This window comes from Crocodylus siamensis, chromosome 5 (assembly GCF_052110815.1).
Source record: "Crocodylus siamensis isolate JL-2025a chromosome 5, ASM5211081v1, whole genome shotgun sequence".
NCBI lineage: Eukaryota > Metazoa > Chordata > Crocodylia > Crocodylidae > Crocodylus > Crocodylus siamensis.
Window position 1 is genome coordinate 140138890 of NC_143399.1, and position 144179 is coordinate 140283068.

At 43.1% G+C, this 144179-nt stretch overlaps 2 protein-coding genes across 3 annotated transcripts; one reads left to right on the plus strand and one right to left on the minus strand.

Moving 5' to 3' along the window:
• The first annotated feature begins 3659 nt into the window (after positions 1 to 3659).
• Positions 3660 to 37117, plus strand: AZI2 (5-azacytidine induced 2). Its single transcript, XM_090046488.1, has 8 exons — positions 3660 to 3868; positions 11980 to 12209; positions 15512 to 15637; positions 15980 to 16079; positions 18064 to 18212; positions 22641 to 22702; positions 30166 to 30287; positions 36417 to 37117. Exons 2-8 carry the CDS (start codon positions 11985 to 11987, stop codon positions 36821 to 36823), a joined length of 1191 nt encoding a protein of 396 aa, XP_089902614.1. The 5' UTR covers positions 3660 to 3868; positions 11980 to 11984; the 3' UTR covers positions 36824 to 37117.
• Positions 37118 to 44700: 7583 nt separating this feature from the next.
• On the minus strand, positions 44701 to 111664 carry CMC1 (C-X9-C motif containing 1). Of its 2 annotated transcripts, XM_090046489.1 has the most exons (4): positions 111447 to 111654; positions 98950 to 99042; positions 46494 to 46584; positions 44701 to 44995 (listed from the first exon to the last, which is right to left on the minus strand). In XM_090046489.1, the coding sequence occupies exons 1-4, from the start codon at positions 111517 to 111519 to the stop codon at positions 44884 to 44886; spliced, it is 369 nt and encodes a 122-aa protein (XP_089902615.1). In that variant the 5' UTR covers positions 111520 to 111654; the 3' UTR covers positions 44701 to 44883. The 2 variants fall into 2 exon arrangements, with proteins under 2 accessions (XP_089902615.1, XP_089902617.1); XM_090046491.1 differs by lacking the exon at positions 98950 to 99042 and having other exon boundaries at positions 111447 to 111664.
• Positions 111665 to 144179: the final 32515 nt, after the last annotated feature.

Below are 144179 nucleotides of genomic sequence, written 5' to 3' on the forward strand. Positions count from 1 at the left end.
TTTTAAGGCAAAAAAATGCTATGTCAAGATAAAAATTAACCCTGCTACCACAAACACTTTCTCACCTAAGTAACTTTACAGAGTTGAAGTTCCACTGAGTTCAGATAATAAGCTTTGGTCCTGTAAATGTTGAGTGTTCTGTCTCTAATCCAGCAAGATGTTTAAATTTAAGTACCTGTGAAGCCCCCTGGAAATGAATGGGACCACTTACAGACTAAAATATATTGCTAGCTGGGGTAACAATACTCAGCAATACTCAAATGTTTTTAACATAACTGTTTTAAAAATCCTAATGGTTGTTTAAAAAAAAGTACAATACATGTATATGTCAAATATAAGCAATTTGAGAGAGGAGGCAGGGATAAGAGAAAAGTCTAGTTAATAATTTAGGTAGTAGATATTTTTTTTAAAAGCAGCCATGATTGGCATATTAAAATGAATAAGACAAAACGATGGATGTTTTCTCTGGTTGTACTCTGGCAAATGCCTAATTCAGTGGTAGCTTGTTTAATGCAGGTCCTGATGCTGAAATTTACAGCCTTTGGGTGGATTATAGTACCTGTGCGGTACAAAGTTATCATCTACCTCTGCCCTGCAAATTGGAGAAATGAGGCATCAGCATTTGCCACAATATTTTAGGATAGAAAAAAGGGATTACACATACACAAAATAGAGGCTTGTTCTCTGACATTTTAAGAAATTTATAGATGTTAATTTGACAATATTTCTAACATAAGTATATTTTTGGAAAATATTACCTGTCTTAAGTAAAAATAATAAAATTAAGATTTTATTTCTTATTTCTTAATGAGATTTCTCTCAGATAGATTCATCATACTCTGAAATGAACATGAGATGAACATGAGTCGGCAGTGTGATGAAACCATCAGAAAAGCCAATGGCACTTTATCGTGCATCAGCAGATGCATGACAAGTAGGTCCAAGGAGGTGATACTTCCCCTCTATCGGGCGCTGGTCAGACCGCAGCTGGAGTACTGCGTGCAGTTCTGGGCGCCGCACTTCACGAAGGATGCGGATAATCTGGAGAGGGTCCAGAGAAGGGCCACTTGTATGGTTAAGGGCCTGCAGGCCAAGCCCTACGAGGAGAGACTAGAGAAACTGGACCTTTTCAGCCTCCGCAAGAGAAGGTTGAGAGGCGACCTGGTGGCTGCCTATAAGTTCATCAGGGGGGCACAGAAGGGAATTGGTGAGTATTTATTCACCAAGGCCCCCCCGGGGGTTACAAGAAATAATGGCCACAAGCTAGAAGAGAGCAGATTTAGATTGGATATTAGGAGGAACTTCTTCACAGTTCGAGTGGCCAAGGTCTGGAACGGGCTCCCAAGGGAGGTGGTGCTCTCCCCTACCCTGGGGGTCTTCAAGCGAAGGCTAGATGTGTATCTAGCTGGGGTAATGTAGGCCCAGCACTCTTTCCTGCTTATGCAGGGGGTCGGACTCGATGATCTATTGAGGTCCCTTCTGACCCTAGCATCTATGAATCTATGAAATCTGAATCTTTCATACTCTGAAATATTTCCCCCCCCCCAAGATGAACATGGAAGAAATCCAGCAATTACAATAATGGATTTGAGACACTTCTCCTACGGTCTGTATTTCATGTGGCAGCTTTATGAAATATGTGTATTAGTATATGTGCATGGCCCAGATAGTGCAATGCAGTGAACATTCATGGCTCCAGTTGATACTGTAACATGATTTTAATGTAAGAGATTTTTGGGCTTCAGCTGGAAAAATCAGACTCAAGGCAGAGTCATTAAAACTCCCATTGGTCTCTAAAAAACCAAGCTGTCCTTCCCATGTGAATTGGATTAGCTGAGTCAACTTTTTCTGGACCTCGAAGGAAGGTTCAGTGTAGTTTGTGGGTCACAGGTCTTTCCCCTTCATCTTGAACTGGACTGAGGAACAGTATTTATGTTTCTTCCTGAGCTGGTGAGTCAGCCTTACAGAGTCAACAACATAAAAACAGGCAAAGTCTGACTGATTGCTTCCTTTTACCCCTACAATAAAATCTTGGAAAAATCCATGAACAGAATATCTAAAATGATATTATGATTTGTTGGGGGAGGGAGCTGCTTACCTATTTGTTTACTGACAAATAGTATCAGAAAGTAAAATGTGATGAATAGGTCAGGCCATTTTTTACCTAGAACTAGTGTACAAACCATTACCACAGCAAGGCAAGGAAGAAATGGCATCTTGCCAAATGCATCATTATTCTTGAGGACTTTCATGTTTTTCTCATGGGGAATGTGGTTTTCTCATATCAGGCAATTATTTTGAGTTGTTATAGGGAAAAATCCTCTGAAGTTCAGGCAGGGCAAGATGTCTTTTAACAAACATATTAAGAACAAAACCGTCAACTTTTTTTTTCATATTTCAGTAGGACTTGCACCTGCTTACATAAAGACAAAACTCATTTTACAGTATTTTCTTGCTTAACAGCTCTGGTGGGTGCCTCCCACTTCCTTAGCTTTAAAAACATTCACAGTTGCAGTTGAAATGCTAATCTCAATGAGTGCTACTATACACAGATTTAGAAGTAAAGTTGTGCAGGTTGCTATGCTTCAACACTGAGCCCAGAAGAGTCAGTCTAGTTTGCAAACAACTCCCTGCAAAATTAATTTGAAAAATGTCTCTTGATTTTTTTGTAATGTAGAATGCTTTGAGATATCTATCTATATAGATATGTATAATGATGTGTGTGCATAACATTCTACATTTTTATAATATATACATATGAAATTAATAGGAATTCCTATATGTTTGTGGGTTACATTCTTAAAACCCAAGATCCCACCTGTGGCTCAATTACACTTTGGTCTGTGCACTCAGGCCTGCATAGGGAGGCATGCAAAGTGTGCGGGATTGTGACCCTTAATTCAGTTTAGCTCCAGCTTGATGAGCTAGAATAGGCTCTTCCTTTAATAAAAAAAAAAAGGATTTTTTTGTGTATTCCCAGCCGAATCAGTTCTACATCCATTCAAGAACCATGTTCAGGGCCCCACAACCGGCAAACATCCAAATTTTGTCCAGTGTCCTATGTGCAGGCCCAGGGCTGGAGGCTTGGGGTTCGGATGCTCCCGCCCTCAGCGCTAGGGCTGTCGAAGCAAGGTAGGGAGGAGTCTCCTTTTTCCATAAAGTGGGCGTAAAGCCAAGATCTTCCTACTGGAAATGAACATGGAAGGTTTAACTAGGCATTACCTCAGCGAGCACTACCCCGTGCCAGAAAAGCAGTTATGCCCAGCGACTATTAGGAAAACCGCCTTAGTGGTAGGTGTTTCCCCTGCCAGGTAGGTGAGAACAGGCCCTTCCTGGTAAAAGGAGGACCATAACCGAGGCCGTGTCCCTATGAGCACGGCCCTCTACTGCTGGCCTCGTCCTGTTCATTGCTGGCCTTTCGTCTATTCCTGTTGCTGTCGCCAGCGCCGCCAATATTTAGCCCTGCCTCGGCTGAGCGCTCTGGCAGGGTCACGGACAGGGCGCCGGCGGGCCGGGATCTCCGGAGAGTCCGGAGGCTGCGTGTACCCGGGGAGACTACACGTCCCGAGATGCAACGCTCGGCTCGCCTTGCCTCGGTCCCAGACCCGCCGCCGCACGCTGCACGCCGGGACGTGTAGTCCCGCCTCTTCCCATGGGCTGCCGCATCGCCGCGCTCTACCGGGCCCCGCGGGGGGTGACGCCGATGTCACGTGGCGCATTTGTTGACTTCCTGGAGGGGGCGCGGGGCCTGGCGGCCGGCGGGGGTGGCTCTGGGCTGGGCCGGGCCGGACGATGGCGGCCCCCGGGGGGCACCGCGGCCCCAGCTGCTGACATCTCTCACCGGAGCGGAGCGGCCGCAGCTCGGCAGGTCTGGCCCGCGGGTGCGAGGGGTGGGGAGGGAGAGGAGCAGCCGCCGGGGAGCGAGGGGTTCTGGCTGGGGCCGGGGCCGGGGTCGTGGTCGGGCCGCTGGCAGGGGTGCGACGGGCTCGGGGATGCGGCCGCAGAGCGGCGAGGGGGCCGGGCCGGAGCGCAGGCACCAGTGCTGCCGGCTCTGTGCTGCAGGTAGGAGCCACCCCCGGCGACGCACGAGCGGGGTGCGAGGCGCCCGGAGCCCGCAGTGCCTGGGCTGCCAGGGCCGCGGGCGTCGCGTTTGCCTGAGGCAGGGAAGAGGTGGGGGCCGATGGCTCTTGGTCTCCATAGGCTAGAGGCGCCCTTGGAAAATGCCAGGGATTGGCTTTGACTCTTTTTTACTACAAGTACTAAAGCAAATTCTCTGTTGCAAATTACTGAGGAAGACCCAAATGCTTTTAACCCCATGGGTACGACGGCTCTTGCTCTCTCCTGTGCATTGTGTTTGCACACCCAAGGGTGCTGCCATGGCAGGACACTGGGGTGCTAAAGCTTTTGCAGCCAGAGCATTTGTTTGGGTCCAGATCGCTTTAGGCACAGGCTGAAAGGTGATCTGCTGAGTGTGTAACAGACTTAGATGAAGCTGGGCAGCTCAGTAATGGTGCTAGGGAGAGAGTTGCTACCAGAATTGTGTCACTTATTTTCCTAGAAATAGATTAGAAAGCAAAAGCTGTTGATAGTGTGGAGTCCAGGTATTCATAGAGGTGATTTCTCTACCACCTAACTGCAGAACCAGTGAGAAGTGATATTATGGCTGTTAATAAATAACCTTGCATCTAGTGGTAACAAGTTGATAGTTTATGTTAAATACAAGGATATTTTTAAAAACGGTTGATAACCGTACCTTTTCTTTTTAAAAGGGCAGATGTTGAGTAGTTAAGGAAATATCATGTGCCCTTCAGCTCACTTAACTTCAGTAATATTTTAAATGTGGAGGTCATCTGTGATTTTTTTTTTTTTTTTTTTTTTTTTTTTTTTAGATTAAAGGTGGGAAAGAAGCTGTCTGGAACTTTAATTTTAAGCAGTGGGAGAAAACATGTAGGGAAGGGCTCCAGGTTTTAACCGAATGAATAATCATCTAAAAAATGGTGGTACAGATGAGCAGAGATCCTGTAAGGAGTGGAATAAAAAGCTGAGCAGAAAAAAAGGCTGATTTTTTTATTTATTTTTTTTACAACAGGAGAGTGAAAGGAAGGAAGGTTAGATTTGCCAGAAGTCAAATTGTTACATCTTTGCAAAAGAAACTAAATAGTAAAAGGTTCTTTAGCCTTAGAAGAAGAAAACAAAGAAAGAGGAAAATGTGCTAATATAAAGATATTAGTATATCTGTCAAGATCAGGATCAAGATGAAAGATAATCTATTTATAGACCAAAAACTAAGTGAATATGGGTGGTGACGTAGACAGGGGGAGAAAGGCGGGATGCACAATGATTATGGAACAGGAAACTGCCACATCCACAGAGAAAGCAAAACTTAAAGAGTTTAATGTGTTTGAGTTCAGGTGCAAAGGTTAATCTCCATCCCAGGTCCTAAAGAACTAGCACATGATATTGCAATTCCAGTAGCGAGCATTTATAATACATCTGACAGATTGGGGATGGTGCCATATAACTGCTTTCAAATTGGTGGGGCCAGGTAGCGTGTACCTTAGGGTACTGAAGGAATTGGCTGAGATAATTTTGGAGCCTTCAGCTTTCCTCTGCAAGAGCTCCTGAAGGTTGGGTGAGGTCCTCGATAATTGGAAAAGGGGTGCCTTCCTTTAACAAAGGGAAGAAGGAGGATCTCAGGAATTACAGCCAGTCTGACCTCAATGTCTGGAAAGATCATGGAGCAGGTCCTCAAGGAATTGATTGTGAAATACCTGCAGGAGAACAGGGTGATCAAGAATAACTAACATGAGTTTCTCCCAAAGCAAGTCATGCCTGACCAACCTCATTTCCTTTCGTTATGGTGACAAGTTCTGTAGATTAGGAGAGACCAGTTGATGAAATGCTTAGACTTCAGCAAGACTTCTGACACTCAGTCTCATTAACAAACTAAGGAAATATAGACTAGACAAAAGTACTGTAAGATGAATACGTAACTAACTGGTTGGATCATTTTGCTCAAAGAGTAGGCATCAATGGTTCATTGTCTAGCTGGGAGGAGATATATCAAGTGGGGTTTCCCAGGGTGTGTCCTTTGTCTGCTATTGTTTAATATCATCATTAATGATCTAGATTAGATGAGCCAGATGAGCAGTGCCACATCCATCCATGGGCTGGATCCAGCCATGCAGAGTAGGGGCACAGGGCAGCCCAGCCAAAACCCAGCCCCACGGGGAAAAATGGGGAAATGGGGTGTGGCTGGGATACAACCAGCAGTGCAGGCCTTGGGGTTTGGGAATTTGGTGGGAGGAAGGGTGACTGCATCAATGACCATCACTCCCCTGCTGGCACATTTCCTACTCCATGAGGGCCAGACGTGATGGCTCCATGGGCTGCATTTGGCCGGTGAGCCAGACGTTGGGAACCACTGATCTAGATGATGGGACTGAGTACGCATTTAGCAAGTTTACGGATAACACTAAGCTGGGTGGAGTTGCAGACACTCCAGAGAACAGGGCTAGAATCTCAAATGACATTTATAAGTGGAAGAAATATTCTGAAATCAACCAGATGAAATTCACAGGGACAAGTGCCTAGTCCTGCAGTTGGGGTGTGTGCATGCTGAAATATAGACTGGGGAATGACTAGCTAGGCTTCAGTACTGCAAACGAGGATCTGGGGGTTATAGTAGACCATAAGCTGAATATGGGGCAACAGTGTACTGTTGTTGCAAAACAGGCCAACAGCAGTGTCACTTGCAGATAAAGGGAAATGATTCTTCCACTCTCTTCAGAGCTGGTCGGGGTTCACTTGGAGTACTGTACCCGGTTTTGGGCCCCACACTTTGAGAAGGATATGGACAATTCGGAAAGAGTCCAATGCAGGGTGACAAAAATGATTAGGAGCCTGGAAGCCAAGACTTAAGAGGAAAGGCTGAAGGAACTAGGGTTTAGTTTGGAGAACAGAAGTCTGAGGAGGGGATTTGATAGCTGTCTTCAAATACCTGAAGGGTGATTATAGAAAGAATGAGGTGAACTTTCTGCTGTAATCGTAGGGGTAAGACAGTTTGAGCAATGGCCTCAAACTGTAGAAGATGAAAAGCATCTGATATAATGTCATTTGAGAAATTAATTATTAGTTAGAATGGGGTTTGGTAGAAGAGCTGTTAGGTGAATAAGGAGCTGACTAGAAAAGGAGATCATGGCCTGCTGAAAAAAACATATGCAGGGATCAGATTTGAGGCTGGTATTACTTAATAGAAGTATTGTAATGAAATCTTGCTGATGTTACAGAATTGAGACGGATATGAGAGAGGAAGGACCTTGAGGACTAGAGTACTAGAAATGAAATGTGACAGAATGAAGTGGGAATTTGCGTATGTATGTAGTGATTAGCAGCAAAGTTTTCCGCTGTGAATTGGGAGCTTGGCGGCTGGAACTGACAGAGGGAGAGACAGACCTGCGTGTGTTAGTTGATCACAATGTAATCATGACCCACTTATTTTCTTATTCATGACCATTGCAGCTCTTGAAGAGGTAAGAAGTAGGGTAGATCATGCAAGGTATTTCTAGTAGAGGTAGGAAAGGAATCATTTTTTTATGAGATCATGTTATTACCTTATATGGCAATACTTTGCACAATTCTAGTTCCTTCCACTCCAGAAAGATGAATTCAAACTGAAATGAGCCATGGAAGGGCTTCTAGCATAATCAAGAGAATGCAGTGCCAGTCTTATTTAGTAAAATGAAGGCTGAGAGAGAGAGGAGATATGATTATTGTCTGAAGCACTTCACCTAAGCTCTTTTTTAGTTTCCTTGTCTGTAAAATGTTTATTTTACTTAAAAATACTCGCATGTTGTTGTTGACTAATATCTGTGAAACTGTTTGAAAAAGAACACAAGGTAGATGTTTTCTGTTAATTGTACATTATTCTGAAATTTGATATAAACTTAACATGCATTTGTGCCATGGCCAAAAAAATGTTTGGACTTCCCTGGTATGTGAATTAGTGCTAGAAAAGCTAAGTCAGTTTTTATTTGCAGACAAATTAGAAAAGTTAGAATAAATTCCCATTTCTTTTCTTATTTAGTCTGAAGAAGAGAAGACTTGTGGGGAGGGAAAAGAAGGGGCAGGAAAATACAGCTTCAACTCCAGATGGGGTTGTTAGAAAGGAGACTAATCACTATTTTTCCTTTCCACTGGGGCAGGACAAGAAGTAAAGAACTTAAATTACAACAAAAGAAGTTTTAGTTTGGGAGTTCAGAAGAACTTTTGAACTCTCCGAGTGGTTAATTATCCGAGTGCCTGGGGTGTTTAGGCAGAAATTACCTTCTATTGAACGAACTGCTGTATTAGGTCCCTTCCAGCCCTGATTTAAATTTTTGTGGTTCTGTACAACAGTGGATTCAGCAGAAGTGTTTGGTTCAAGTGCTTTCTACTCTTTTGCATTATGGACCACTCAACCGAGAAACTCTTTTGGGGTCTTAATTGTGTGCATCACCGCTTCATCCACTGGTTATCAACAGCTGTATAGCAGTTAGAGCAGTTGTTGACCTGGGGAAATTATCATGTTGTAGCTTGTTTCATTAAATGTAACCACTATACACAGTGAGTGGAAATTGTGGGATGAATACATTCTCTAGTGACCTCCAGCAAGCACTCTGTACACCGCCAAATGGTTCGTGGACTGTGGTTTGAAAATAGTGACTAATGCATGTACAATCACCAGGGCTTCTAGTTTTCTCTGTTCAAAAATCCTAGATTTTCTAATTAAAACTTCAAAATTCTCTTATTAAAACCCCCAAATCTGTGTTTGTTTTCCACGATTGTGAGACGGCAGTATGCATATAGGAATCAGTTGAACATGATGTCTTATTGATAGCTTTACAATTTTAAAGCTATTTGGAAGCCTACTGTGCCTCAATCATTATAATAAAATAAATTCTGAATATCTATATATTTTGGCATTCAATTTTGGTTGTTCTTAATCATAGAAAATCAGAGCTTCCTCTATCCCCTTCACTCACCAGGACGTAGGTCTAGCTGCAGCTGTCTTTGCCCTACTGCTCTGTTGCACTGAGCAGCCCTTTTATGCCAGTGCCCTGCCTCTGCACATGTCATTGCCCTTCACTCCCAACCTGCAGCCACTGGCCCTGCCAGTGTCCCTCACTTCCAACCCACAATCCACCTCCAGCCCAGCCAGAGGGGAGCCCCCCCAGCCAGTGTCCCCCTGCTCCACCATCCCACATCATCTATATCGCCCGGCCCCTCCTCGCCCCCAACCCTAGAGTTAACTTGCAGGCAGCTGCTGGAGCTGTTCTCCATTGCTGCCTGGCTGCATTGCTGGCCATGTACAGGTGTCTGCACACACCACACATGGGCATGGCACCCACTCCCTCAGCCCCAAACAGCCCCTTGCAGGTTCTGCCCACGTGCACACAGAAATCCGTGGTTTCCTGCATCTTTCTCCTGTAAAGAAGAAAATCCATGCTTTTTTTTCTCGTTTTGAAGGAGAAAATCTGCATTTTTCTATGGCAAACAGAAAACCTGGATCCCTGATATCACCTAGGAACATTCCAGTGACTTGTCTGTTCACACATCAAATCTTCCAACACTATCTTAAAAAATAATAGAGTAACGAGATTGTGAGTCATTTCACTACTACTGCAGTAAAGTTGTATCACTAAATTTCCATGCAAGAGCTTTGTAGATATGTTTAATTCCATTTTATTTTTTCATTACTTAAAAAAAGCCTTGCAGGGGTCTCCAGCCCAATTTTATCTCCAGCCTAAGCTTTCCCATGAAAATAAAATGGCTTCAGAGCATAGACTTTTTCATGCTGAGGGGGAGTAGTGTTGTTTCATCAGTAGTTTTTATAACAAAGCTAATCCTAGAGTGTAAAGCCCAAATCTTGTCTTTGGTATGGGCATGTAGTTCTTACCTGCTTTTAATAAGATCTTGGTATGTGCCTGGGGTTAGCACCTGGGTCTAATTTTAAATCTTTCTCAAGAAATAATAGGCAGTCACATAACGCATAGCTGTTCTATAATCTCAGCAACTGATTATTCCAATATCTTCAGTAATGTCAAATTGATACTTAGCTTTGATTCTTTTTCTATCCCAAACTGATCTGGATAGCAGTAACAGATGCATGTCACAACTGAGTTTTGGGTCAGTTGTCCACTGCAAAATGAATCTATCATCTTGCTACCTTTCTTACTAAGGACTGCATGCTGTACACTTTTGTACAGATAGCACTTTTTGACAGTTTCAGTAGAAAGATGGTAATCTTGGGTCCAGAAACAGACCTAAATCAATTCCTTGAAATTATTTTGCATAAAAATTAAGCAGCATATGCCACAACTTCATGTGTTGCAGGGGATTTTTTGGTTACCCTTTCCTTTCTCTTCCCTTTTATTCCCTTCTCTATTCCTTTCTCTTCCCTTCTGTGCCATGTTTTGTCAGTCTTTTGACAGATATTTCTAACATTAGATTGTAACCTGTTTTGAGATGTTGACAGTGCCATTGTAGTTGTGTTTTACAATGCCTAGCACAATTAAAATAACAGTAGTGATCATTTTTACAAAAGCAATATCTTAGAGAGGTTTCTTTCCTGCCCTGCAAAGTATGCCTGCAGCTGTCTTCTGAATATATGCTAATACTTGGTTCAGTTCTGTAATGTTAAATTATAAAAACACAAAAAGACTTTGAAAAGTCTTTCATTGGTGCATCGTGTGGTCATTTTTCAAACATAATGAGTTGTTAATTGAACTTTCTCTTTGTATATCTTGCTGTTAGTTTGACTCTATAGTCAAAACAGCTGATATGACATTTTTGGCACTATTTCCTATTCATGTGTGTTAGTACTCTGATGTATGCTTTGGAACCTCACTTATGCCTTTTTCATGTTGTGAAGGATCAATGTGTTCATGGTTACTTTGCCCTAAGACACATGGCTATTCGTGAATATACTATGTATTAACAGAGGTACTAGACTTTTTGTTTTTTAATTTTGGCTCAAGTGCCTGTGATACATATACTGAAGGTGATTCCAAGCTCAGCTTTTCATCCTTTGTCTAGTAGAATGACAGTTGCCAATCTTTCTGGCTTAGTGAACTTTCCAGTATGAGCCAGAGGCACCTGCATTGTAAAGCTCACCAGTTGAGGATAATACATATTTTTGGAAAAAAGTATCTTTCATTTGTTACGTAGATGGAATCCACATTCTGTTAGGGAGATATTCTTTACCTAGCTTAGCAACTGCCAATTTTTCTATGTATGCTAGAACAATTTTTGCATTGCATTATGTAAGTATGCCTCTCTTCACCCAGTTACAAAATCAGGAATTGTTCCCCTATCTACTGTGGCCACTCAGTTAAATAAAAGGACTGTAATAAATATTTTTACTTTTGAATTTGTTAATGGATATGTATTTGTGGTTGTAGCAGGGAAAAGGTGTCAGTATATTTTTCAAGAATAAGAGTTCCTTGGGCAAAAATAAAAAACTTTCCTCTTGATGCTGACAGTCTGGTATTTTAGCGTTATACAAGTTCTTATAGTCTTTAAATTGATTAAAGTTCAATTTTTTTTGTTGACTTGCAAAAGTTCCAGCAGTTATTACTTGGAATATACAAGTTTTCATGAACAGCATTTAGAAGTTTATGGTTCATTATCTTTGTATAATCTTGTTCGTATGTTTAAGACTCTGCAAGAAAAACACAGCAAATAATCAAAGCTGATATTTATAAGGCTTAATATGGCATGAAAAGTGTGGATGTAGTTGGGCGTTTCCATAATAACATGAGCATTTTTATGAAAAATGGATTTCTTGTTCTCTCTAAATATAAGGTGTCATGATAAGTAACAAGACAAGACTTAAATAAAAAATATCTTGCAGAAACCTTTGGGCTTCTAACCTGTTGCTGCTTTTGATATGTGTATCTTGGTGGGAATTTAACAGTATTATCTCTTTCTTTAAAACAGCTGTCATGGATGAGCCAGGAGAAGATGACATATATATTTTGAAACATGAAAAAGCAGACAGTGCTCGTAGAAGAGATGCAGATATTCCTATTTCAGTGTATACGGGAGATGAGTCTGTTGCTTCGCATTTTGCCCTTGTTACTGCTTATGAAGATATCAAGAAACGACTAAAGGAGACTGAGAAGGAGAACTCAGTATTAAAAAAAAGAGTAAGGGTCTTAGAAGAAAAGGTAAAAAATATTGCACCTATTTCCTTGTAATGATGAGACTAATTTGTCCTTGATATTTTTGAATGAATAATGAAATGGATGAGTCGTGTTGGAATACAATTAACCCTTAATTCTTTAGATAAGAATACTATTTCATTGTAAGATTTTTTTAGTATGCTTAGTCCCTAAAGAAATATCTTTTACTTTTCTCTGATGCAGTCTAGTTCTCCTTGATTTATAGAGAACGGACAAACTTTTGCTACTTTAAAAGGGGAGAGGAGCTGCTGCGTGAGAGCACACAGCAGCTGTTGCGATGTAGTTGTTACATCTGTATGATCCTGCTATATTAAAAATTAACCAAATTAACCCTGAATGAAGCAGACTAAAGTTGGAACAGTTTTGCTCTGCCTGTATCTCTACAGAAAAATGCACACATAAAAGTTGCATCAGAACAGATCAGTATCCTTTCATACTGTTACAATTGTTACATCTGTCTATAGTCTATACCCCTAGTCTTTTCATTTCAGTTGTGCTTTCTTACTTCCTTCTAAACAGCATGAGGTAGATGAGGGAGGTCACTTATTATTACCTTCTGGTTTGCGGGAGACTTGGATAGGCTTCAAAGGGGGAAGGGGAGCCAATGCTCTCCTTCTGAAGCTACTCCAAGTGTACATTTTTCTTGGGTTTCCCAATTATTTTTCCAGTCTAAATTGGGGAAGTCTAGCTCCAGTTTAGGTTTATACAATCCTGCTCCAAAGAAGCCTTGGCATGGTTTATCTGTCCCTTAGCCATGAAATCTGGGCCTTGGAAACATCTGCCTGACAAGCAGGGATCCTGGTTTTCTCTGACAAAAACCATGGAATCTGTGATTAAAATGAAAGGCCCTTTACTCCCCCTCCTTCCCCCCACAACCCTCCCAGTCATGTTTGTGTTCCTCAGTGCCCTCCCACCCCTTCCAGAAGGGGGCCCTCCAGCTGCCAGGGCTGCAGGGCCAGGGACCTGGGTCCACAGACCCTGCCCTCCCGCGCAACAGGAGGCAGCAGCTGCTGCAGCGGAGAGAAGCCCAGCTCCACCCTGCTCTTTTTCTAATGCAGGCTTGTGTAGGTGGGGCTGGCTCCACTGCACGTACCCCCGGGGGGGCAGGGGGGACCCTGGATATCCAGGGGGCAAAAACTCCACGGAGAAAAAAAGCGGAGCAATGCATGTATGGGCAGTGCATCCTTGTAGTGCAGAGAACACCAGATTGTGCAGTATGTGGTGCTGCAGCCCTCTTTGTGGTGCCACATACCGCATGGCTGCGCTCGTTTGGATGTGCTCAATCTATTTTGGTGGCTAGGATAACTGAATGGTGAGAAATATTCTGTCATCCCTTTTGTCTTTGAGTTTTAAATTTCAAAGTTTGGGTACAAGTATGGTTAAAATAGTTTATTTATAGATTTATATAAATAAATCCATGGGGAATGGGGGGGTCCAGATAACAAAATATGCTCGTTAATTGAGAGGCCCAAACAGGCATCTTTGCCTGTTTGGGCCGCTGCTTCTCTCGCCACATCCATGGCATCGCTGACCCTCCCACAGGCTCCAAGGGACAGGGTGGTGGGCCCCACGCAGGTTGACATGCCCCAGGCCTTGAGGGCTCGGCTGTGCAGGCTGCTTTGCCCTTGGCCGTGGGGACTCGGCAAAACTGGAAGCGCCATAGTGGCCGCTTCTGGTTTCACTTTCACTTTGAAGTCGGTGTGCCAGTTAATGCAGCATGCCAGCTTGTAAAGTGCCAGTTAAGGCAATTTTTACTGTACTTACATTTAGATACCATTCCTAAAGTTCTGGGTGAAGTGTGTTTTACTGATGAAGAATTAAAGAGTGTACTTAAGCAATTGAAAGAATAGAAACATTTAAATGCATTGTCCACTATAAAGTTATAAAACAGGCAAAATAAAAAAGCATGGGAAGAAGTTTCTTGCATGTGATTGCTTTCCTGTTACCTTCTGACATAGGTCAGGAGGAGGAAAACTTGAATCCAAGTTTACCTTCAAATTGCTAAGTTTGAACAAATACTCTAGAATGTGCAACCTCAGAGAACTAGCACGTCACATTTAACACCTGTTCTTAAGAGCTTCTACCAACAAGTCCAAAATAGATAACTGTATTTTTTGGTTTTATAGACCTGGGGTGCTAGTATGAAGTCATTTAAGAGTTGGAACAGTCCATAAAATGTCACTAGTTTGTTCTGAATTGTTTACGTGCATATGAAGAGTCTGTTTTAAAGACAGTTATGGTTAGGTATGCTCCTGGTAGTATGATACAAAATGTTTTATATAAAGCTGTTCTTGCAGGGCTGTTCTGGGCTTGGGTTGCATGCATACACGATTCTGTTTTAAAGCAAGATTAATGCTATCCATATTTGCAAATTAATTTTCAGTATTTTTGAGTACCTAACAGTAAACTCTTGAATCCTTGAGTAACAGCCATCTAGGTATGTGCACATATCCACATTGGTTGGATTGACCCAGAAAATAGCTACCACAAATTAATGGGTTTGTGCAATCTTAGTTAACTGTTGAATTGACAGATCAGCTACTTCTTGTCACAGCAAGGACAGTATTAGTATAGGTTATTTTCCCAAATAATCTAAACATGAGAAAATAAATATTCTGATTTTTTTTTTTTTTTTTTTTTTTGGAATTTTTTCTCTAAGGAGAGAGCTGTCCAGTACTTAACCCAGTTATCACCTTTTAATAGATTTTTAAGATCCCAAAGGGACCCTGATTATCATCTCATCTAACTTTAATTACAGGCCAAAGAATCTATTCAGTTATCTGGATGTTGTTTTCTTGCAAACCAAGTTCTCCTCCTGTTAAGTGCTTTTACAGAATTATCGGTGCTTCTGTGCCCAGTTTGTACTTCTAGAGCATATGCTTCTTTGAAAGTTCAAGAGACTGATAACTGGCCTGTAAACCTTGTATTTTGAGATTTGTTATAAATAGATTTCTACACCCTGACCTTCCAGCTTGTATGTACTTGCGCATGCATAAGCTCTTTCTCTCTCTTTTCTTATCTATAAACTCAATTGCTTTGCCTGCTGACTCAGCAGCTGCATTCTTGGCATGGAAGGGGCTGGCATGAGACTAGTGTGAATAGATAAGACTAGATAAATAGTTGCTCTCTACAGTTTTTGTTTCATAAAAAATATATATGACATGAGTTAGTGGCCCATAATATGAAACTATGCCTTTAGTTTTAATATAGAATGATGGTTTGCTAAGTAAATGCGGAATGTTAAAGTATTCAGATAAAGATTGTTTCTTTTGCTGCTTAAACTTTAGCTCCTTGGTTCCCGTTTGGAAGAAGAAACCCGCTCAGTTGGATGTGAGCAAGTAAACAAGGCCTATCAGGCCTATCGAGAAGCCTGCATTGACAGGGAGAATTTGAAAAGCAAACTGGATAAAATGGTATGTCCATTTAGGTAATGAGTTAATTGATGTATGACATATATTTACTGCTAGCACTTTAATTGTATAATAGAGGGGGTTTTTATTCTTTTTATTTGTTGCAAACTTGCATGTTGTCACTTGTTTAGGCTTTTATAGCAACGTCAAATGCACTTTGGTGTAGTCATGCATACAAATGAAAACTGAATGGTTTTATATTGCATGTACCTTTTTTCTTGTTGACCCAGATTTTACATTGCAACCAGTCCAAAAACAGCGTTCGGGTATTTTAAATGTTTGCTGTAAAGAAACGGAACTGATAGACTCTGTATCACAAGTCTTGACAAGCTTTTCTTGAATTAGGTAAAAGAGAATGCAGAATCCTTGAAAATCTTGAACGAGCAATTGCAGTCCAAAGAAGTAGAGCTTCTACAGCTAAGAACTGAAGTGGAAACTCAACAGGGTATGCTTTTGGTTATTCTGCTTTGACTGTAAATGTGTCAGCATATGCAGGTCAGAACATCAAGAGCTTTTAACAGAGCTGGGATTCCTTTGCTGAGCCTGACAGCGTAGTCCACTCTAAGGGACAATGTTCAGTTAGCATGTTGTACGTTTCTACATATGTTAATTTTCACACTGACTTGTTGCATTACAAGCAGCTTCCAAGTGAGAGCTGAGATAGGCATGCCACATATTCACTGCCTCCATTTTTTCAATAACTTCTTTAAATGAAGAGCAGAAGTAAATACATACTGTAACTGTTAAATAGGTACGGTATCTTTCTAGAAACACGTGTTAAAATGAGCTTGAGAAATTCCATGGTGATGGGACTATAAAAAATGTCAGGTAGTGTTTTTAATCAATTTCTCCTTTCTAAATATACATTTGCTCATAGCATCTAATCTTAAATCATTTGTAACAGTTGTGGATACAGTAGCTCTTTCTTGGTTTTTTGCAAGATCTTGTTTCAGGAAGTTATACTGAAATACTAGTGAGTTTTAGAAATGAAGGTATCAAATTAGAGAGAGATAAAATTGTTTTGGTTTTATCCTAATACTACTTATATTGTCAGGGAAGAGTCTTATTTATAAAGTATATTTATAAACCAGAATAACAGGTCATTTTCTTCACCATTCTGGGGAATGATGCATAAGTCTTTTACAAATCAATAGGAGAATAGTTTGTAGGATGCATTATGATGAGGCAGTTAACTCTTTTCAAGAACTTTTATATTTTTTAAATAATGTAAGGTGAGGAAGAGAACAAGGTAAAAACACCTTATGTTTTTAAAGTTGAGGCATAGGAAGATATGTATGTGTCCGAGGTTTCAGATTCTACACAGACATTATGAAGGCTAAATCCCAAGTACAAATGGCATATACATGAAATCTTGAAGACTTTATATCTTCCATGCCTGGACCATACGACCTTATTTTGAAAAGCTAAGAGGATAGTAGGATATGCTTTTAAAAAAGGTAGTTTGCAGAGTGATAGTTTAAATCCCACCCTAATGAGTTGTGTTACTATATGCAAATGATTTTTCTTCACATTATGATAATTCTGTTTAGAAACTTAATTCAAAATCTCTTCAGATTCTATCTTCTGTGTTTGCTTATTCTGATAAGTGTTCTTGCTATGGGAGTACTATATTGTCAGAATGCTTCATTTTGTAGTATTTTGTCAAGAACTGAATTGATATTAGGATGATCTCAGGGTTCAGAGAAGAATATGCTTTTATTAGCTAATTTATGTAAGTTACCTGGATAGTGTGTATAGTTTCCTTTTTTTCCCCTCTTTTTAAATCAAGGCGTGTTCTATCTGGTTTATTTAACTTTTTTTGCTCAGTAGCATCTTTTGCACTTCTGTTTGGGGTTGCCCATTAAATGTAATTGGGAAGAACGTCTAGTAAATTTTAGCATTGTGTAAAACTAACAGGGAATAGGTTCATATTTTCAGATGTTGTTGCCTGTATGCAAGATTGCACACTTGATTTGCACATTTTAACTCCAACTGTTATTTGATACTAGACCTGATTTGGGTCCTTTCTTATTTTCTAGTCTTTCAATCTGTGTTTGCATTAAGACATTTATGAGCTTCTCCATCACTTATGCTGGAAAATATTGTGAAATAAATTAAAGGGACATGGGGCTGTAAGGTGCTATTTTCTGAGCCATGCAAAATAAGTTCCTTGTACAAGAAGTATTACATATGGGGGAATAAAAGGAGATGAGGAATCATGAACGTTGATTAACTGACGTGTGTGTGTGTGTGTGTTATTAAAGAGGGGGCACTTACATTTTTTTAAACTGACTTCTCATTAATGAAAACAGAATAAGAATCTGATTCCTTTTTGACTTGTGTGGGTATTCAACCTGTATGATGACACTGACTTAATTCTCAAGCTTTATATTAAGGGTTGCAATCAATCTTTATTGCTTTTCTTATAGTGATGAGAAATCTAAACTGTTCCTCATCTAGCTGGGAAATAGAGAAGCTGAATAGTGACCTAAAAGTGCACAATCTGGAACAGGATCTAGAAAAACTGAAGAAAGAATGCAACAGTCTCAGAAAGGAACTACAAAAATTTGTGCAGAAGGTACTGCTGCATTCTAGAATTTGAATATTAATGTCTTGTAATAGGTTTTAAGATTAAGCTGGTATTATTGTTTATAATATGGAATCTCAACATTCTACCCGTCCTCCCTTTTACGTGAGAAATCTATGGGGAAAAAATAGATTTGTATTTATCATACATATTACAGAAGAAAAAGGAATGCCTTTTATTTGTAAAATGTAATAAACATATAGAACATAGAATGTAATAAACATATAGATATAGAAGTATTTACCTCTTGAAAACAATGCAGTATTCGAGGTATTGGTAGCAGGTCTGTTGTGTTGCCTGACATTGCCCAGTGTAAAGCCTTTTTTTCAGATACTATAAAAGTTTGTCATGGTAACTATGACAAATGTTAAATGTTCAGGCTGAAATTTTACATGCTGACTTGTCTGCCCTAGCTTGGAATTTTCCAGATAATTCACCCAGAAAGTTTAATCCATTTCTGAGAGTGGTGCTAGAGGAAATGTCTTGTTCCTTTTTAAAGTGCGACGTGCCTTTTGCTTTGAATAGTCGTAGTACCTACTTGTTGAGGGGTAAGAGCTTGAAATTTGATAGAGAGCCTTTGTATTAGAGGTCTTCAATCCCTGTGAAAATCCCCCCCAGATTCGGCTAAGTTTAGTTTTTTGAAAAATCAAGTTCATACATGGCCAGTAGAGACTACTTAAGCACCTAAAATTTCTGAAGTCTCTCTATGTATTGGGCATTCTTGGGTCTCCCTTGCTTCTAATAGTGAACTGACTTGCCCTGTGGGGATAGTGTACATACAAGTGAACCTGCTGCAGTGCAGAGTTACATGGGTGAGACGGCACACATCAGAATTAAGGCTTCTTCTGCAAACTTAATTTGGATACGTGCATTATGATGGAGTAATCCAAGTGGTCACACATTTTTTCATAGGACTTTTGCTTTTCTGAAAGCACAGGGTAGCTGGTGCTCACTGAGTCAGCAGCACTCCAATGTTTTGTTCTCTCGTTATTCAGTGTATAGCCTCTTTGTCCTCTTTCACTGAATGCTTTGCAAATCCTGCTCTGAAGATCAAATTAGTCTTTCTTCATGGCTTTTTAAGGCAGTCCTTACTACACTATCTGGCTATTTTAGAAAAGTCTATAGAAATAAAAGTAATACAGTAGAAACTGGATACTTCACAGGGTTAGGGTTCTTATTACCTACAAAGGTGAGCATTGGCAAAGTAACTGGTGATTATACAAAGCTGCAGCAAAAAGCTACCTGGGACCTTTGAGGTGCTCCAGCTATTCACTGTGGCTTACTTTAAAGGACACTGATTCTGCAATCAGTTGTGTAGGTTGTCCTTAAGTGGGTAACACTGTAAACCAGTTGGATTTGAATGATACTGCTTTTATATATTCCTACTGTACTCTATGTATTTTATTGTACTAAGACCCTGTTTTTCTCATCTAGACAGCCAAAACCAACCAAGCTCCTCTGTTAGAACTTTGATTCAGGTTCAAGCAGTTGAAGCCTCGTGTAGTAATTCATGCTCATTCTCTTAGACGTGCTGAAGTCAGTTACTCTAAGACTTTTCAGAACATCGTGGTCCAAAATACAGCTTCCATATTTTAACTTCTTGAAAAAAGATTTAGAATAGAACAATTATCAAACTAAAACCTGATTTTAACATTGTTCATTACATGCAATATCCTGTCCAAAAGCTGTGTCCTAAAACTGGACCATTTTGAGTATTTCCTGCCTGAGTGCATATCAGGTGAACTGATGTAAATGTTCTGTTTGTCCAGTGCTATGCCAGTGGTATAGCAAGAGGACTAAACTGCTGTAACAAACAGACAGTATAACTATGTTAGTTCAGTGTTATCTAACTCTTTTTAAAAGAGTCCAAAATATAGCTTTTTTATTTATTTTTTTTAACCTTTTAAAAATGTTTACTTTACAATATTTATATTAGATTAAGTAGTTACTGGTTGTCTTAAAGCTTTTGCAGATCCCAGAGTGTGTGCTGCTGCTGTTTTCCCTTCCCCTGGCCTAGAACTGTGCGAAAGCAGGGGCTCTGGCCAGACCCTATACTGACCAACTGATGAGCTCAGAGCATCCTGGTATCCAAGATTATGGCAATGGATTCAGCCACATCCCCTTTACCTGTGTAGAACATGTGCAGAGAGCTTTCTTTGCTGCATATATTCTAAATGTAGCTGTGTGTTCCTGTTATTAAAATGAAATGCAGCTAAATGCAAGATGCGGATGAAACAGTATTGAAGTTCTTTGTCCTAAAGAGGGCATGCTAACTTAATTTTGTCCATATTTTGAATTTCCTATTGTTTTAATATTTATGGAAATTCAATTTGACTTCAGCTGGTAAGGACCAACTGAGTAGGTGGAAAAGATATTGCATCTACACAAAGAGCCTTGCCTGCCTATGGGTATATAGGTCTGGGGGTACTTAAGAAGGCCCTAGGGGGAATGAGTAGGGACAGAGTGCCGCTATGCACCATCCCGTGCTGCTGCACCGGCGCTGCCTGCCTGATGTGGGGTGGGGGAAGCTTGCACGCGGGACCTGCTGCCGCTCCGCCTTCGGCCAGGGCCTACCCTCCCTCCCCCCGACTCTGCATCTCACCACCGGTTTCAACTTATCCAAAAAGATTGAAAACCTCTTATAGGTGGTTCGACAGCATTCTGATAGGCAGTCTGATTTGCTGCCATTGATCCTTTTTCTGGGAATGTAACTTGGTTTAATGTTAAGTGCCCTTGAGACTTGTTACTGAAAGTATGATACATTTTTGCCTCAACATTCTGAAGTATAGTCTTTCTCCACTAGATGGTAGTCAAGAAATCAGATTCCCTCAGGTTGAGAGTTTTACTATTAACTTTCCTTTGGTGATGGGTTTTCATTTATGTCCGTTTTTATAAGAGCTTTTCCAGATAGCTTTGTATATTTAACAAACCCAAAATATTGTTTCTTACATGCAATTTTTAAAATAGTTTTTGGAGATAATTTAATAATAGCTATATAAATAATTGGTGATTCAGTGGATAAATTAAGCTTTTATAGTACTCTGCTGATCACGCTGAACTAATGTAACTGTGCCACTGATACAGCATAGGACAAATGGAACTTTTATATCAATTCAACTGATAGGTACTGTTGAGTAGGAAATACTTGGTATAATATTGTATGGCTCCATAGTTTTAGGAGGCAACTTCGTTATGTTACATGTAGTATCCTATAATAGTGTTAAAATTGGTTTGCTTCTGCTGTGGCCTTGAACTTGCAATTTCTGGGCTGTCAACTGTGCACCTTAGTGCCTGTGCCACTCCAGCCCCCCTATTGTAAAGTACAAAAAAGAGCGCCTTCTTCTTCCAAAAGAACACTGTTAAATCAGCCTGAGAGCACAGTGTTGCAAGTTCTTACATTCAATTTGTGCTTACTAGTGTATCTCTTTTTTTTAGACTGAATTATGCAAAACTGTAAATGTTGTCTTGTATTTCAGTTTTACACTGCTATAGGCCAGCAAAATGGTAAAACTTAAGCCCCTGATCCTGCAAATGCTTGAACAGGCAGGCATTTCAGCTTGTGAACCCTAAGTTCTCAAGTATAAATGGTCCCAGTGACTTCAGTGAAACTACTTGTGTGCTTCATTTTAAACAGGTTTGCACTATAAAGGGCTAATATTATATTTAAAAATATTTTAATGGTTCTTCCTGGGATAAAACCTATGTTGTATGAAAACAGTTCACACACACACAAAAAGTCATTATATTTTTCAGTTCATTTAAGAAGGTTATTGTGAACTTTATGGGCAAAGACTATAAAACTAGGAACCTGAAAATTAGGTTCAAGCCTTTTAAAAACAACAAGATGACTTTTTGCAACCAATGAGACTTGTTTTACTAAGTTGCAAACTTGAGTAGGGGTGGGGAAAAGTGCAGGTTCTTTGAAGCATCTCAGTGTTTCTGATTTGTAGAATTGACAGTTTTGGAAGGTGGTGCTAGCAAATAGTGCTCAGGCTGTTTAGTTGCCACTTGTGTTTCTCTGATTTATTGTTCTTGCAGAAATAATGTTAATGAGGCCTTAGAGGTTTCTCTCATAAATGAGATTTTAAGCATTACTCTTTTAGAAAGAAACCTCTACCCTTAACTTTTTTGAAAAATTCAGAGTGGGATGATGTTATTGCAGTTTATCAACGTTCTCAGAATTGATTCCTCTTCCCAAAACACAAATGCAGATAACCACAACTTTGGTAGGAACTTCAGTATTTATTTTCACCAGCTTCTGTTACAACATGTGATGCTTCGGTTTCTGTTTGAACTTTCCCTCCCAAAGTTTGAAAATGAAGACCCTCATTCTACTAAGATTTATGCCAGATAAATGGCTTTGCTTTTGTTACTCTGTAATGTTGGACTGAATTAATTTGTGTTTTGTATTCTTTTCAGAACAAGGCTCAGGAAGGAAATCAGTTTAATGGAGACCTCATTCAAAGGCGAAACTTTCAGAGGTACTGTCTTTTTGTCACTAGTGTTTGTTTAGAAATGCAGTGAACATAAATGCAAAGGGGATCTCTGAGTTGAATTCATTTGCATATACTTAGGTTTGACCATGTTTCATATTTAACAAAAAAAACCCCTTTAGCTTTTCCATGTTGATAAATTAGAATGAATAGTAGTACTGACCTGATCTCCAAGCCAGAAAGGAAGATATCGTCTTCTGGCTAGTGTACAAATGACAGAAGTTAATTACCATTGGCCTTTTTAGTCATATCAGAGTTGATTTGAGTAAGTGGGGAATTACCAGAGGCTATCAAGTTGAATGTTTGGGGTATAGCAGTCTATGGAGAGCTCTGTAAACTGGAATGGTGATTCTGAATTTAATGGCTTCAAAACAGTGTGCTGGAGTGGGATATGTGGTTCTATTAACTGCAGCATTATACATATTTGGGTGTTTTTGAATTTAGCGAATAGGAGTTGAATTTTATTGCATTTACTATTGAGCAGCCAACATGAGATCATGAAGCTTTTATTCAGAAGTTGGTTTCCTTGGCTAATTTCTTCTGAATTATTGAGTTGGGGTATTAGGTAAGTAAGTAAAGTATCTGAATGAGGGAGCATAGGATAGCAGGGAGACTGTGATGTCTGAGGACAGGTGGCAGTAGAAGAAGGATACTGAACATCCTCTAGAGCCATGCTGATGACAAGGTAAGAAAATAAGTGCTATACTGCAGCAGACTAATGGCTTCCCACCCAGTAGCCTGTTTCTGACAGTGGCAGAAGAGAATGCTAGAGATCAGTGCTTTTCAACCACTGTGCTGCGAAGAGCTCCCTAGTGTGCTGCAGGAATTTTAGAACTGCTGGTAGCTGTTTGTGAAGGAGAAATAGTTTATTTCGGGTATAAAGGTTATTTACTTAAAGCTAATGTAGAAATGAATCTACTGCCCATGTGTTGGTTGCTGGGGACATGCAGTTCACTGAAACCTCTCGGCTTTCAGTTCATGCCATTCGTTTCAGCGCATGGTGCTCTCAGGCTTGAGTGCAGCTTGTAATATACGTACTGTGGGTGTGCTTCTTCTGCTTTTACTTTTTATTATGTGGCCAGAGTACTCTTATAGTATTGTCTTTGTGTCAGTTTGACTTTTTAAAAATGGAGAAATTCTTGAAGAAGATCTCATCATCTGAAGTTTCACGTAGCAACTCTGCGTAAAGAGAACCTTCAATTAAGAAGATGAAGTCACTGACCAGGCAGTGTAATGAAGACTACTTGGAATTTTTTTTTTTCTCGTGTGGTGTCACTTCATCTCCTATGCCCAAGAGCTTAATGTGCAGAGAAAAATTATCAAATGAATCTGTGGTCCCAAGTAAGCTGAAACACCACCTTTCGACTAGGCACTCAACTTACATAAACAAAGGCAGGGACTTTTTTTTAAGAGGTTGCAGAAAGAAAATGCAAAGCAGAGTAACCTTATGAGAGAAACTTTCATCAGAAATAAACAGGTGTGCTATGGGGATGGGGAATACCTTAACAAGGATACTGTAAAAAACTTTTATTAACGTAAATGTGCCTTGGGGTGGACAAGGTTGGGAAATACTGCTGTAGATGGAGGGCATCTAACCAGATATCTCTAGAGTGATCTATCCCTTTTCAGTACCCTCCCTAGTATCCACCATTTATTTGGCTAGGGATGCCAGAGGAAACGTTTTCATCTATTCTGTTTACTAGCCATTAGTAGATCTATCATCTGTGAATTTATCCAGTCTCTTTTAAATCCTGGCTATGCTACTTGCCTCGCCTACCTCCTATGGCAGTGAATTCTAGAAGTTAACTACATGTGTAAAAGAAGTACTTTATCTTGTTAGTTCTTAAACCTGTTGCCCACTAATTTCAGCGGGTGCCCCCTTGTTCTAGTATTCTGGGACTTGGTGAACAACAGTTCCCTGTTTATTTGGTCTACCCCCTTCTTGATTTTTATAGACCTCTATCATATCCCCCATCTACCATCTCCTTTCCAAACTGAAGAATCCTAGCTTTTTTTTCTTTAGATTTTTAGCTCCAGGCTCCTGATGATTTTGGTTGTCTTTCTCTGTACCTTTTCTAATTCTACTACATCCTGTTTGAGACATGGGGACTACAGTGGCACACAGTATTCAAGAAGTGGGCATATCACACGATCATGTTGACCGTTTTGCTTTCAGTTCCATTCTTAATGATACCCAACATCTTACTGTTTGTTCCTGGTTGCCACCGCACACTGAGCTGAGTGCAGTGACTCTAAGGTTTCTTTCACAAGTTGTAACAGCTAGTTCAGAATCTAGCATTGTGTACGTATAGTTTGAGGTTATTTTTTCCCTAGGTGTGTTACCTTCCACTTGTCAACATTACATTCATCTGCCATTTTTTCAGTTCTCTCAGTTAGCTTGGTGAGATCTTTCTGCAGCTTCTTTCCATCAGTTTCAAACTTGACTACATGGAAATAAATGGGTATCATCTGCAAACTAGAAAGGATTGATCTGGCATGAGAATTTGCTCAGTCTCATCTGCAGTAAACATTGATGCAAAGACTCGTTCAGCTTCTCTGCTGCAGCCTTATCGTCTCTGAGTGCGCCTTTTGCACCATGGTGGTCTAATGGTCCCATTGATCCTCTAGCTGGCTTCCTGCTTCTGATGTATTTAAAAAAGTTAAGGAAAAGATAAGGGAAAAATGTCATCCGTGGTAACAGTAAACAAAACGTTCTTTGTGTCTGCGTCAGTGATGTACAAAACACTGTGGCTGCTGAGCACATCATGAGTTACAGGTGTGTGATGATCATGTTATGCAACACTGAGAGCCACCCATAGTCTTTCATTTAGTTTTATCAAAAAGGTAAAACCAACTTTTGAGCAAAAGGAAAAGCATCTTGCTCTATACATAAAGCCAGAATTTTGCATCTAGAAATCTTCATCTCAAAAGTGGGAGACACAGAGGATGTTAACTAGATCCTCTTGGTTAACTAGACTCCAAATGAATAGTAGGCTTTATAGAGAAGAACATCATGCATCTTCCTGGGAAATGGATTGAAGCCAGTGTGTATGCTTGCCATAATGCACTAATGGTAACTGGTTCTATAAAAAAAGATGAGTTGCTACATTTTACATTGGCTGAATCTTAAATGACTTTTGTGGTTAGCCCTGTAAGGAACACATTATGGTAATTTAGGCTGTAGATTGAGAGGCCTGAGACATTTTCTGACTGTTCCTATCCTTTCCAGAGACCAGAGTAGATGCTTGACGGCATTAAAAGGGTGAAGGGATCTCATTCAGTGTAGCAATAATAGAGGTGTCAGGAGATCTGAATCTTTTTTTTTTTTTTTTTTCCAGTACTACAGAAGCAGCTGTTGATGAAAGTGTGCTGCTATCAAGTGTTGCAGTTTACTGCGTTAGTGGGTAATCTGTGGCACTTTGATACCTTCAGGATGGATTTTTGCAGAATGGAGGTAGCTAGCAGTGAATATAGAAACCCATCCTATTCTTACTTCTGCCAGTCTGTACTATGTTGATCATCTGCAGCAAGTTGGGAGAAAAATGGAAAATCTAAATGATTGCTTTTATTCACTCAAAAAAAAGTAGTGGTCAGTCTCTTGAAAAATGTTGGCAAATCAGAAAAATGTTTTGGCCATTGAAACAGGAAAAGTTATCAGCATATATTACCAATCTTAAACTCTGTGCTGCTCAGATAGGTGTGATATTTATTGATTGACTGATTGATTGCTTTGATTTGTGGGCTTGAGTTAAAAAAAAAATAATTTGGAAAATGTTCTTTAAAAAATGTTTGGGTGTATAGAAAGGTAGTGGTTGCACATCCAACAGTCCATAATGTTATTTATGTCCTATAACCCTCACACACTTTACCTTCTTTCCACAAGAGGGAGGAGTAGTACTTAGTAAGACATTTTGGAGCTGCATCCTTTTGTGGCAGTCAAAAGAGAAGGAAACACATCATTTAGAGAGAGAATAAGCCTAAATGTGCTTCTTTTATTTGATCTGTAATATAGTATACACTACATGCAGACTAGTGTTACTTCTCTTTCATCTTAACTGGATAGATACCTTGCACTTTTTTTTTTTCCTTGTGGTTTCCATTGCAGCTTGATAGTAAGTCTTGCATGTCTGATGAGAGGTGTTATCTCAAGATAAAGCAGTTACCTAACCTTCAGTCTAGTAAATTTAGTTTAAAAAGCAGCTTCAGGTAGCAGTCCTCTGTATGAAATAGCATGTGCAGTGTAGTTTTATATTGTAATGTGAATGCCTATTGCAATTCATATAAAATGTACAGCACTGAACAGCGGAGTAAGGCTTCGCACTTAGATAGGTTCCTTTTGTGTAACACTTACTGTAGCAAGCAACTCATTTGTTTATGGGGGAGAGCACTTGCTGTTAACTAATTTTTTCTGGGAAGTAATTTATTTCACACTTTTCAACAGCCTGCACATCTGACTTTATAATATCTGGTTTGCAAATCCAGCCTGCTGTTGACTTAAACTGTTAATGTTGATGGTACGATCTTTTAAGTAATATTTTTGTAAAATGATTTATGACTTTTTGGCTAGAGGAATATTTTACTAATATAAGGTATTAGTTTATTTCATAAATGTTTACACACAATGCAGTTTTACAGTGCAGTTTTAATAGTGGGGTGTATAATTTAATAAATATTTAATCCACACTAAGCATTTTGTATTATATTAAAATGCATCATATCAAAAAAAATAAACAAGAAATGTTACGTTTATAGTCGCTACTGATGTTCGGTGATTATAGTGACCGTGTATATTGAGAACACTTAAGCATCAGGAAGAAAGTTAATGGACTTGAAAGCGGTGATGATGTATAAAGTGCCACATTATGCATTTACATCCAGAGGAAAATTACTTGTCAACAGGGTAAACATCCAAATATGGGGGTGACCCTGTTGGAAGGCATGATCTACAGACGTATTTTGGTATGGAAGTATAGGCGTTCAATGCTCAAACCCCCTTGTTCTGTTTCTATAGGTACCACAAGTCCTCTTGTACAACTAGCCCATCAACCCTTCTGAAAATATTGCGTTTGGTCTCTGGCAGATTTTGAGCTATTTTATTTACAAATAAATATATTTTGATGCTTGATACTTCTGAAGGGGCATTTATTTGCTTTCTAAGACAGTCTGACTAAATGAAGACTTTTTTCATACAATTTGTTCTTTATAAAAATAGGCTTAGCAAGCTGTAATAAATTACTGAGTCCTGCTTTCTAGGTGTCACAAATTCTGCAGCAGCTATCCACAAATTTAGGATAAGTTTACTTGCTGTCAGTGCTTATGTGTCGATAGCCTCTGATGTTGCTGACACTCAGCTAATGTAGGGCTGAAATGAAGTGAAAACTGTAGTACTTTCATTTCTATTTTTTAAAGCAAAAGGGGGGGAAAAAAAACCCATGAATCCAGAAATTCCTCCTAATAAGGTTTTTTTTTCTTGAATCATTTTAAATGAAATCTCATTTAAAAGTTACATATGTTCTATAAGCATATAGTGATTTATGAAATGGGGTCATAACTTCCAATATTAACCAATAGAATCTAGTTACTGAAGGTGCAGTGGAGTTCTTCTGAAAACCAGGTCCATAGAATTGATCTTGAAATATGGTGGTTTAGCAGGGCATTAAGTGTAATTTTAATTTGTACTAAATACTCTGAATAGTTTTCTAGTTCTTCATAATCAATACCATGAAGTGGCATATTTAGGGAGGGACAACAGGCAAGTGCCCTCGGTGCTGACAGGGATGTGGGGCCAAAAAACTTGACTTGATGTAGCTGTGTGATTGCAGTGGGAATTAAAAGTTGCCAGTGCTCCTATGAATGGAAGCTGTCTTGAGCATCCTGTGCCATTCCTATGCTGCTGACATCTTTCATGTACCTTTGTGTGACATTTTTTTCTTGTTTTCTGGCCATTCAGTAAGTCAGATTCTTTCATATTGACTTGAGCAGTTAATAACAACCAGAAATAACACATTTTTATAGGCCAGAACAGTCTAATTGTGCTATTTCGCTTCTTTTTTTTTTCTTTCCCCTCTTCTGTTCTCTACCAACAAGAGGACTTGTGACATGGATTTATATTCAACATTTGCCAGCCTAGTTGTATATAAAACACTTTAGTTGAATTATTTTAATTTGGTTGGGCTAAGTGTTCAGTTTGGTCATTCACTCTGGCACAGTAAGTTTTGTAAAGATTAATGTACCAAGTTTGAAATGCCAGATATTTAATTTCGGGAAAATCATGTAAACGCACTGACATGAACTTTAATATAAGTTAAGCATGAATGATAATGTAAGCCACAAACTAAGTGTTTGCCTTTTTTTCCCCGATATCACTTTTGTTTCTGTTGTATACATTAGTAAGTAATGTGCAGAAGTTGTTTTTCTTTTGCAAGATATTGATTTTTACAGCAGGATTTTTGCTCATTTCAAGTGGTAAAACTTAGACTGTAATGTATTTAGTCTTTTGCTTAATTGGGCACTTTGCAATGATTGCTTTAGTTGTGTGTTAAGACTAGAATGCACAGAATTTAAGAGTCCAGTACCATGTATGCAGGGGCTGGGTCGAGATGAACATGGCCATGCAGTATGTAGCCACATAGCACACGCTCAGCTCTTCTCCGTGCTGCAAAGGAGCAGCGGGGGGGGTAGTGACCCCAATGTCCAGGGGTCAAAACAAAAATCCTGCCTGCACAAAAAAAAGCAGAGAGGTACACATGGGGGCAGCATGCACCATTCAAAACCAGAGCCTGGCCAGCCAAAGCCACACTCCAGTTGCCAGCCAGGCTCTGAGCAGCAGAATCATCACTGCTGGAGCCCTGGGAGACCCCCAGGTAGGGCTGCCATGGGCAGCACCAGCTTCCTCTACCCCACCTGGGGTAACCTGCCATGTGCCAGAGGACTTGTGGCACAGGCATTCCCTGGGGACACCTAGTGGTGGTGTATTTTGTTGTCCCCAGGGAACCAAACGTCCATGCTCATGTGGACATGGCCAAGGTGTCTGATTTATAATTAGTCTGTGCTATTGTCATTTGAATAATGGTATTTTAGTAAAAATGGAAAGAGAATATGCCCAAGCCTGGGCATCTTCTTGAAGCCCTGCAGGACCTTTTTATTTGTCCAGGCATTTTAGCAAACAAGGGTAAGTTGGGGTATTGTTCAGGGAGCTTGTTGGGTACCTTCTAGGTCTTATTTAATATTTGATCTGTTTATGTAAGTTTTGTCTTTTGTTGTAAGCTGCCTTGATCCTTTTTTTTTTTTTTCTGGGAAGGGTAGCAAAATTAAATAAATAAATAAATGCATTGGGTAAAAAGGCTTTTTTTCCCCCTGGGTGCTGTCTTCTGTAAATCTTAGGAAGTGCAGTTAGGGATGATGGGTTGCAAAGGCAGGAGAAATTTTAACTTTTTTTTAATGTATTTCAGTGAAAATGTGCAGCAAGCATACTGGGACCTGAAGAGGGAAATGTCTAACTTGCATCTGGTGACTGAGATGCAGGCTCAGGTTCTTCGAAAATTGAAAACAAACCCAACTGCAACCAAGAAAGGCAAGTTAGTGTTTGCAGCAATGGGCCTTACATGTGCAAACTGTTTCAAACTACACTATTCTGAAGATAAATTATCTACACCGTATTTTATCAAAATCTCATCAATTGAAGCTGATAAGCCAGACTATATTATAGTTCCAGCATACCCATTTTCTGCTTTGCCTTCTGTCTCATACTGGTCAACTTCACACATAAAGGTGTTGCTGATGTGTGTTTTCTTCAGTACTGTATTCTGTTCCCCTTGTGGCTTTTTTCTCAGTCAAGTGTTGCTTATGTGCACAAGGCTGAGGTGTTAAGTTTACTCGTATTTGACCTTTTACCACATCTATTTTGTATTTTAAAAAAAAGAGAGAGATTTCATTTTTCAAATGTACTTAATAGTTTAATAGTATAGAATTTATCAGTATTCCTCTATTCGGCATTTTAAAAATTCAAGGAGACTTTGAGTTTTTTCCTACAATTACATTTTTCATCACCAAGTTAAGAAAATATTCCAAAAAATCTCCCAGTCAGATATCTAAGATTACATTTGCTGTGTTTCAAAATACTGATGCTTCAAAGATGACCAGCCTGTAGCACCTCAAAAACAACTGAAGAAAAACTAGTCACTTGTGTTAGTTTTTCTGCATTATACATAAAGCATTTTTATATGTTACTCACTGAAATTATGTCTACTTGTGTGTGTATGTGTAGTATTTCCCTCAATCAGGAGCTTTACAAGGCACGTGTGTTAATTTGGCACTATCAGTTATGATAACCTACAAGTAGAAAACAAAGGGAGAATAACATCCAATTAGAGTAAGTGGCAATATCCATTTTTGCTTATGAATGCAGGAAATGTATATAATGGATTAATTTTCTAATCAAGTGACTGCTGAATTTGACTGCATTAGATGTCTCTCTCTCTTATAAAAGATATAACAAGATCACAACTTGGATGGAAATTCCTACAGTGCCTACTATAAAGAGACACATTTCTATAACTGGATCATTTAGATCAAGGTTACTTATTTTACTGTGGCTTTGGTTAGTAATGATTTAAGATGATTCAAGTCAGCAGGTCCTGATGATCTCCACCCCAGAGTGCTGAGGGAATTGGCAGATGTCATTGCGGGACCCCTGGCACAGCTTTACGCGCACTCGTGGTGCTCTGGCGAGGTGCCGGAGGACTAGAAAAGGGCCAGTGTGTGGTTCCTTTTCGAAAAAGGGAGGAAGGAGGACCCAGGAAACTACAGGGCCGTTAGTCTTACCTTGGTCCTGGGGAAGCTTTTTGAGAAAATTATCCAGGAGCACATGTGTGAAGGACCAGCAGGGGAGATCACGTTTAGAGGCAACCAGGTTCATTCGAGGCAGGTCATCAGACCGACTTGGTGGTCTTCTACGACCAGGTCACAAAATCCTTGGATGCAGGTGTCGTGGTGTATGTAGTCTTTCTGGACCTTAGGAAGGTGTTTGACACCGTCTCTCACCCCATTTTCATTAAGAAATTAAGCAACTGTGGCGTTGATACCTACACAGTCAGATGGGTCGCAAATTGGCTAGAGACCCATGCCCAGAGAGTGGTGGTGGATGGGTCTTTTTCGACCTGGAGGGATGTGGGCAGTGGGGTCCCCTAGGGCTCGGTCCTTGGGCCTGCACTGTTCAACATCATCATCAGTGACTTGGACGAGGGGGTGAAAATCGCCTTGTTCAAATTTGCAGATGTCACTAAAATGTGGGGAGAAGTGGGCACACTGGAGGAGAGGGACAGGCTGCAGCTAGATCTAGACAGGTTACAGGGGTGAGTGGATGAGAACAGGATGGGATTCAATACTGACAAGTGTAAGGTATTGCACCTGGGGAGGAAGAACCAGCAGCATACTTACAGGCTGGGGAACTCCCTTCTTGTCAGTGCAGAAGCAGAAAAGGATCTTGGTGTCATTATTGATTCCAAGATGAACATGGGCTGCCAATGTGAGGACGCGGTCAGTAGGGCCAACTGCACCTTGTCATGCATCAATAGATGCATCACGAGTAGGTCCAAGGAGGTGATCCTCCCCCTCTGGTCAAGCCACAATTGAAATACTGCGTCCAGTTCTGGGCGCCACACTTCAAGAGGGATGTGGCCAGCATTAAGAGGGTCCAGAGGAGAACCACTCATATGATCAGGGGGCAGCAAGGCAGGCCCTACGAGCAGAGGCTGTGGGACCTGAACCTGTTCAGTCTCCACAAGAGAAGGCTGAGAGGGGATCTGGTGGCCATCTACAAACGGGCCAAGGGGGAACAGCAGGCTATGGGAGAGTCCCTGGTCCCCCGAGCACTACCAGGAGTAATGAGGAATAATTGACCATAAGTTGATCAAGAGTAGATTCAGGCTAGATATCAGGAGGCGCTACTTCACTGTCAGGGCGGCTAGGATCTGGAACCAACTTCCAAGATAAGTAAGTGGTGCTTGCTCCTACCCTGGGGGTCTTCAATCACTTAGCCATGGTCGTTCGACCCCAGCATCCTTTCCTGCCCGTGGCAGGGGGTCGGACTTGATGATCTGCTCGGGTCCCTTCCGACCCTACCAACTACGAAACTAAAATAATCTGAAAGTTGGCTGTAGTCTGTAAAATGGGTTAGCCACTTCAGTCAAGTACCTACTATGTAAATGCTTGCTGAAATTGTAGTTACAGTACTGACCGCCTTTTCCATATGCAAGTGTGTATACTGAAATGAACTAAACCACATATATTCAGCACTAGCACATGAATCCATTGTCACTGTAGAAACTGAAAATTGTCCGTGACAGGTTTTTGGTGTACTGTTTGCCAACTTACAACTACCCACATAATGTGCTCGTTTTCTGACGTAAGTTTTCAGGGTTGCTTGTCTGGCTTATTATGCACATGTGGTAAGGCACAATTCCCTTCCCTCTGGTGAATAAAAACTTGTTTCAGGAGCATGTTGTGCAGTTGATAATGAATCATTGTATCAAAAGATACAGGATTATCAATTGGTCTGTTAGACTACATAGACTTTTGCTACTGTTGCTTTCTAGATTTTTTTTTTATCAATAATTATTACATAAAGGTATGTGGGCTTAAGACTAGAAAACTGCAAGAGGAGAGACAAAAAAATTAGATGTACCCTGCATGGTTTATCAACATTATTTGTTTATGGAACACTATCCTAATGCACCTGCAGTGCTACCGTGTGGAGGAGCATTGACTTGAGCCAGGTTTTGGATTATTCAGGGGAGAATCAGTTTGCCTCAAAAGCTGTTACTGCAGTCATCATCTCTCTTAAACATGAGTTGGTTTCAAGGGTCATGAAAATGAGGCATTTGAAGAATAGGTATACACTATCCTCATTAACAAACGTCTCATTATTCCACATCAGACAGCCATTGAGGAAGTAAGCCATTGCTTACAAAAGCTTGCACATCTCTGACTGTGTATAAGGTGCAAGTCTACCTGCCCAGTTATTCCATGACTATCTTGAAGGTTTTCCTAGTGTATATTTGAGAGCACACTTTTGACTTGAGTCATAATTTAGGTAAGTAAAATAGTGAAGTAAAGGTGACTATACTGTGAATTTATATAGCTAAAACTAGGCCACTAACAAAGAATTCAGTTCCCATAAGAATCACTATCTTTTTTCCCCAGTATTGTTGAATACGTTTAGTTCATTTTAGTATAGGCAGTTTTATATGGAAAAGTTTGGTACAATATGGAATATCTTTGAAGAAATGGCTAATAGAACATATGGTAATAATAAGTATGTAATAATAATGGTAATAATAAGTACTGTGCTGGTGTAAAGAGGTTCTTCTCCCCACCCACTATGGTACTTATAAGTTTTTGTTTTTTCAAACATGCAAGTTATTTAAATCTGTACCAGCAGCCCTCTTCTTTTATGCTGTCCATTTCCCTAAGATCTGTAGAACTCAGAAGTATTTGCTATTTTACTTATTGCAAGATGCTTGTGTACGCCATTAATCTGTCAGTGACCTGTGTTATCTGGTCAACAAACTTGCCTCAGCCCATAGCCTCCTGAAGTACTTTTTGGAAATCCTTTCATCCATGATGAAAGAAAACGTGTTTTCTGATGCTTTGCCATACCTTTTTCCAGGAGAAGGCAGAACCCCGGCAAATTTTAAGATGAAAGAAAATATAAAGCTGTAGCTCCTGATATGAACAGAGGTCATTCTGATCTCTTTAGACATCCACCCTAGGAAGCGGTATGAGTTAATGTGATTATGAAGTGTAGAAGCAGAAATGGGAGTGGCTGTCAGTGGACTGAGTCTGCCCTTGTACAGAGTTTTTACGTGGCTGATAGTTTGTCAAATCTTTTCCACAAAAGGCATTGTCCTTTTTACTAGCTGGTTCTTGACGATGCAGCAGTTATGAGGAAATATGTTTCTCTTTTGTAGCTCTATCTCCAGAAAGTCTCACTTTCTCCTTGGGTATTCCAGCAACATGCTTCTGAGCTGACCAAATTTAAAGCAGACTGTTACTGACTGAACACTGCAGCAGAGGCTTTGGTTGACTTGCAGTTGCCTCCACTTCTTGGATACCTCTTTAATTCTAACAATTCCTTCAGTGCAAGCATTCTAGTAGTAGGTTACATAGTCAAAACAGAGCAAAATCATTAGGGCAGAGGCTGTATATGAGTTTGTAGAACATGATATAACAAGGTATCAGGTCTAAATTGGGTCTCTTGCCGTTAATTCAAAGTGTGTGTGTGTGTGTGTGTGTGTGTGTGTGTGTGAAACCTACTACACTAGTAGGGCATGGTTGTCCATATGGCTACATCCCAACCCTCATTATTCTTAGGAGTTGTGTTATTGAGATGTTAAAAGTTTTAATTTGAATATTACAAGTATTGAATCTGCGATCTTTATTAAGCAGTTCTAACTCGAGCTGCCAGCTGGCTGCAAAATATTCCTATCTTCCACTCAAGGGGGCTGTACTGTTCCATACTAATGTGAATAGCTATGCTACTGCTATAGCTAGCTGTTAAAGTTCAGTTGAACTAGTTCATTCCAACTTTTTTACACTTGTGGATGAATTAAGTGTCTCATTTGCCTCAATGTTTTAGCAATTCTAATATCTACAGTATCTGGGGCAGTGTAATGAATGGTGGTTGTTTTTCCTTGTGCCCATGGATGAACTCAAAAGCTGCTTTTTACACTGTCGGCACAAAGGGAGCAAGTCACAGAATCCATATCTTTCAGATTTGATTAACCGGCCATTGGGAAATGCTTTTCACTGAAACTTGCAAATAAATTGCCATTTAATGACCTTCCTTGGCAGGGTGAGACTACATCCCTTTGCTGTGGTTATAAGCTACATTTTGTACTCAAAATTCATAGCTAGAGTATGAAACCGCCTCTCAGGCATGGATTTCTTATAACTGGGAGACTCCAGCAGAAAAAATTGCTAATCCTCACTGAATTCGTAGTGAAATGTGAGAGAGAATACTGCCTGCTCTGAGCACTGTAGTTCCTCTGGTCTTGTGTTGTCCACAACGTAGCTAGTTCCTTTCCCACACATTTTTTCAGAGTGCACTGAATGTTACCTGGAGTGGTAGGCTAGGCTTGCAGTCTGTTGCTATATTTTCAGCAGCTAGGCTACCTTTCAACATGAACAATCCAACCTGTGAGCGCTAAGCCAGGAAAAGGGAGATGTTTCTTGGACTCTGCAAGAGTTCAAAGCCTGGCAGCAGGAGGATGCAATTTACTAAACACAATAGCAACATGAGGAGCAAGATTTTCTGCAGTTGGGCAATATTCTGGATTTCTCTCAGTTTATATCCCTGGGGCAACACTTCTAGTAGCCTTGGCAAACCACCTGAGCTCGACTGGGCCCCCCAGTGCAACTGTGGGAATTGGTTAGATTCCCCAAGTAATATACTGAGAGAGTGCTATTTCAAGTGCTAGGGTGAAACATTCAAAAATGTATTTAAAGAGTCAATGTTGTGTTCATTAATTAGTGAATGCTCAAGAGAGACGGTCCTAAAAACATGCCAGTTGAAAATACCTACCCTTTTTACTAGATAGTGTAATATATCTAGGTATACCCTTTTGATACCCTTAGAAATAGCCAACATTTTCTAATTTTATGCAGCTCTTTAAAGAACAATGTTTGTTTGTCCTCTCTCCAGCTTCCTCTTGTACACCAGTACAGTGTGTTGAAGACCTGGAGAAGGACCTCACAAAGTTATGTTTGACTTCTTCTGGGGCATTCTACAAAAAAACCTCTCCTTCACAAAATGACAAAGTACTCTGCAATGCCATAGCTTCCCCTCTGCCAAGAGGTATAAACTTGTTGTCTGAAAGGGAAAATCTCCAATCATGGACAGATGAGAACACCATCCCAGCTGGCGTTACAGCGTTTCAGGAACACAATTCGTATGGAAAGAGCTCTCTGGAAGATAATTCCTGGGTGTTCCCAAGCCCGCCAAAACCTAGTGAGACTGTGTTTTGGGAAACAAAAAACAAAGCATCTTTGTCAGACTATCCAGTAGATTACCTGGATCGGTGTAACCAAAACTGCCTGCACAAGAGCTAAGTGGCTTGTAGAAGGAATTGAGGCTGGTTCTGAATAGGCGCCCGACTGCTGGAACTTTTGAAAGAGCGAAGCAGTTAGGTAAAAAGTGGAAGTATGTTGTATGTTTGGGTTTTTTTTGTCTTATTCCAAGACAAGGCCTGGTCTCTCACTGCTGTAAATCATTATTGAAGGCAGCGCAGGTGTCAGCAAATCAGAATTGGACTGAAAAGTTCTTAGGTATGGAAAATATCACACCCTTGCAAAGCATTATGCAGACTTAATTCTTGGAATAAAATTAAGTAATTCAGCTCTGTATTTCAGTGTGCTGTATGTACATAATACTGCTTGTAAAAGCATTTGGTTTCCTCTGCTAGAAACTTCTTCTAAAAGCTGTGAGCTTACTTTGATGGTGATCTTTCTGATTGGATTGCTCAAGCAAAGATTAAAATTGGAATTCTCTCCCATCTGGTCTAGGAACAGGCACTGCCAGGAAGAAAATGTGAGGTATCTTTCTCAAAGTAATGTTTTTATTTGTACCATATAAAAACCAAAAATTCCTAGGTTTTCCTGTTTAGATGGTCATATCATAAGTATGTAAATACCGTAACTAGATGCTGCTGAAAGTTGCAATTCATGGATCTCTATTTTTTGTTTTCTCAGTTCAGACCAAGAATGAAATGTATTCTATGCACAATAGTGCCTGCTACAAAATCACCGTGACAAAATGACAGTGATTGTTATGTGCCTCCTTTGCACATCACTGAAATCTTCTCTTTTTAACTGCTTGGTTTCTAAAGCTACTACTACCCTTTTTTTTTAAACACTGAGAAGCCTTAATATGAGCAATTTTAACTATTGCTTAAAATAATTATTAAGCCACACAACTTGGTTTTTAATTTTTAAAGAGAATGAAAATCTTTCAAATTACAGCTACCTGCTTTATATAGACTGTTATGTGTCCAAGTAAGGATGTATTTGGGTGACTGATATGAAAATTTCTTTTCCTTTAAACCAGGAACTTCAAAGCAGATGCAAGTTACAGCATTTTTCTAAAGCTGCCTGGTTTCATAGAGCTGGCTGAGAGTGAAGTAGCTAGCATGTACAATAATCAGGATAAACATGCTATGTCAGATTATTTCAGATTTCAAAGGAATTTGGCATGATAAAATGATTAACGCCATTGTTTTATGATTGTTCCCTGCCTAAAACTGGGCAGAAGTATTGAAGTTCACGGGCCCAGTGTAAGAAACTGATTCTTTTTTTTTTTTTTTAGCAGGTTAATACCAAAACATTAAAAATTAGCTGAAGATCCATTGTCAGTGCCCAGGTATATAACTTGAGTAATACTTGACCAGTATGGCTCTAAACTCTCCCCCTGTAGATTAAATGTTCCATATGATGCCCATCTACTTCTTCCCTATTGTCAATCAAAACTGAAAGAATGTCTTTCAGATACCTTCTACTGTATTAGTGAACAGCATACATAAATAATGTCTACCATTCACCAGATACTGTTTTTATCTTTCTATTATCTTGCTCACGTATACTGGCTTGTCTGTGATTAATGGAAATGGTGTCAGATGCTGGAATTTATTCTGACCAATGAACATAGCTGACTCAAGGGAGTACAATCTCTTGCAAAGTAATAGAACAAAACCCAATATGCATAAAACAAATCCAAGTCACTAGGCTTTAGCTGATAGAACCAACTACCTGTGTAATAACAGAGCAGCAGAAAACCATTTCTCATGTGGCTGCATAGATTCTATTGTATCTAGTTCTAATGTAGCTTACTGGGTTTTTCTTTGGTTACACTGATTTTTGCATTTTGGGTGAGTAATGCAGACACCAACTTGATTTAACATAACTTGACATAACAATGAAGGAAACCTGTTGTGTAACATTTGTAATTAAATTTATTTTTGCTTGAAACAGGCTTCACTTCAAAATCTCTATTAGACTCCGGCAGTCCAGCCAGTTCCCTTGTTGCTAATTTTTTTTTTTTTTAATTCATGTAGCAGAATCTGGTCAAAGGTCATTAAAATGTAGAGGATTAAAAGTAGTTTCTTAGCTTTTATAAAATGTGTATATATCTTCGACATGTTGTTCTGCATTGAGAGCGGGTACTCATCCTGGCTGCCCAGAAGTAGAGGACCTGGGTGGCTTCTTGTTTACAGCACATGCATGCATACTCTCCCTCTGTGGTTTTTTGTTTATTTCATTTTAAAACCACTTCCCAGTCTTGCTTTGCTTTTTATTTTGTATGTATATCCAGGCTGCACTTCAACACAAAGAGCCCGCATTCTTCATGCTTAGAATTTCCTGTGCCTTGCCTTTTGCTCTAAGTATGTGCTATCTTCTGCTGCTGATTTCCTGAGCCAAGGGAGAGAATAGTGAGGGGGAAATGGCACTTGCTGAGAGGGACTTCTGGAGAAAAAACTGCTGACAGTGGCCATGCCATAACCCTAGTAAAGGGTGTCCCTAGGTTTAGAGTCATTTGGGAGCTAACTCATTCATGAAGTGTCAATGCTTTCGTTGGACTGAGGTCTCCAATCAAATCTTGACTTAAGAGTTAAATGGCTTTTCTCTTGTTTTTTTGTGGCTTACAATGCTTTTCCATTTTCAGAAATCAAAGCTGCTCATAGCAATACCCACAAAGTATACACTGATGTTTTAGGTAGAGTATGGCTATAGTCTTTGGAGGAAACGGGGGTGGAAACAAGTCACTCAGTTTGATCAGCGAGTCATAGCCAGAAATCCCCAAAAGAAAACAGCAAGCAGAAAAGATTCTGTTGCAAATAGGTAAGTTCCATGAAAATTTAATTTAATTTGTTTGGAAAACATCTGCTGCAGGCATCTCGTCAGTCCTTGTACCCTGCCAAGTATTAATCCTCCTCAGTGCAGGTATTAGGAATATTGAACTGTTCTTGGAAAATCTGCCAGTATTCTGATATAAGCATGGCTTGCTGCTTTGTGTATAAGGCAAGTTGACACTGTTTTGAATATTTTGGAGGTTGGTTATTTCCAGTGCCTTTGTTAATAACTCTTGCACTGTATAAACTTTGCTGCATCAAATTTAAATTCTAAAAGTTAAAAGAAGTCCTTTGTGCTGAGTCTTCCTGTTAATAGTGTGGTTCTGCAATAATGAAAAGTGAAACTAATCGTGATTGTTGCATGAAATATCCATGCCAAGGAGGAAAAAAGTGAAGCATGAATCTTGGCTTTATCTAATGTGCTGTCCTGAATAGATTCTTCTCCCGTTTTCTAACTATAAAGTACTCCATTGTGCTTGTTTCAATAACAGATTAGAAAAATCAGCCTTGTATCACTGCACCTATCCCTTAGTTTTTATTTGGTACCAATTTTTAAAAGCAGTGCAACTCATACCCTATCCCACAGATGTACAGGAAGAAAGCATTTTATTCCAAAAAGGTGACTGACGGGGTTTTTGTTGAGGACTCCTACACACTTGGCTGTTTAATACTCGTACTATCTTGCACACCTAATAAAATCACTTGTGGAATGGATTATTCCTTAATTTGAAAGCATTTAGTGGACAAGTAATGTAGGATTTTGCATTTAAGTAATTTTCTAACTGAATAAATGTCACTTCCAATTACAATGAAACTTGATCAAAACTTCACTACTTCAAAGATGACTGCAGATGTAAATAGTAAAAGATATTTTCTAAGGAGAACATATTGGGCTATGAAATCTTTTTTGCCTGTTTACTTCTAGAGGTGGCAGAGTTGTTGTTTAGGGCAGGGGTCAGCAAATTCTATTGTGGAGCTACTGGATCTGTCCAACAAAGCTGGAGGGCTTTGTAAATGCCAATGGCTTTCAACCTGTGGTGTGTAGAGCCCTTGGGGTCTGTAGACTGTCTAAGGAGTCCACAAAACATGACTATGTTCAATTAAAAGTATGTATGTGAGTACCCACACTTACAATTCAACATTTTTTTAGGGGTCTGCAAATGAAAAAAGGTTGCAAATTACTGGCCTGTGCCCATACCAGGCAACTTCCAGCTGTACCCATAGCATTGCTACTTGCTCTTGTCTGATACAGGCCATGTGCATTAAGAAAAGAGAGCTTTTCTTTACTCAAGCCAGGGCCAGGGAACTAGAAATAATGCTTGTGCTGCCACCACTTCCCGCAGCTTCCAGTCTGGAGGTCTTCAACAGGGCTAGGCAACTAGAAAGTGTCTTCATGCTCCCACCATTTCTTCCTGCTGGTCCCCCACCTACTGCCAACTGCAGTGTGAGCTCAGATTCCAACTGTGCCTCCACAGCAGCTGGAGAGGAGGAGTAAGTTATAGATATGACCCTGGAACAACTGCTTGCCAGCTGGAAGCTGTGCACGTGCTACATCTGGGGAGCAGGAGTTTGGCAAGTGGTGCAGCAGTGGGCACAGCTCCCATTTGTGTGGCTCTGGGAGGGACACCAGGAAAGGCCCATTACAGCTGATGTGCAACTGAATCTGTCCTGCCTGCATTGGACCAGACCCAGGTTGTTCTTGGCTCTCAGTCTGTAAAAAGGTGCCAGCCCCTACCTTAGGGTATACAATAAGATAGGCAGAAACATGTATTTACTCCATGCCGGAGTCTTGAAACAGCAGAGTGGAACTGTTAGAAAGACAATAATGGTCCTTGGTGGTGATGATGGTGGAAAACCCTCAGCACTGCTCTCTTTAAACTGTGAAGAATAGAGTCATGAAAGAGCATCAGTGAGGTTAGATAAATGAATACCCACAGCATCACTGATACTCATCTGTAAAGTACCTAGAACTCTACAAAAGCACCTAAAATGGTGGGGCATAGCCACAAAGGCTACTCACAAAGTTCCCTTAAGTTAAATTCTTAACAGAGATGGGAGGAAGGTCCCAACTTGTTTTGGGGGGGGGGGCGGGGGGGGGCAGGGATCAATGGGTGTTAACCAGCATTTATTCCTTTGCATACCTGCCCATCAGAGATATTTTGTCTTTAGTAAAATTTATGCTTGATTTAAATAAAAATGTTTGTTCCTATACAGGAGGTGCTCTGTTCTGATTTTAACGCGTGTCATTTCAACTAAATTCTGACAAAGATTTCTGAGTGGAATTGAGGAGAGGAGCATACATCTAAGAGGTCTATTTTAGTTAGAAATGTGAAGTCCTTGCATGTCAATCACACTAGTGCTATGAGAGTGAGCCTGTGGTTAATTATATAAATATAGAGGAAAAAAAAGCACACTAGGTTACAATCTGGTCCTCAGGTTTAAGTTGACATAATTGATCAAGTCAGTAGTGTAACATGTTTTTGTTTTTTGGGGTAGGGGGGTTATGTTTTGTTTAATTTTTCAACCAGTTTTACTACATCCAAAAAAAAAAGCAATACTGACATTTACCATAGGTCTGCATTACAAATAAATAAATTAAACACCCAAATTAGAAATGAAAATCACTGTAGCTGCCATAAACATTGTGCAAGTGAAAACTAGCAAAGACAGTTTAGTAACTAACTCCAGATTCCCACCTCCTTGCAAGGTCACGTTTTAAAGGTCTTTGGGCCTGATTCTCATTTAAGTTATCGTAGTTTAACTCCATCTATTCACATGCTTCAAAATTACTGATGTGTATGTGGTGATTAGAATTAGTTCCCTTTCTTGAGTCATGTGTCAAAAATGAGATTAGTTGACTCATTCACCATAGTCCTAATTTAAAACACTTTTAAGTGAGGGTTTACATAGATGTATATATTCTACTGTACTTTACTAATGGCAAGTGTTCACACTCCAAGTATGAAAAACAAATGGTATTCAGTGCAGCATTTGTCTGGCAGATTCTAAAACAATTTGGTAAAGTAACTTGGTGCTCCCATCATCATTAACACTTCTTTCTCTGACACTAAATCACAATTCAGAGGCTTTTTTAAATGCCAGCAGTATGTAAAATAGTTTGCTACGCTGATTATAATCTCTAAAATTATTTGTTGTCAACTTCAGGCAGACAAGATAGTGACCTAGACAAAAACCAAACCCATAACATTCACCAGTAAGTTTTAAAAGCTAATTTTATAGAATGATTTTTTGTTGTTTTTAAAATTAACAGCACCAGCACTGTAACTTGATCAAGGAAAGCCAAGGACACAGCTATTCAGGCTCAAAAATGCCAAATTAAAGCTGTGTGCGCATCAAAAAGGTCCTTACCAGAATCAGGAGCATAATTCAACTCATCCTAGATTCTGAATGAGACATGACACTTGGATATAATGTGCAACACATACAATGTCTGCCAGTGGCCTGATATATGCATATTTTGGTCAAAACTAGCAAATTAACTTTCTACTTTGGTTGGACCAAATCTATTCGATTAATTACAGTCTTTCAAGACAAAAACACTAAAATCATTAGTAGGTAATGCATTATTCTGTGTAATTTTAAGATTGGCTAAAGGGGAGTGCAGTATCAGATAGCTGACAGCACAGCCCACCAAAGATTTTAGTCTTTTCAGCTTCCCAACCCCCCGCCTTTGTTTAGTCATCCAACGGTGAAGTGGAATTTTAAAAAGGATATTCTTTCAACACATTGTATATGTGGCATATTCTAAATTTCTTACTCTTTTTTCCTGCCTCTCTCTTTTAAGTATCTCTTTTCTGTCCTTTCACTAGATGCTTAAACTTATTGATGCATATATGTGGTTTGCTTGCTTACTATTATCCATAGTAATTTTGTAAGTGTGGTTGCTTAATTTTGATGCATAGGTGATGATATTTACATAACTATAAACCCTAACTTCTCTTTTGAATCAGCTAGAGACTGAAAGACACATCTTGGTGTTTTGCCCATTCAGAACCACCTCCCAAAAGAAATCTAGATGTGAACAATTGTTTGCTTGTTTTTCCACTTACTCTTAACTTTATGGCAGCTATAGTAGTTACAGGCCATGTCATCATTCTCTTACAGCTCTGAGTGTTGAACTGAAAAATGAAAACAAGTGATCCTACCTGCTAGGAAGGATATTGCCATTCTCTGCCCCTTTACTGGGTAAGATGGCTTGACTATTCAGTCAATTCAGACTTCAAAAAAAACACTTACTACTAGTAAGGAGGAAACAAATGAACAAGAAGCAGTATCAAGTTTGCAGTACTGTCTCCTTGCTTTCTCTCTAAAGTATTCTATGTTGCAGCTAATTTTTTTGCCGCCTTTCTCTCCTCAACACCTTCATCTTCTTCCCATCCATTTTTTACTGATTCATCAATTAAAGACCGTCTCTCCATGAAACTATTTTTAGGCTTCTACTTCTATCTTAATCACTTCCTGCAGAGACATTAAAGTGAGAAAATCTGCCCTGAAAGGCTCACATTTGCCACCCTAGAAACTGTGATGAAGATCCAGATGGTACCAGGACAAGAAAGACTGAATGCTGCCTGGGACTAACTATGCCTTTTCTTTACAACTGTAGCTCTCGATGGTGCAGTGTACTAAAAAGTGATTCTCATAATATGGTCAAACTTCAGGTGAGGAATAGGAAAGGAATTTAAATTCATTTTTATCAAATGAGATAAAGCATTAATGTTTAAACAGTTAGTAATAATGGCACTGCAGTGGTACATTTGAGGAGGGAAAAATATAAACGTAGGAAGTCTGTGTATGGCCTCTTGCAACCTAAAGCAAAAACAGCCTTAAATTGTTCTTTTAAAACAGCAGCAGCTGGGAGTCCTCTGAAATAGAAGCAAAACATCTTCCTTTGGAGAAGTAAAAGTGTATCTTAAGAAACAAACCAAACCACCAGAAATACTGATGGAGAAAAATCAGCAAGGAGTTTAGTAAGAAGAGACTTCCTGCATCTCCCTCGGTTAGACTTCAAGTTCATGTTTCTTAAATCCTTGAAATTAAGCACGTAAAAAAAATGCTGACTATATATTCATAGTATGTTATTTATTCCCAATACACCCAAGATGCATTCATTCTATATTTTTCACTCAAATCCTGCTTAAAAGACCCTTTTTTAAAAAAATAAGTTTATTTGCTTGATTAGCTCATTTTACCAATTCAAAATGTGTACAGATAACAACTGAAATTTCAGAACTTGATTTCATATTTTAGTTACATAGATGTAAGACGTTTCTGCTTAGCAGGAATTCCAGTTGCTCTGAATTCTTCTCTTTGCTTTAGATATTCCATTTTGCATTCTTCATAAAACGCTGGGTCTTTGTAGCTACAAAAAAAGACATAATACAAATGATACCATGGCTTCAGTCTTAACTGAAGAACAGGTATGTATACAACTGAAGACAATACTATCATCACTAATTAATATTGTGCTATGGTGACTGTAAACATTACGTGCAATTTGTGTATTAAGCATCTGAAGTTCAGATCTGCATCTACCCTTCCAGCATTGCACTACTGGACAGAATGGCCCTAAAGCATGACATGGCTGAAGGATGCAACAAAGCACATCTGGAAATACAATCCCCAGAAGGGAAAGGCATGAAGGGCAAGTGGGCAGGGGAGCAAGGTGTGGGGATCAGGCTATCTACCCACCCACCCACCCACTTTTTGCTGCAGTCAGGGACAAAATTTAAGACGATCCTCCAGTACATAGATTCTATTGGAAACTTGTTATAATTTTCTATGCAAACTTTTCTGTATAAAGAACCTAATTACTGAAATTTGAAGTCATCTTGGATTTCGGTAAGTATGGTAGTTTATGGCACCTGCCACAGAAAAGAAAAATAGGAAAAAATATCATTCTTTCAGACTCTCTTTGATAACAGTCAAGGAAAAGTTTAACAGCTCAGTGCTGCTCTCTGACACCAAGGTAAAATACTTGTCCCCCTACCACCACCATCTGTAGCAATAGTCCTAATGTTATGAACCAGTTTTCATAAATATGAGACAATTTTCAGTTAAAAGAGGGGAAAAGGCATCCTTCAATTAGTCCCATCTGTTTCCCATTTGTAGTAATACCAAGTGACTGCCTTTCTTCTTTGAACATAAATGTGTCAAATAACTCGCTCTATAGTAATTTCATACATGATAAATATGAACCATGTAAAATATATTAAGTAATAAACCTGGCTTTTTAAGTCAAGGGTCTCAAAGCTATAGCCCATGGGCTAGATGGGGCCTGCAGAGCTGTTTCAATCAGACCAGTGGCCTGGAAGGGCCAGGAATTAAGAAGTGGGGACCACCCTGGGACTCCTGAGTATAGAGCTCTGCTGGGAATGCATGTTGGTGGCAGTGCAGTAAGCAATAACTGTGTCAGTTCTCATGCTGCTGAGTTCCTGTCCCACAGGAAGCCCTGCAGTCAGATCTGACCCACAGGACTGGGAGAGTTTGACACCCCTGTCCTAATTTAAACTACTTAATTATTAAAAAAAAGAGATGCTCTAGGTTGACTACAGGTACTTTTTTCTGTCTCTGATCCAGAAAAATAATGCTTTCTTCTAGGAGATGCACTAAACTAGGTTCAGTTGTGGAAAACTTTAAGTCATATAATTTGCAAACCTGCGTGAAGGGTTATCTTCAATAACTCCAGAATAATTTGGAAAATGAAGTACCTTTTTTGAGACTTATCTTGACTCTGAATAATGAATATGAAATGCTGCCTATAGGAATTATTTTCCTTTTTTTTTTTTTTTTTTTTAGTTAAGATCACGAGAGTAACATATATGTTTTGGAAAAGCAACGACTAGGCTATGTTGACTTACTAGGCAGTTAGACACTCCTTCAGTGCTGCATTTTCCTGTTGACACTTTACCACCATTAAAAAGCCAGTCTCTTGGCAGCATTTAGTAAAATCTGAAACGATAAAAAAACATACATATGTAAATTTGGCCTCTCCCCTGCTATGAATCTCTATATGGCAATACAGTAAATCATTACGATTTTAGATAGATTCATTTGGGGGTCACCTATCTGGGCAAAATGACTACAATGTAATTGGGATAACGGAGACCTGGTGGGACTCCACCCATGACTGGACCACGGGTATAGATGGCTATACTCTGTACAGGAGGGATCAAGTTGACAAAAGGGGTGGGGGCGTAGCTCTCTATGTCAAGTAAAGCGATGCGTCCTTGCAAACTGACACTGGCACCCACGGTGGATGACTTGAGACCCTCTGGGTTAAAATCCGTGGAGAACATGGCGCAGGGGACACTATGGTGGGGGTCTACTACAGACCCCTACCCAGAGTCAAGGGGTCCCAGGAGTTCACCAGGGAACTGGCTGAGGCAGCACAATCCCAGCGTATGGTTGTCATGGGAGACTAACTACCCAGACATCTCATGGGAAGAGCGCTCAGCCAAATCCGAGTGGTCGCAAAGCTTTCTCTCGTGTGAACGATGACCTCTACGCAGGAAGTCTATAGGCTGACAAGAGGTAAAGCGCTGCTCGACCTTGTACTAGCAACAAGGGATGACTTAATTGGCAACCTAAAAATTGAAGGGAAGCTGGGTGACAGTGATCATGAACTCATCACCTTCACCATCTGCCGTAAAGCTGGCAAGTCAGTCAGTTGTACGGAAGTCCTCGACTTCAGGAAAGCTGACTTTGACAAGCTAAGGAGGCTTGTCACAGAGGTCCTAAAAGGCCACAACCCAATGGAGAGGGCAGTTCAGACGGGTGGTTGCTCGTGAAGGGAGCAATCCTGGATGCGCAAGCAAAGTCTATCCCGTCTCAGAGGAAAGGCAGCAAAAGGGCACAAAGCAGCCCCCTTGGCTCTCCAGGGAACTGGCGGACCTCCTGCATCTTAAAAGGAAGACCTACAAAGGATGGAGGACTGGAACTGCCGCCAAGGAGGAATACTCCGCCTTAGTCCGGACTTGCGGAGAGCAAATCAGAAAAGCCAAGGCTGCGATGGCACTCCAACTAGCTACAAATATCAAGGAAAATAAAAAGTCCTTTTTTTAGATATGTGGGGAACCTGAGGAAAAGGAAGGGCAACACCGCACCCCTGCTCAACCAGATGGGGCAACTGACAACTGACACTCAGGAAAAAGCAAACTTGCTAAAAGGGTACTTTGCATCAGTTTTTCATCAGCCCCATGAGACGGCCCTGCCCACTGAGTCAGGGAAGCCCAGGCGAGGGAGATTCCTTGCCCTCCACTGAAGCTGACCTCATGAAGGAACACCTCGACAGGCTGGATACCTTCAGTCAGCTAGCCCTGATGGGTTATACCCAAGGGTACTTGGGGAGCTGGCAAGCTTCATAGCTTAGCCCCTGGCCCAGATTTTTGAGAGCTCTTGGTGCTCTGGTGAAGTGCCCAAAGACTGGAAGAGGGCCAGTGTCATGCCTATCTTCAAGAAAGGGAGGAAAGCAGATCCAGCAAACTACAGGCCCATCAGCCTGACCTCTATCCTAGGGAAGGTCATGGAAAACATTATCAAGGAGGCCATCCTTAACAGACTAGCTGAAGGCAAAATCCTGAGGGATACTCAGCATGGGTTTGTTGTGGGTGGTAGGTCTTACTTGACCAATCTCATTTCCTTTTATGACCAGGTGACTTATTACCTGGACAAGAGGGAAGAGATCAAAATCGTATACCTTGACTTTAAAAAAGCTTTTGATCTGGTATCCCACGATCACCTCTTGGCTAAACTGGCTAACTGCGGCCTTGACGTCACCACAGTCTGCTGGCTGGGGAACTGGCTCCATGGTAGGACCCAGAGGGTGGTGGTCGACAGGAGTCAATCATCTTGGTGCGCTGTGACCAGTGGGGTCCCACAAGGCTCTGTCCTAAGGCCTATTCTGTCTAACATCTTCATCAATGATGTGGACATTGGTGTCAGAAGCGGACTGGCCAAGTTCGCCAATGACACCAAACTCTGGGGTAAAGCATCCACACCTGAGGACAGGAGGGTGATCCAGGCAGATCTAGACACTCATGAAATGGGCAGACAAGAACCTGATGGTGTTCAACACCAAAAAATGCAAAGCTCTCCACTTTGGGAGGAAAAACCTGCACCATGCTTATAGGTTTGGTAGTGCTATGCTGGTTAGCACTACAAATGAAAGGGACTTGGGGGTCACGGTTGACCACAAGATGAACATGAGCCTTCAGTGTGATGCTGCAGCTAGTAAAGAAGCAAAACACTGGCTTGCATCCATAGACGCTTCTCAAGCAGATCCCGGGATGTCATTCTCCCGCTGTACTCGGCCTTGGTGAGGCTCCAGCTGGAGCACTGCGTCCAGTTTTGGGCTCCGCAATTCAAAAAGGATGTGGAAAAGCTTGACAGGGTGCAGAGGAGAGCCACAGACATGGTCAGAGGTCAGGAAAACAGACCTTATGATGATAGGCTAAGAGCAATGGGGCTATTTAGCCTGGAAAAGCGCAGGCTCAGGGGTGATCTTGTGGCTACCTATATGTTTATCGGGGTGCTCACCAGGATCTGGGGGAACATCCGTTTACCAGAGCCCCCCAAGGGATGACAAGATTGAATGGTCACAAACTCCACTGTGACCGGTTCAGGCTGGACGCAAGATAGAATTTCTTCACTGCCCGGGCCCCCAAGGTTTGGAACAGACTGCCATTGGAGGCGGTTCAATCACCCACTTTGAACACCTTCAAAACACATTTGGATGCTTAGCTTGCTGGGATCCTATGATCCCTGCTGACTTCCTGCCCCTGGGGCAGGGGGCTGGACTCGATGATCCTCTGGGGTCCCTTCCAGCCCAAATGTCTATGAAATGGCATGAACCCCATTATGTTCTGGGGGTCTGTCCGGTGTCATTAATATGTTTTCTTGTACCGATATGGTATTGTTCAGTCTTGTTGGAAGGCCCATGTTATGCTTTATCAGTTTCTGTCACTTTTATCAGTGTATAGATTGTTACGCTTCCAATGCATATCTTTATAATTCTGGACACGACTTAGCCAAGGAAATTCAGGCTTAGCCAAGGAATACATATCTAAGAACAGCTGCTACTTCCAGACACAGGCAGAAGGAGATATTATTGGGTTAGACACCTATGGCATTTGTCTGCCTGTAGTGGGGAAATCAGCTCTCTACAGAAGAACCATTGGAGAGAAACGGTCAGTCATAGCAAGAGGGACACTGGGAGACCAGAAAGTTCTGCAGGGTACCGAGGTCTTGAGCAATTAAAACAGTGCTGATGAAGGGGGCTGGCTTGGAGTTTTCTTCAAGCCTAGCTATGATAGAATTCAGGTCTTTTGAATTTTTCCCAAGCTGAAGAAAGGTCAGAGGCCTCAGTACCCAGGGCTAGTCAAATCAGCAGAAAGGCTGATCTCTGAAAACTCTGGTCAAATTAGCAGGCTGAGCTCTTAAAAAAACAGCTAGGACTCTCAAGAACGCTAGTGTGTAGCTGGATGAGGGAGCAAGAAAGTATTTGTTTTCTTTTTCTGTCTCTCTTCAAAGTTCTTATTAGTTTTGTTCATAAATTATTTTTTGCTACATAAATCCTTTTGCTCTTTTGTCTTCTTAACGATTGCTTATGGAAAGAGTGATCTCTGGGCCAACCCCAAGCTAGCCCTTTTGACAAAAAAGAGGACCTAATGTTTCCTTCAAAACCCAAAGTGGAAGCCACCTAGGATTGGCAAAGATCCCTTCACTGCAGCCATGGGGTCTAGTATAAGGGTAGTAAAGCTGAGGCTTGCAGGGATAAGGAATTATCCCAGGGCAACCTCAAGCCTGATCTTTGAGCCAAATAGTTGGCCAGTGGGGAGAAACTTGGGGTTCCAGGGGTTGCTCACAAAAAGGTTTGAGACAGCAAGTTCTGAACTTCTGGAAATTCAAACTTCACATCACTACACTTCAGTCAGGGATGCACATCATACTTCTTGTTTTTTTAATATCTGCCATGTAACAGAATCTACTCTTTTTAAATTAAGCACTCTAAACTTGATGCTAGTGTCTGCAGATCATATAGCGTTGTAAAAGAAAACCCACAGTGTGAAACTATACTGCTTTCTACCTTTGTGGTGGCTGAAAAACAATTAGAGCAATTAACTCCTAACTACCTGTACACCACTTGAGTGACATTTATTCTGCTAGCTAATTCTGATTTTTCACTCCTATACATGAGAAGTGCTTATGCCATGTACTAAGTTTGCTTGGTCTCGCTGCTTTTTGATCAATGGCTGGCTTTGAGCTCTTAAGTTAAAAATTAAGAATCTGAAATAAAATGATACTGAAAGCATTTTTGAAACCAGATACCTTCCCTAGTCGCATGCAATGCGGAGATTCCTTTTCTGGCAGTATCTCTACCTTTAAATAATATGCAACAAAATGTATCAAAAGTTTGCAGTGCATGAATTAAGCTGAACAAACCACTACATACTTCTGACTTTAGATTTGTTTCGTATACAATTAGCAATGGAATAAACATTTTGTCATTCATCAGGTCTGATTTTCAAGTATAACCACAATTGGCCTGGACCCTTTAGCTATTTCTAAGAACTCTGGACACCTAGACGCTTGCCCGACACCTGCTCCGATGCATTCCAATTAAAACACTCCAGCAGCCATAGTGTCATGTGTATTCAGCATTCCCACATTTCAAAAAGGTGTGTGTGTTGGGGGGGTGGAGGGGTGCTTTAACTAAAGCTTGTTGAATAAGCTTTAGCTAAATCACCTTGCTGCCATTTTGAAGCATGGGATGCTGAACACATAAGATGCTGTGGGTGCTCTAGCATGGCTCCTGAGAGCCATTCTAATTAACCCCACCCAGCCTGAAGCACATGTAAAGATGCATTTTGTCACTTATTTGGCAACAAGGTTTTAATTAGGATTTTTCCTTCAAATCCTCTAAACCCATTAACATGATTCATATACTGGGATGCTGCTAACACCAACAACCAGTTTCTGAAATTGTAGAGAATTGCATAACACATCCAACTCTAAAATCCCTTCCTACTTTTCTTACTGCCAAGTTGCTTTCATAATGAAATGGTTTGTGAAAGAGAAACATTAATTACTCTATTAGTGTTAATACTAACGGTGTGAAGGATAGCTGATAGAACACTAACAAGAGGAGCTAATAACAAAGGTTTACATTATTAGTGTTAAAGATCAGGTAATCTAAGATAGTTAATGTTCTAGTGCTTTTATGATTAGGGCTTCCAAAATTACCAAGCACAATAATTACAGCATGCTAATACAGTAATGTTGGCAGAAATTACTAAGCCAATTAAGCACCGCTTGGCTATATCATCTCTTGTGGAAGGAAGTCTCATTTTTTTCAAGCAGCCCTCAAAAAACCAGAGCTGTGGCAAGTTAAGGTCCAGTGCCATCACCACTACCCCATAGTACTTCTGTCTTTTTTCAAAAGCCCTTGAATACCAAATGTACGTGGGACACTTCCAAAGATTGTTTCAATAATTACATTAATGAATCAGCAGTATAGGCTTTTTTTTTTTTTTTAAACGAACTCAAAAAAAGCAGGACCCTTCAGGCTCACACAATACGAAAAGTAAAATAAATTAGGCATGCTGAACACTGAACATGCACCTCCCTTGCTCTAATCTCTACCTCCCTAAATTGCACATTAATATATTCAAAAATGTAACTTCTCATGTTTTTTGCACACACTGAACTAATGCAATGTTGTTAAATGATAGCAAGCCATTGACTCAAGATTTTAGTATATGAGGAAATACTTGTTTGTAACTAGTGCCAAAATATAAGGCAGCAAGTTCTGGCTATGTACAAACATAGGTAAGTTTACTCATCATCAGTCCTAAACATATTTTGAAAAGGTCTGAACATGGCTTCTTAAAATGTCAGGCTGTTTACTGTCCATGAGCAAGATTTGCTCTGACCCAAATGCAAGTGTATGTGCAATTCAATAGTTAATAGTCTCTCTCCCACACACACACCATCATCATGCTATCTTCAGATCAGTCTTGTGACTGAAGAACAACTAAGCAGAAGCACACATAACCAGATGGGCAATACATTTTAGACATATGAATGTACCAATATCACCATATAAACAACAAAGCAATGCAGATGTTCTACAATGAATTTTACCATGAATTCATTAGCACTGAAAAACTTTTTAAAAAAAAGTGAACTTAAAGGAGGTATTTGGGAGAACAGAAGATGACTTATGCCCAAGAGAGCCTTTTCACATAGAAGTCAAGTACTTTAGTTAAGAGCTGGATTGTGCACATTTATGTTTTAGATTGCAAATTATCCATGGATATATAGTGTGCAATTTGTTTTCTTACTTTTTTTTTTGAACAAATAGTACCCCACATTTTATGAACAGTATTGCCTATAAACTTAGAAATATAAGAGATGCAAAATAAGTTGTAATAAAAAGTGTAGGTAGTCCCACTGTTTTAAAATCTATGGCTTTTTTTGTTGTCGCTTGGAGTACTTTTACAGTGTGCTCCTAAATTGCCATTTCCTAAGACGGTTATAGTCAAATAAAAAAAAAAAAAGTGTTTCTCTCATTAAAAGCTGTTTCAAGCTTAAGATTCGTCTTGGTGAACAATCTGATTCATAGTCCCTATAGACACAGGCTTAAGTGCTGTGCTGCTTTTTTTTTGTTATAATCATTCCTTCTGGAAGCTGTGAAGTAAAAAGAAGGCAGAAGACAACAGGAGGTCCCTCTCACTTGTTAGTTCACCACAGCCTTGATTGGTTAAAGGCGTGATGTCCCCATGAACAAACCTGAACTGCAGTAGCAAGCATTCCCTAGTTTCAGAAGGCCATGGTTGTGGTACATGGCCATGCAAGTAAAAAGCATCATTACAAAGTGATAAAACTGCTTCAAGCTATATAGCTTTAATGTTGCTGATGCTTAACAAGGAAAGGAAAATGGGGCAGGAGACAGCGTATGAGATTCCCCACATGAGTACACGCTATCTAATTAGTCCTCCCTCCTTCTATTCCTAGCACTTGAGAAATCCTCTAACAGCAGTGTAAAAGACTGGGATGCATCACATGTTTGGCCATAAATGTTCATCATAAACTTACTAGTAGACATGAGAGTGGGGTTATTTTTAGTTATATTCCATTTTATATAATCCTCCCTCCCCCAGTTAACCAGTAGCCTCTAAAACACTGATCAGAAGTTCATTTAAAAGTCTGAATTTGGGAATAACTGCATAGGTTGGGCATGATGCTTTCAAACGTAATGCCAACTCAAAATGACAAAAATAGAAATTCATGTTCAGTCACCACCACATTTTTGGTTCTGGTGATTCTGGTATTGGAGAATGGTATGGAGCCAAGTGTGAAAAAGGCAAATACAAACAATGTAATTACAAAAATATAATAGCAAATTAAACCTATGAATTTAACAGTTACTAAGAGAAATCAGAACTTTGGAGGGAGTCTAACCCTTTCATACACTGACTACAGCTATTCCCTGACATTATAGTCTCAATAAGGAACAGGTGCTCTTTCAATACTGATATCAGTTTTGTAAGGCCAAGAAACAGTATATGTAAATAAAAATACAAAACAGATTTGAGGTGGAGACTGAAGTACATAAAACAGGGGTTTTATTAATTAAAAAGAAACCTGCTAATTTGTTTTCAGTGGTTTTGGGAATCGCTGCAGGTAATACGTAGTTCCTCCTACAGGACCCAGTCAGGCATCTAAAAGAGCACAAAATAAGGCAGCCAGTTTGTCCAGTGTTAGGTACTTCGGATGAAAACCTGCCCTCACTGAAATCTATGGCAAAACCACCATTAAACTTGCAGAGATGAGAATTTCAGCCTCTTACTTCCAAGCTCCCCAGTCAACAACTTGCAAGTCATACTGGCTGTCTTTTGGGACAAGGAGAGTAACTTTGCCAACTATGGTGAATTTAGCTGAACTTTGCAATCTGTTTGTGAATTTCAGAGCTAGGTTTCAGCTGGGGAAAAAGGCAAAAGTAGAAGTCAAAACAGTCTTTGCGTATCTTCAAACTACTAATATACTAAACCACCCAAAGAATTAATTTTGTTTTGATGTTTTGAATGTGAAATTTTAACTTTTCATTTTAAAAAAGTTAAAAAATTGATATCCATTTTTAAAAGGTAAACATGGGTCATGTAATCTAAAATGAAAGTCTTTAATTTTGAATGAATTAAATGTTTCAGATTAACATGTTTTCATTTTACCAACATAGGCAAAAAAATTCCCATTTTGGATTGACTACAAATTCAATTTTTGTTTTGTTGTGGTGGTGGTGGTGTTTGGCTTGGTCACTGAACTGAACCACCATTATTTCACAGATGTTTGAGCTGTCAAGGAAACCTGTTCTACCTAAATAAGTATTCTCCGTTTGTCACTCTGCAAAGCTTCTTATCCGAAGAGTCTGCCTGCACGGGTGTCCACACTGGCTTGCTAAACCACAGACATCCAATTAGTATGCAAGAGCTACTACTGTTTGGCTTTGATCCACAACATGGATGACTGTTCCTGCTGTTGGTACAAGCTCAGACACAGAACATCAGTGACCAGCTAAGTGAGTAAATATTACAAAACAAAGAAAGGCTGGCTAGAGGTAAACCTCAAAAAGGAGGTGTGGGGGAAGGAGTGCCACCAGAAAGCACCATGTTAAATGAATGAGAGCTCCTCCCCCGCTAAGAAAGCAGTCAACACTGTTGCTAAATGACAGGAGGCATCTACATCTGAAATATGCCCAATGATGAGGTAGATCCAGCACTGCTTGGACACTGCAGCAGAAAGCACTTCTGAAGAGGCTGGCCATGGAGTCTTCTCTTACCCCAATCAATGCAAATAAAATATTTTAGTAAACATTCATAATAAAGGCAGAGAAAATGTAAATACTGCACTAGATCAGAGAATGCTTTGCTTGGATTACAGCAGCATCTCCCAAGCTGTGAGGTGCCCCTCCGCAGGGAGGGCGCAACTGTCCATATGCATGCGAATCATGTAATTGCTGTATGTTTGCAAAAGTGATGAACAAAACCTGGCAGCTGAATTAGGAAGGCATGAGAGTGGCTGATTTCACTGTGGTATAGTGTAAACCACAAAATCTTAGAAAACAGTGGATTAGAGCTTCTCCATCAACCAAGCAAAGTGGCCAGTATTATGAGGATATTGTGATATTTACAGCTCACCAATCTTTGTCAAAAATTACAGGGATACAAGAAGAGTGCTTTGTGTTGGTGGTTTAATTTGAATGCCTATTGTTCATTCTCCAGTAATAGTTAATACTTATAATGCAGGAGAGTTTGGGGAACAAATAGAAAACAAAATGAGAAGAGTTAAGACCATATGAGGGGTTCTTTTATCTTTTTGCGGGGGGGGGAAATCAAGGTACAGAGAGTCTCCAAGTGGGGGGGGGGGGGGTGAGTGGAAATAGCGAGCATGTGCACTTGTGCATGTATGCTTTAAGATGCAGGTTTTTCAACCTGAAACTAACAAACATTAGAAAGACACTACTGTCTTTACCTGAATCCAAAACTAATTCAAATTTAAACCAACCTTCCCCCCCCCCCAATAATTAGATCCTGTACATGGAACATTATAAATTAGTTATAATTTTCCATGTATAGTATCTAATTCTGGAGAGTTGGCTTAAATGTGTCCTATCCTCCATCCTTCCCCCACCACAGCAGTGAGGAAAGAAATGGCAGGGAGCAAGCAACTGGGCCTCTTTCATTCTTCCCCTACTGCCTGCTCACCCTATCTACTCTCCCTGCCTTCTGTCCCCTCCCCATAATGCCTGTGCCTGTGCACCCATCCCCCTGCCCTCCCTGCAGCCACTTACCCTATATAGTGGCTCCAGCTCCCCCCAGGCTATACATTGTGCTGTCTGCCATCTCCCCCCATGCTTGCTTACTTGTTACATGCCCTCTTCCTGGTGCCCTGTCTACTGCCCTGTTTCTCCCAGCCACTTGCTTCCCTCACCACTACTTACCCTATGTGCGGTTTCCCAGCTCTGGTCCCATCCAGGTGGCTACTCAGGCCAGAGCTGTTCCCCCATGCACCTCCTGGACTGCATGATACATAGGCTCCCCCCTGCACTTCCCCCTTCCCCACCACACACACCATCCCAAGCCAGCCCAGTCAGACAGCAGCAGCAGCTGCAGCTCTGGCCCTGGTCCTAGGCTAAAGCAGCCAGTGGCTGCAGCTCTAGAAGCCATAGCTGCCTGCCCCCGAGCCAATACCTGAATCCAATACAAGACTTTACCCCCAAACTATATTTGGGGTGGGAGGTGGAACAGAACATGTTTGTCTTGGATTCAAGTAAATCATGTAAAATTATAATTTGTTTAAAAAAAACAAACCAACCTCCTGTATCTCTGAGTTTCTAAACTTTTAGACTAGCAACTGTAGAAGAGGTTTGGGTGCCCCCCCAAGTTATGTTCTTACTTCAAACAATAGGGGGTAAGGATGCCTTTTCAGGACCAAAAATAAATTCTATTATAAGAGGAAAAACTTGTTGGATGTCAGCTTAAAAAGGCATATCAACATCTGGTGCAAACAGTTATAAATCCATTACACCAGATGAAGTTGTATCACAGAATATTTAAGCAAGGTGCAGGTTAACTTTAAAATTTTCTTGCAGCTTACTGACCAACTGCCGAAACCCTACCACTGCTGCAGATGTCAAATGTTCAGTAGGGGAGATGACACAAGGCATTGAGGTTTTTCTTTAGTGGTCTACTTGTCACACATGAAGTTCAGGGGTATGCAGGTGGTCTCTACCACAACAGACTGATGTTCCAGTGTTTGGGGTTGGGTCTTTTTACACTGTCATATTTGAGCAGGTATAGAAATTCTTATTAAAAATATAAAATTGAAAGGTCTTTAAAGCAGGAAAAAGAGCTAGCAAATAATCTCCTCCTCCCCAATTTTAAAATGGTTTAGAAAGCTGGAATTCTCCCATTTCAAATGAAGGGATAAGTCAGAATGCTACTATGTTTTTGTTTTTAAGGAGTAACATTGCTTTCTTCATTTTTAAATCACTTATGTTTTAATGGTAATTATGAAGTTAGCAAGTATGAACTGACTCTCCCTATTAACAAGATGCTTAACACTGACAAAATGCGCATTTCTAAATTATGATTTATCATGTCTGAATAGGTAGAATAGAAATATAATACCCATACATTGATACAAAGAGAACAGCATCATAGTGAGTTAAGCAATTTTATCAGAAATTACATTAAACAGCATCTCTGAAATTGTCATTATTTTGCATATTCACACCAAAAACCATAGGCAGAAACCTGAACATGTTAATGACCATATTAAATACCTTGCTAATAGATCATTTTAATGATAATATACAGCACTTACCTACAACTTTACACTGTCAGCATGCTGTGCAATCTAATTATTAGATGAATTCAAACAATTGTTGTACATTCATTTTTAAGGGGTTTTTAACGTTTAAAAAATGAAGTATTCCCCATTAACACGATAAACTGATCTTCTCAGATCTGGCTATAGTTTATTTAAAGACTTTACAATTTTACTACTTAAGAACAAGTCCTGTGGAGGTGTTATCTCACCATTTATATTTTCTCAACACTTATGATACTGCCATCACACTCTTACAATAAAAAAGAGTTTATCATGATCTAGACCAGGTTTAATATTATATCTCTATCATTTCTTTAAAAAAGAAAAAATACAAACGTGTATAAGATTTGCATCACACTCTTAGAACTACAGAACAGAAAAAAAGAGCATCTAGTTCACATTTAGAAGAGGACATAAACAGGACTTTAAACATCTTACAAAATATAAAGTTTGGTATCATTTTAATATTGCCAGTGTTTTATGACAGTTATTATGCTTTTAATTTTGTATTAAATTGGGATTTATTAGCTTGTTACTTTGAAGATTACTCAGTGTGCACAGAACAGATTTACTGGTGCATCTAATGAGCCAGGGAGGTAGTAGGATGAACATGAAAAGATTTTTTTTACACTGTAGAGCATGAACTATTTGATATTTCTGACACAGTACAAAAGAATGCTTCTCTGTAAATTGATCATGGTTCAGTTAACATCACTGAATATCTAATACCTCCAACTCAATTAATTCTCACCTGATTAAGATCAGTCTGATATTCAAACTAAATCAGCTCTCCAGTCAAGTAGAAATCAATATTTCTGATTTTACTTTTAAATTACAACAACAAATAAAATATATGCATCGTCAGTATGCCAGGAGTGGCTTCCCTATTCTAGTCTACTATGGCATGCATAATACAGCTGATTAAAGAATTATTCTAATTTGAGCAACAATATATATAAGAATCAGATTAATCTGAATACAGGGAGATGGAATGAAGTAATTAAATGTATCTTATATAGGGCAAACAGAAAATTGACATAAAGTAAACTCCAATTTTTTAAAATGAACTTCTGTTATCTGATCAACTAGATTATTTGCCTTCATGTAGTCCATATGTTATTAACAGTTTTATTTATACATTGCTCCCCAATATTCCAAGCTAAACCGACCCACACAGTTATCTATGAACTGGTGATGGCATTCAGAAAAATAACCAGTACGTAGCATGCTTTACAGGGTTGGGAGAAGGTTAAAGCTGAAATTCCTGAAAAGGGGTGTTATTCACCATTGTCAAAAGCCTGTTTCCCTATCCTAACAGCATTCCCTCAGCATCAAATGGCAGTCTTCACTTGAAGTAGATGTCATCAGGGATCCTACAGTACACTGGAGAGTATCTCAGACGCCAGCATGAAATGCTGAGGAAGTCACATGTCTCAGATACCCACACGAAACACATATGAGAGCCAGCATTTGGAAATAATAATGGGTATTTTTGGTGTTTGCTATTGTCAGTAAGTGGAGTTCTTTGAACAATCTGCCTTCAGTTGAGCCACTGCATGTATCAAGATACTGGAAACCAATTTTAAATAGTTCAAATTGTAGGGGACACATACTTAGGAACAAAGAAACTGCAATGCCGGCTCAGACCATTTCATCCAGTATCCTGTCTCTACCAACATCTGCTTAGGATAGCTACTTAGATAAGAAGGTACGTGAAGCCCTGCAGTAGGCACTACGGAACAACCACATGACGTTCTCATTTCCCTCCTGCCTGATCTTTAATGTAGCTATGAAACACCAAAGAGACAGGGGAGGAAGATGGCTCATGTGCAACTGCAGCAGTAGTATAGTCAGCATAACCCACCACAGACTATTAGCACTCGTGACCACCAGGCTGAGAAATTAACTGAAGGACTGACATCTTAGAATGAGAATCCAGGATGCTTTATAAAGAAATCAGATGAATTTTACTAGCAGCCTGTGAGGGAGTGGGGCCTAGGAGCGGCTGTGTACTCCCTAGTGCCCCGCTACCGTCACTTCAGCACCCTCTGATTCTCGCCTGCCACGTCTTTGATGACAATTAAGTTTATATGGGAGGCTGCCTTTATCCCCGGGTGAACAGTACGTGTGTTCCTGCCCCTACTCCGTATGGGGTGCCTCTGCGCACCCCTGCCTTAAGGGCTATGCGTGCCTCCTACCTCCCCTTTAGCATGCCCCAAGCCTCGCAGCTGTTCCTTGGACGTTGTTTGGGTCCCCTGCCCTTCGGCGCCCCTCGGGCTCGTCCTGACCCGGTGCCCCTCTCTGGCACCCTGGGCCTGTCACCTACTTGGTGCCCCCGGGGCTTGTCACGCCCGGCGCCCCTCTCCTATCTCCCTGGACCTGTCCCGCCAACTGGCCGTCCCTCTACCGACGCCCTTGGGTCGGTCACACGCCTGTCGCCCTTTTACCAGTGCCCCTGGGCTGGTTAAGCAACCTGCACCCTTTATACCAGCGTGGCGACCTGCACCCTGCTACAGGCACCTCTGGGCTTGCCGTGCCCAGGCCTCACCCCACAGGGCCTGTCTCTCTGGTTTATCTCGGTCCTTGCCCTCTGTGGAGCCTTTGCTGCACTTCCCGTGCTTGTTACCCTTGCTGGGGCACTTTGCCGCGCCCCTCGCGCCCGCGGCCCCACTCTAGGGCCTGTCTTGCTCCTTCTACGCACCTCGCCCTGTCAGGGGCCTCTCACCCACCTCTGGGCTATCCCACCCCTCTCGGGGTCTTTGCCGTGCTTCTAGCCCTTGCCGCCCTATCTGGGGCCTCGCCTACTCTGGGGGCTCCACCGTGCTCCTCGCGGTCGGGGCTCAGGTGGCCGTAGCAATCCCTGGCCCCTTGACCCTTTTCTGGGTGGTTTGCCCCACTGGGCAAAATATCGCCCTTACAGCCTGGGGTCCGAAACCCCCGCACACTGAGCCTCTCTGGCACCACACCGCGCCTCTCCAGCGCAAACAGTAGTGCCCCACTGGCACTGCTCACTGTGCCACTACTGGGCACCCAGGACCCCCAGATTATTGGGGAGCTCCCGTGAGGCCTCCTCACCCCTACAGCCTCACCCTGTCCTCCGGTCAACTATAACTGAAACTCGAGCCAACTGGCTATAACACAAACACCACAGAGCCTCCCCGCTCATAATGTAAACTCCAAGCCCCCTCTAGGGCTCCCAACCATACCTCCCTTTAGGGTGTTCTCATCCCTGGCATCATCGCAGCTGGTCAGCGTGGTAAGGCTGCGGCCCCCAACTCTGGCTGCTCAGCTCTGCCGCAGAGCTCCCACTCATGCAGCTACCAGAAGGGAACTGCTGGTCAGGCTCCGACCTGGGCTGTTTATAAAGGCCCGGCCCTGCCCCCTTCTGGCCACCTGGTCGCCCCTGGCAACCGGCACCTGAGCTGCCCTGGTGATTGGCAGCTCTGTCAACTTCAATCCCAGTCACAGGGCACCTACGTGACCCCGTGACACAGCCCTACAAATCTCAGACAATTATGAGGGGGCTCTAGGTCCAACCTTATGACATCGCTCCTAAATGCTTGCAACAGCATGCAGAATGGTATTCATTTGCATCACTTCTGGACTAAGACTGCTTCTCCTTTAGCCTCCAAGAACAAATGGTGAATGTTCTCCAAAATATTTTGGTTATTTCCAAACAGCTGCTCACACCTCTTTTGGCATCTTCTTGAGACCATCTCCTTTCTTCTAACAAGCCAGGAAGCTCTTGTTTTTATCTTGCTTGATTTAAGAGACATAAGGCAACACAGGAATGTCTTTATTTTCTTGTTTGTTTACCAGACACATCAGCATAACTCTGGAAGTTTGTTAATTTTTCATTCCTCTACTGCCTTTGTAATAGCTACACACAATAGAATCTATTTTATCTGCTAAGCATTTAGATACCACAGTTCTTAGGCACTTTCTTATGCAATGCAAAATAAAATGCACAAAGAAGGTAGATCTGGAACTTCTGTTTCTATTTTCATGACACAAAAGCCTAGACCTGAAACATTCAGTGAAAATGAGAAGGCAGGAAATATTTTACGCCATGCAGAAAAAGCCTATGAAACTTGTCACCAAATACCATAATTGAGGCTGAGAGTTTAGCAAAACAGACTCAATGTTCAAATGGATAGCAAGATTATCTTCAGCTATAAAAATCAGAATTAAAGCAAGATGCTTAGCTCAGGATGGAACCTGCTTCTTTGCAATGAGGATAAAGGCAAGATCATATGAATGCTGACAGTGCTCCAGTGCCCTTCCCACAATTCCCCTCAAGTGAAAAACAAGTTCTCTTGCAATAGGATGAGTAAGACTCACAGAGCAAGAGCCAAGAAGAATGCAAAGGTAACACCTGAAACGGGGGAATAAAAACAATTTATTAAAAAAAAAAAAAAGTTGGCTCCTCAGTGAAAGCCACCCAGCCTCACAGCCTGCCGGGGTAAGGGGGCAGGGAAGCAGGAAGGGGAGTAGCCAAGGTGGCAGCTGCTCCCTTTGCTGCCGATTGGCCAATGGCTGCCTTTCATACGATCCCAACCCTAGTCCACCAATCAGTGGTTAGGGGCAGGGTCTCATGAAAGACAGCCCCCTGCCAATCAGCAGGGAAGGGTGGGGCCACCTGGGCAATCAGGAACAGGGGACCCTGCCACAATAAACCAGTGAAAATGGCAGCTGGTGCCACAATCGGTGCATGAAATTATCTATCTGTGACCTCCCTGTATATGACAGAAGCAACTTCAACCTATTAGACCAAGGTGATTTAATTTTTCTCCCCACACTATACTATGAATATCTGACATCAAGTCTTACGGTACCCTATGCTAGAAGAGGCAGAACTAGAACAAATGCAAGCTTCCCTATGGCTACTGCCCATCAATGCCTGCTCTTATATGAACTTGTAGTTCAGGGCATCCTCAGTCCCTATTTCTTCATCTCCTTTGGAAGCAAATGTCCCATTTGGGCACAAACTGAAAAGTGAGTGCAACAGAGTACACATAACACAGCTGCCTCATAGTGACTGCTGGCTGAACTTCAGCCTCAAAAAAAAAAAAGTCAAGCTATAAAAGCAGATTTCACTACCAGCAAATTGGGATCACATTCTGAAGACAAGACCTTTTCTCACCACCAGATGGAGATAAAGCTGACAGCTTAGTCCACTCCAAAACAGAAACTGCTACATATCTGGAATCTTTACAACTATAGCAGCTATGGCTTAAAGCATGCACTTTTGTATTCAATGTAAATTACTGTACTTTCCTTGGAAGGATCTTCACTATTCAAAATTAAAGACAACAAGCAGAAAGTACAAATGGTTGTTTCGTTCTTGACTGAACAAAACAAAAGTGGCAGAACAAGGAGCAATGGTCTCAAGTTGCAGCAAGGGAAGTTTAGGTTAGATATTAGGAAAAACTCTCTTACCTAGCACGGTAGTAACACACGGGACCAGATTACCCAGAGAGGTTGTGGACTCTCCATCCTTGGAGATTTTTTAAGACCTGGCTAGACAAAGCCTTGACTGGGATAATCTAGCTGGGGACCATCCTCCTTCAAGCATGGGGTTGGACCAGATGACCTCCTGAGGTCCCTTCCAACCCTAATTTTCTACAATTCTAAAAGCCCCAGTTAGGCTCCAGAGCAGCGAGAAATGTGTGGGTGAAAGCCTGCTGCACCCCCGCTGCCCCGAAGCCCCCCAAAGACCCCCCAGCAGCCGTGGACACCCCCACCAACCCCCAGCACAGCCGGAGGCAAGTGGGGCCCATGGTGGGACGGGGTTAACCCCTGAGTGGGAGGAGGTGGCTGAGTGGAGCCGGGCCAGGTCTTGCCTCGCCCAGGCCCCTACTTCGCCCAACCCCCCCAGGAGCCAAGCGCCAGAACCGCGCAAACAGGCTGCGCAAACAGGCACGCTTGTCTGCTGGTGCGTGAGTTAGCGCCAAGTTCATGCAGGAGGGCCCGAAACCCTGCTTGCAAACCCCCCAGGGTAGGCAGTCCCAGCCATAGCCAGCCTACCAGAGCCATGACACAGATGGGCACGCGCTGCACCCCTCGGGTCCCCTCAGGCTCTGCAGCACCCCCCCAGCACCTCAGAGACGGTCACCCAGATGGAGCCCATGGTCCCGAGATCCACCCAGACGGAGCTCCTGGCTCTCGGCTGCAGGGGCTGCCTGTTGCTTTTTCAGGCTCTGGGGCCCAGGAGCATGGCCACTTCCCTTTGTGGGGTCTGCTCCCCTTTGGGGTCTCTGGCACACCAGCTGGAGAAGCTCCAGACCACAGTCCAGAGACTGCGTGCCATCAGGGACTGTGAGAAGGAGACTGACTCCTACTGCCAGGCCCTTCTCCTCCAGGAGACGGAGGGTAGACCACAGTCTCCCTCCAGGACAAAGGAGGACTCTGGGACCTCCCACTCTGTCCAGTCAGGCGCATGGATCAAGGTGGTCAAGAGCCCTAAGGCCTGCCACACCAAGGCCCCTGCCCCACCAGAGCTTAGCAACAGGTCCACACCTCTTGCTGCTCCAGCAGAGCCTGAGTTGCCAGCTCGCTCAGGCAACACAGGCTCAACTGGGGAAAAGGCTCTTCTCAGCCAGGCTGGCTGACCTGCTCCACCAGGCTTTAAACTAAGCCTGTTGGGGGATGGGGGCACTACTGCCACTGCTGGCCTGCTGAGCAACCCTTGCAAAGCCAGCAGGCCAAGGCACTTAAGGGAGCCCACCCCTGGTACAATCTGTGGGCAAGGCAAGAGTCCCCAAGGGGACACTTGCCTGCCTGTACACAAATGCCAGAAGCTTGGGGAACAAGCAGGAAGTGCTCGCCCTCCTGCTCAATGCAAATAATTATGATGTCATAGGGATAACAGAGACCTGGTGGGACTCCACCCATGACTGGACCACAGGTATTGATGGCTATACCCTGTACAGGAGAGATCGTGTAGCTAAAAGGGGTGGGGGTGTAGCTCTCTATGTTAAGGAAAGCTACATGTCCCTGCAAGCTGATCTTGGCGATCAGGGTGGACTGGAAACCCTCTGGATTAAAATCTGCGGGGAACACGGCACAGGGGACACAACGGGGGTAGTCTACTACAGACCTCTCACCCAAAGTCCTGAGTTTGACCAGGAGTTAGCCCAGGAACTGGCTAAGGTCGCATGCTCCAGGACCATGGTCCGTCATGGGTGACTTCAATTACCCGGACATCTCATGGGAGAATCACTCAGCCAAATCTGAGTGGTCTCAAAGCTTCCTCTCGTGCGTGGATGACCTCTACCTGACTCAAGAAGTCTATGGGCCAACAAGAGGCAAAGCGCTGCTCGACCTGGTACTGGCTACTGGGGATGACCTAATTGGCGACCTAGTGATCAATGGGAAGCTGGGTGACAGCAACCACGAGCTGATCACCTTCACCATCCGCCGTGAAGCTGGCACGACAGTCAGCAACACAGAAGTCCTTGACTTCAGGAAAGCCAACTTTAACAAGCTCAGGAGGCTGGTCAGTGAGGCCCTAAGAGACCATGACCCCAGGGAGAGGGGAGTTCAAGAAGAGTGGTTGCTCCTCAAGGGAGCAATCCTCAATGCACATGCTAAGTCTATTCCATCTCAGAGGAAAGGCAGCAAGAGGACACAGCAGCCCCCCTGGCTCTCCAGGAACCTAGCTGACCTCCTGAGGCTAAAAAGAAAAACCTACAAAGGATGAAGGATGGGATTCACCTCCAAGGAAGATTATTCTGCACTGGTCCAGTCCTGCAGGGAGCAAACCAGGAAAGCCAAGGCTGCAAATGAACTCCAACTAGCTTCGAGCATCAAGGACAAAAAGTCCTTTTTCAGATATGTGGGGAGCTGGAGGAAAAGCAAGGGCAACACTGGATCACTGCTGAACCAGATGGGGCAACTGACGCCCAGGAAAAAGCCAACCTATTAAATGGGTACTTTGCGTCGGTCTTTCATCAGTCCCATGGAACACCCATGCCCGCTACGGGACAGGAAGGCCCGGGTGAGGGAGATCCCCTGCCCTCCATAAATGCTGACCTCGTGAAGGAACATCTTGAGAAGCTGGATACCTTCAAGTCAGCCGGCCCTGACAATATACACCCCACAGTACTCAAGGAGCTGGTGGGCATCATAGCCCAGCCTCTGGCACAGATCTTTGAGAACTTCTGGCACTCTGGTGTACTGCCTGAAGACTCAAAGAAGGCCAACGTAGTGCCAATCTTCAAGAAAGGGAGGAAGGTGGATCCGGCTAACTATAGGCCTATCAGCCTGACTTCTATCCCGGGGAAGATCTTAGAAAAGTTCATTAAAGAGGCCATCCTTAATGGACTGGCTGATGCCAAAATCCTAAGGGATAGCCAGCACAGGTTTCTTGCAGGTAGGTCAACCCAGGTAGATCTTGGTTGACCAATCTCATTTCCTTCTATGACCAGGTGACCTATCACCTGGACAAGGGAGAAGAGATTGATGTCATATATCTTGACTTCAAAAAAGCCTTTGATCTGGTATCCCATGATCACCTCTTGGCGAAACTAGCCAATTGTGGCCTTGGGTCCACCATGATCCACTGGCTGGGAAATTGGCTCCGTGGTCAGACCGAGAGGGTAGTAATAGATGGAAGTCACTCATCATGGTGTCCTATGACCTGTGGGGTCCCCCAAGGCTCTGTCCTTGGACCCATATTGTAGAACATCTTCATTAATGATGTGGACACTGGAGTCAGAAGCGGATTGGCCAAGTTCACTGCTGACACCAAACTTGGGGGCAAAGCATCCATGCCAGAAGATAGGCGGGTGATCCAGGCTGACCTGGACAAGCTCAGCAAATGGGCAGACAAGAACCTGACGGTGTTTAACACCAAAAAATGCAAGGTTCTCCACCTTGGGAAGAAAAGCCTGCAGCATCCTTATAGGCTCGGCAGTGCTACGCTGGCTAGCACTATGGAAGAAAGAGACTTGGGGGTCATCATTGACCACAAGATGAACATAAGCCTGCAATACGATGCTGTGGCTAGTAGAGTGACCAAAACACTGGTTTGCATCCATAGATGCTTCTCAATCAAATCCCGGGATGTCATTCTGCCCTTGTAGTCCACCTTGGTGAGGCCGCAGCTGGAGCACTGCTTCCAGTTTTGGGCTCCACAATTCAAAAAAGATGTGGAGAAGCTTGAGAGAGTCCAGAGAAGAGCCACGCGCATGATCAGAGATCAGGAAAACAGATCTTACGATGACAGGCTGAGAGCGATGGGGCTCTTTAGCTTGGAAAAGTGCAAGCTCAGGCATGATCTGATGGCCACCTATAAGTTTATCAGGGGTTGACCACCAGGATCTGGGGGAACGTTTGTTCACCAGAGGGCCCCAAGGGATGACGAGGTTGAACGGTCATAAACTACTACCTATAAGTTTATCAGGAGTTGACCACCAGGATCTGGGGGAACGTTTGTTCACCAGAGCGCCCCAAGGGATGATGAGGTTGAACGGTCATAAACTACTACATGACCGTTTCAGGCTGGACATAAGGAAGAATTTCTGGAACAGCCTGCCAGAGGTGGTTCAAGCACCTACGCTGAACACCTTCAAGAGCAAATTGGATGCTTATCTTGCTGGGATCCTATGACCCCAGCTGACTTCTTGCCCTTTGGGCCGGGGGCTAGACTCGATCTTCCAAGGTCCCTTCCAGTCCTAATGTCTATGAAATCTATGAAGCCTTCAACAAAAGGGGACAGAAGAGAATAATGTCAAAGCTTTCCATCTACCATATGCCTCTCCCTTAGAGCAAGAAAATCAAAACAGTCTTTCAGTTCAGAGAAGCACAAGCTGTGCAAAGGGTACAGAAAGGAGGGCCATATTCCCAGCTAAACCTGGACATTCCAGAAGAGCAACACACACTGTTCCAGAGATGCATACTTCTACTGCTTGGAAAGGAAGTATACATCCAGTTTTAAAAGTGCCCTTATATTCTAAGGGTGCACATAGCTCTCAAGCATTTGTCATGGTATAAGGTATCACTCAACAGGAGTAAAGGTGACAGAATCTGGCCCATAATTGTTAGCATTTTTCCTCTATCCATTTTGTTCTTTGTTTATATTTATACTACAAGAAGAATATTTTCAGACCTCGTTAAGGTTGCCATACTATGAAGACATACAAGCATTTGTTTTTGTAAAAACGAGAGAGAGAGAGAGATTAGGTAGAAAATAAAGTCTAATTTCCTTAACTATGTTATCGTATTTGTTTATATTTGTGCATCAATGAAGTGACAGGGGAGCAAACTATCTAGTTTATCAGTTTCAATGGTTTCCCTGAGTTTATTATTAAATTATTTGTTATTGAAAATATACTTGTACCCAAAATTTAAAAGAAATAAGAACGAAGCAGCAGTTGTTAAAATGTTAACAACATGGGTTAGTCAGTCCTGAGGACGCACCAACCTGCTGAGGCACCTCTGATGTAGCAAAAACTTTCCTCCATTCTTCCCAATCTTCTGCAATCCTTGTACAATCAGTCAGTTTTAATCCCATCCCATCTCTGATGCTAATGATCCATCTGGTCTTAGGTCTTCCTCCTCTTCTTTGTCCATCCACAGCACCTTGCAGGCTGGTGATGGTAAGGGTGCCAGGCCTTCTTGTTACATATCCAAACCACTGCATATTTCTTTTGAATAAGGGTTCAGATTTGCCAACTTCTTGTCTGATTTGATCTTTCATGGGTTTATTTGTTCTGTGTGCAAAGTAAAGTATGTGTAGAAGTCTTCCAAAGCACCACATTTCAAAGGTCTTACTTTGCTTTTCCAGTGCCCTAGAGAACATCCAGGTCTCACAGCCAAAGAGTTGTTGAAATTACAACAGCATATAGTAGGTAGAGTTTCATTTTCATTGTGATATTGTCAAGGGAGTTGCTAGATTATGAAAAAAAACAAACAATACTAACTAACAGTGCCAGATTATGATGTGCTGAAGCCCTAAACTATGTCCAGTTTAAGAGGCCCCATATGATAAAAAGTAATCCATGAAATTCATGGAAATGGATTTTCATTAATTTTTTTAATGAATTATTATTTCTGCACAAATTTATTAACTTAATATGAAGAACAACTGTGGAGCCATATACATGTATATTTTTGTCATGTTAGAACAAAAATGGCCAGGTTTTTTTTTTTCTTATTTAGAGGCCCTCATATTGTGAGGCCCTAAACTGTAGCTTAAGTAGCTTAAGCCTAAATCCTGCACTGCTAGCTAACCTAACAACAGCTATAAAGTTAAAAGTCAACATCCATTTTTTCCAGTAGCTTTGAAAATGTTGTGACAGAATCTATTGGCATATATGCACCAAGTATGAACAATATTGATAAGTAAGTGTCATGGAAAATGTTTATCGAGAGTGTATTGAGTATTCTACACACCCCACAATGAACCAGGGGTGCTTGCTAATCTATTCTGATAGCACCTTTTTATGAACCGTCTTAAATACTGGCTTCCAGTATTCTTTTCTTGTAAGTTTATCTGAAGTTTGTTTCTGTCCACCCTTTTATGCCGTGAACATGATGTAAAAAAATGCATTAAAAAGGAAAACCTCTCTTAACAGAATGAAACAAAAAAGCTAAAGTACAATTCTTTCAGACCTCAACTGAGGAATTTAACTGTAAATATCTGATCAAAGTCTCACTAACATAAAAATCTGATTGCTTGCACACCTAAATTAAAGCTTTTGCAACCAAGACACTTCCAGTGAATTATTTCAATCATGTTCCAAAACACTAGTCAGTCTTGCACGTGGTCAGTACACTTTCTTCACGTGCAGCTGTTAATGATTTTGAAAAGATTGTAAAGATGTAAAAAGTTTGTGTTTTTTATTTAGGGTTTCAGAGATACAATACAAACTTCTGAATTGATATATATTTTTTGACTTTTCGGTAAAAACACTTACCGTGTTGTCACGCATATGGCCTGCACGCTGATATAACCTGCACCAATGTACAACCTGGGGAAAACTGTATTTTCAGAAAACAGTCCATGTATAGACCGCACCCATATATTCCCTGCACCTGATAGTGTTGGTGCTGGGGACGATTTTAAGCCTATTAAGCCTCAGAGGTGCTGGCCCCAGCTGCTGGCACTTGTTGCCAGTGTGCGGGGACCAGGCTCTCATTGCCCGCCTGAAGCCACGCCCCCCCGAGACATGGCCACAAGCATGGGCTCTGCTGGGCACAGCTGCTGAAGCCAGAGCCGGAGTCAGCTAAAAGTGGTGCTAATTGCTGTAGGGGAGGGGAGGGATGAGGAGCTGCGAGCAGGGAGAAGGGGGCAGCTCCTCATCCCTCCCCTCCCCTACAGCAATTAGCACCACTTAAAGGCTGTTCTAAAGACTCTGCATAGCCTGCACCCTTGTACAGCCCACACCCATTTGTCATGTTTGTAAAAACTTATATAGCCCACGGACTATATGCGTGAAAATACAGTACATTTTCTTGATTTTTCAGATGACTTCACCTTTACCTTCAGCATCAATCTGGTAATTTTGTAAACCAGATTGACTTGTTTAATGGTAGCTCGTTACAAAATTAATTATGGAGGTGATGCCATTGGCCCATGACAAGTTCAGTTTAATATAACTTCATCTAATTAACAACAACTCAGGGGTCTGCTTCAACTCCTACTCACCCAATGACCCAGGGAGAAAATATACTGCTTTAGTCAGCAAAACCTCTAATGAGGGGAGCAAATCCCCTGCCATTGTGGGTATTACCTGGCTGAGCCCCAAGACGCAGGGCTTTCCTGCTTTACTTCTCTGAAAACGACTACCTGGACATGAGCAGAAATGGACAGAGACAACATGGGAGATGGAAAAGGCAGACCTGCCAGTCAAAACTAAGATCTTGAAAGCTAAATTCCCAAGTAACTTGCTGTAACACAGGAGAATAGCCAGCATTCTACCAAGCATTGCCTCTGTAGCACTGACAGTCATGGACATGAAACAGTTCATAACAGATAAAGAATTTTGTCAGCATGACTAGGCCTTCATTAATAAAAACTGGTACAAACCTTTCTATAAAGGAGCACTTCTCTGTAACAAGTTCAGCCTGGAAGTTCAGTTTGCCTAACTTTCATGCTTGCAGAATTCGTATTTGTAAAAAAACCTGAGAGTCCAAAAAAACCCCAAGCACCAAGGAGTTGAGGCTGGGTTTGTTGCAGCCTAAAATCAGAGAAATGCTATCACTGACTTTGGTGCAGTCACTCCAGATGTACGCTAGCATAAATAAGAACATAAACATGGGTATGTTATAGTATACTACTCTTAAGCCCCCATATTCATGCATATAGTTACATTCCCTTCTCCCCCCCGCCACACACACCAATGCCCCACTCTTACAAACTGCTTTAGGCTTTATACCAGGGACGGGCAATTATTTTGGGTGGGGGGCTGCTTACCCAGTTTTGGCAGGCTGTTGAGGGCTGCACTGGTAGCCCCTCCCATTAACAGGTGCCCAGCCCCCTGGTCACCATCTTGGGATCAATGTCCCAATGTCTTGGGACCAATGTCCCAGGGCCAGCACAGGTGGGACTCAGGCCAGCAGGAGTCTGTGGAGCCGGGCTGAGCTGTACCAGCAGGGAGAGTGGGGAGCTGGCCCGGCTCCATAAAGCCCCTGCTAGCTGGGACCCCATGCTCCTGCCACCCTGCTCTGGGCCCCGCCAGCACTGGCCGTGGAACACTGGTGCAGGCCCTCCTGCTCCCACTGGTTCCCCGCCCACTCACACAGTGCCCCCCAGTGCTGCAGTACAGGCGAGGGGCAGTGCACAGCCTCAACCCCCTGCTCACCAGCAGAGAAGCAGCTGGTGCTGAGCATGGGGAAAAGCGGCCCTTTGCCTGTGCTCCCTGCTGCAGGTGCTTGCAGCCCGTGAGGGGCTGTCCGGAGCAGACACAGACAGCCTTATGCGGGGTGCTGGCCATGGGGTGGGCAATGGGCCATTTTTCCCCACACTCAGCACCAGCTTGTAACCCGCCCCACTGCCAGCCTGGCAGTGGGGCCAGGTTACAAGGTGGTGCTGAGCGCTGTGGGGTGAGGGAGAAAGCAGCCCCTCCCTGAGGCCCCGTGCTGCAGACGCTCGTAGCCTGTGCTTGCTCCAGACAGCCCTGCACAGGCTGCGAGCACCTGCAGCAGGGAGCGCCAGTCATGGGGCAAGAGAGAGGCAGCTTTTCTCCATGCAGGGAAGGAGCCCAGGGAAAAACTGAGTGCGGGGGGCGGAGGGAAGCAGCCCCTCCCCCAACCCACACTGCAGGCGCTCCCAGCCCGCATGGGACTGTCCGGAGTGGGCACAGGCAGCCCCAGGCAGGCTGCAAGCAGCTGCAGTGCAGGGCACCAGGCATGGGGTGGGGCGCTTCTCCCTCCCTGCTCCTTCCCTGCCCTGGGTCCCCCCCCCACCTTACCTGAGCTTCCTGCACTGGGGCAGCCACATGCTCCCAGGCCAAAAGCCCCAGCTCAGAGGCTTCCGGCTGGGGGGCAGGGCCAGGCAGCCCGCTATTGTGGGAGTGCGCTGGGCTTCCCCTGGGTCCTTACTGCCTTTGGTTCATAGATGTTAGGGTCAGAAGGGACCTCAACAGATCATCGAGTCTGACCCCCTGCATAGACAGGAAAGAGTGCTGGGTTCAAATGACTCCTGTCACTTTTGACAGGAACCAAGGGCAGAGAAATATTAATTTTCTACATTTTTTTTAGGGGCCCCATGGGCCGGATAGAATGGCCTCGCAGGCCGCATCCGGCCCGCGGGCCGTATTTTGCCCACCCCTGCTTTAAACACTGGCCTCCAGTATGTATTTCAAACCTTATCCAAAGTTTGTTTCTGTCCATGCTTTATGCCACAGATATGTTTTTAAAACAATGCATTAAAAAGGCACCCTTTTTTTTTTTTTTTTTTTTTTTTTTTAACAGGAAAGAAACAACAAGCTAAACATAGCAACTTAAAAAAAATACCTTTTTAAATATTTCTCATACAATTGCATTTCAAAGAATGTAGCTTAAATAATAATACACCCTGCTGGAAGGTTTCTAGCAAGTTGTTCTCATTACAGACAAAAAGAGATAACATAACTTTATTTCTGAAGAGCACTCAGGCCTGTTTTCATAACAGAAATATTAGAGGGACAAGAATGCAACAAGAATGAGACAGAACTACTCACCTCGGACAAATTACTCTCCCAGCAATCTGACAAAGTGAAGTTAGTCAATGCTGTGGCTAAACTAAGAAAACTGAGTGCAAAAAGTTCAATTACAGGAGCCAGTAAATGGTGCTTAGGCTAAGACACAGTCACAATGACAGCGTAAGGTATCCAGAGTTGTCAGTAAGACTATATGAGGCAGCTTGCCACTGCAAGACAAAAATTTGGGCATCAGATGAAAATGAGACAGAATCATAGAAAATTAAGGCTGGAAGGGACCTTTGGCAGTCATCTAGTCCAACCCCCTGCTCAAAGCAGGACAATCTTCAACTAGATCATCCCAGCCAAAGCTTTGTCTCTGGGTTTTGAAAACCTCCAAGGATGCAGCTTCCACCACCCATCTAGATAACCTGTTCCAGTGTTTTACTACCCTCCTAATGAGAAAATTCTTCCTAATATCTAACCTAAACTTCTCTTGCTGTGACCTGAGACCATTGCTCCTTGTTCTGTCATCAGCCACCACTGAGAACAGTCTAGCTCCATCTTCTTTCAGACCTACTTCAGGTAGCTGAAGGCTCCTATTAAATATCCCCCACTCTCCTCTTCTCTAGACTAAAGAAGATCAGTTCCCTCAGTCTTTCCTCATAAGTCATGTCCCCTAGCGCCCTCACCATTTTTTCTGTCCGCTGCCGGACTCTCTCCAATTTGTCCACATCCTGGACCCAAAACTGAACACAGTACTCCAGATGTGGCCTCACCAGTGCTGAATAGAGGGGAATAATCAATACCCTTGATGTATGGACAATACACCTATCAGTGCAGCCCAGTATGCCATTAGCTTGCTTGGTCACAAGGGCTCCACGCTGGCTCATATTCAGCTTATTGTCCACTGTGACCCCCAATATAAATACAAACACAGATACAAATGTATGGGAAGCGAGGATGAGAAACTAAACACTTAGAAGCCTAAACTTGCCATTGTCATAATCCTGTTGTGTGACCTTGATAAAAATCACTTCACCCGTTGGTGCATTTGCTTCTCCTTCAATCATTTGCCTACCTTGCCTGTTTAGACTATAAAAACTCTTTAGAGCACAAACTGTCTGTCAACATGCAAGTCCTGTTCTTAGTTGAGGCTACTGCTGCTACCATAATACAAATGAACAGTAACTGGGCCTGAAGAGAGGCTTAGGAGGAAAAAAAGGAAAGAAATATTCTGAAACTCCACAACTGGATATTCTTGAATAATTTTATGGATTTGAATAGAATTCTGTAGATCAGAATCTGGCTCCTACAGAAAATAATCTGAAGTTTTTTTCTGCATTTCTAGGCTTTAAAAAAAAAAAAAAAAAGAAACAGGAACAGAGAAGTGCTTGTTCACAAGGTAGGTTTTTCAAGGATAATCTCACACCTTTAGTTTAAAAAGAAAAAACCCAAAACCTAGCATCTGCTATATTAATGTAAAACCCCTAGAGGGCAACTAAGCTTCAATTTCAACCTCCATAAATATTCAGCTGCTTAACTAGTTTACAGACTATATAAACTACTTTCTTCAACTTTTTTTTTTTTTTTTTTTTTTTTTAAGGGAAAAAATGCAAAGGGGAGCCCTTTTTATACATAATTGCTTCCTTTTCCTATATTAACCACCCCACCCAACCAGAGACAAACCCCACAACCTGATAAAGTTCAAATATGTAACAAAATACAGAGACAGTAAATCAAGGAATCACTTTTAAAACAAACACATACAAAGGAGGGTAATTTAATTGGCATTCTTTATTTTTCTTTAATGCAAGAGTTTCCACCCTGAGGTTTATTTCTAAGCTTAATTGTGGGGGGGGTCTTTTTTTCTTTCTTTCTAAAGTGGGGAGGGTACAAATACATGAAAAGAGATTGTGGTTTTGAATTTAGGATGATGATCTCACTTTGCAATGAAACACAGCTGAGAGGAACTGATGGAGGATGGGCTGGTACTCTTTGCACACCTCTTGTTTCAGTTGTTTATAACAAGCCTTAAGTGAGCAGTGAAGAGGTTTAAAATAAAAAAATAAAAAAATAAAAACAAACAAACAAAAAAATCAAGAAAGAAGTGCAAGTGAAGACAAAGTGATTAATTGCTTCAGTCCTGTAAAAGTCAATTCACCTAGTCTTTAAACTGCTATAGATGACTTACTAGGATTAACCAGGCAGTGGACCAGACCTAATGCTATCATGAGAGGTCAAATGTAAAAAAAACCCAAAAACACAGAAGTAGATTAAGGAAAGTAAAACTTTTGACAAAGTAATTAAAAACCATCATCCAACACTGATTCACACTTGACAGAACTATGTTTCTACCATGGACCGTGGATTAAAGCATTAAAACCAAGGGTTAAGAGTTGGGTGCTTTTTGCGCACAGGCAAGCCCTGATTATGATTAAGGTAGGAGGACTCAGCTGCTTCTGAACCTCTCTTCTTCTTCCCACCTTTCCATCAGACCTGGCACAACCCCTTTAAATGGAGAGGCTACAGTAGCAGCAGTCTACAATAGGTAGGAGGCCTCTCTCTCTAGCTGGCACAGATCCTAGAGAGGTAGGACATCCATATTCTTGTGATGAAAAAACAGGAAGAGTAAAACCTCCCTCATCTTAGAACAACGCTTACGCCTGTCTTCCATGATCACATCTCTTCACAACAGAAGAGCGCAGAGTGGTTCCAGCAGCCCTAAAATATAGCATAAGTCTGTCTGATGCCTATGCAGCCTGCAACAGAGGAAAATAGAATGCCTCCTGAGCCCTTCCTTCCCATAACACATCCCGTTAAGGGAGAGGCATGATCTGGTTTGTGTAATATACTGTAACCCAGGGGTCGGCAGAACATGGCCCACAGGCCACATCTGGCCCGCTAGGCCATTGTATCCAGCCTGCGGGGACCCTAAAAAAATTTAGAAAACTAATATGTATTTATTTCTCCTTGGTTCTTGTCAAAGATGACAGGAGCCAAAGGCAGGAGGACCCAGGGGAAGCCCCAGCAGGTTCCTGTAACAGCAGGGCCCACCCAGCCCTACAACCCCAGAGCTGGAAGCCCCACACAGAGCCTGGGAACCTCATGGCTGCACTGGCGTGGGAAACTCAGCGGGGAGAGGGAGGGAAGGGCAGGGGAGGACAGCAGGCAGGAAATAAGCTAGTGCTGAGTGTGGGGGGGAAGTGGCCCCTCCCCCGCCCCATGGCCGGCACTCCCTGCTGCAGCCACTCGCAGCCTGCACGGGGCTGTCCTTACCAGGCACAGGCACCCCATGCTGGCTGCAGCACGGGGCACTGGCCACGGAGCCAAGGAGGGGCTGCATTTCCCTACACTCAGCACCAGCTTGTAACCCACCCCCACTGCTAGCCTGGGACTTGCGCCAGCTGTGGAATCAGCTGTTGGGGCTGCATCACAGCAGAAGCAGCTGTGGCCCCCTTGCTTCCTGCACAAGGCAGTGTTTGCTGCTGCTGCCCGCCTGGAGCTCATGCTGTGGTAGGCTGTGGTGCGGCTGCCACTGCCACCTCTGTGCTGCCCAGCGTGGAAGCTCTGGGCAGGCAGCAGCAGCAAATACTGCCTGGCGCAGGAAGTGGGGGGGGAGGGGCCATGGCTGCTCCCACCGCAGCGCAGCCCCAACAGGCTTATTCTCTGCCAACAAGCACAGGGTCGGGGCTACACACTGCCCCCCGCCTGTACCGTGGAGCTGAAGGGGGCACGGGAGCCAGGTGGAGCGTGGGGCCCACACTGGTGTCCCAGGGCCAGCACCAGCGAGGCCCAGAGCAGGGTGGCAGGAGTACAGGAATCCCTGCTGGCAGGGGCTCTATAGAGCCGGGACAGCTCTCCCCTCTCCCAGCCTGGCTCCACAGACTTCTGCCAGCCTGCACCCTGCTCTGGGCCCCGGCACCGCTGGCCCTAGGACATTGGTCCCAAGATGGTGACCAGGGGCCGGGCATGTCAAGGGGCGGGGCTACCCATGCAGCCCTTGACAGCTTGCCGAAACTGGGTAAGTAGGCTTCTGCCTGAAATAATTAACCGCCCCTGCTCTAACCCATATCCAAGTTGCGCAATATGGCTAATACTAGGACAAAAGCCACAACTTCTGGAATTTTCAAATTTGGGTGCTCAGTTTCCCAACCTTAATCACTGCAATAATACAAATTGAGAGTATAACAGAGTATACTTAGTTATCCCCTTGAAAATCATAAAAAACATCGAAAAAAGGCTCTATATTAACAAGGATCATTTAAAAGTAAGAAGAAGTGGAATGAAGAAAAAATTTAGGCAGACAAGGGATGGCAGAGATTATTTAACTGAAGTAAATCAGATAACTTTTTACTGATGCTATTACGAGTTCTTTTGACTAGAGGTCAGATAGAAAGAAGCTTTCTGTAGTATATCTGAAAAGCTAAAAAATAAAACTGAGAATGAAGTACAACCTTTGAAGCTTCAGGCCGAGGGTCATTACTGCCTACTGAATGTCAGTTTTGTTTTTCAAGTCAAGAAACAAAATCTCCCTGTAAAATTTAGACTATTTTCTTATGCTTTGTTTTGTGTTTCTTTTTGCTGTCAGTATTGCCCTCCAAGTATACTTTGTTAAAGTTTCTTTTGTTCAGAAGTCACAACGTCACATGCTTCTCCTAAGCAATATCAAGGAATGAACAGTAACAGCTCCTGTCCTGGAAAAATATATGAACAATTTCTCCTGTTTTTACAGATTTATCCTTCACCTGCCCTTCAAATTTTTGCTTTTATCCAGACCATTATTGGAAACTCACCTGGTGCACTAGGAGCATTTAAAAGTATTTCTATTGACTTATTTTCACACCATGCTTCATATTTTTTCTGAGAAATATTGACTTTTTTTTTTATCACAAATAAAATATTTGCTCATTCTTTCGAAAATGGAATCACAAAACGATATTTTTAAAAGACTAGGCTCTTCACCTGCAGCACGAGAATTCAATAGGGATTTGCCACTATTTGCAACTACTAAGGGAATTTTTGTAACTCACAAAGACATTCCACTTTCTATGGGAAACTGAATTAAAAACATGCTGTGAGGCTTTAAAATATATTTAATGCTACAATCCAGGCATTAGATACAGACAGTTAATATAAATGACTGATCATGGTCAGTGAACTTAAACTAGCGTACTGCAGGCTTTTTAAAAGCACTGTGGTTTACTGTAACTCTGGGTCTGGCTGAAGCCAATACCACAAACTGCAGTCAGGCCAATCCTCTCTCTTGTTTTTTAATACTCTGTGAAATGTTTCAACCAGCTTTTCTTTAATAGTATGATTAAAACGTTACCATCATGATATTTAGATAATTTGGCCAATACAAGATCTCTAGATTATGCATAATAAAAAAATTTGTGAAAAAATCCTGAAGCTATAGAGTTTGTAGATGTTGTTTCTTTTTCTTTTTAAAATCTGTTCTACTCCTAAAGAGTTCAGCGGGCATCACTATGCTGATTGTAATTACTTAAAAAAAAATCATCCTATAACAACTAAAAAACATGCATGGAAACAATATACATGTACTTAGACTGTCAAAAAAAAAACCCAAAGAAAAAAAGTCTTCTTGCTAGTAAAGCCTTTTCATTTTGGGTAACACATTTAAGTTACACTGGCAAAAGAACTAGAGCTCCTTTGCCAATACAAACTCTGTCTCCACTAGAGGGCAAACCCTTTTAAGATTAGACAGCCTTTTAAGATTAGACTATGAAACAGATTTGGCATCAACCGAGACCACATCAGGAAGTTGGTCAAAGAATGATGCAAGTCCAGATAAGTTAAAAGCGTAAAAATTAACAAGGAAAGGTTAATACCTCCTCCTCAAAACAAACACCTCAATGTAGCAAGGTACCTTGTGGTACAAACATGAACAAATGTCACTATGTTAGTAGAGCAGTGAATTACCATTACAGTGGGAGTACATTTACTTAACATCAGACATGCTTCTGAATAAGAGTACAAACAACTGCCTTTTTTAACACAAATGAACCCATTTTAACAGGAGAGGATGGGAGAAGAATGGCAAGATCCTTTCTTAAGAGATGGTGTGCACAGATAGATAAGAGTTAACTTCGAGAGGCATGTATGTATTCACAGGTTGCCCCATCTCATTTGGTAATTATATCAATCTAAAAATTAAGTGTGGCAAACATTTCATCAAGTTTGAAATGTCCATTGTTTTGTACCACAAAGTAAAAACCCACATAAGAAAGTTGGTCTGTTTACAATCAAAATTGATAACTGTGACTACTTCTACTCAATCTTGGACAATTTCTTCCCAAAACTGACTCTATAATATGCCCTCTTGACTCCAAGAAGCTAAACCTTGGGTTTTTTCTCTGTATTACCTCCAAGATCTTGCTCCTTCTCTTTCTTCACTGTTAACCCTCAGTTTCATAGAATCACAGAAAATTAGGTTTGGAAGGGACCTCAAAGCAGGACTATCCCTAACTACACCATCTCAGCCAAGTCTTTGTTTAGCTGGGTTTTAAAAAGTCCTCCAAGACTGGAGAGTCTACAACCTCTCTGGGCAACCTGTTCCAGTGCTTTACTACCTTGCTAGTGAGAAAGGTTTTCTTTCCTAATACTTAACCTAAACTTCCATTGCGGCAACTTGAGACTGTTGCTCCTTGATCTGTCATCTGCCACCACTGAGAACAGTTTACCTTCATCCTCTTTGCAGCCACCTATCAGGTGGCTGAAGGTTGCTATTAAATCCCCTCCCAGTCTTATTTTCTCCAGACCAAATAAGCTCAGTTCCCTCAGCCTCTCCTCAAAAGTCATGTGCTCCACCATTTTTGTTGTCCTCTACTGGACTCTCTCCAATTTGTCCACATCTTTTCTGCAGTGGGAGGCTCAAGGCTGGACATAGTACTCCAGATATGGCCTCAATGGTGCAGAATAGAGGGAAAGAATCACTTCCCTCAATCTCCTGGCAACACATACTAATGAAGTTCAGCATGCCATTAGCCTTCTTCACAACAAGGGCACACCACTGGCTCATATTCAGTTTACTGTCCACTGTAACCTCTAGGTCCTTTTCTGCAGAGCTGTCGCTTAGCCAGTCAGTCCCCAGCCTATACGGGTGCATAGGATTGTTCTGGCCTAAAAGCAGGACTGTACGTAGCACTTCTCCTTATTGAACTCCATGAGATTTCTTTTGGTCCAATCCTCCAATTTCTCTGGGTCTCTCAATCCTAGCCCTACATTCTAGTGCACCTACTGCTCCAAGCTTGGTGTTATCTTCAAACTTTAAGATAAGGGCGCACTACATCTCATACTCCAGGTCATTCATGAAGATATTGAACAAAACCAGCCCCAGGACCAATTCCTGGGGCTCTCCACTTGACACCAGCTGCCAACTAGAAAAAGCCACTGGTTACTACTGAAAAACCAGTCGGTTTTTTTATACACCCTGCAGCCCATTCATCCAACCTGTACTTCATTAGCTTGCTTATAAGAATGTTGTGGGAGACCATATCAAAAACCTTATTAAAGTCAAGGTATATCACGTCCACTACTCTTCCTACATCCAGAGCCAGTCATCCCATCATAGAAAGCAACGGGGTTGGTCTTGGTGAATCCATGCTGACTGTTCCAAATCACCTGCTCCTCCAAGTGATTAGAGATGAATTCTTTGAGGACCTGCTCCATAACTTTTCCAGGGAATTTTGCAACTACCTCCTCTTAAAACTAAACCAATTATTATACTATCCCTTCAAAATTATCTAACATACAGCAGCTAAAGATCTTGCTTCCTTCATGCTCACAGATTAATTTATTAATCTCACATCTCAAAGTCTCAGCCCAGACCTATTCCAGCCTAAAACTCTAATTCCCCAGCTCTCTCTTTTTATATCGGGTCAACTTTTGATTCTCTCTCACAAGCATCCCTGAATCCTCTTTTCACATATCCTCTTGAAGCTGGGGCCATACATCCAGATCTTATGCATCATGGTATGGTGAAAATCATTCATCAGCATAAAAAACCCCAAGAAGCTAACACATGCAAGGGTTAGCACCCCCTGGCATGTGTGCTGAGTGTGGCATGCAAGGCCATTTTGCTTGGCACACCGTGGCCAGCCCCAGCCGGATCTGGGTAGCTGCTGCCAGCAACAGAGCCTGAGCTGCTCACAGCAAGGCTTGCAGCATCCTAGCTAACTGCTGGGAACAGCTCGGGATCCTGGCTGGCAGAAGCTCCCGAGCCAGGGCCAGCTGCAGCCAGGAGGCTCCAAACAGCTGCGCTGGGCTCCGGCATCAGCTCTGCACGGCCACATGCAGGCATGCCTTGGAGCAGGCAGTGGGGGCAGGGCCTGAGGCAGCGCAGCCCTGGTCCCAGCATGGAGCTGATGAGCCCAGCAGCTGTTTGTAGCCAGCCCGCTGCTTGCTGCTGCTGCCCAGAGCCCAGGCTGACTACAAACAGCTGCGCTGGGCTCATCACCTCCACATTGGGAGTGGGGGAGAGACCAGGGCTGTGCTGCCTCAGGCCCCTCTCCCACCGCCTGCTCCAAGGTATGCTTGCACAAGCCGGTGCAGAGCTGATGCCTACAGCCAGCCCCGGCTCTGGGGAGCTGGTGCCAACCGGGATCATGGGCTGCTCCCAGCAGTTAGCTGGGATGCTGCAAGCCCTGTTGGGAGCAGCCCAGGCTCCAGCAACTACCCAGAACCAGGGTAGCAGCTGGCAGACACAGAGCCCAGGCTGGGGGGCAGGGGCTTTGGAGGGGGGGGGGGCGGCACAGGGCAGTAGGGCTATGGGGCAGAGGCACAAGCAGGGCATCCTGCCATGTACCCCCTTGCCCTCGTTTTGTTTTTCTGCCATGCTGGCACTCCAGCACCTTCCAAGGTAGACATTGTGGTGTTTTTCAGCACTCCAACCAAAATACATTGCCTACCCCTGCTATAAGGTCTTGTGATTTTTTTCTCTTTAATCTGTCCTCATCATACTACCTTACTTTAGCTAATCAAAGTGTATAAGGCTGTATAATCTTTGGGGTAGCAACTTCTTCCTTTACTTTCTGTTAAGCAGAAGGCATCAAATTCAACATATCACCTGAGCAAGATCCAGACCATGGGGGAAGCAGCTGTAGGGAGAACAGAACTGTCAGCACCACTTGCCCCCAGAACTGATGGCCACATCCAATGTAGCCCAGAGCTACAGTTTCTTTAACAAGCCCTGTCCCCCTATGAATCCTACCCCCAAATTCCCAAGCCCACTAGAAGTCCAGATGGAGCAGCTCCATGATCTGGATCTGCCCACAGACCAGGTGTTTGACAGCCCTGCTATTAAAGCAGCACCTATAACAATATATAATAATTACAGTACCAAAAATTATAGCCAATTTATTACATAATTTGTTGAATATACTAAAACCTTCATCACACTACGTAAAAGCAGATCTTAGCCACTAATCTGGGATATATTTATCAAATAGAAACCTTAATTTTGTAAACATCTAATAACCATGGCCTCTGTTTAGTACTATGGCAATAAGAAAAAGAAACTGAGGACCACGTAAGATGGAGACTGCTTCACCCTTCAGTGAGTTCAGTGTGAAACAAACAGCATTCAGAATTCCTGTCCCACAGGAAATCCCAACATCTGACCATTTGTTTTCACCCCAAAATGTGTGTTGTTTTGACCCTAATGAGAATTTCACAGAATCAAATGTCATGCCCCTTGGCTCTATGGTAAGATGGTTTGACTCTAATCTGACAGACTTGTAATGAAACATCATTTTTGGATTTTTCTAATGAAACAAATGGATTCCACTGAAAATTTCATGCCCCAATATAACTGATTTTATTTTTGCTGGAAAAACAATTCCAATGGAAGTATCCCAACCTATTTTAGTTCCAATCATTCCTTTTACATAGTCTACCCCAGAAAGCTCTGTAATATGATAACATATAGGTAGATTTGCACCTGGTCAACCCTCCTGCCCCCTCCAACCTATAAAAAAAAAAGATGAAAATACTGCAAGGGAGAAGCAAAATAGTTCATGCCACAGCACATCAGTAGGTGCATGACAACTCCACTCTCCTTTACCTGACCTCAACAGTAGTGTTTCTCTGCTTTGCTGGTTCTGGTGGAGACTAGGACTTGATTAAGAGAAAGCTACAACTCAGATTTCAAAGACTTCAAATTCTGATCGTGCCTAAATCAGCATACTACTGGATGCAAGTGTGCAAGGCAACTTTTCACACACACCCCCCCAGCCAAAAAACCCCACACATGAAGAGAGTGGTAATGAAGCATCAAACCACTGTTAAGAAAGGACAACCATACACCTTTGGCAGGGAGACTTGGAATCTATAGGATGTTTCTGCATATCAGCTAACACCAATTTTCAGATTAAAAAAAATTAAATCAAACACAAGGTGCCTGTCAAGTTTTAGCTTGGGCCCATAATATCTGTTCTGCAAGGTAAACTTATAAACTATTTGAAAGCTCCTATGCTGCCAGTTTGAATACATGACTTCTGACCAAAGGCAAAGTCAATTTTCCACTGCTGAAATAAATTATTTCAAAGATGCACAGATTATTTTTCTACTGTTGAAGCCAATTTCCAGTGTGAAAGTAACCTGCGGTAATATTCATAATATATACAATATATAAATATTTATGCACATACACAGGGAATACAGCAGGACCTCTTGATATACTAGATTTATGTACACAAAGTACTCCTGAAAGTAGAGTGAAGAGAAAATTATTTTTTTGTATGCAAAAATAAAGGTTTTCCAGAGCTAAGCAAATCATTTAAAAGAATTTACTATAAAAAACGCATGGTTTTTCCAAGTGCTCGTTTACAGTGTTAATGAGGCCACTCCATTGTCAGGTCACTCTAAAGTTCTTTTCAAAGTAGCTATGAGAGATTAATGTCATATGCTACTGTATCCAAACATTTTTTTACTAACATCAAAGCAATGTGAAGTATTACTTGTCTAGAAGAAAAGCAAGCATATTCAAAAACAAACAGTGACATCTGATCCAAGAAGGGCTGAATCAACTATAATGTTTCCTTATAGTTTTCCCTCCTGAATCAGTGGACACTAACTATTCTACCTCAGTAACTTCCCTTCAAGTACCTGAAATTCTTATTTGTCATAATGCTTGTAAAAAAACCCCTGACAGTGCTTAGACTGCTGGTGTGCAGAAACCACTGCACATTAAACTGACTAATATATAGTCTCACTGTTTCTGTATCAATGCTTCTATCCATCTCTGTTGCCCCATCTTGTAGAAAATGCCATTATTTCAGTTGCTGCTTGTTTCCTTCCAGAGCACAGAAGACTAAGAAATGGAGGCCAGACAGAACAAGAGCTTGGACATATTAGTGATAGACTATTTAGAATGACTGAAAGATTATGAACCCGAGTGCCAAGAAAGGATGATGGCATTGTCAAAGTTAATGGACAAATGAAGAGAGTACCACAGGTACTCCCACAGTAAGTATAAACTTCTGGTGACACAGCCACATAATATCTGAAATATAGTCAGAATTGAAAGACAAGGAAGAAACAAAAAAGTCTGGATGGAAAAGCAGACTCAAGAGTCATAGGTGAACGTTACTGTTGATGGTATGACCAGCTGAACTAAAAGGATTGCCCAAGAATAGCATGTAAGGGGAGAGGAAAATTCTGCCACCAGTTCTAATTGTCCTCTCATGGTTCAATATTTGTTATCTAGTCTTAATCTCATCTTTGGAAAAAGGTATGAAAAACCAAAACCATATCCTTCTCTTTCTATGGGATAAAAGGTATGCCCATTCTGCACGTGTCCAGGCACCTTCAGTAAGAGCAAAGTCTAAGAAAAACCTCCTTCCCGAAACAAAATGTCCACATAAACACCTCAAAACTGTTTTTGTATCATCACAAAAGCTGAGAAGAAAATGCAGTCGTAAACAATTTATTGTTTAACCTTCAGGTGTCAGGTACATTGCTGTTCTTGACAGGGACATTATTATAAATACATTAGAGGTATGTGTCAGGATAAGACATTTCCCAGATAAGACATTTCCCACTTAAAAGGGTACTTGTTAAATGATAGCTTAATTAGCTACAGTACAAAAATTTTGGTAGTTATTGCTGCACAAGGAAGAAATGATTCAAGATTCTGAATGGTGGAGATCAAAATTCATCTGGTTTTCTTAAAATTAAAGAGTAGATAAAATGTTACTAATATGCCATCACATGTGCCACCTTTGAGCACAGATAATTAGGTATAGATACCAATAGATATCAATACAGATAATTAGGTATAGATAATTAAAATATGATGGAGGATAAGAGAATCAAAATGAAGACAGTGCTAGTAGGAATATGGCAACCTGTCTGAAATTGATATTCATTAGGGTACTCTTTGCATGAATAGGGAGCATTTGGACTCTGTGGTCTTTATCAGAGCCCCAGCTGGTAATGGTTGAAGGTTAATGCCTTACCACATTCTGTTCAATTTTCTGTCCTAATTAGTCCTCCAAATCTATAGCTGTGAGCACCAAGTGTCTGTGCTCAAAAGAAACTAATTAATGCTAGCAAATTAGATCAAGTCCAAAGATCCAACAGCCAAACTCTTAAATGCTCCTTGTTAATAGGAAGTGTAGCTGTCAATAACTGCTGTTGGTGGCTATAATGAGGCCTCTTTCTTTCATTGAAAGTGATTTCATTTCTCTTTGTCCGCCTAAAAGCTGTTCCAGTCCCTTAAAAAAAAAACAAAAAAACACACAACCTAAGTTGCAGTGGTGAAGCTAGCAGTCTGACCCATTTCTTGTGATCAGCTGGGTTGAAATGACATGAAAAAAAATCAAATAGAAAAACGCTCCCTAACTTATGTTTTACACACATTTCTTGGAAATCCTACCACTAGCCAAGATGCCCATATTTTCATTACTGCGCAACACAATCTGGTTTTATATTTCTTTATATAAAATGCTTTAATCACTTTACGGGAGTTGAGGCTTCTGGAATCATTAGGAAGTCAATAGTTCCAATAGATCTAGAACCTATTTCTTCATATTATAATTTACATATAGCTGTTCAGTTTGCCCAGCTTGTTGGAGAAAATTTCACTATACCATAATGCCTCTAAAAGCTGTATTAATTCACATTGTTAAATGGAAAGAAAGTAAATGTTCACTGGAACTATACAAGGCTGAAGCAGTGTTTCCCAAATGGAAACTACTCTGCCCAAGGATGCACTACAGACTCTTCACCTTATTCTTAACAATAATATTCAGGGTGGAGGCGGGTAATGATTTACAGCATCAAAATCCAAATTTATGCTAATTATACATACAAAGCTCTATATAATACATGCAATAACACAGAGCAACTACACAAATAAGAGCCACTTTAAAACTTTATAATACAGCCATTTTAATATTCTGGATAATAACCAGAGCAGTGGAGGATAAAAGATTTTCTCCCACTCTCTACCTGCTGCTTTGCTGCTGAATTCAAATGATGTTCTTAAATTATACTGACTTTCTTCTCTCACAGAAATGAGGCTGCAGATAATAAGACAGCATACTCTTTTCACCTTCACATGGACAACTATACCAATCATGTAATCCAAGATTTAATTTAGCCAATCAGACTTTGCATCCAAATCTCAATGGTGTATATGCTAACCAAATTTAAAAACAAACGAAAACTTTCTGGTCAGATTTTAATTTTTAAAAAACTCACTTCAACTGATTATGAATCCAGAAAGGTTTTAATGTCAAATGGCATATTAGTTTTTATTTCTGTTTTTATTAACCTAAATACCTCGTGTAACTATGTAAATTACTAATTTTACTGAAACCTGAATAGTCATGACATTGCTATATTGAACCAAAATAGATTAGCACTGAGATGATTCAACTTCCATGATGCATTTTACCCTCATGCAAGGCAGGCAAGCAAATTCCATTTAGAATAATGGATGAAATTATTTCTAGGACCCTACCAAATTCACAGAGAAAGTGAGCTGTGTAGCAGCTCCTTTAATTTTGCAGGTTCCCCTGTGATTCCCCCCCCCCACCTCCCCCTGTCAATTGGCAGAGGGGCCCTGCCACTCACTCCTGATTAGCAGGGAGGTGAAAACCCACTTTTTAAAAATGGTGCTGTTTTTGCCTCCCAATCAGTTAGTACCAAGCAGCAGGGCCACTGGGGCCCCTAACCAACAGAGATGGTGGGGGGCAGGAGGGGGGAAGAGAACATGCAAAAGAACCTGCAAAATTAAAGGAGCTGTTATGCAGTCCACTTCCACCATGAATTCAGTAAGACCCTAATTATTTCTTACCTTTAATGACATTATTTAGCTTTAAATTCCCCAAAAGGAGGTAGAAAAGTGCTATCAAAAGCACATGCTATTGTAAATTCTTTGTGCTGCCAGTCCTGGGACCAACTAATGTCAGCTTTCCTTCAGGATCCTGACTGCAGGTACCAACAGGTTAATCCGTCCCAGCACCTGGTGAGCGTTCGCATCAATTAACAGGACTTAGTCCTCTTTGTTACAAAAGAAAATGGGCAATGCCAGTGAAGAGATTTCAAATTGATGCTACTAAGTGTTTCACACATTCTCTTATCTACATTTCTGATAAGAGAACATAATAAGCCATTTCTTTTTATAAAAGGAAGTGCTACTTAATGTGTCTTTGGGCATGTATATCTGCTGCACCAAAATGTAGTCTGGTCTTAAGATTTACTCTCTTTCTGTGAGGTCTGGATGTGTCAGGTGCAAGGGTCATGGTCTGGAGCAAGTGGCCCCTGGAGCGACAAGAATGATCCCAGTGACAGGACTGTTGAGTAACTGCCTGTTTCTGAAACTGTGGTTGACATTGGCCATGCTCTACTGTAGGGAAGCCTGCAGTAGTGTTGTATCCCATCACCTTCACTAAGTATCAATGTGGGCCCTGAGGAGAGGAGGGCTAACGGAGAAATTGGGGGAGGGGGATTAGGAAATGGCCTTTTCCAATAACACTTTTTTAATGCGTCTCTTCCAACACTGTCAAATATCTTAAGACTTTAGGTGTCTATAATTGTTCTGATTATAGTCTTAATATCAACATTAAAAACATCACCTCACATTCTCTTGATGGCATCCTCTCCTCTCCCCACAAAAAGAAGCCTCTTAAATTAGCCAGGCAATAGAGCTCCTTCCAGCAACTCTCAAATGGGAAATAAACATGTTCTCATCTTCCAAATGTTCCAGTAGCATCGGGTTACCTGCATGGATTCACTGGTCTTAACCAATGGCAGAAATACCTTATGAAAGATGAAATCAGGCTTCAATGAATTAATCTGTCACTGGGTTAGATTTCGAAAAGTTTATTTCTAGCTCAAAAGCCTAACTAGACATTGACACCTATATGAAGTATTTCATAGCTTTTAAGTTCTGAAGTAGATTAGGAGGGGAAAAAGTGGCTGAAATAAGACACCATGTTTATGCCCAATGCCCCTTGTCACTAGAGTGAAATTTTCCCTGAAAAGACTTTGTGTTTTGGTTTTTACACAATGCACGAATTATGAAAAATTATCCTAGGATTTATCTAAGTGACTACTAATTCTATATTTCAATTATCTGGCATCTCATCTTAAGATATCTTATAAAAGAGGCTTTATGTTAAGCACTCAGCTCTCATCCTCTAAAAAGCCATCTCCTAGAAGTTCTCAAGCTGGACAGCCATAAAAGAGATTTTATGGGTGCACTGATAGAGCTTTTGGGGGCAAATATCAATAGCCAATTTTTAAGGAGGTGTATGTATGGCCAATACCGACCCAATTTCCAATATGGCTGCATGCAGCTGGTAAGTCTGTTTTGGTGGGCAGGGAAAGGGGAGGGAAAGGGTGTGGGGGGGGGCACAGATCAAGGCCCTTGCAGTGAGGGAGGGAGTGGGGCAGGGGCTGGGGCAGGGCGCAGGACCAAGCTGCAGCTTGTCTAGGGGGCCAGGAGAGGGAGGGGGCTGGTGGCTCCCACCGCTGTGTGCACCCTGGGAAAGCAAAGGTGTGACGTGCCCCTCAGATCTGCCCAGGGGAGTGGGGGCAGGCTGGAATGCCATTGCAAGCTGGGGCTGTGCTGGGCTCTTCCCAGCATACGGGGGTTGCAGGACCATGCTCGAGGCTGTGCTCAGGGCAGGCACCGGCAGTGCTGGGAGAGGGGTTATTGGGGGGGGGGGTTGCAGCCACCCCACATTTCGCTGTTGCCCCCTCCCAGTGCTGCCACCACCTACTTTAAGCACAGGCCCCAGGCACCAGAAGCGCAGCCCTGAACACAGCCCCACAGGCCCAAAGTGCCAGGAAAAGCCTGGCGCAGCCATGGCTCCAGCCCACAGCGGCATCCTGCGCTGCCCTCCCCCCCCCACAGATCTATGGGCACAGGCACCCAGCCCCTGTGCCCTGTCAGGGTGTGTGCAGTGGTGGGAACTGCCACCCCCCTCTCCACACCCCTCCAGACGAGCCACAGCTATCCCATGCTCTGCCCAGGCAGCACCATCCCCTGCCCCACTCCCTCGCTGCATTTATCTGCCCCCCACAAACCTCTTTCCCCACAACAGACTTACCAGCTACATGCAGCTCTCCACGCTGCTGGGCTGTGCTTGTCGCCTATGTACTGCACTGTGGCTGCACGTATGCACAGGTATTTATCAGCCAAATTACTGGCCACATCAAGCTGATTTCTAATTCAATAGATTTTTTTTTATATTAGTGCCAATAAGATATCAGACCAATGTATCAGTCCACCTCTAGAAATCACTGTTCACTTTCAAAATTGTAGGCATAATGCATACACCGTGCACTATTGCAGTTCAAATGATTTTGAGTTCACAGAGAAACTGGGCTATGCAGCGGCTCCTTTAATATTCAAGGTTCTCCCGTAATGTGCCTCCCGCCCCACCCCTGTCAATTGGCACAGGGGCCCTGCCACTCACTCTCGATCAACAGGGAGGTGAAAACCACAGTTTTAAAATAGTGCTGTTTTTGCCTCCCAACCAGGTCAGCACCAAGCAGCAGGGTCACTGGGGACCCACACCAACAGCGGGGGGGAGGAGAGGGGGGAATAGGAATTTACAGCTCCCTAGATCCAAACCCACTGGCAATTAAAAACAAAGAGGACTCCAAGAACCTGCACACCTACTTCTGGTCTGAACCACACTTATGTAAATACAGCAGCACAGAGTCTGCTCCTGATTCTATCAGGAGGTGCTCTTGAGAAAATGGGAAAGTTTTTCACTATGTTACTAGTGAACGTTCCCTGTTCTGATACAGGCTTCAGCGAGACAAAAGCAGGGCAAAGTCCAAGAGCTACAGGGAGTGGTGGCTGACTTTCAGCAGGGACAAGTTGTTTCCAACACCACCTGCAAATTTTTGGTGCTAAGGGGCTCCTGAAATCTTAAAAAATAAAAATAAAAACTTAAAAATTGTAGAATAGGTGTTTTTACAGTTTGTATTTAAAAGAGCTTAGAAAAAAATATAGGTTCTGACAGACAGAGCTGCCCACCACCAAATGGCACTTTACAGGAAGAGGAAGCACATTGGTCCGTTTGAAAAGGTCAGTGAAATTAAATACTGTATTTACCTGAATACAAAACAAGGTTTCCGCCCCCAGTCAGCTTAGGGAAAACAGCTTCCCATCTTATATTGGCATACAAGGAAACTTCATTAAATGCATTATCTATCATTGCATGTGCTCAGTAATTAAAGCCAACTATAAAACTGATGAAATATACCTAACACCGAGCATGACTATAAGACACATGGCCCATATTGGGCAAACATGCAGGAACCTACCACAAGAATAAGTTACTGCAGCCCATCGGAATAAAATATATGGTTGTACCCACTGAACACAGCTGCCCTCGGCACTGACTCTTTTTAAGGTTCGGTGAGTCACTATATTGCATATATTTAAACTAACTCCACATACACAGCTGCGTTGAAGCTTTCTTTCCCATTTTCAATGATCCCTGTTTCTTCACCAGCCTTAAATGTCTGGCAAACATTACCAAATGGGGCCCCAAAACAGTTCACCCAGAACCCCTCTCTTGCCTCCATCTCAGCCTGTTGCAGCCCCAACCTCCAAGAGGTGGAGCCAGAACCAACTTGCTCTGTGCCTCGTGCATATAAATTTTTGGAGGTTGCCAGGACTGATGACACCACCACCTAATTCCAATCACGAGTAGGGAGCTAAGCCAGCACATGGATCCTTTGTGGGGGGTATATGGAATACACACATTGAGCAGTACTGAGCTATGTTTGAAACATAGTCTACTCTGCTCGGGTCCAGCCCAATGAACTACATGGTAAAATCACGAGCCTTTTGTATTTGGACTAATATCATGCATAATTTGTATTATATAAAAATAGGTCCAAAGGTACTGCTTAAAAATGTGTTTATGGAGTACCTGGGCTAAAACATTCAACAGGGGGAGTAAGGTCTGACAGTAAGGTGGGAGAAGGAAGGGGCTGCAGGGGGAAGAAGTTGGGTGGACAGAGGGCAAACAGGCCACCTGACCCCCCCCCCACCCCATTTATCTTCCTTGCTGAAGCAGTGGGAGGGAGACAAATAAGGCAGACGTCCAGTAATTAAGTTCTATACCTGGAAAATTATACCAAATGTATACATTTTCCATATACAGAATTTAATTACTGGGGGGTTCATCTTATTATTTGAGTAAATATGATATCACAGAGGAATCGTAAGATGTTCCCCAGATATTCAGAATTAAACATTGCCACAAGAATATTATTTTTCTATTCAAGATGAAAAATATATAGATTAAACTATGTTATATGATGGAAAACAGTGCAATTGAATAGTGTGCCTGTAGTGATGAATCACACTTATGGGATAAGACAAAAAATTTATGCATATGCCAGATAGACTACTTTTGCTGTAACATAGCTTTTCAATAATTTTACATAGAAACTTTCACCAGAGAAGTGTTTAAGAGTTGTATTCACGCTATTGCACCAATGAATTGCAGCAGACTCTTGAACATCAGGAAGCTGTCATTATAACAGCACTGAAACATCAAACACCAAGAAGAGGAAGGTGAGAAGTTCTCTCAACCAAATGAAATGCCAGAAGAAATTTAGATAGCCACATTTCAGTCTGGTTAACTAAATTTGTCTAAGCAAGATGGCACTGTTTTTATAAGAAAGCTCTTAGAGTCACATGCCTTTATTTTTCCTTTAATCTCAACCAAAAGATGACAAATCCAGCAAGGCTACTTGTTTGCAGCCTGGTGGGTCACCAGTTGACTGCAATGCAGGTGCAAATCACCTACTGAACTAAAGCCTTTTTTTTTTTTTTTCCCCCCAATTCGTTTGTTTCTTTCCCTTGGAGGCCTCTCATTCAAGGGCTAGCTAGGCCTGTCACTACATGAATTATGAGATCTGATAATATTACAGCTTGATGTGGTATAGCTGAAGACGAAGGCAACTGACTGAACAAAGATGCACCCCATGAAGAGCACTGCTCAACTGAATGGGGCCCCTCACAGAGGCAAAAGAAAAATCCACCATGGTCAGCTGCAGTACCAGATCCTGCAGTGTATATGCAATTATCTTTTCTATGATCACTGGGTGTGACTGTCATAAAATTTCCTCATGAAAGAAAACAGTATATAATAATAATTCTGTTTGTCAAAACCCATCTTATGTTTTAACTCCTATCATTAAATATCTAACGAAGTAAATATAGTGGAATGAGCTCCCAACAATAACGTGTAAATACACCATTACATGCATGTACACATGTAATGTAAAGTAGCAGCAAAAATAAAATGTTTTGATTATTAATTATTCACTCTGCATTGGATTAGACCTTATGCTGTTTTTTTTCCCCCTTTTCTCAAAAAGACTACAAGCTCTTTACTTTGATGGCACTTCCCTCTGCATGAAAATTAATCCTGCTCCCGCAATTAATTTCACAATAGAATTAACCCCTCTCCCCATACACACAATCAGTTTTGCTTAATGATGAGAATGAAAATATACCTCTACTTAGCATTTTGTTTTATAGCTTATGGGGGCAAGAAAGGAAAGACCTGCAGGATACAGCATGAGGTTTTGTTCTATGCTGTGGTTCTGATCAGCTCGACTCATCAGCTGAACTCTGGAACAGTTCAACTCAAGGACTGGCTACATACCTTTGCCATAGCCTCTCATATCCTAAATTAATATAGTTAGGGTGCTATTGAATTCACAGTGGAAGTAGGGTGCTTTACAGCTCCTTTAGTTTTGCATGCCCTTGCCCCGCTGTTGATTAGTGGAGGGGCCCCACTTACGCCTTGCTCTTGATCAGCCCCCCTTTGGCATCCTTTCTTCCATGGGAGATGGTGGATATTGCAGCCTATGACATAGATGGGTTTGCAATATCTCATGTGATTCAATAGTTCAATCCAAGATTTGCATGATCTGTGGCAGAGGTTACAAATGTGTATGTCATCGTCGGGTGGTTCGGGAGCCGTCTGCTTTCCATGGGCTTTTTTCTCTTCAAGCTGTTGGAGACAATTTCTGTCATGGACTTTGATGTCCTGGTGGAGACAATGACATCACTTACCAAGGTTTCCCATTGGTCAGGATCGATTCCAAATGCCTTCATATTTTGCTTGCATGTGTATTTGGGATGTCCTGTTGTTCTTGTTCCCTCAAATAGTTCCCCATATAGCATGTCCTTGGGTATATGTCCATCTTCCAATCTGCTCAGATGGCACACCCAGCACAATTGTCTGTGTTTGAGTAGAGCTGTCACACTTGGTAAATTTGCCCTTTAAAGAACTTCTCCACTGGTAACTTCATCTTTCCATTTCATGTGGAGTATTAGGGCTATGCGATGTTTCGGTAGCCAATTTGATTCAGAGGAGATTCAGCCCCATTCAGCGGCTGAATCTCCAAATCAGAATAGAATCGGGAAACCCATTAAAAGGTCCAAACTAAATCGGAAGCCTCTGAATCGCTTCGGAGATTCAGAAGGCTTGCAGCAAACAGAAACTGAGAGGAGGGGGGGAGAGGGGACAATCTTCCATATATGGAAAAGGCTGAGAGAGGGGGAAAGACTGCTTTGATATTGACATCTGTAGCTGGCCAGTGACTCCGATCTTTCTCCGAGTTCCCTTCCAATCACAGTGCTCTGGGGGAGGGATGTAGAAACCACATATAAAAGCTGTGTCTGAAGTGATCCATGCTTTTTGTAAGCTGTCTCTCTCATGGATCAACAACGTTTAAAAGGCTCTGGCTTGCTAGCTAGTCTATTGCTAGCTAGACTCTCTTCTGGTAAGTTGTATCCAATCCTTCCCTACTTACCCTTGCCTACAGTCCCTACTGTTATCCCTATCCATTTCTTTCAACTTATTCTTCACCCAAAATCTTCTTATTCATTCTTGTTAGTCTGTCTTGATTCTCCCGCCCACCCCTCCAAAAAAAGAAATGTGTTTTCCCCGACAGTGTGTCATCACTGTGCGGGAAAACACGAACATATATTACACACGCACATACACACATATTTTGCAGCACACCAAACATTATGAAGTGTGCTGGAAAGGCAGGTGACAGGTCTTCTGGCAGGGTAGGGAGAGGGAGCAGAGGAAGAGCGCAAGTTCCCCCTACCTCAAACATAGATGCACCCTCTTTCCTGGAAGCAATGAGTCTTCTGCTGCCAGCGGGAGCAAGGAGGTTGTAGCAGTGCCTGCACCTGCACCATCACCACTAACAAGCAGCAGCATGACATTCTCCACCTCAATTTCAGTTCCCAGCATGAGCCTTCCAGTGCCAGAGGAGGATCTCAGTCTGGAAGCAGAGAATCTAAGGGCAATAGTGAAAGAAATTCTGGGGAAGGAGGGGTAATCTGAGTTTGTGCTCTATATCCCTCAAAGTTCCCCTAAAGGCAGGTCTCCTTCTCTGGAAGGCGCTTTGGAGGAGGTTGTGGGGGCAGGTGGCTCAGCTCCTCCTCCTGTTGTGCCTCTGCCTTGTGAGGAAGGGGATAAGGCAGGATCCCCACCCTAAACCCAGAAGCAGGTGGGTAGTGTAGTGTGAGAGCATTTTGAGGTGGCAGATGGTCCCAGGTATGCTACCTGCCAGCACTGCCGAAGGCAGATCAGCCAGGGCAAGGAGGTGAAACACTTCACCATGGCAATGCTGCTGCATCTCAGGAGGCAGCTCCCACTTGCCCTTGTTCCTCCTCAGCCTGACACCAATGGGAGCATGCCCAAAAAGAAGTCCCCCTCTCACTCCAAGACTTCCATCCCCAAGAAGCAGAGGCAGGCCACCCTGGACAGGTGGGGGAAAGGCAGAGACAAAGAGCGGGCACATTCTGAAGGTGAGTGAGGTCACCCAGAGCACTGGGGATGTGCTTGCTCTAGATGGCCAGCCCTTCTCCTTTGTTAAGCATCCAGGGTTCAGGCGGCTCATGACCCCATTGTACCAAGTGCACACATGTACCAACTTTAGCAGGACAGTGGTGCCCTCCATGTATGAGTCATGCAGGGAGTACTTGAGGGAGGAGCTGCACAAGGTAGGTCCACAGGTAGCCTTGCACTTCACCTCTGACATCTGAAGCAGCCAGGGTGAGGATCATGCTTAGGTCTCCCTCACAGGGCAGGGGTGCAATCAGTCAGGCGTCAGTGGGCTATACTTCAAGCCAAGGTGATGGACAAGTCCCACACAACAAGGGAAATCATAGTGGTCATGAACCGCATGGTACAGGGGTGTCCTGTTAAGCAGAGCGACCTCATCCACAGGTTCACGGTCACCAACAACAGGGCCAGTATGGTCAAGGCTGTCCATGATGCCAACTTTGTTGGCATCCACTGTGTGGCACACAAGTTATACCTGGAGGGGGACAGAGCTCCCAGGCATGGTGCCATCACTACCGTGACCAGCCAGCTTATTTCAAAATGGCCTACTGGGCAACACATAACCAGGTGTGGCAGGATCTGGCCACAGTTGCCCAGGAACACCAGTCCTGTACACTGCCCAGTGTTCTAAGTGAGATGGTGTTCAGCACTGTTGGGGATGTTGTGACACCCCACCCCACCTTGAATCCTGGTTAGGTGGAGCAGCTGGTGTTCCTGAAGGTGAACCTTCTGCTGCTGGGGGTTCCCCAAGCTCCACATGCAAACAGAATGAGTGCTACCCTAATCACTCTGCACCCATTTGCCTCTTTTTGCTTTCAGAACCTTGAGGTGCACTTTCATAGAAATTCCTGCACCTATCTCCTTGAAACTTGGCAGGCTTCATGCCTTCAGAAGGGGCTACCATCCATGCTGTTTTTATCCGAATCTGCAAAAAAAATGACTAAGTTATAGGTATTTTAGTAATTCCCCATTATAGTCTATGGCCAAATCTCTGAATCAAATCACTGTCCCTCTGAATCGGCTGAATCCAAATCCAAAGTGAATACTTGCTACTTCGCACAGGCCTATTGAGTATGCAGCATAAACAGTGCAGGTGGAAGCTGTTTAACCTTTTTTCTTGATGTGCATACGCTGTCCATGTTTCCCCACATACATGAGAGTGCCGAGTATGCAAAGCTTGTACACTAGCATTTTGGTCTTGATAGTAAGCTTTGAGTTTTTTCATGCTCTTTTAGTTAGTTTGCTGAAGGTGGTGGCAGCCTTTTCAACGTGAACATTAAGTTCTTCATCCAGTGAGAGGTTGATAGTCACTGCAGGACCGAGGTAGCTGAACTTTTGGACTACTGCTAGCTGGTTCTCATTAAGGATGACTGATGGGTCTTGTGGAACTCCCTGTCCTAGTACAACTGTTTTCTTTATCCTTATGGTAAGAGCAAATGCCTGGCAAGCTCTTGAGAGGCAATCCATAAGTTCTTGTAGTGGGTCTTCTTCATGAGCTGTAAGGGCAGAATCATCAGCAAATAGAAGCTCCCTGATAAGTACCATTCTAACTTTAGTTTTTGTCTTAAGTTGTGACAGGCTGAAGAGTTTCCCGTCCAACCTTGTGTGGAGGTACACTCCACCTTCCATGTTTTTAAACATGCAATTCAGGCATCCTGAGAAGATCCCAAAGACTGCTGGAGCAAAAACACATCCTTGCTTTACTCTGTTTTTCACCTTGAAGCTGTCTAAAGTGGACCCATCAAACTGAAGAACTGCTTTCATGCTGTCATGGAAAAGGAATGTATAACACTTAACAGGATTGGTGGGCATCAGGTCTTTTCTAGGACTGTGAATAGGCCTGCTCTACTGACTGTGTCAAATGCTTTGGTAAGATCCATGAAGGTGATTTACAATGGTTGGTTTTGCTCTCTGCACTTTTCTTGAAGTTGACGCAGGGAAAATATCATGCCTGATCAGCAGAGAAGTGAAAACCGTTGTTTTAAGTATGGCACTGTTTTTGCCTTCTGCTGCTGAGTGGCCAAGAAGCCCTGACAGCCCTGCTACTTGCTGCTGACCAGTGGGGAGGCAACAAACGACATCATGTTTAAAACTATGGCTTGCCTGCCGATCAGAAGCAAGTCACAAGCAGGGTCCCTCCATCAATCAGCGACAGGGGACATGCGAAGAAACCTGCAAGACTAAAGAAGCTGCAGTGCACCCCACTTCCACCATGAATTTGGTAGGGCCCTAAATATTTCTCACAGTGTCCATCTCTGTAGCATTTGCCAAGCTTCACTGAGTTAATTTTTTACTTCCTTTTGCTGTAATATTGGTTATGTGTGTCTTGTATTTTTGCTTGGGGTTTTTTAACTAACTATAGGAAGTGAGAAGAACTGCAATAGTCTATCATCTCTGTCTCTTTCCCTAATCAGACTGCCTGGATTACCTCTTTGTATACAATTTATCCAACAGTGCTGATTATTTTTTTCTAAATTATAGATTCCTAGAACTCTCCCTAAAGACTATTCTTCTTTGGGTCTTCTTTCTTGCTATAGAAACTAAGTGGAACATAGTGAGCTCACTTTGGTCAAAGTTTACTAAGAGAACTCATGGCAAGATGTGTAAGAGCTACGCTCAGGCTTCCAGAGTCTTTCATTCCTCTGATGTATTCACCTCTGAGATTTTCAGGTGGTGAACTACAGCCATCATTCTGACACTTCACAAATGGTTCCATAGCCAGGCTTAGTGATTTCAAACGATCCCATATTACTTGTTTGGTTCGCAGTTTCTCATTTGGATATATCCTAGTTGCATCTGAGGAGACTTGCCAACTACACACAAGCCCCCCAAATTCAGTCAGTCCCTAAATAAAGGGTTTTTTTTGGTTTTTTTTAACGTAAATGAAGCAACTATAAAATGTTTACTTTTGTAACTACTGGCCCAAGTCACCACAAGCTTCTCATCACAAAAAATACCCAACTATCACAATTTTTTTAAACAGCTCATACTTGTCATGAACAAAATCTGTAAAAAAGAGAACACAACTGCATGAAACTTTTTTTAAGCAAGAGTATATTAAGAAGCCCTTTGTAAATTGATTTATCTGTGGGAATTCTATTTTTAATTGGAGAAATGCTGAACAGAATTATGGGGAAACTAATAGTTTTCCTATTCCACTGTTGACTCCAGACAAAGTTTTGAAAAGTCCCCCCCCGCCCGCCCCCGGCCACTCACGTGCAACAACCTTGTTGCTAAATTTTAATGAACACTATAAAGCAGCTGAAACAAATCTGAGTTTTGTATACCGTAATACTTGTTTCACATGGAATGAATGAAATGCAGATCATACATATTAATTCAGCAACTATCTGAGCCACAGGATTAAATTCAGGTCACATAATTCAATAGATTTGATCTTCAGATGAATATTTGAATCTTACCTTGCACTTTATCTGAACACAGCTCCTTGGCCTTCTCCCTCATAATTTTTGGAATCAAAACATCTTTTTCTACGTGTCTTAGCTTGGGTTCCTCTGTAACACAGCAAACACTGTTATGTTTCAGTGACAGTCATTATAATTTGTAGAAATAATATAACACTGTTTCTAGATGACACACTAATTTTGTTACAAATGAGCAAAAAAACAGTGAAGCAGAAGCAGCAATACAACAGTAAAAACAAAATTAAAAAAAAAAAAACACAAGAAACAAGTCTATGATCATCAAAAGGGTGCATTTTATTAAAGATGAGTGTTACCTAAACTCGTCTTGTTTTGGTTTTATTCACTGTGCAGGACAAACTGGACACAACAGGTGAACCGCACAACATTTAATAAAGAATTAGAGCAAGCTGAAACAGTACACTATTTCCTACATTAACTTTATCATCTTGCAGTCCCTGTGCAGTTTTCATCCAAAGTCACTTAGGAGTTGAGATATAATAGATATTTAAGCTCAACTTTATATATTTCACATTACATCTGTGCATAACTGTTAATTTTTTAAACAGCTATAACTTTTTAAAGAGTCCTTTTTTGGATAAATTTAACCTAGTAGTCATAAATGCAACTGACCTAAACTGCGTTTAACATACTGTCATAACTTCTATTTTACTGACTTACAGGTAAAATTTAGTTTTCCAAGTATAGTTAGTATTTCTGACTATAGTTAATTAAGTGCACACCATTTACAAGTAGAGCAATCTTTTCCAACTTCACCTACACCAAACTGAAGAGGATTCAGACATTAAACATAGCTCTATTTTTAAATGACTAAATTAAAAGAAAATGTCCCAAGGGAAAAAAAAAATCTTATTGTCCAACATACATCTCCAAATCATCCTACTTTGCCTCCTTAGATGCATAGTTATTTAAGTAAACTGTTCTTCAGATATCATGGGCTGTAAAAGTCACAAGAACCAAAACTGCTCATGTGATTTTGAAAATGTATATTGGTGAAAACAATACAATGAAGTATTCAATAACAAAGATCCCTAAACAAATATTTCATAATTTCCTCAAATACAGATTGATTAATTTCAACTGCTTTGCAGATTAAAGGACAATGCAGAAACCATCATATTTCACATCTCTTCTTATTCCAATCTCACCAAATTTTAAAAGCTTGTTAATACCACCAGTTACAAAATATGCGATCTGTGATATTATTGTGGAAATCTGACAATGAAATGAAAGATTATAATATAGCAATATATTGAAGATAAAATATAACCATTCTTTGCTTTTAAGTCTTTTATCTTAAAGTTCAAGGGCACATAAAACAACACGGGACAACCCTCTGCAAAGACAAAATATTATATTACTATATTTTATAGTATAGGTTTCCAAGTGTTAATATGTTAGACAATACCACAAGAAAACAGAAAGCTCAATCAAAATCCATTTAATGCCTCACTGTAAAAATGTACATAAAGCATAAGAAGGCCTTTTAAGTCTCACCTCAACCCCAAGAACATAAGAGTTTGTATCATTTTCAGTAACAATTCTTTGGTTGTTTCTCCAAAACAATTGCAAGAAATGGTACAGTGGTATCCAAAAAGCTATATCCCTTCGAACTATTACGTTGGTCCAAAAAAAAGATACTACCCATAAAAACCTTTGCTTCTTGCATTTTTCTGTCCATCATGGATACAACATCACTCCAACACTATCATAACTTTCAATACATTTTTTCGAACAAGACTTAAAAGAAATGTTTTATAAATAACTATCACACTTAAGAACATGCTCACTCAAGCTTTATTCACATATCTTGCCATCAGTCAGATATTTGGACTGAAGGAGGTTTCATTGAACAGACAATGAAATTGTGGTAATGCTCCTCAACAAGCCCTGCTCAGTAAATTACTATATGCAAAAGTCTTAACCATCTCCCCACCCACCCAAATCATCTGTGCTGGATTTCAAAGGTTACTGGACACTGTTAAGCCTTTATTTTTAACTCATACCACCTTGGCTTCCTACAACTCAAATGCATTAAGTGGTTTTTCTCCCCTTTTAAAAGATACATTACATTTACCTGAATCTAAGATGACCCTGATTTTAAGACAACACCCTAATAATTAGATTTTATACATGGAAAATGTATAAATTTGTTATAATTTTCCATATATAGAATCCATGTTCATCTTTAATTCCCCCCACCCCCACACACCACTGCAATAAGGCAATGGGGACAGACAGTTTGTCTCCTGCTTGTACCTGCTTCCCTGCAACCTCCCCTCGGCAGACTCAGGCCCCCCACAACCCCTTTCCTCCAGGCCTCTGCCCTCCCCTTCCTCTCCCCCAGGTCTGCTCTCCCATCCCCAAGTCTGTACCCTCCCCTCCTCTGTACCCTCCAGCCTCTACCATGCCCCCTCCCTTCCTGCTTACGCATGCTTCATGACAGCCGTCTCCATACCTGTTCTGGCCTGGGGCACAGAGCAGAGCTATGGGCTACACACTGCTGCTATGGGGCTGTGCTCTGGGTTGCAGCATGCATGGAGCCTGCTGATGCAGAGCTAAGGTAAAGGTGGGGGAGAAAGAGGGGCAGATGGGGCAGTAGAGGCTTCACAGGGCAGGGGTAGAGATGGGATAGGTGACTGCAGGGCAGAGATGGCAGGGTGCAGAGGCAGTGGGCAGGGAGGGAGGGGGCAAGAGAGCAGACAGCAGCTGTGGCTAAGGCCCCAATCCCAGGTAGGGGCTGGAGCCCAAGCCACAGCAGCCACCTGCCCTCTGTCCATATATTCCACTGAATGGGGGGGACCTCTTCTTAGAATCAAGGTTGCAGTCTGTCTTCTGCTGACCCTACACCCTACCCCTGGGCTACGCCCCCAGCCTGGCTCAGCCCCTGGAGGGAGCTGCGGGATCAGGGCTTGGGCAGGTACTGTGCAGGGCCCCTGTGATGGAGGCTTCCAGTGGGTGGGCAAGCCCTGGGACAAGCAGAGGGACACCCCATCCCACCCCAACAGAGGCAGCAGCGAGGCATCTTCGCTAGACACTGTCCAATCTGCCTACATCTTACTTGAAGTTTAGGGCCCCAAAATGAAGGTAGGACTTTTAATGAGACCTCACCAATGCTGAATAGAGTAGCAAAATCACTTCCCTTGATTTGCAAGTGACACTCCTGTTCATACAACCCAATATGCTATTGGCGCCTTTTCCAACAAGAACATGCTATTGGCTCCTATACAGCTTATGTTCTACTGTAATCCCCAGGTCCTTCTCTGAAGAACTGCAGCCTGGTCAATCCTTCACCGGCCTGTATATGTGTATGCAATTATTCAATCCCAAATGCAGGACTTTGCATTTGTACTTCTTGAATTTCATCTGATTTCAGATCATTTCTGCAGTTTATACAGGTCATTGTGGATCCTAGCCTTATAGGTTAGGCTGTGTGTCACTCCACCAAACTTGGTGTCATGCAGTTTTGTTAAACATGCACACAAACCTATCATCCGCATCATTAACAAAGAAGTTGAAGAATTCCAGACCCAGAACAGACCCCTGGGGAACCATAGTTGATACCTCCTCCAAGCAAACACTGAGCTACTGATAACTGCTCATTAACTATGACAGCCCAACCAGTTACAGACTAGACAAATGTACCATAAGGTGGATTCATATTTCCTTAGTTCATTGGTGCTCAAACTTTTGGCCCCATAAACAAGATGAGTGGCATAAGGCCAGTCTGCAAGCCCTGGGGCCCAGCACTGATCCCTCCTTGCCTCGTGCTAAAATTGGGCCCTAGGGACCCAGCACCACCCCCTCCCATTCCCTGCATGCTGGAATTGGGCCCTGGTGGACATGTAGTTTTCAACCTTTTTAGACTCAAGGCATACCCTAGAAAATGCCACCTCTTCATTTTCACTTGATTTTTGACCACACAAAAATAATAAAGCAATTCTGTTGCAAAGAAATCAGAAAAACCAAAACAGGCCAGAAAGCTTTAAACACTATGGATTCCTATTTGAGATTTATGGTTCATCTTGTAAATCTTGGTACACCTAACTGTGCCAACATTGTTAACAACCACTCCCTCTCTGACTTCACAATCCTCCTGTTCAAAGGAAATCTACCCAACACTCTACCTAACACCTTTAAAAAGTGAACTTGGGAACAAAAATTCATAAGCTGGCTAGATATGAAGAACCAAGGACTAAATATTGTTAGCAGGTTTATGGCGCATGATATTTTACCCAAATCCTGAATTCTTTCCACACAAGGAAGGTAAGAAGGACCCCTCTTCCCTTTCGATAGGCCTTGATCTCCCAGTAATCAGCTTTTCTTCTGCTAACTGTGTCTGCTACCCCAGAGAATTTCTCTCAGCCCCTCCCCTCTGCTGTTTCACTATCCTGAACTTCCCATGATCTGAGACCTGACGAAGAATGCCTTGCATTCAAAACCTTGCCTGAGTTCTTCCCAACTACAAAGTTGTTCCAGTAAAAAATAAGAAATCTTTGCCTCTCCCTACAATAACAAAGTTACGATGCATCTATTATTGCTTTGTACACTGATGGGTTAGCTTTGCAAAAGAAAATGGAAAATCCCACAGAAGTACAAATAAAAGTGAACAGCAGCAGGCTGAATATATTTAAAAGAATAAGGAAATTAAGAGCGTCAGCCTGGCAAGAAGGGACTTTGGAGCCTTTTAGCAGCTCCTTATCCTGAGCAGGAAAGAACCAGAAGGCAGTGTGGCTGGAACCACTCATGCCTTTCAAAAGATGGAAGAGGAGAACAGAGCAAGTAGAGAGCAGATATTTCTCTTGAAAAGATGGAGAGACCAAATAAGAGTTGAAGACATCAGTGAGAAAGATGAAAGGAGAAAGAGGAGGACAGTAAGATCAAGAGAGAATGTCTGGAGAGGCAAAAAGGGATCTTGCCTGTGGGACATACCAAATAGAGGTGGACTGCTGAACTCAACCTATTCCTATCCAGCTAAACACCCAAGCATGTGCCAAAGAAAAACTGTAGTTTTGGCAAGTTGCATTGCTTGAAATGGTAGTCTAGATAGTATTTATGACTCGAGAACATTTGTAGTAGTTTTCCATGGTTGGAGTAAAAGCCTCAGCTCCAGAAGCTATTTATTACTTTGGATGGCAAAGCACCATAGCCTCTTGGTTTAACAGTTTTCATTATTTACATAATGAGGAAAAAGAACCAGGAAACCTACAGTAATAGGAACCAGAACAACCTAACTAAATTCCAGACTGGCAAATAAACCTGGAATTCACAGGATAAGGACACTGGGAGAAAGGTCAGAGCACCAGGATCATCTCTCTCCCAATACTCATAAAACCTAGGAAGCTCTGGAGGCAAATAGGAATTTGAGAAATTCTTTCAGTAGTGAACAGGCTCTTGATGGTAGCTGAGGGAGAAAAGATTGAAAGTTTCTTCTCCTTTCCAGAAGTTACACTAGGATGAGTTGTCATATTTATCAACTATTAGCTTGAAACTACAAAGATAGACACCCTATAAGGACAGCATCTTGACAGACTAACCATCCCACTTCTAGCCACAATAGCTGGCATGGGGGCTGTTCACCAAGGCACTGTCACTGAAGACCTCACTGGTGGCCTGCCACCCTTTCGTATCACTATCCGGATGGTTGAATGAGCAATAAGAAATGACTATGAGGCTGGAGAAGGGGGCAGGAGGAAAATAAATGTTTATGTTAAAATGAAGTGGAAAATACAGTAATCCCTTAAAGTTCAATCATCTTTCATTTTTAGTTGTTCAAGGTACATCAGCATTTTAGATTCTTTTACAGTCTGAAAAAAATATTCCAGAGTCTTAAACCATAGAACTAAGTTTCATTCCAAACTTTTATCTGGTCTGGTTTTAAATACTACTGCTATTACCTAATTATAAACCCAGTTGTTAAATATGCTGGCATCAGTATGGGCCCAGCACTATGGCTGGATGATGTGGCTGCAGAGGCTCTCTCTTTGACACCCCTTAACTAGATTATTACAACATTCAACTTTCAAAGTCACAAATCCCTCAGAAATAACTTCATGCTTTTACTATGTAGTTCTGATCGAACAAAGATGAGCACACCTTGCTAGCCCTCAAGGAAAACAAAGAGATTCTGAATTCCAATTTACTATCCATCTTAATAGCAGTCTTAAAATCGCTAATTTCAATCTTATAATAGAGAATTTGCCATAAAATTGTTTTCAAACACAAGGAAGGGAACTATACTAAGCTATCATGGCATAGCATATTATATATATATATATATATATATATATATGCACCATGACAGCTTTGTATAGTTCCCTCCCACCCCCTGTCCACTTCTGGGTCCACTGCCAAAACTTGCAGGGGACACCCCGCCCCCCAGCTCAGCAATCAGCTCCGGGAGGACCCCAGGTGCCCCCCCAAAACCCAGGAGGCACCAGTTGCTGAGTTGGGGGGAGGGATAAGGGGGTCCCCTGCATGCTCTGCAGTGGACCCAGAAGTGGACTGTAAGTACTTCTGGTCCGCCACCAAGCACACTGGGGACCCCCCCCCCCGACCCCTGTACTCCCATGGGGCGCTCCATTCGCCCCACCATCTCAGCATTCATGAGCTGCCTGGTACCTTGAGGTACGTAGAAAAAGCATATAAAGCTGTGTCGGTGTCTGAATTGTCTAATCTCTCCAAATCGAATCAGAGGCTTCCAATTCAATTTGGAGAGATTAATGGGTCTGCTGATTCGATACATACATAAAGTGTTCTGCTAATGTTAGTTCTCCCTCAGACTCTTGCTTAACTTACTCAAATCCAAGACTAAGTCACCCCCACCACTACCACCTGCCCCCCGGTACTGCTTGCCCCTCTGCAGAGGTGGAAGGGACCAATTTAAGATGACCCTCCAATAATTAAGATTCTATACATAGAAAACAATAACAAATTCATATGTTTACCATGTATAGAACCTAATTATTGAATGGGTAATCCAATAATTAAATTCAGGGTCAGCTTGTATTCAGCTAAATTCATTGTGGTGGCCAACTCCCTCCTGAGAGGAACAGAGAGAGCCATCTGCTGCCCAGATCCCGCGGTACGGAAGATATACTGCCTGCCCAGAGCCTGGATCTGAAACATCACAACAAGGATTCCAGACTTGATTAGGCCCTCTGACTACTATCCCATGGTCCTCATCCATGTAGGAACGAATGACACAGCCCAGAATAGTCCAGGCAGGGCCATAAGTGACTACATGGCACTGGGAGCCAGGCTCAGAGGTTCGGGGGCACAGGTGGTCTTCTCATCCATCAGCAATCGTGGACTCTACAGCAACTGCGTTAGAGAGGTCAACTCACAGCTCTGGAGATGGTGCCATCATGCAAGGTTTGGATTCCTTGACCATGACCTGTACTTCCAGGATAAGGCCTTGTTTGGACAAGACGGGCTACATCTCTCTCCAAGAGGTAAGAGTCTGTTCTCTTACAGGTTGGCTGATCTCTTATGCAGGGCTTTCAGTTCTTCACTGTGAGGGTTGCCAAACTATGGAATATGCTTCCAAGGGACGTGGTGCTGTCCCCCCCTTCCTCGGAGGTATTTAAGAGGAGATTGGACAGACACCTGGCTAGGGTCATCTGACCCCAGCACTCTTTCCTGTCCAGGGCAAGGGGTCAGATTTGATGATCTAATAGATCCCTTCTGACCCTAAAATCTATTAAATCTATGAAATATGGTAAATTAATGACAACCAACTTGGGCACAGGTGTCCAACAGCTCCCTGGTGCACTGGGACCTAAAACTCTTTAGGGATATGAGTAATACCACTGAATTCAATGGGCTTACTTATGTACATAAATGTTTGCAGAAGCAAGGCCTAAAAGTAGCTCTTTGTTTATGAAACATTCATATTATAAAAAACAAACAAAATTAAAAGTGATTTGATATAAAACACTGAAATATTACTTTTAATAAACTGTAAACAATTTGGTTAATGTTATTGCCCCATAAAACCAGATTTAGGATTTTCTTAATACAGGGAAGTATGTATTTTTGTATCTAAAAAGTTTCAGATGTTAAGACTTTTCTACCCTATATTCACATCAATTCAAATTAAAATAGAGTATATGGATGACAACACCAGGGAAAATATCCAAAGCTCTAACTTCTCACCATTCTATCATCACCTCAAAGTCAATTTTCACCTTTTTCACTGGCTGAGTTTGTTATCTTACATTTTGCTTTGGGGCTCATGTGTTCTTGCAATATGGCAGTGCTGGATTATAAGAGTACTGACAAGGCTGTTTACCACAAATGTGCAATAGCTACATTACAATACTTCAGGAATCAGATTCCACAATGCTATAACATGTAGAAGAGAGAGAGAAAAAATTAGATTCAGAGAGTACTTCATTTTTGATAATTTTATGTGGGATTTCAGCTACACAGCTCTCCACTGAATCATAAATACAGCCAAGCACACAAAGAACATAAAACAACTTTTTATCTTGGTGAGTAAAGAACTGCCTGAGACAAAGCCATCCTATATTTGCTTTTTACTAAGAGTGAGGAAACAATTAAGGACCTGATCCTACAAATACATACAGCAGAGTACAATACTTATAGCTGCAGCAGTCCCATCTGACCAGATTCTTCAACTGCTGTTCCAGGCTCACAGAGTTAGCCTAAGTGTACCAGACCAGAATTTCTTTCCTGAAGTCTCAGGAATGATTAAAGTGTGAAGCCCATTGCTAAGATGTGCACCCTAAAAGTAAAGATTACAGCTGCAGGGTGACTGGCAGATATGATTTCTGGGAGAGCACAGAGTCAGGAAAGGGAAGGCTTTAGAGCAGACTCCCCACCCTACCACACGTCATTCTGTCCTCCCAAATTGCCCACCTTGACTTGTTTCATTTTGCTTTCTGTGCATTAGAAGTGGAACCAACAAGCAGAAAACCAGGCTGGTCATCAGACCCACAGAGTTCAACAGACCAGAAGTACATCTTGGTTTTTAAGACAGCTATCACATAAGACAGATAAGTTGCACCACATAAGGAAAAATTGTTATTATGAAATTAAAGACCAGGTCCTAGTGTATATACACACAAACAGAATTTAGATAGCAGAGGCTACCTTAATCTTAGCATTAACACCATTCAACACAAAATTGTGTTTCACAAGTGTAAATACATGTAATACTACATCTTATGCAAAAAAGATGCATAAAAATGTGACAGCAGAAATAAACTAACAAGAGCCAAACAGATTAGATATAAAGTACAACACCAACATTCCTGAAATTAAACCTAAATGTTTTCACACCTGTTGCCAGAAAAATCTCACCCTATTACCCATGTATCTTTGATATGCTTCCCAGAATTTCAGTTACATTGAAAAGGTCAACACCACCCACAGATGAGAGTTTTGGCAGAACACAGCACTTAAAACTTCTCAAAGCAAGACAATAATTTGCTAATACAACCAAAACATAAATGTTTATGTTGTAATTGAGGGGAAAAGAGGTAAGCCAGTCATATGAGTTAATTAATGTACCTGCAACCATTAAGTTCCCCTATCTGTCAAAAAGAAGCAAACCTGAAATAGAGACTTTTAAAGCCATGCTTGATTTTTACGTTCCTTTATGGCAAATATGAGAAACAGCAACAATTAGACAAGCAAAATGGACAGCATATGGATAAACAGATGAACACAGCTAAGGTATAAGTTAAGGCAGTATTAAGGGACCAGGGAAAACTTCATGAACAAGAGATGAGAAATATAATCAACCAATAACAGCTCATTAAGCGTCTGCACTCAGTAAGTTCAATTACTGCAGCACTGTATACTCTTAACACTCTTCATACTTTGTCATTTACACTATTAATTTTACCGGTGGATTTATTGATAGCTTTTAACCCATATTCAAAATACATTTTTTTTTTTTTACAAGCATTCTTATCCTGCTTTATTTCAACCTAAATGCTAGAGTCCACCCCTCCCTTCTTAAATATTTTATGCACAGCTTTGTGCTTAATGAGCTCTAACTTTGCTTGCATCTACAAAACCTACCTTTCACTTAACCCTTCCAAGAGTATTTAAAAATGTACACAAACAGGCAATATAGTTTAAACACTCATCACCTGCTCCAAATACTCTCGATACCACCTTGCTTTTCACCCGTCCAGAAGTATTATACAGAAAAAGTTAAGAACCTCTGGATTGCATTACATTAACACAAGACCTGAAGCCTGCTAATATTACTTTAGATTTTCAACCAAGAAGTATTTTCAATTGTTAAAGAGTCCTCATTTCTTTTTTCAGGGTAGTTCCAAAATCAATCTATCAAACATAGACCCAGCAAACCACAGCCACTCCCTTCTTTGCACATTACTAAGATTCATCAATGGACCAAGTTCAAACAGAAATATGGTCCTCATCCAATGATTCATTTTCAAGGACGGCCACTGACATTTCAAAACTAAATAAAAATATTAAGCTATTAAAACCGGCTATTCTTTATCTAATTTGGCTTTTTTTCTTTGCCCCACTACATGATAGTGCTGTGTTTTCCTAAAAACACTGGTACAATATATCATCTTTCCTTTTCTTCTCTGGTACACCTGTCTCTAAAAACCAGGCCCACCCCACACTTCTACCATATGATGCCTCTTTATCTTTCAGTGAAGTATTAATTTATCTATTGAGACACTCTTATGAGTGCCACTCAGCAGCTCAGTTAAACCTCCTGCTGTGTACATACAAAAGAAAAAGGAATCCTTATTTTTAAAGAGCTATGACTGGATCATTTATAATAGGTGTGACTAACATGGGTATGGTACACAGCAGATGAGGGAGGGGACAGGAAGCACAGTGGCAGCCAAATAGGGCAGGAAGCAGAAGAGAGCAGCAGATTGGGCAAGGAGCACATGGCAGTGAGCAGAAAGCAGAGTAGCATATCTGGCAGGGGAAATAGATTGGGTGGCACTTATGGGGAGTGCAGGGGTAATTTGTGGCATATGTGCCAAAAGGTTCATCCTCACTGATTTAGCCTGGAGCACTGCACCCAGACTTTACAAATCAAGTGCTATACGCATTTACCAAGAAATGGGGTCCACAAAATAGGGGGTGCTTTGAATATAACAAAGGGTACCTTGAGTCTAAAAGGCTGAGTACTGGTTTAGATGTTCAGAAAAAAAGTGTGACTGAGCTTCGCTGACCAACAGGTCTTTGGTATTTCTAAATACCAAAGACAACGTGGGCCAGGTTCTTCAACGGGCAAAAACTGAGATGAATAGGTTGATTTACACTTCTCAGAGCTATTGTTCCACCCTCTCTGCAAACTCATAGACCTTTCTACATCTAGTTCATGTTTCGAGGTTTTCTTCACAGCCATAATAGTTACAGCTGAAATAAAACAAAGCAAAACAAAACCATATGCAGAAATACCATCAGTAAGTTCTGCACCACTGCTCACCGGATCCATGAGCCCTGGCCTCACAAACCATAACAATGGCTCAAGCATATACTGAGGAGTCCTCCAATCTACCACCACTTGTCATTTCAGAATGAGGGCACAGATCAAACACAGACCTCCAGACTGCTGAATACAATGAACAAACAAGTCCACCAATTTAAGAAGAAAGAAGAATGTCAGTGTCATTGGTTTCATTTATTTTTAAAAACAAAGTGTTCTATGGATACATATAAGACGGTAGGCAATGGCCACTAGAAGTCAACATGGGGAAGGTACATAGGAATAGGGCTGGAAACAGCAGCTGGGTATCAACACCAGGAAGCTATGTGGGAATGGGGCTGGGAACAGTGGCTAGATACCAACAGGGGGAAGTGGTATGGGAATAGGGCTTAGGGTTGCTGCTGCATGTCAACATAGGGAAACCGTGGAGCAGAGGTGGGCAAAACATGGCCCATGGGCTTTCTCCCCCGGCCCATCCAGAGTGGCACAGCAGGGGCAGGACTGGGAGAAGGAGTTGCTGCTGGAGGTGAGAGGAACAGAGTAGTCCGACCAACCCGTGCCTTGGCCAGCGTGCAGCTTCAACCAGGACTGTTCCCAGTACAGCTGCAGCCTGCCAGGTGCATCCGCTCCCCTTGCCTCCAGCAGTGGGAACTTCAGTGGGCGCTTCCTGCTGGAAGTGAAGGAAGCAGAGCAGCACTCGGCTGGCTGGAGCCACAGCAGGAAAGCTGAGTGCTGACCCGGTGGGCACAAGTTTGGCAGGGCTACCCCGGGCGGGGAGAGGGAGCTCTGTTGCACGTGCCCCCACCGAGGCAGCCCCCCACCCTCAGCACGGCGGGCGAGGAGCAGCTCAGCTTTGCCCATCCCCCCCGGGCTCCCCAGCGCGGCTCCCTGTCTCCCACAGGGAGCTCTGGCGGCGGCGACGTAGCCCTCAAGCCTGACTCGCCACGGCGCTCTGGAGTCAGTAAGACGGGGGCGCGGGCGGACAGTGCCCCTCCCCCGGGGGCGGGACCGCCCCTACCTGCCGCACTCGCGGGATGCTCCATCTGCAAGTCGGCGCTACCGTAACGACCGCCGCCACATTCCCGGCGCATGCGCAGAACTACGACCCTGCCCGAGAGCGCACGTGCGCAGCACCCCGGAAACAGGAGTGGGGGGAGAGGGAGATGGGCACGTGACCCGCCCACGGGCGCGGGTAGCAGAAGCACGCATGCGCTGAGGGCCTTCAAAGGAGGCCAACCTTCTGCTGTGTTATGCGCGTGCGCTGGGAGACAAGGAGGCTAAGCAGGTGGGGACGTGAAGCCCCTATAGGCTGGGGCGGGCTGGGGGCGGGGCGCAACCCTTAGCGACCAGTGACGTCCGTGGTTGCTTCAGTGTTGTTGTGGGCCCAAGCTTGGCCTCTGCGCACGCGCGTTGCGTCACTGGCCGTGTCCATCAGGTGCGCTGAGCGCCGCGATCCCGCCCTCATATGGCCCCGGGGCAGAGGTGTCTCGGGACGGCACAGAGGAGGATGTTGTGTCAAGATGATGAATCCTAATCCTCTGGTGGTTTTCTTTACCTCCAGCCACATATGAAAAGGCTTAGCTGCCCCTCACACCTGTGCTGTTACATCCCATCGTATTAGGCCCCATCCGCACGTGACGTGACCAGCTTGGGTCGGTCCCCAACGCACACATCACCCGTTCAAGGCCCCAGCAACGACTTGAATGCGAGGTGAAAAAAAGCAGCTGTAGCAAGTGTAAGGCAACCAGAAGTCACAGCTGTCCCTGTGTCCTCAGGGGTGCATCTCAGCAGTACTGGGTTACAGTTAGGATGAAATAAGGGGATACGCAGCACTTCACAGAAGCGGGACGTTGGCTGCCCCAGTTCCCCTGGTTTACCAGGGACAGGTTACAGTGCCAGGTCAGGGTTGAGGGAAAGTCTTACATAGGGTTTAAATTATGTTTGTAATGGGTGGTTCGAATAGGAAAGATTCTACCTCAGAGAGGGGATTAGACTAAATCAGTGTTTCTTAAATCTTTTTTGTACCAGGACCCATTTGTAAACAGTGACCCAGCACCCCTCGCTCCCAGTCCACTGCCCCTTACCCCCAGGCCCCAGTCCTGCAGTGTGAGGGTAGGGGGTGGAAGGCAGGGAGCCCCAGACAGCCCCTTGCAGGTGGGAACGCTGCCAGCCTGCCAGGGAAAAGCTACCATTTCCCATGTTTTTCTCCTTTAAAGGAGAATCCATTTTTGAAGTTTGTTGATCCATTTTTAAAGTTTGTTCACTACTCTTTCATATATTCCTGTGAGTTGACCCACTTTTGAGTCGTAACCCACAGGTCGAGAAACACTGGACTAAATGACTTCTGGAGGTCCCTTGCAGCCCTTCTTCTCTACAACTCTTGTGACAAACACATGCTAACCAAATAGCAAGGCAGAAGGTCACTCTTAGGGAAAACCAGGAGTAGTGGCCACAAACTCTTGGAAGACCGCTTCAGGCTCAGCTCTAGGAAAATTTTCTTCACAGTCAGTGTCTAGATGTGGAATAAGCTCCCTCCAGAGCTGGTTCAATCACTTAACCTGGAAATCTTCAAGAGGAGACTTGACGGTCACCTTGCTGCAGTCACCTGACCCCAGTTGTCTTTCCTGCTTAGTGCAGGGGGCTGGACCCAATGATCTTGCAAGGCCCCTTCCAGTCCCTAATGATCTATGAATCTATGATTCTGAGCTGTGTCACCATGGCTGCACCCCACCATGGCTGCCTGCCTGTTGTCTTAGTCTGTATGCAATGAGCAAGATTTGAAGCAGATCGCAGGAAATTCCTCCCATCTGTGAGGGGTGACATGTTACAAAACACAAAGGTAACTCATGGAAAATACTACCAATAAGTTCTAGTAGACTTTATTCAAAAAGGCAAATGGAGTCATCATACCTATACTGCTTCTTGCAGACAGAATTTGAGCCAGCATGTCAATTGAAAGTATCTTTGGAATAATTTGTGCAGAATACAAGCAGTATAAAAAGGTGCTTTGAAAAGGGGAATGAATGAAACAATAAGTAGATACAGTAGAAACAGCTGAAATAAACAACAGAGGTGTGTGGTGACAAGAATTTCTTTTTTCTGTTTGCTTTAGGGCATCTGTCCCACAGTCTTGCAGTCTGCTCTGGTTCTGTTGCAGGATGCTTTCTTGCAGATTTTCAGCTATATCTACACTGATAATTAGGAGTGAGCTTGAAGTCAACCCTAAACCTATATTCACTGATTATCTATACAATAAAGCTCTACAGTTGAACCCTGGAGGGGGTGCAGACCAAGCATGAATGCTCTGTTGACCCCAGTGCCATTCACCACTGTCCTGGCCCTCCCTGCGGTGTATTTGGAACTCATTTGGACATTGCAATCAGAGAGCTTAGGAAGTATACCTACCAGCAGCAACCCACAGTCCTCTGTTACAGCCTCCCTAAACACCATGCCTGTCTATACTATCCAGATGGAAGGACAAGACTAAATCTTAAAAGGGTTCCACTCTACATCTGAGCAACACAACATGCATAGCTTTGCCTCAGACTTCAAGGTAAGATATAGTCTCATGTGGCTTCAAGTGACTGAGGTTGATCCTCAAAGTCAACCTCAACTATCCTAGATATATTTGGCAAAAGGCAACTTTGTTTTTAGCATCACTGTCACAGGATGGGGTCCTCAAGGATGGCCGTGTTACCCCTAGGGCCCCTCAACTATGCCAATACAACCAGCTGGGCACCCTCTCGTCTCGCACACCATGTCTTGATATCACTGTAAATGAGTAGGGAGGCTGCCTTTAAGCCTGCTTGGGCATGGTCCTGATGGACTTCCTTGAACCCTGTGGGTCCTGGACCCCTTGTGGGTCCTATTTCAAAATAGATGTCCCAGGGACACCCCAGCCTTATGGGCTATATGCGTGGCTCCAGCCACCCCTTTACCACGCCCCAAGCCTCACAGATGGCATTGACCATTGTCCAGTCTAGGCCCCCTTGTCCTCTTTGGGCTCTCCACAGAGGCATCTCCACACCCTCATGCTGCACCAGGGTCTGTGCACCCCAAACGCTGCACCCTTGCTGGCACCAGGGTCCCCACACTGTAGTGGGCCCCCAATGAGGCCTCCTCCTTCCCCAAGTAGTCTCATTCAAACCACCAGCGTTATTAACAGCAAACAAACATAAGCCCCTGGGCTGTAGCATAATACAAAAGACCAGGGTGTGCTCTGCCCCTTTAAAAGCATCAAACTTCATTCCCAGCACTAAGTGTCTAATAGGCAGGGGTACCTGCAGAGCTCATGGAGCCCCATTAACCCTAGGTGCAGTATATCAGGCAGTTCCTGCTTCACTAGGCACTTTCTCCCTGGAGGCTCCTTTCCCTCTAGCTGCTAGCAGAGGACTACCTTCCCTAGCCCCAGCCTAGGGTTTATATGGGCCCAGGCCCCTGCCCCTTCTGGTCAGCTGACCATGTGCAGGTGCAGGCTAATTTGCCCTCTGGCTTACTGCCCTGGTAAACTGCACCTAGGCTTCTGTCTTTCTTTTTGGGCTCTCTCCCGAGGCAGTTTCTGCTCTTCCAAGAGCAGGGCACCTTAGGGCCCTGTGACAAGCACAAAAAAGGAAATCAAAAAATGACTGTAAAGAACATAAATTTATGTAAAGTTAGATTCTTTGCTGTACTTTGATACATGTAACCCTGCTAAACCTGAACTTTTAAAAGGGAAGAGTTCCACACAGTTTCAGGTTTTTTTGTTTGTTTGTTTTTTAAGAAGAGGTCCTGAGCACAGAAATTGTCAACTCTGAAGAGAAACACATGATGTTTTATTGTGGTGCAGAGCCTGGGCCACTAAAGCCAAGGACCTTGTTTACATTCATAACTGTTCTTGTAACCATTTTCTGACATTCTTTTGATCCAGTTAGATAAAATGCTTTTGGACGCAACCAGACAAGTGTGCACATGCAGGGGTATGCGTTTGCTGTGGCACAAATAGCAGCGGTACATATTTGTGACACTGCTTTGTGCCCCAAGCTATGCCCCTGCACACACACTCTGACATGTGCCAAGTTGTTCCGGGTGGGATAGAGGAGTCTAGGGCCAGCACATTACCAGGGGCCCTAGAGGCTTCATGGGCCAGCAGTGGCACCAATCCAACTGCACAAAGCCTGGCTGGCAGCCAGAGCATAGCTCCGGATGGTCAGGCTCTGTTTCTGGAGGTAAACACTGTTGTTGTGTGGGCTGCAGTGCTTTTTTTTGGCAGCTTTTTTTGACAGCAGGATCTCCTGGTGTCAAATGCTGACATGCTGCAAAGTAGCAGCATGGCAAATGGGTGCATGTGCACTTTGTGCGGTTTGCAGTGCTACAAACTGCACATGTGCACTTGTCTGGACACACCTTTGAGTTTTATCTATACAACACAAAAAAGGTCAGCCATATTTTTGCATCCAACACCTATCATTCTTTTGATTGTTTGTATCAATGCATTCTGAGAAAGTTTGGGTTGCTTCTTCATTTGTGTTTCTAGAGTATATGGAAGACAATCATAGAGAACAGCGCTAGATGAGACTGTACTATTTATTTTGTAATAGTATCTAAGGACCCCAATCAGAGTTCAATTGTGCTAAGTACTGTACAAGCACTTAATAAACAAGCATCCCTGCTGCAAAGAGTTCACTAAGATGAGAAGAGAAAAAATTACACAGAATAGATTCATAGAATGTAGTCTGGAAGGGCCCTCAGAAGATCATTTGGTGTGTGTGTGTGTGTGTGTGTGTGTGTGTGTGTGTGTGTAGGGAGGAGGGAATGTTTGACACTGGGAGATCCCAGTGTCAAAAAAACCCATACTTAAAAAAAGCACAACGGTGCATGCAGCACAAAACCAGAGCCTGGTCAGCAAGAGCTACGTTCCAGCTGCTGGCCAGGTTCCCTGCTGCTGGATCACTGCAGCTGCAGCCTCCAGAGGACTCCAGGACCCTAGGTAAGACTTCTGGGGCCAGCCCCAGTGCTGGACCCAGTATCCCCTATCCCAGCCAGGGTAATATGCCAAACGCCAGAGTGCACATGCACAGGCATTCCCCGGGGACAAGTAACAGTAGCACACATTGTGCTGCTGCTGTTTGTCCCCAGGTAAAAGCATGTTCCCACTCATGGGGATGCACTCATGGATTTTATAGGATGGTTTGGATAGGTATGATGCTGCCTCAGGCAGAGGGTTGGACTGGATGACCTATAGAGGTCTCATCCAGCCCTACTTCTCTACAATTCTATGAAAAATTCTGATCAGTGAATAGACAGTGGTCATGCCGCACTCCATGATTGCTGAGTGTTTTGAAGGCACCACAGCAGAAAATATTTTTTTAAAGGGTTTTGAAGACCGTTAAGATTTTTTTCAGATATTTACAGACAGCTTCTCCAATGTTTCGTCAGTGTGTAACTACAGTACTTAAAGCCTGGGGAACAAAATTTCTAAAGCTTGAGTCCAGATAATGAGAGCTATGTATTTTTAGTAGCACTTGGGAGGAAGCTTTTGTGATTGGCTGCTTTCCTCACCTACCTGCCGCATGGGGAAGAACAGCCAACTAGAGCTGCTGCAAGTAGAAGAATTCCCTCTCCCTCTCCATATCCTCTTACAGAAGAGAGACATAAGGATGAAGAAGGTGTCTTGCACTTAAGAAAACTTTCATCCTCTGTGCTGTCCTCCCATCTTGTCAGAAAGTAGAGTAGTATCAAGTTTTAACCCTCCCAATTGAAAAGAAGCTAGCATTTCTATTTGGTCATAGAGAAAGGTGAATGTCATACAACACAATGAGAGGATGAACCTCGGCTAAATTAAATACGAAGTGGGTGCATCTATACATCCATTAAGGCGCCATGATTACAGTGCATTAAGTTTAGTATGTGTAATGACAACTACTACCTTAATGCACCGTAATCAGTAGTACTGCTCATTAGGACTGTGCGAAGCTTTGGGTGCTGATTCAGTTCAGAGGAGATTTGGCCCAATTCAGTGGATGAATCTCCAAACCTGAATCAAATCAGGGGACCAATAAAAAGGCCCAAATCAATTTGAAGCTCTGATTTGAAGCTCTCTGAATCAATTTGGAAAAGATTCATAGAGCTTTGATGATTCAGGCAGTCCCCATCCACTGCAGCAGGGAGCTGGAGCTGAACTCAGAGCTGATAAGTAAGGGGCGGGAGAGGAGGGGCTAGATGAGGGGACCATGGGGCCCTGCCGGACCCTGTCCCCTGCCTGCTCCCCCAGCCCTTTACAAAAAAGCCTCCACTTACCAGGTGCTGCCCAGCAGGGTGGGGAGCAATCCCCACTGTCCCCCATTTACCCATGCTGCACGGAGAGCTCTTCCATGAGCCCTCCCCCCACCCCCATGGCTGCCCTGCCTGTCCAAACTCCAGCCCGTTAAGAAAAAAAAACAAACACCCCCTCTGACCTCACTGGTTCCTGCAGTGGCCTAAGGGCTTTGGGGGGCTTGTGTAAAGCCCCCCATGCAGCACAGGCCGGTGCAGGGTAGCGAGGATCGGCCCCCTGCTGGGCAGGAACCAGTGAGTTTGGTGTTTTTGTGGGTTTTTTTCTCAAAGGGCTGGAGCTGGGACAGGCAGAGCAGCCATGGGGGGGGGCTCGTGGAGAGCTTCCCCACACTGTGTGGGGCAGCAGGGATCATCTCTGCCCCTTCCGGGCAGCAGTGAGTGAAAAGAAAAAAAAAAAAAAAAAACCTGAATCAAAGAGCTGAGGTCTGGGGTGGGCAGGGCAGCCATTCCTGGAGCTGGGAGAGTAAGCGGGGAATGGGCCTGTGCAATTCAGAGATTCAGCTGACTTGGCAGCAGCCAAATCTCTGAATCAGATTCAGCTGAATTGATTCGGGACAGCGATTTGAATAATCAAATCAAATCATTGTCCCCTGGAATCATCCCAATCGGAAGCAAATGCTAGCCGCTTCACACAGGCCTACTGCACATTAGTGCAGATGAACACTTTTTTAGTGAGATTAATGCACATTAGACTAAATCTACTGAGCATTAGCACAGGCTTTGTCTGCCATGCTAATATACAGTAGATTTAGTGTAATGCACTTGAAATGTCTCATGTAGATGTGTCCAGTTACAGCTAAATGATTTCATATACACTATTAAAAAGCCAAAGTCCTGAACTGGGTGCAGGAAGGGAGCTTCTTACTAGTCTAAGTCATGGACAAGGATGAAACACTCTTAGATAATATACCTGATTATTAGCTATATTCTTTGGGTCACGATAGGTACACAATTAGGTCACAATAGGTACACAGAGATAAATATGGCACTAATTGTACTAGTTAAAAATTGTATTTTTGCCAGGACTTTAGCAACATGCATCTTGTTCATTTTGGCTCAAACAACAGTACAAGAACTGGAGTATGGCAAATGTATTAACCTTTAAGATAAGTAGGTCAAATAACTGCTACCTTGTCATGAACCAGATAAAGATGGTTAAAAGTTTCAGCACTACCCATACATGATAAAATCTGTCTTACATGTGAGCACTGATGACAACCCATATAATCAGAATTAGGGGCATTTTAACTGAGTCTTTTGAAACATGAAACTTAGCTCAAGTGTGGTGAATATTATTTATAGCATGCAGTTTTCAAAATTCACAGCATTTGATTCCTTGGAATTGATATAAATATTATTTGATGATTCGGGGTAAGAAAGTGAAGGTTTATTTCTTAATAAAACATACAATGAACAATGCTTAAAAAGATTATTTGCTGGTGGTATGTAGCCAAATATTTCTGTAAATGATGATGACCTACATTCAGTAAATTACATTTTTAATTTAATTAGAAAAATCTCAAGTATACAAAAAGATTGTAACATTCTAATATCCCATCTATTGCATTTAAATATACTGTAACTACCCAAAAGGTCTTTTTGAATAATGTGACAAGCCCAATTATGTTGGAACTCTCTTAACTACGATATTTGTAAACTATACCTTAGTGGTTATCCAGCTAGTAATTTCCAACTGTTTCTTTCTTCACCGGATGGTAACTACTGTTTGCTTGCTTCTAAAGGACTAGTAAACCTAGGTGAGACCAGTAGGCACAAACACTAGGGACAGAAGCTATACTTGAACCAATTTAAATGATCAGAAACTGGTTTAAATCTGTAACAGAACAGAAGCTCAGTGCACATAAACCAGTTTCAAAATGGCTGAAACTCATTTAAGATAAACCTGGTTGAATGTAGTATCAGACTTAATTGATTTAGGTCAAACTGCTTTATGAAACTTCTGTCCCAGACCCCTTCCTGGGAGGGTTAGGAGAGGCTGAGGGGTCCAGGACAGGAGGTTGGGGGGGGGAGGAAGAGGGGCAGGAGCAGGGACTGCCCCCCCCCCAAAGCAAACCCTGGCTAGGGTCTGGGACCAGGGTGGGGGGCATTAAACCCACCCTTCCAGAGTACAGAGTTGCTCTGCTGCTAATCTTACTGAAACTTAGTGCTGGCTGTGACTGTGGACTACAAATCCCAGAGACACCTGGAAGCAGGAAGAGGAAGTGATGAGCAACCCCAGAGAGTCCTGCTGTTGTGAGTCTGGACTGCAAATCCCAGAGACCTCAGGGGCAACAGGAAGAAGAAGTGAACACATAGTCCATGCTGGCTACATGCCAGAAAGGTGTGCACTAGTGTCCCCTGGCTTCTGGCCTGAGCCACTGCAGGCATATGGCTGCATTTCCTGAAACAAAAATATAGACATGTGTCTAGTTGTTTCTTAGTTTAATCTCTGCAGCTTAGACTAATCTGAAAAGACTGATTCAATTAGCTTCAGGCTTTTTGATTGCCTAAAAGAAAACAGTAAAAGGACCTAATGGAGTCTACTAGAATTTCTTCTGTTGTAGGATTAAGGGGCAATATAAACTTGGAAAATATCACCTTTTATTCTAAGAAGAATGGCCCAAATTAATAAAAAATGACTAGTGACTTTGGATGACTATTTTGGGGCCTCCAACTTGAGACATTTTAGCAGAGACATTTTTCAAAGCATGCAACTTCTGCACTTTTTATAAGGCAAGGCTCTGCAGAAGGCCCTAATCACTGGTCACTTATGAAAATTTAAGATGGTGTACTTTCTATAATTAAAACCAACACCTGAAATTATCATGAATGAAATGTTATGGGGGGAAAAATCTTTGTTTTTTCTGGAGCTTATAAACTTTGTTTATCTGGCTGCACTTTGGTCAGAATTATGTTTCATCTGGGCTAGGGACAGAAGTTATCGGTTTAAGTGATCAGGTACTGGTTTAAACCTGTAAGAGAACAGTAAAGTTCAGTGCACTTTAACCACTTCCAAAATGGTTGAAATCTGGACAGATGTAGTATCAGACTTAACTGATTTAGGTTAAACCAGTTTATGAAACTTCTGTCCCACAGCCCCTCCCAATTCAAGTTAACTCAGAGTTCTCCAGCATCCCAGGATGGTGTGTAGCCCCAGACTATGCTCTCTATTCCAGTGAAGCAGAGCTAGCCCTGTCCCCAGCTGTTAGAAGGGGCTTTTCTATCCCATGCAGCTGGGAGTCAGGCCGATTCCCCTGGCCCTGCCCCTTCCTTGGCTGGAGGGATCAGCCTGCCTTCTAGCTCGGGCAGAAGCAGTAAAGCCCCCACTGTGGGCTTATCCCCCTCCCGCCCACACACACACACACACACCACCCTCCGCTGCTGGGCACAGCCTAGTGGGGGTCTGGAGCCAGGTGGGGGGGCATATTTCCCCCCTACTCCCTTCTCAGCTGGCTCACTGGCTGAGGAAGAGGAGTGGCCATGTGATCAGCCTGGCTTCCAGCTCCCAGCTGGCAACTCAGGTGGGAGGAGTAAAGCCCTCATTGTGGGCTTCTCCCATGTCTGGCTCCAGACTCCCAGCTGGGCTATGCCTGCTGTGGGCAGGGGGGAGGCCCACCATGGGGGTTTAACTCCCCTCCCCTGAGCTGGAAGCTGGGAGTCAGGCTGATCACCTGACCACAACCCCTTCTCCACTGGGAGGATGGCTGAGGAGGGAGTTGGAGGGAACTTCTCCCCTTGCCTGCACTGGATGCAGCCAGGCTGGGGCTCCAGATCCAGGTGGGGGGGGCATATCTTCCCCCAACTCTGTCCTTAGCCAGCCTGCCAGCCCAGGAGGGGATGTGGCTGGGCTCCCTGCTTCCAGGTCAGGCAGGGGGAGTAAAGTCCCCACCTCAGGCTTCAAGCTAGGGGTCCAAAGTCAGGTGGGTGGGCTGTTTCTGCCCTCCACTCCTTCCCCAGCTGGCCTGCTGACCAAGGAGGAGGCATGGATGGGGGACTTGCCTGGCTCTGGGAGGCAGGGTATGAAGAGAGGAAGACATGTCCCACTGGGGGTTATCCCCTTCCCTCCTTTCCCCCACACCAGAAAGACCCCAACTGATGGTCTGGTGGGGGCATGGTTCCCCCCATGCCCACTCTTCATCCTTCCCAGGGCTGAGGAGTGGGTGTGGCTAGGGCACTTGCCTGGCTCCTGGCTCTGCTTATGGGGAAGTAGGAGAAACGTCCTGCGAAGAGGCTTTCCCTTTCAATCTTTGCCATGCCAGGGAAACCCAGGCTGGAGGTCTAGTGCCAGGGAGGTTGGAATTTTCCCCTGTGCCCACTGCTCAGAGGCTGGAGGCTGAGGAAAGGAAATGGCTAGGGGAACTACCAGGCTCCAGGCTCTCTGTAGTGGCCAGCAGACTGCGAGGCCTGCTCTAGAGTCTCCCAGCTACTGGTATGGGCCACTGCAGGGGTCTGGCTGCCTTTCTGGCTTGAAAACTGAACATCAGTTCACTTGCAGCAACTCGTAGGGGAGGGGCCCGGGGCAGGGGTGGGACGTGTCCCACTGAGATTGGCTACCATTGCTGGCTTCTGCGGGATGGTCACCGCTCCCCTCCTCACTGCTGCCACCATCAGCTTCTGTGGCCAGTCACTGCTCACTGCTGCCGACACTACCTCCGGCTTCTGCAAATGGTCGCTGATCGCTGCTTGCAACCCCCACTGCTGGCTTCTGTGGGTGGTTGCCACTCACTACCCTACTGCCATCCACAAATTGTGCTTCCCCCAGTCTCAGGAGGCACCAGTTGTTCATGCACTTGTTTATTGGTCAATATAGGCATTTTAGAGAAACCTAGAAAGGTTGAATTGATTCAGCCTTTGGCTTTTTGACTGTCTGTATTTAGCCCTAGTGAACTACAAAGTGCAGCTTGAGACTAACTCTGGGACCAAAGAATTGGAGAGATTTTAGTACCCCGTCTTGGCATATAAGTGACCCCATTATAGGAATAGATAGTTGTGTGTCTCTGGAGGATGATCCTGTTCTTATAATGAGGGCACTTACATGCCCGGAGGGAATAATAGGAATAAACTTCTACACAAGTCAGGTAACTCACAGTGTCAACCTGGCGTTCCTTAACTTAAAAGATTAAATTGGCCTCTTTAAAATGCAAAAATGATATAAATAAGAGAGAATTTATATGCTCAGCATATGCTTGCCATAAGAACTGTAAATTATCCTTTGATTACAGCAGGTTGGTATCATATATAAGTTTGCAAAGCATTATGGTTGCAGGAAAAACACATTCAAATATATTCAGTTTCTGAGCTGAATTTCATCATACCTGTTTTCTATCAAAAGGTACTTTTAAAAATTTAATCAAAATCTCTTCAGGTAGGAGTTTTCCTATGACACTCTCAGACTTCAAGCATTTTTTAAATTTTCTTGTTTAAAGAAGTGGTTAGAATTTATTTAGCCACACATAGAAGGCAAGTAGCTAACTACCACAATCCAGTTTTTAGCTGCAGGATCAGGATAAAAGTCACTAATTATGTGTAAGTGCATGTAATATAATAAATATAAATTAATAATCAAATTTACATTACTATCTAGGCAGGGGTGAGGAAAATATAGCCCATGGGTCACATCCGGCCCACCAAGCACTTCCCTCCAGCCTGCAGAGCCCCTTCAAAACTCACGTAATGGCAGCTGCCTCTCTAAAAGCCTCTGGCAGCACCAGCCACTGGTTGCAGCACCTCAGGCTGTTTCCTTGGGTTCTGGTTGCGAGGCAACCAACCCTGACCTTCGCCTGACCCAGCTGGCCTCACCCCAACCCTGGCTCAGGCCATGTTTGCAGCTTGAGAGGGGTCAGGGTGCTGGGCCAGAACCTGTGGTGCCAGTGAGGGGAAAGAGTGCCTGGGCCACCACCTACTTTGCTGCATGGGACTGGAAAGGGCCCTGCCCTGCAGGTAAGCCCAGGAAAGCAGCTGCTGGGCAGGCTTTCCCTGTGCCATGCCACTCGGGCCATGCAGGGTCGGGCTGGGCTGGGCCGGCACTGGGGAGGGGAAGCAGCAGCTGGGCTGCAGCTCCGGCCCAGTCAGCACCAGGGAGGAATGGTGGTGGTGGAGCCATGTGCCACTCGGGACAGGATGAGCCCAGCCAGACCAGCAGAGGCTGAGCTGCATTTTTCCCCTACTTACACTAGTCAGTCCCGAGCGGCACATGGCTCCACCGCCATTTCTGTTGGCTGATGCAGACCCGGCCGGGCTTGCCCCATCCCCAGCAGCATGTGGGAATCCGGCTTCTGCCACATGCTGCTCTGGATGGGACGGACCTGGCCGGGTCTGCACTGGCCAGGAAAAGCAGCATGCAGCTGAAGTCGGCTCCTCGTGCTGCTGGGGACAGACGGAGCCTGGCCAGGTCTGCACTGGCCAGCAGAAGTGGAGTTGGAGCCTCTTGGGATGGGACGAGTGTGTCGCTCGGGATGGGACGGGCCTGGCTGGAATGGCATGGGCTCAACTGCACTTTTCCCCGCCTGTGCCAGTCAGTCCCGAGTAAAACATGGCTCCACCGGTGCTTTTGCTGGCTGGTGCAGGCCTGGCCGGGCCCATCCCATCCGAAGCAGCATGCGTCTGAAGCCAGCTTCCCCAATGCTGCTGGGGATGGGAGGAGCCTGGCCAGGTCAGCACCAGCCAGCAGAAGCAGCAGCAGATCCATGTGCTGCTCGGGACTGACCGGCACAGAGAAGGGGAAAGTATAGCTGAGCCCCTGCCACTCTGGCTGGACTTGTTCCATCCTGAGCGGCACATGGCTCCAGCGCCGCTTCTGCTGGCTAGTGCAGACCTGGCGAGGCTCCTCCCATCCCCAGCAGCATGTGAGAAGCTGGCTTCAGCCACATGCTGCTGGGGATGGGAGGAGCCTGGCCAGGTCTGCACTAGCCAGCACAAGCGGTGGCGGAGCTATGTGCTGCTTGGGACTGACCGCTGCAGGCAGAAGGCAAGTGCAGCTGAGCCCCTGCTGCGCAGGCTGGGCTTGTCCCATCCCAAGTGGCACACATCTCCGCTGCTGCTTCTGCTGGCTGGTGCAGACCCAGCCAGGCTCCTCCTGTCCCCAGCAGCATGTGAGGAGCTGACTTCTGCTGCATGTCACCTTTCCTGGCCGATGCCAACCCAGCCAGGTCCATCCCATCTGGAGCAGCATGCAGCTGAAGCCAACTTCTCAGGTGTTGCTGGGGACAGGGCGAGCCCAACTGGGTCTGCACTGGGCCAGCAAAAGCAGCAGTGGCGGAGCCTCCTCCTTTTGGGACAAGCTGGCACAGGTAAGGGGAAAGTTCTCGGGGAGGTCTGAATGCCCCTGAAACCCTACTGCTGGGGCACGATGTTAGAGGGGTCACAACCCCTTGTTACCTGGTAAGTTATGCAAGAGGAGAGACTTCCAGTGGAAAGGGTCAGTGGGGCTTCTGGTGGCAAAGGTCAGGGGGCGGGACAGCCAGTCCCAAGATGGCGACCAGGGGGTGGGGCTACCCATGCAGCCCTTCATAGCTCGCCAAAACTCATCAAGCAGCCCTCCGCCCCAAATAATTGCCCACCCTGATCTAGACAGTCTGATGACATATTTTAACAAAAGTTTAGCAACAGGAAACACTGGGGACAATGTTATGTTTAAAATCCTGTTCTTCTCTCAGGGCTTAGGTAAACTCCTCGGTTTTGGATTTTCAGCCCTGATCCTGTTCCTGAGTAGACATCTAATCACTTTTCTTTTGCAAGTCAAGCAAGGATTGCTACCTTCTTTTTAAACAGTTAATGATAGTTGTATACCATTCTTTCATCAGTAGATCAAGTGGGATCACTTATCACTAAAATGAGGGAGACATTGGTTTAGTTCTCTCCTCAGCCCAACGAATTCAAACACACATGTCCCACCTCTCACAAGAGCGTCCTGACCACCAAGGGGCCATGCAGTGACTTCCACTGAGTTTGGTATTACGTCTGTTCCAGTGCATATCTAAAAAACATGCTCTGACAATGCCTCCTGAACCCCTTCAGGAATTTTTGCTTAATTGAGATATTTCCCAGGGGAACAAATTAAGAGCAATAATATTTATGTCCTGGGAGTGGTCAGATAAGAGTCCCAGGCTGCACCCTGGGGGCTGCGGGGGCCATGTATAAAAACACAAAAACAAGAAAACAACTTACCTGCAACAGGACACTCGGCATCGCAAAAATGAAGAGGGGAACCCAAGGTGGTTACAAGCCGCGACTTTATTCAGCTGAGACCGGCTAGTGATGTCACCAGCAATCACCGGCTGGCAGAAACAAAAAGGATCACCACAGGAGGAGCAAGGAGAGCTTAAGAGCCGTTGGAGGCTTTCTACACTGGTGGCAGCCAGTGCCCACATAGGGAAGGGGAATCCAGACAGGGAGCAGCAATAGAAGCGGCAGGGGTGCTCAGCATGGGTGATGTAGAACTCGAGTCCAGAGGACTGTGGGATGCCAGAGGTAGGACGCTACAGACAACGCTGAGGGAGAACAGCATCGCAAGCCACACTCGGTGGCGTGAAAGAAGCTACAGCCCAGAAAAAAGAGCCGTAGCAGACTCAGGGGAGGCATCTCCATGAACATTCCCAGTTACTGGGTACAGAAGACGGGTTGGCAAGGACAGAGGCGAAGAAACTCCCCAGGAGGAGCGACGAGGGGACCCCATTGAACCCTGACCGTACAGCCAGGGAAACAGCCCAGTAGGTCACCCAGATCCGTATTTTGTTCCGTTCATTTTTTTTTGTTTCCCCCTTTTGGTGGGGGTGTGGTGACGGGGCAAGCAGGCCATATGAATTAAGTTTCTTAGCCTAGAAAGGGCCTCAGCACAGGGAAGTGAATGCAGCAGAGGAACACCGGTGTTGTGGCTTCCTTCCTTTTTTTTTTTTTTTTTTTGTTTCGCCTATTCTCTTTTTGTTTCCCTCAGTTTGAGGGGTCCCAAAGTGGGTAGAGGCCTGGCTTAGGCAACTAGTACATCCGTAGGCCACCATAGGAGTAAAACACTCAGGACACAAAACCCAAGGGAAGCATCAAGGTCAAGGACACAACTACACCGGAGGAATGGCCGCCTCAAGACCAAGTGTCCCACCAGAGGTTGGCATAAGGCTGGAGTGTAGGGGAGGTGGAGCCCCACGGATGGTCGTCAAGTGGAGTACCCACCATTGAGGGACCTCCAGCAGATCACCCCTCCACTGGTATTACATTCAAAGTCATGGCAGGCAAGTTTGGGGGTGGCCACCAAGACATTATAGACTGACCTCAGGGGCCACACGAAACACGTCTGTCACCGACTACCCAGGCCAAGGCAGCATGTGAATGGCTGCTTGAGGCCAGGCAGGCACAATTTAATACCCACAACTGTTACTTAACAGGACCTTCATTAATGTCACGGTGGCAGCTCCTGAATAGCATCTGCTTTCCAGAACTTTAGTGATACTTAAGTCATCTGGGACACATCTATACAAGACGCTTACAGCAGAATAAACTAATTATCTCTGCAGTAAATGTCTCAGCGTCTACACGTGCAGGGCTGTTAGGCTGGAGTAAACTAATCAACTCCACAGCAGGGTAGTATTTGTAAGTACAAGTACTACCCTTCTGCAGAGTTTTTTACTCCGAAGCAGTGCACATGTAGACACTGATTTAGCTGGTTGTGGCACAAGAGTGCTTCAGTGTGGCAGTTGCCTGTCCACTAGCCCTGTACTGGCACACCCTCATGCCCTAGCCAACTCCTCTGCAGCCTGTTGAGCCAGGTTGGAGTAATCCCGGGCTGGCAGGCTGCCCCACCAGGCCTCCTGCTGGCCAGGGTTGCTCCGACCTGGCTCAGCATGCTGTGGACCAGGGCACATGTGTAAATGTGGCAGCCAGAAGCAATAAACTCCAGTGCGATAACCACCAGAGTTTATTGCTTTGCATTAATATGAACATGTAGATGTGTCCTGTTTGCTTACTCCCTTGAAACTTGCCTAGAATAGGGAAGTTCTTTCTAACTCCACTTTAGCTCCACTGGTGGTAGCAATGTTGAGAGCACTAGTAAAGAAAGACTCAGCATTATTCTGATATTCAGCTCTGTATTGGTTACAGTGGGGAAAATCTGACAACTTCCCTGAAAGGTTTGGAGGAATAATACTACAAGCATTTTTACAATATTCATGAGATGATTGAAACATGCAGATTTTAAGGGGCCTTTCCTATAAATTACAGAGGAATATAGTCATAAAAAAGCTGTAGCTTGCAGTCATTTCTGCATTTGTCTAAAGATTCGTATTGTCATTTGATTAGTTAATCATCCATTTCTAAGGTGTGAATGTATTTTCACACATCAACCAAGACAGTGTTAACAATGAAACTATAGATAGCAATAGAGATTAATTATCTATTGCACAAGTCTCCACATCTTGTTCTTACCAGATAAAGGAAGAGAGACTATATGCCTGCATACAGGTGTGACATTTAAAAAACAAAACAAAACCCTAAACAATAGCCTTGGTCAAATGAGTTCAAAGGAATATTTTCAAATAGCACCTTCTCAAAATGTTCACTGTTTGACACTTTTGATCTTCTTTCATAAAGTGCCATTTCCAGTAAAAGGCTGTGATTCTTTACTAACCTTATGCATGAGAAATATATTCACTCATAGGTGACAGATGTGGGGAAATTTAACAGAATTAGCATTTAGTGGAATAAAGATAGCCTCTTTCCTTAGAGATTCTCTAAAATTGTTGAACTGGGCTATTTGTAATTTTTTTCTCAGGCTGACTGACTGGGAAGTCCTTTACAGACTTTACAGAAGGCCATAAAAATGTTAATTTCCTTTTTGCACATAAGTGTTTTGAATTTACTCACCCTTTTAAGCAAAGTCTCATTCCAACATCATCCTGGAGGATGAAACATTCAGGGTTTTCACAGAAGAGACTACTATTGGAGGGAGAAAATGAGCCTGGCTTGAACGGCTGTTCTTACACATTTGATTAAGCCAGTGGTTTGCAACCTTTTTAGACTCAAGGAACCCCTTGGAAAATGCCAGCTCTTAGATTTCGTTCAGTTTTTGACCACAGAAAAATAATAGAGCAATTCTTCTGTTACAAAGAACTCAGAGGCCACATCCAGATGAGTGTGCGCATGCAGTGTGTGGCACCTCAGACCTGTTTGTGGTGCCTCAAACCACACATGGCAAATATGCAACTGTGTGCTGCACTGCAAATTTGTCCTGCTATAAAAAAAAAAACAAAAAAAAAACAACAACAACAAACCTGCCCCAAAAAGCAGTGCCTAGTCATCCAGAGCCATGCTCTGGCTGCCAGCCAGGCCAGTGTGGCTGGATTGGTGCTGCTGCTGACCTGGGAGGCCCTCAGGACCTCAGGTAAGTCTGCTAGGGTCCAGCACAGGTGCTGGCCCAAGCCTCCTCTACCCTACCTGGGACAATTTGGCACGTGCCAGGGTGCACGTGCAGGGGCATGTCCTGGGGTACAAAGCAGCAGCACAAATGTGTGCCACTGCTTTTGTGCCCGTGGAAATGCATGCCTCTGCACATGGGGATGTGCCCAGAAAGGCCACAATAAGGCAGAGTGTATTTAACACTGTGGATTCCTATATGCAATCTTTGGGTTTTTCTTGTGAATCATGTTTGCACACCTAACTGTGCTAACATTACATGACACCCAGTGGCACCCTTGAAAGGATTACAAGGCCTGCAAGGATGCCACAGCACTGTGGTTGGAACCACTGGATTAAGCTGTAGTCACAGAGCAGATGACAAGCAGGGGATTGCCAAATATCTACCCTCAGTGCAAAAAGTTCCTGTTTGTGCTAAGAAACAGATGAAAGTGGCTTGTATATTTTTGTAAGCACTTACCTGCATTTTCCTTTCAACAGGTTCTGGTAGCGCCAAGTCAAATAGGTAACAAGTAGATAGGAAGTCTTCTGCTTGCTCAAGGAATCAGCATGAAGTAACAGGCATTATTATTAACCATCAGGTGTATGAAGAGGGCAGTGAAAAAGCCTTGGGGGAAAATGAGAAGTTAGATCGCTCTGGGCATTTTTACACATGCAAGTGCCACAGCACTGGATGCTTTGTAAAGTGACCAGCGCTGTAATGCTTACAGTTGTATAAGCCACAAAATGCATGTCAAGTGCTGAGAAAATGGCAGCGCACTTTTGAACTAAAACACATAGAAGGTGTTTTAACGCACCACCACCATTTTCTGTGCACTAATGCACATTTTGCTGCTTATACAGCTACATGCAATGCAGTGCAGTGTGCGTCAGCTCACATGTGGAGCATACTTGATTAAGTCTGCTCCAAAGCGGCAGATCTCTGGCACACTGCGGGACCAAAAAGTATGTGTATAAATAAATGCCCTTCTTTCATTTTGACTGTCAAAGGCTTAGGTAGGACTGAAGGGAGCAGAGGTAACAGGGAAGAATGCTCTGTTGGAACATTGCTAGAAGAGGAATAAAGGTAGAAGGCCATAACCAAAAAATGTATTTAGGCATCTACATTCCTACTGAAATCAGCAGGAGCTTAGGTACCTTCTTGATATTGGGAAGATTGACTCCAGACAGATGTGTACAGGACCTTATTTTGAATGTGTTGTCATGGGAACACCTGAGTATTAATATGACCCTAACAGTTAAAATGTAACCCCTGTTCTAATGGTTCTTGGTTCCATGATCTGTGCACCACCAGAACAGAAAAGGTATGGCAGCCAGAGGTGGCTTAATTCCCTTTTCTCCCAATAAAAGTAGATTGTAGGGCTGAAAATAAGACTTCAAAATCTTGGTTGCTTTAATGCAAAATATAGAGGAGGCAGCCACCACCACAGCAAAAAACTAACCAAAAGTAACCCCCAAAAGAGATGGCCTTTTCCATCATGATGAGGACATTTCCTTGTTGTTCAGTTAGATTTACAGCAACGAGTGAAACTCATTTGGGTTTGAAGGTTCATTTTGAATCATAGCTGGAGCTTCAAACCTTTAGAGGTTCCCTGCTGCCTATCCCTCATACAATCCTCAGTTTTCTCTCGCCTCATGACTTACTTGGATCATCACCACTGTATATGACTCTGAAACATTCTGAAAAGTCCCTTTGCCTCTGCCACCTAATGACTTCTCTTTCATGCAATGCGTTGTTGGATGAATAAGTATGCCTTCACCCTTCATCCTTTCCCACCTTGCTTCCCACCTTTGCACTCAGAAAATCTCCACTCTTATCCACATTTCATGTTACCAATGGTTGTGGTATCATACATCTATCCTATGTATATCTCATTAGATTTCATAGTTAAAAAAAAAGGTATTGGTGGGTTTTTTCTGTTACTAGTATTCTGTCATGAGATTTTTTTTAAAGATATAGGCACTAAACCTTGCTTGTTCCAAATTTAAACCTTACACTTAAGTAGAAAACAGACAAACAGGATGTGAATAGAATATGCTTTTCCTACCATGGCTGATATGATCAAAACATGTTGTTTTTAGAAAACCCTTCTTCCCGTCCTTATTTCTTAGCTATATCATGGTGATGAAACAATAGTAAAGCTCAACATATAACCACCCCATATTCACCAATCTGGAAAATTTAATTTGACCTGAATTCAACACAGCTTGACCAAACAGCCTCACTGACCAGCAGTAATTCTGGGGGCTTTATAGTTTATTAGGGCATGGACCTCATCAAGAGTCAGTACTGAGAATTGTAAAACTATATAATTTCAATCACAATTAGACAAAATAATTTCTGCCCCTATGCCTTGGTTTATTGGGCAGAGTTTTGCAATCACTGCTTTTGAAATGAGTCTATGGGGGCTTAACTAACTAGTTTTATATTCTGTATATCTAAACCTCTGTTTCAGCAAGATGCTTTAGCACTTTTTTAACCTCAAGCATATGAATAATGTCACTGAGGTCAATAAGGCTATTCACATACTGTAAGATGGCCAAGTACCATTAAGTACCTTGAAGAACTAGAGACTAAATTGTCTTAGTACTTTCAGATGAATGTGGTATTATTTCCTCTTTCCAGTTTTTGCACCGATATACAACTGTTAAATAACTGCTATGTTCTTCACTACGGGCTGTTGACTTTCACTGGTAGGTAAACTAGTTCAGAATAGAGGTGGGACTGAGTTATTGAACTCAGCTCTGAATCTGTATTTCTCTTGGGTTCCACTTTAGGATGCATTTCTAATAATTTATCTTTCAAGGATATTTTAGGACTGAATACAACTTGTGTGTAAGCCCAGTAATGATTGCTTTTTATTTTATTGTTATTAGTACAGTAAACTACAGTACTGTCTGGAAAAATAGGTGCAAAGTTATTGTTCAGATTACATTTTAGTAAGCACGTTTATATAAAGTCCAAGTCAAAAAAGACCTCCCTCTGAGAATCAAGAGATTGACCAGGAGTTCGCCAGGGAATTGCCTGAGGCTGCATGCTCCCAGTCCATGGTTGTTATGGGGGACTTCAACTACCTGGACATCTCGTGGGAAGAGCGCTCGGCCAAATCCAAACAGCTGCAAAGCTTCCTCCCATGTGTGGATGAGCTCTATCTGACTCAAAAAGTCTGCGGGCCAACAAGAGGCAAAGCACTGCTTGACCTGGTACTAGCAACTGGGGACAACCTAATCAGAGACCTAACATTCGAAGGGAAGCTGAGTGACAGTGACCGTGAGCTGATCACCTTCACCATCTGCCGAAAAACTCAAGTCAGCAGTACAGAGGTCTTCGAGTTCAGGAGGGCTGACTTTGACAAGCTCAGGAGACTTGTTGGTGAGGCCCTAAAGGACCACGACCCCAAAGGGAGGGGAGTCCAGGAAGAGTGGTTGTTCCTTAAGGGAGCAATCCTAGATGCACAAGCTAAGGCTATTCCATCTCAGAGGAAAGGCAGCAAGAGGGCACAGCAGCCCCCTTGGCTCGCCAGGGAACTAGCGGTCCTCCTGTGTCTAAAAAGACAGACCTACAAAGGATGGAGGACAGGATCCACCTCCAAGGAGGAATATTCTGCACTGATCTGGGCCTGCAGGGAGCAAACCAGGAAAGCCAAGCCTGCCATGGAACTCCAACAGCTACAAGTATCAAGGACAATAAAAAGTCCTTTTTTAGATATCATAGAAGTAGGGTCGAAAGGGATCTTGTAGATCTTCAAGTCCGACCCCCCCCGCCTGGGTGGGGGAAAAGACTGGACTCAAATATGTGGGGAGCTGGAGGAAAAGCAAGGGCAACATTGGACCCCTGCTAAACCAAAAGGGAGAACTGATGACCAACACCCAGGAAAAAGTGAACTTGCTAAATGGGTACTTTGCGTCCATCTTTCACAAGTCCCATGGGACGCCCCTACCCATTACAGGACAGGGACACCTAAGTGAGGGTGGTTCCTTGCCCTCCATCAATGCTGACCTTGTGAAAGAACAGTTTGAGAGGCTGGACACCTTCAAATCAGCCCGCCCTGACAAGTACCCCAGAGTACTGAAGGAGCTGGCTAGCATCACAGCTCAGCCCCTGGCATGGATCTTCGAGAGTTCCTGGAACTCTGAAGTGCCTGATGATTGGAAGAAAGGCCAATGTGGTGCCTATCTTCAAGAAGGGGAGGAAAGGATCTGGCAAACTACAGGCCCATCAGCCTGACCTTTATCCTGGGGAAGGTCTTAGAAAAAATCATCAAGGAGGCCATTCTTAACATACTGGCCAATGGCAACAGCCTAAGGGGCAGCCAGCACAGGTTTGTTGTGGGTAGGTCATGCTTGACCAATCTCATTTCCTTTTAGGACAAGGTGACTTGTCACCTGGACGAGAGGGAAGAGATTGATGTCATATATCTCGACTTTAAAAAAGCCTTTGATCTGGTATCCCATGATCATCTTTTGGCAAAACTGGCCAACTGCGGCCTTGGGCCCACCATGATCCACAGGCTGGGGAATTGGCTCCATGGTTGGACCCAGAGGGTGGTGTTTGACAGAAGTCAATCATCATGGTGCCCTGTGACCAGTGGGGTCCCTCAAGGCTCTGTCCTTGGACTTACTCTGTTCAGCCTCTTCATTAACGATGTCGACATTGGAGTCAGAAATGGACTGGCCAAGTTCGACAATGATACCAAACTTTGGGGTAAAGTATCCACACCTGAGGGTAATCCAGGCTGACCTTGACAGGCTCAGTAAATGGGCGGATGAGAACCTGGTGTTTAACACCAAAAAATGCAAGGTTCTCCACCTTGGGAGGAAAAACCTGCAGCATGTCCATAGGCTCGGCAGTGCTACGCTGATTAGCACTACGGACGAGAGGAACTTGGGGGTAAGGATTGAGCACAAGATGACATGAGCCTGCAGTGTTATGCTGCAGCTAGTAAAGCAACCAAAACGCTGGCTTGCATCCATAGATGCTTCTCAAGCAAATCCCAGGACATCATTCTCCCCTTGGACTCCGGTCTTGGTGAGGCTGCAGCTGGAGTACTGCGTCCAGTTTTGGGCTCCACAATTCAAAAAGGATGTGGAGAAGCTTGAGAGAGTGCAGAGGAGAGCCATGTGCCTGATCAGAGGTCAGGAAAACAGATGTTATGATGAGAGGCTGAGAGCCATAGACTGGAAAAGCGCAGGCTCAGGGGAGACCTGATGGCCACCTATAGGTTTATCAGGGGTGTTCACCAGGACCTGGGGGAACGTTTGTTCACCACAGCGCCCCAAGGGATTACAAGGTCGAATGGTTATAAACTCCTGCAAGACCGTTTCAGGCTGGACACAAGGAAGAACTTCTTTATTGTCTGAGCCCCCAAGGTCTGGAATGGCCTGCTGCCAGAGGTAGTTCAAGCACCTACTTTGAACTCCTTCAAGAGAAACCGGGATGTTTTCCTGCTGGGATCCTATGACCCCATCTGACTTCCTGCCTTATGGGCAGGGGGCTGGACTTGATGATCTTCCGAGGTCCCTTCCAGCCCTAATGTCTATGAAATCTATGAAAGCCATGAAAATATTCTGCCATCAGTTTCAGTAGGGTTTTGATAAGTAGTTTACACGCTAAGTCCTTTGATTTAAAAAAAATGAAGGGTAAATGTCCCTTTTAATTTTGCTCACAACCTAATAATGTATCAAGAAATGTAGTCAAATGAAGCTGAGTAAAATCAATACTGCTTGAAAAGCCTTATAGGAATTATTCAAAGAGCATTATGAGGTTTTCGTACTGCCTAAAGAGTTCTGAATCTTGAACTGTGATGGCAAAAATTTAATCTATGCAAACTGAAGTTAGGGGATGAGTGGATGACTGACTGGATGGCTCACAGTAACTAAATGTTCCTTAAATTGGAGAGAAAGAAAAGATAGACCTTTTTGTTTTAAAATCTCTTTTTATTCAACTAGCAGCAGTAAGTTTGACATAAGTACCTGTCCATTTTTATTTCCCCATTCAATCACTTTATAATGGTAATTTTGGCTAAGGACATTAATCAGGAATCCTTGCCTCTTTTTTTCCAGCCATAGTGTACACACACTATTAAAAAATGTCCCACAGATATTACAATCTAAGCATGTGATAACACATAAAAGATAGAGTTAAACCAATTGAGAAGAGTGCAAAATAACTTTGAAGTGATGAAATTTGGTTTAATAAGCATCCCCCATTACCTATTCAAAACAGCTAAGTACAGACAGTCAGACCCACAATGAATCTATACAAACTTTGCAGGTTAGTCTAAACTGTGTAGATTGAACCGAGAAGCAAGTAAACAGACATTCACTTTTGAAACAGGAAAGGCAGACAGACCCCTACTGTGGCCCATACCAGTAGCTGGGGAGGGCGATAGAGCACACCTCTCAGCCTTCTGGCCACTGCCAAAGGCATCAAAATGCAGCCACATAGGGGTTATTGGCTGCCCAGCACATGCACCCCAACCCTTCCCCTCCACACCCGGGGGGAACAGTCCCTCTAACCTAGGGCTGGCTAGGTCCCCCAGCCTCAGAGGGTTTTTCCTGTCCCTGGCAGGGTCCTCCCAGCCCTCATCCTGGTGCAGAGAAGGAATTTCCCCTTTTGTTACCAAAATTAATATTAGACTTCAGGGTGAGGTCCCTTGGACCCCCAGCTGGGTGCTTCCCCAGACTCATGGGGGGAGAGCAGAGGGGAAAGGAGGGAAGCCCTCAGAGGCTTTTTTCCTCTTACCACTGGAGCAGAGCGGGGGGGGGACTGTAGGCCGATTTTAGGATGGTGGGGGTTTAAAACTCCATCCTGGGCTGCACCTGACCCCAGATGGGGCCTGCCTGGTGGGGTGAGGGGAAGAAGAAAGACCCAGGAGGCTTTTCCCCACTCCCTGCTTGAGCAGATAGTGGAGGTATGGGCCAGCTGAGGATGGGGGAGTTAAACTCCCACCCTGGACCCCCGCTGGGGTCTGCCTGGCAGGGGCAGGGGAGGAGGGAAGACCTGAGGGACTTTCCTCCCCATCCCTGCTCTAGTAGAGGTGGGGCATGGCCAGGTCTCATCCCAGCTGCGCCATCTGAAGACAATAGAGGTGTTTTTTAAATTCCCACCTTGGGCTGTACCAGACCCCTGCTTCCTTCCTCCCCTCCTCTCTGCCAGGTGGACCCTGGATGAGGTATGGTGCTGACCAAGGTGTGGATTTAAACCCCCCCACCCCGCTTCCCCCATTGTCTTCAGCCAGCCCAGCTGAGCCAGCGGTTGACCACACGCCTCCCTCTCCACTCAAGCCGAGAGCGGGGGAAAAAGCTAACTGGGGCTTCCTTCCTCCACTCCCCTACCAGGCAGATCCCAGCTGGGGTCTAATGCAGGCTAAGGTGAGGCTTTAAACTCCCCAACCCCACTGCCCCATTGTCCTCAGCTGGCCTGGCTGGGCTGAGGCCTGGCCATGTCCCCCCTCTCTGCTCGAGCGGAGAGTGGGGAAAAGCTTTCCTGGGTCTTCTCTCCTCCCCTCCCCCTGCCAGACAGACCCTGGCTGCGGTCTGGGGCCTGGTGCTGGGGTTTCCCTACCTGCTTCTCTGCCAGCTAGAGCAGTTATAGTGCTCCAACTAGGGACCAGAGGGGTGGGGCAGACCGTGCTCTCAGGTAGACTGCAAAGCCCAGTGCTGCAAATCATCCTGGGATGCTGGGGGACTGAGTTAATTTGAACTGGGAGGGTATCTGGGACAGAAGTTCCATAAACTGGTTTGTCCTAAATCAGTTAAGTCTGATATTACATTCAACCAAGTTTATGTTAAACCAGTTTGGAGCATTTTGAAAGTGGTTTAAGTGCACTGAACTTCTGTTCTGTTACAGTTCTATGGTCACTGGTTTCTAATTACTTAAAATGGTTTATGCGTAACATTTATCCCTAGCCTTTCATATACATATGTGTGTGTAGTGTAGAGATAAGTGTAATCCTTTTCTTTCTTCTCCATGACACAGAATGGAAAGGAGCATAGGATCAAGTATGTTGTCTTTTTAAAGCATCATAGAAAAGAATATTTGAGCATTCTCCCTTTTTTTAATCTTTCTTGATATATATACCTAAGACCTTGCTTTTGAGATATATAGGGGGTACAATATAAAAGAGAACAGTTCAAAGGGGAAGGAATTTTTGGTCAGACTATTTAAATCTCTTTGTTTCTTGTTTATCTTTCTTAACATAAATTGGACTTGGGTGACTAATTAACATTTTACAGGAAGGAAAAGATCAAAACCCTCATTCCTCCAATGGAGGTATTAGAGTTAATAACAATATTCCTGAGATGTCCAGAAGTTATTCAGCAAAATCAGTGGATGCTAGGGCTGACATTCCTGATAGTTGAAAGGCAAAATAAAGGGGGAAAATACATGCAGAAAACAACACTGAAAAAAACCCACTACATTCAAGCATGCCTATGTATCATAAAAAAAAATAAAAAAGCACAAACCCAATTAAAAATTCTTAGTTTGCCTTTAAGAAAAACCTGTATGAGAACTATCCATCACACTGTATAAATCCACTTTTCCTGAGTATACTTTTTACAATACAAACATACATATCTCTTTCAGTATCTTAATTTGTATTCAGGTAAGTACCAGAAGATTAATTGTAGTGTGATGTATCAATTCCCTTGATGAGACCTAAGCTACTGAAGAATGAGGAAACTGATATCAGAATTTCACTTTTGTCTGATATGTAACAGCAGACTATGGGCAACTCTTAGATTTTAACCCCTATTTTTTAAAAGTGGCTTTTAGTATTTCAGCCAGGCAACTCCCTTTCACTTTAATGCAAATCCCCCAATTCATCACTGCTTTAAAAATTTGGGAGTCATGATTCTGTTTTGAGAACATGTACTGTGTATACATGACAATGAAGTAAGGTTGCAGGGGTTTGAAAAGTAGCGTGGCTTAGCAGTGGTGTCTCAAAGTATAGAGATCATGGCAAAAATGATGGAAAACGTTCAATCCTTTTGGAGGAGCCTTTTTGCCTTTACAGAATCACAGTTTAAAACACATTTAAAGGAATATTCAGGGAGTCTAAACAAATGCTGTTATGCCTTTTAAGATTGCCCTTTTTATGCTCAGGATTTTTATATTTTGCAGATATTATACTAAAATTTTGTGGACTATCTTGCCACTATTTATTGTTTCACCAAAACTTCCCACTTCTTTCTTCGCTGTCTATTATATGTCCAACAATACTTTATCTCAGGCTTTATTATAACCTCTCAGCTATTACTTTTCCTGCTTCTCTCTACCTTTCAGTCTTATGGTGTGTGGATCTGACTGATTTATTAACATCAAAAACTTCACAATTTATATACACTCTGAACATGATCCCATGGTCATAGTCCCTGCATTAATATGTAATGATGTATACATGTAAATTAGGTTATGCAAGTGCATTGGAGTTTCTGAATATGCACTTTTTCATAATCACATTTGAAATTTTGGTCCAGCACATGTTCAACCTTTCGCTTTCACGTTTACTTGCTTTCTCACTTGCACATTTACCATTTATCACCTAGCATTGTTTTTACTACACTAAAAAAATCCCAACATACAAGTGTGTTTTAACTGTACATGAACAAAACAAGAATCTGAACAGTTATGACCAATGATGCAAATATTTGTCCCAATGAAGCCCCTGTATAATACAGTTGTTTTATTCCTGGAGCTAGTTGGAATTTTTTTATTTCCAAAAATGGAGAACATTGTCATGTAACTTCAAGATTTTCAATTTTGTAACCACCCCTCCTGTTTTTGTGCAATAAGGATATTAATTAGTTTTTTAAAATGCTCTGTTTAAGGATAGATGCTGATTATTTCTGTGCGTGTGGATAGCACCATACTCCACAGTGTTCCATTGATTTCAGACAAAATATCCATGGGGTACAGAGCTACACCATCCGTAATCAAAACCAGCTTACAGGAAAAGGTGGCCTGTAACTGTTATAAAAAATAGAACTAACTGCTACAATGAAAATTAATGTCAAGACCCCTTTATCTACCCCCATATCTTCAATAAAAGTAAATAGATTAAAGATATGTCTGCAAACCAAAATGTCTAGCATCTGGTTGTTTATCAGTTATCCATGGAATAAATAATAGTTATAATTAACCATGTATTTTTTCTACTAACATATCCATTCAAAGAAAAGCACTATGAACAAGAAGTGCTATTTTCATTAATTAGATCTTATATTGCTTTAAATCTGGTTGGCTTAAACTTTGTTTCTCACAATACTTAACGGAAGTCAATTGACTGGTTAATGTTTCTTTGGTAGAAAAACAACTTATACCTGAAAATTAATCATTTTTAGTTGAGTTTAACGCCTTTGATTCTATATAATTTAAAAGTAGTAATGTTCATGGACAATTTTTAAAGCTTCATAGTTTTACCAAAACTATGAAGCTAGTACTTGGGCATCATAGGCATAGCATCAGTGCAGCACACTTGGGAAGTCCTGAGTTTAAACCAGATTAAGCCACTAAAAGCTTCTAACCAGGAAGATCCAGTACCATCAGGGAGGTGACACTTTTGGTTACCAAACAGGGCCACAAATGGTATATTAAAGGCATCTCTTCTGCTTGGACCATGAATCTGCCATAGGAAGCAGCTGCAGAAAGCAGTGCTCGCCAGCCCGCTCAGCTGGAGGTATGGTGCTATGGCAGCAGTATGCTTCAGTGGAAGACTGTAGGAGCTTTTGATAAAAATGGCAGATTCTCAGAAGCAGTGTTCTTGCCAAGTTAGGGAATGTGTAACAGAGCAGCTGTTGGATATACAATGACAGTTGCCACCACCACTACTATTGCCACCGCAGCGGCTTTGCTTCTTGACAGAATGGCTCCCTAAGGGGGGTAAAGCATGGGCTACTTTCATCAGATGCTCAACAGGGGAAAAATGAACTTCCTGTCATTCAAGTCCTGCAAAGAGAACAAAAGAATACAGTAATTAAAGGCAAACCTTAGTGGCTGCTCCCATCAATAAATGTTAGAGAATTATAGTGCTCTTAAGTAAAAACTATCAAATATATTTTAAAAACCAGCAATGCTGATATTTTCAGAGAAGTAAGATGGCAGTGACACTAAGAGATGCTTTTCGGGATTCTTCCATGTGGATTCTCAATGAAAAATCAGCCAAGATGGTGATGGACAGAAGTTACTGCTTGAAAGAAAGCAATTTTTATTCTAAGTAAAGCTTGTTTATAGTATTTGCTTAAAACTCACAGGAAAAAAAATATGAATTGGGAAAGGAAGGGTATAATGAGACAGTGGTTTTCATTTTAGATAGCTTCATTCATTCTGACTCAGGTTAAGAGCCTTTTAGTTTGCAGTGACAAGGAAACAGGAAAGAATAATCTTTATTTTAGACCTGTCTATAATGTCATGGGTTGCAATGGGGCAAATGTTGTGTTGCTGTAAAACACCTTTAAGTTGAAAAGGTCAGCAAGGTCTTTGATAGGAGAAGAGAAATGACACAATTGTCTTATCTCTGTAGACCCATACACTGATTAAGGAACCGGAAAGAGAGTGAGCGGGAGAGAAGACATTGTGGTCTTACTTTAGTTCCTTTGGTCTACATCAGAAACCTACCCCCTCCCTTCCCTTCTGCCATCCCTACCTCATATACTGGTAGTCTTTTCTGAGTGAAAAACCTAGCCTTATAGTAGCACAACTGGCAAAGGTGGTGTGGCATGAGCACTTCTCCTCACTGTTTTATATGTTCCTAGCTCTTTTTCTTCACTTCAACAGCTTTCTGAACTTGAATCATCATCTGACATGACAGTTTTGTGGTATACAAGCATCGTTTCACAATGTTTATTTACAAGCAATGTCTTAAGTTCGTTATATCTTATAGCATGTATGAAACTTCTACATTTTTCTGGTATTTTGATACTTAGTCAAGAGACCACATAAGAGTTTCGGGCCCCTGGGAGATGATCTTTTTTGGGCTTTTCATGTAAAAGCAGGTCACTGAACTTATTGATTTTTGTGGTGGATTATCCATTCTTTCTGTGATTGCCACATTTGTAGTCTCTTATGTTAGTGTAACCCAGGCAGTACTCCAAGAGGTACTCCCTCTCCAATTGAAGGGATCAAAGCAGGCGCACAAGTGCTGTGGGAGGTGTAAGGACTCTCCTCCCCCTATACAGCAGAGCCAGACTACCAATGGGGACTTAACCATGTACTTTTTAATACTGAGAACATAACAGGCATAAAATTAGAGGGTATAGTGGACACTACAATGCCCCAAGGGGGCAGGATTCAACAAAGTTTAGACACTTACAAGCACTGACAAAAAAAACCAGGGTTAACAAAATATAAAAAACACACCACCACAAACAGCAGAACAAACAATGCAGATTGGTGAAATAAAGGAAGGCACAAAATGCAAGATGTCAAATGACAAGGAAATATAGGGCCTTGGTACCTGGAGAAGGAAAAGACACAATGGCCCCTTTCAACAGCAAGGAAGTTTGCTTCTTGTTAGCTCACTCACCAAACCACCTCAGCTGGGATTTAGAACTTAGATCTTCAACATAGTAGGCAGGAATGCTGCCACACAGCCACCACTAGTAGTGTGGCTCTAACCTGCTAGGGGTCTTGACTTTCCCAGAGCCTGGTTTCACATCAAGCTGCTGGGCCTCTGATCGGATGAGCTGGAAGCAGAGCTGGGAGCTCCTCAGGTCACTACTCAGATCCTTCCTGGAGCAGGGGGAGCCTCTCCTGCTGGTTGCAGCCTCTCATAGGGGATCCTGGAGCCCAGTGGGGAGCCTCTCCTGCTAGCCACATGCCACACTGCTGAGGGTCCCACTGCTGCCTGCAGGTCCTGCTCTTTCAGGCTCTTCTGGGGCACTGCTCCTGCCCTGCTGGCTCAGCTTTGCAAAACTCCTTCCTTGTTCTCCCTCACTCATCTTCTTCCTGAATCAGCCCACCTGCCCCTTTTATCCCCCTCCAGGTGACCCAAGGGGCCAATTGGGACACGGGGGGGGGGGGGGCGCAGAGAGTCTCTGGGGCCTGATTGGTGCGAAAAGGGAATCTCAAGTCCTCCAATCATCTTTTGCCCTTTCAAAACGCCTAGGCTCAATCACTGCCAGCTAGCCTGTCATATTAGCATTGGTAATGAACTAAGAGTAAAGCTGTACTTTGATTTTGATAGGACAAACTTAAATAATTTTATTTGTGTTTCATAGATTTCATAGACATCAGGGCTGGAAGGGACCTCGAGAGATCATCGAGTCCAGCCCCCTGCCCAAAGGGCAGGAAGTCAGCTGGGGTCATAGGATCCCAGCAAGATAAGCATCCAATTTACTCTTGAAGGTGTTCAATGTAGATGCTTGAACCACCTCCGCTGGCAGACTGTTCCAGACCTTGGGGACTTGAACAGTAAAGAAATTCTTCCTTATGTCCAGCCTGAAACGATCTTGCAGGAGTTTGTGACCGTTCGACCTAGTCATCTCTTGGGGTGCTCTGGTGAACAAACGTTCCCCCAGATCCTGGTGGTCACCCCTGATAAACTTATAAGTGGCCATCAGATCATCCCTGAGCCTGCGCTTTTCCAGGCTAAAGAGTCCCATGGCTCTCAGCCTATCATCGTAAGATCTGTTTTCCTGACCTCTGATCATGCACGTGGCTCTCCTCTGGACTCTCTCAAGCTTCTCCACATCCTTTTTGAATTGTGGAGCCCAAAACTGGACGCAGTATTCCAGCTGCGGCCTCACCAAGGCCGAGTACAAGGGGAGAATGATGTCCCAGGATTTGCTCAAGAAGCATCTATGGATGCAAGCCAGCGTTTTGGTCGCTTTATTAGCCGCAGCATCGCATTGCAGCCTCATGTTCATCTTGTGGTCAATGATGACCCCCAAATCTCTTTCTTCTGTAGTGCTAGCCAACGTAGCACTGCCGAGCCTATAAGGATGCTGCAGGTTTTTCCTCCCAAGGTGGAGAACCTTGCATTTTTCGGTGTTAAACACCATCAGGTTCTCGTCTGCCCATTTGCTGAGCTTGTCCAGGTCAGCCTGGATCACCCGCCTATCTTCTGGCGTGGATGCTTTGCCCGAAATTTCGGTGTCATCGGCGAACTTGGCCAGTCCACTCCTGACTCCAATGTCCACATCATTAATGAAGATGTTGAACAGTATGGGTCCCAGGACAGAGCCTTGAGGGATCCCACTGGTCACAGGGCACCATGATGAGTGACTGCCATCAATTACAACACTCTGGGTCCAACCACGAAGCCAATTTCCCAGCCAGCGGATCATGGTGGAGCCAAGGCCACAACTGGCCAGTTTGGCCAAGAGGTGATCATGGGATACCAGATCAAAAGCTTTTTTGAAGTCAAGATATATGACATCAATCTCATCTCCCTCGTCCAGGTGATAGGTCACCTGGTCATAGAAGGAAATGAGATTGGTCAAACAAGACCTACCCACAACAAACCCGTGCTGGCTATCCCTTAGGATGTTAGCCTGGGCCAGTCCATCAAGGATGGCCTCCTTAATAAACTTTTCTAAGATCTTCCCCAGGATAGAAGTCAGGCTAATGGGCCTGTAGTTAGCCGGATCCACTCTCCTCCCTTTCTTGAAGATCGGCACCACATTGGCCTTCTTCCAGTCTTTGGGCACTATACCAGAGCACCAGGAGTTTTCAAAGATCCGTGCCAGGGGCTGGGCTATGACGCTCGCCAGCTTCTTGAGTACCGTGGGGTGCAGATTGTCAGGGCCAGCTGACTTGAAGGTATCCAGCTTCTCAAGGTGTTCCTTCACGAGGTCAGCATTTATGGAGGGTAGGGGATCGCCATCACCCGGATCTCCCTGTCCCACAGCAGGCATGGGCGTCCCATGGGACTGATGAATGACTGACCTATTTAATAGGTTGGCTTTTTCCTGGGCGTCAGTTGTCAGTTGCCCCATCTGGTTTAGCAGGGGTCCAACGTTGCCCTTGCTTTTCCTCCGGCTCCCCACATATCTGAAAAAGGACTTTTTGTTGTCCTTGATGCTTGAAGCTAGTTGG

Bases quoted from the DNA above. Each gene is read 5' to 3' on its own strand.
- CMC1 (XM_090046489.1), bottom strand. From the start codon at position 111,519: ATGCGCCGGGAATGTGGCGGCGGTCGTTACGGTAGCGCCGACTTGCAG. The intron at 99,043-111,446 runs GTAGGGGCGGTC...GCTGTGTTACAG, and splicing joins GCATCCCGCGAGTGCGGCAG to AGGAACCCAAGCTAAGACAC. The intron at 44,996-46,493 runs GTAAGTCAACAT...CTTTTTTTGTAG, and splicing joins AAGGAGTGTCTAACTGCCTA to CTACAAAGACCCAGCGTTTT.
- AZI2 (XM_090046488.1), top strand. From the start codon at position 11,985: ATGGATGAGCCAGGAGAAGATGACATATATATTTTGAAACATGAAAAA. The intron at 22,703-30,165 runs GTACTGTCTTTT...AATGTATTTCAG, and splicing joins CAAAGGCGAAACTTTCAGAG to TGAAAATGTGCAGCAAGCAT. The intron at 30,288-36,416 runs GCAAGTTAGTGT...TCCTCTCTCCAG, and splicing joins CCCAACTGCAACCAAGAAAG to CTTCCTCTTGTACACCAGTA.